We start from the raw sequence: 114,596 nt of genomic DNA, 5'->3' as shown, positions 1-114,596 counted from the left end.
TTTCATTTCATTAGTTCAATACTCATTAGCCAGCAGTTACAGTTACTAGTTACTTCTTTCAAAAGTTACTTTCAAAGGTAAGTAGGGCACGGCCGGTTACTGCATAAGAAGTCATTAGTTAGTTTACAAGCAGATATTTAAAAGTAACTCAAACATTAGCCCACATAATTGACTGTTGATCATTGTGATTGATTTATTGATAGAGAGATTGATTGATTGATTGATTGATTGATTGATTGATTGATTCTGAGTCATGTATTCAAACAGTGAATTTGAATATCTATCTAAAATGAATCAAGATATTTGTATACACCCTGAGATATTAAAATGAATTAGAGGTTTTAAATAATTTCTTTTGATGCATTAGTTAAGGATATTATCATTTAAAGTGACCTCATGGTTTGATGGAGTAGATCAGCTCCGCTCAGGACTTTCAGTCAATCTCACCCGTGCTGCCAGTTTCACAGAGTGGTTAAGTGCAACAGCAAAATTACCACATGGATTAAATGTTAATTGAAAAAACAATGAGAGTGTGAAACGCTGTCGGCTTATCAATGACATCGACTCTAATGAATCCAGGACGTTGTTCCTAATGATCAATGAAACGACTCATCCTCTGAACTGGGAACTGGGAACTGGGGACTGGTCAATGCGAGACGTCTCAATCGAGCCAAGCATCGACTGAAGCTCAGATGCAGCGACAGCAACAAAAACTCTAAAGCTTCTGAAATGACAAATCACATCAATAGAAGTTGTACTTGATGGATTCCTGTATTTCTATTCGATATATAACAGTATTATTTGTGTTGTTTGTGGTTCAGCAGAAAGAGAAATGATGAGGTTCCTCCCCCGGGTGTATCCGTCGGGGTGCGACACAATTTGTCAGCGCAGATTTGGGAAAAATGGATTTACAGAAATCATTTCCCCGATACGAGACGGAATGTACGATGGGAGGTGTCGGATGGAAGTGAGGTTTGATTGCCTCGCATTATCAGCGCCGCGGCGGCACAAACTGAACAAGGTCTTTTTTTATACCGCGGGGGAAGATGAAATAATAGTGTTGTTTCTTATTCGCATAGTTTGTTGACCTTCCCCGTGACTTTCAGAGCAATCCCATGTGCATGAGAACCACATATGGCCATTACAGTAAGCGCTCATGCATGTTTAAAGAGAGGAAAGCAGGGGACACTTTATTATAGTCATATGACAGATCACAGGTTTATGATGAGCGGTAGAAACTGCAATCTGAAGACTGCTATAAACTGTGGTTCCTCGAGATAATTTCTGTTTTGACGGCAATTACATAGAAAGGTGGAGCCGTAGGAGTTGGAAATGAGGGTCAGTCTTTTTCCTGCCCGTGTTTGATATTAATACTTTGGCTGCCAACGCTAACGACTACCTAGTGTTTCAGTCTCAGCCCAAGTGCTTCTTGTGATAAATGCCGTGCTGCTGTTCCAATAGCAGCGTTGGAAAGGCCTTTGATACCTAGGAAGATCACGGGTGAGGCATCGAAGAGTACTGTCGTAAATTCTGATGGACCTTTCTAATGCTTAGGCTACTTGATTCTGAAGTTCTCGGGCTTTGTAAGTGCTATGTCATATGTTTGGGTTATTTCTCCCCCTCCTTGGAATGATCTTTGATTTATGGGATAGTATCTGGCCTGCTAAGGGAGGGGCGAAGATCTAGCTGGTGACTTCAACTTAAGTTACAAAAAAACATGTCCACATTTAGGCATAGACCCTATGTGCTACGTCATTTTATCTATAGTTCTGTTGGCAACACCTCCTCTTTAAAAGGTCTTGCCTTGCAGAGCCAAAGCCGCTTTTCACTATTTGGCCTGTGTGATTTCTCCGGACATGCCATTGTGTCCGCCTGACCTGAAATACTCTTGTGTAATAAATATTATACTTGTAAGTACTGGGTCCTCTGAGAATTCATTCAACACCGACCTCAACAAGACTCTGCTGCCTGAAAGATACAACAACAGTACGCAAATCTATGTACTGATGTTTTGTTTTTAAAGTTTATTTGTTGCACTGACATTTTAAATGCACTGGTTTCCGATTGGTTCTCGATTTTGGCCGTTAATGGATCGGAATCTGCATCAGGAAGGGGAAAATGGTATTGGAGCAAACCCCAGCTTTCAGCGTGCCGGATACAAATTGTACATTTGGAACCAATCAGCAGTCTATTGTCAAATTTGGATACACCATCATGTTTTTGACTTGAGTTAATGCCACTGAACTCTCTACATCAAGGCTTACGAACCCTGGGGTTGTAAATCCTCCAGTTTAGATAAGTGTCAGCTCCACGGCTGAGATGTCATGTTCCTCCTCCACAGCCCCCCCCCCCCCCCCCCCCCGCCGAGCATCACAGGCTTTTTTGTGAATTACTCTCCCATTGTTACAGTTTGCTTTTCATCCACCGAGCTGTAAATGTATCCTCCACCTCTCGCTCAGCTTCCCTGATCGTCACACTCGCTCCGCACCAGCGTCTGACTGACTCGTGATTCATACGGTATTATGTTGCCAGTACATGATCAATTTTATTTTTTTTTTTTTCTGACAGATCTGTGCCTGCACGCCCACAGCCAGAAGCTTTGAAATGCAATCACTCAAAGTATGTCGGAAATCCTTTTTTACCTTAACACCTAAAGGTTCTTCAGATCCTGGCCCACTCACCGGTGACATCGCCTCTGCTCGTTTGTTCCTTCAGAAATCAATCGGCAGCCGCTTAGAAGAGAAGGAGATCTAATTAAACAAATGGGGGCACGTCGCTGCACAAGTTGGGGAAGTGTCTGAGGCGGAAAAGAGAAAACCAGTAAAAAGGGGATGGGGGCAGTGGGCGGTATAAGCTTTTGGTGTTTTGGGAAACCCCACCCTCGGCAAAACCGTGACTCAAGTCGCCCTCTGACCCTGAGTCCTTGTACTTTCTTGTATTTATATCTTAGTTAGGAAACTCATTGGCATAATGCATTCTCTAGCCCCTTAACCTAACCCTTAACTAGCACAACCCCAACCCTATCTTATAAAACGGCCACCCTTAAAACATGTCCTGTTAAGAGGACAAGCCAAAATCTCCTCACTCCATAGGGTCTTTACCTAAAATGATCCTCACACACACACACACACTCTTTGTCACAGTCCATCAGGTGTGTGCCTAAGCATGCCATTGACAGTTTGACTGAGGATGAGCCTCACTAGCTCACTAGTCCCCCCCCCCCCCCCACCCCCATCCTCCCTCCTACACACACACACACACACACACACACACAGAGTCATCCCTGTTCCCCATCTGTCACCCTGTACTCAGCAGACAGCAGTGTCGCCTGTCAAAAGTGCTGGTCATTGATTGCTACTGTACGGTGGGATGGGCCGAGGCGGGTATCGAGTTTCGAGTCACCGCGGTAAACTAGGAGGCTGGTGTAGGCAGCCGCAGCTGTTTGGGTACAGTGCTCCCTTTGTAGGGGGCCAGCTGACTCAAAGATCTCATCATGGACAGTTAACACTGAGCTGGTGGATCACTGGCTGATTCATCCCATCCAGTTCAAATTATGCGCAGAGCACTGGCGGAATTGAATACTGCCTTTAAAGGGGTACTCCAGATTAGTTAGTAATAGTGGGAAATCTGTATAGGAGTTTTTGCGTAATTTAAAGAATTTGAATAAAAATAGAAATAAGCGGCGAAAACATAACCTCCCTGGTGGAGGTAAAACAGCAGTTGTAATAAACAATAAATATATTTGACAGAAGTATCATTTCAGTTGCATTTTTTCTGTTAAACAAAGTTTGAAGTCTGAAGTCCAAGGATAACCCTGATTGTTTTCTTTGTAGATTTAAGTGTTTTGTTTTTTTCAACAATAATTACCAAGAGAATTTGATTAAAAATAACAGTCCAACTTTTATCTTGTGTATAAACAATTCAATAAAAAACATTTGTCAGAAAACATTGATATATAATGAAGACCCTGACTCGTTTTCATGAGTGTATCTCTGGCCTTCTTCTTTGCTGGAGCACTAATATGGATTTATTTGAGTGCACCCATGTTTGTTGTCAGTGCAGCGGTGTCCGCCTGAACATCATGTTCCGTGCTTCATGAGGAGGAGGAGGAGGAGGAGGAGGAGGAGGAGAAGGAAAAGGAGGTGAGGGCCAAAGCAAGGCTCCATGTCCCACCGCATCCTCAGGTTACCCACCAGCCTCATCCATTATTGCTGTCCCCTCATACATGATGGATGAGCAGGTACAATGCCACATGGCTCCGGAACCGACGGTCCCGCTGCTCTCCCTTTCAACCAGCAACGCCGTCCTGCCAGGTACCTCCACCACCCGGGGGGCTCCTTCATCAAGGCTCCGGGCTGTGACCTACATGAGCGAGGAGCCGGGATGAGCTCCGGAGGAGGAGGAGGAGGAGGAGGTGGGGAGCAATAATCATAAAGATGATGAAGATGATGATGGGAGACTCCCAAAACAAGACCTGGCATTTATTTTATCTTGCTTGGTGTTCCCATCAGTTGATCGTTTCCATTTCACATCGGCCCTCCACAGTTTGTATCTTAAACAAACACTCCCTCCCCAGTGGTTGCAGTTAGAGTCTTCTGAAACTGGCCCGGCGCCTGCTCGCAGCACATCCAACACATCCCAGGTCCAGATAACTCTGTTAATGATGGCTCTCTGTCCGTTCTTTTTCCCTTTTATAGCAAGGAGTTCCTCAGCGCATCTGCTCTGGGGAATGTTTTCAGTCATCGCTCCCCTGCGTTTGACAGTGGAGAGGCACTTGTTTGACATTGGGAAGTAAACTGGAAAGAACCCATATTTTCGTTCCAGCCTGGAGCACATCAGCAGCCTTGGCTTATGTTTGCCAACTGGACCTTGAAAATGTCTCTGGATGTGCTGTTATTGAAGAGGGGAGCTTCACATGCTTTGACATACTTTGCAGAATATGTGGCACATAAAACGGGGGGGGGGGGATCTGATATTTTTTGTCAAATTATACACCAAGGCCTTCTTAAGTATATTTCAAAGATTCTCTAGTTGTTTCATTTGGCTTGAGCTCCAAGCTTTGGGATGGTTTATGGCTTGTGGAGGAACACGAGGCCAGACTCATACCGAATGCTTATAAGTGACATCCGATAACATCCTGTTCACAGGTTTGTCGCGGCCGGTGCCATGTGACTTGTCAAGGCTTGCCTGGCCCTGGAAGTCGCTCAGGAAGAGGTTTGTCTGATAGATGCCTGAAAGTCTCTCATCCTGGTTCTTGGCTCCGAGTCACAGCTCTGTCCAATCTTCCCTCTTGATTTCAGGGCGAGGGAAGCTGCAGCATTAGATCCGAGTGGCCATTACTTATTCGGCCTGAGAGTGTGCCTCTGCTGCGTGTTCTTGTAACTGGGCTGCGGGAGCTGAAACTAGGGTAGCCCTTAACTAGGCTGCATGCTGATGACTACAACTAGGTCTCCTGATGTTTGGTCACTCATATGATGATAAATTCAGTTTTCTCCAAAAACTTATTCCAACTGCTGACTTGATGAAATGCAGATATTTCAGAGAATAATAGTTTAATCCATGTTATTAATATATTGCCTCCCAATCCGTCTCAAGGATGATTTCGCATCGTGTAAACCTTTCCTCCAAATCACATTTATTTATAATGTCTGGACTATTTTTAATTTTTTAATTAGTCAAAACCTTACAAAGATATTCACACACTACTAGAAGTGTGATGTACTGTAGGTGGTCACAGTCTATTTATAAAGTTGTATTTCCTCCTCCTTCGAATTGGGCTGGGGTCCATACATTTTTTTCCATGAACTTGTGTCTACTAGATTTTGTGTAGTCTTACCTGTCGCTCTCTTCCTCGTCCTGTCGACCTCTCAGACCGATTTTACAGTACGACCCACATTCACACATTCACACTCACACATTCATGCAGCGCTTCTATACTCAGCATTTTCACACCATTCAACATTGCCGGCCCAGCCGTCAGGGTCTATTTAGGGTTCAGTATTTTGCCCAAGGACACTTAAGCATCGTGACACCGACCTTCTGGTTAGCGGACGTCCCGCTCTCACCCCTGAGCCACAGCCACACAAAACATATCTTTCCCAAGAAATTAAAAAGTATAAAGAAATTATTGATGTAGAAAGTAGAAAGGTAGATAGTTGAGATAAGGTAGATACGAGTTATTCAATACAATAGATGTGAATGACACGGTACAATAGATATACTGTATATGAGTAGAACTCCACAGGTTCCCTCAAACATTGCATTACATTTGTATTTAATTAATAGAATACAAACTGTACTAAAACATAAACTATATAAAAATGAATAAATAAAAACCTTTAAGATAAAGACGTTTATCTTGATTATACATGAATTCCTTTTGTCTATAATATTGTCAGCATGATGCAACCAGTTCTATATACGCTGCTCTGTGTCCGTGGAGTTAAAGTCCAGTCCTCACATCAGACCAGTTGTGCGGCCGGCTATTTCTCAGCTGGTACCAGTAACTGAGTACATCTCGGCTGGTTGCCTGGCAACTGGTCCCGTCCAAGAAATAGTTTTCTGCACCGACCAAACAGACGATATGTAAAATGTTAATTAGCGAGGCTTCTAGGTGCTGGTGGGCAGATTTTGTGTTTCCAGTGTTTATGCTCAGATGAGATGAGATAATCTGCCGTCGTAGCTGCGTATTGATTGTACTGAAACAACAGGGATCGTCTCCGCTCATAACAAGAAAGCAAATGAGCATCATGTTCCAGAACCTCGCTCTGTTCCTGTTATGACAGACGTTTGCAACAGAAAGTACTTATCACAGATTTGCATGGATTCGAGAACGTTTAAAATCCGGCGTGTGAGTCGTCGCAAAGATTCTCTGCCTGAAGGAGGAGTTGATCAGAAAGACGAGTTGATGGACAGAAATCTTCCTCAGCCCATCATTTTGTCTCACCTTTTATTTTAAATATGTTTCCTTGCTTTGACACTGAATGTGTGTGAGTGGTCCAGTCGTCTGCCACCGCGGTGTTACTCAGTTCAGCTCACAGGACAATTTCCTGAGCACGAGAAAACAAAGGCCAGTCTGTTTCTATGGTTTCTCACATACTGGAGATCTGAGTGGAATTCTACACAGACGAGGCTGGATATGCTGCACTGGCCGACATTTAACAAATACCAAGCAGAGGTAGGATGATGGAGAGCGCAACCTCAGGCGTGAGCCATTCCGCGCTGACATTTTTAAGTTATTTGGTTTGTCATTGGGATACTCATTAGTGAGCCGAGGCTGCGGGCGTTATATCAATGGGCTGCATAGGTGGCGCTGCTGAGACGTCAGAGAGAACGTGCTCTGACTGTAAATAAACACAGCTCACCGAATGGGATGCCAGGTCGTCTTGATCGCCCCCTGATGACTAGCCGCAGTATGGATTGGGACATGGACCACATGAAAAGTCAAAATACAATAGTGTCAAATAATGTTTTATCAAAGATGTTTCCTTTAAATTTAGGTAGTTATTATTGAAATGTATATTTAAGTGTTAATTTTTCCGGTAAGTTTGGTTTTAATTACAACAGCCAAGGACGTTATGTTTTCCTGGTCTTTAGCAGCATTACGCAAAAACTACTCCACCAGTTTCCATGAACTTTTGTGGAGGGGTGGCTCATAACCCAACCGATTAAATTTAAAGCATTTAAATTTTCCACATTTTCTCTGATTTCTCCAAGAATAATTCATGGATCTTGCTCCACACCTTGATCACTACCGCACAAACTCCTCCTCCAAATGATGTCAAACGGGAGGAAGTGGAGACTTGTCGTCCATCTTAACATACAGTCGATAGAATATACACACATACATACACACACACAAAGCCTTCCCCTGCTGCAGGTCAAAACAGGAAGCCCACCAAAGGAGCTTCAACAAACATGCCCTCCTTTCTCCCCGGCTCCCGATGACATCCCACGAGTGATTGGGGTTTTCTGCAGACGGGGCGTTGGAAAACTGCGTCCTTGCCCTTCACGTGACACACTAACAGAGGAAAGTTTCCATTAACCGTTTGGAGAGCAGCTGAAGGTTCTGGCTCCAGCGGAGAGAGGGACGACTGGAGGACAAGAGGGAGCAGATTCCTTGCAAGATAACAGAGAAAGATTAAACACGCCGATTGTGTTGGCGAAGCGAATTATGCAATCTAAAAGTAGCCAAAGGTAAACAGGCCCGGCAGAGAGGACGGATGAAAGAGGCTTCACATCCACCAGATCACCACAAATAGGTCATCTGCGCCTAAATAAATCATAGAAAGCTTGTAATTAAGAAACGGCAAATGGAAAATGTTTAAGGCCCAAGTCGTTTTTCCTTCAAATGACAGTCCAGTGTGTTCTCTAATTTACTTGCAGGGCAGAGTGTTCCTTTTAAACTTAAGTGGAGTTCCTGAATCGCAGAGAACCAGGTCACCTCCTTCAGGACGGCTGACGGGTGTGAACGGACATTTTCTTTTGCTTCCTTTTTTTGGCGCGGGGGGGGGCCTGAAGAGGAGTCGTTCTTCCTCAAACTGTCAGCAGGGAAGTCTTAAAATGTCATTTGAATCAACGAAACAAAAACTGGTTTCTCTCCCACCGACAAAACTTCTCTCTCTCCCTCACCCAGGAATGGAGACTGACGTTATATCTGGCACCGTCCTGCCGTTCTGTCAGAGCAAAGTGACTGAGTTGTCCCCAGACAGACCCATGGTAATTGGAACAGTGAATAGAGGGGTAGGCACAGACACACACACACACAGACACGCATACCCACATAGGTCATTACATTTACCACTAAGCATCTCCATAAGCCCAAGCAGGCATATCTGACATATCCATCTGCTATGGTAGGATCATGCTGGATCTGCCTCCCTCCCTCTCCTGCTCCCGCTCTCTCTCTAAATCGGGGTAAGGGGCCGTGCCGGTGGTAATGATGATGGGGACATGACATGTAATCACGGGGTTGGTCACGGCTCGGTAACTAAGCGGGGCTATGATTTTACCCACATTAACATCCCCTCCGCGGCAACATGTCATATTGGCCCGGTTCTGTGCACCGAGATGAAAAAAGACAGTGGAAATTCTTAAAATCCTTTAATCCCAACAGGATGATTGGTTCTTTTATGGATTGTTTCTGTTGTTGATCACATGTGGCAGATCCTCCACTGTTTGCATGCAACTTGGCTATTTTCTTCTTTTAAGAATCAGTTCATCTAGCTTTAAAATACCTGCTTGATAGTGTTTGTGTTTTGCTTGGCGTCATTACCTCTGCCAGGGACGTCGTCAGCAGAATTACGCAAGAACCAGTCAATGGATTTCCATGAACCTTGGTGGAAGGATGGGACATGGGCCAAGATCTGGATAAAGGGGCCAGGATTTTATTTCCTAATCACCTGTGTGGACGTGTTTTTGTCTGTCCGTCTGTATGTCGAACACACATCTGAAGAATTGTTCCTCTTACTGGCTTCACCTTTACAGTTTTAGAGTTGTTTCAAACAGGCACTACAACTAGCTCTTTACCAATTTCCCAGGAAATATTTTCAATTTAATGAAAAACATCAACCCTATTTTGGGTGCTGATATCTATGAGTGTGTGTAATTCAGGGGGAAACTGCTCTCCTGAGTACCATCCTTATTGGATATCTTTCTCTCTACAAGCACCAGGACAATACCTGAGTTTCTGCAAGAGACAACAAATTTCCTATGAACAAATATTCATATCTTTTTCGACAAATCCTTTTTCATTCAAGGAGCCGATTTTCTCAATTGTTCATCACCGTTGTCAAACAAAAGCAGCTGCACAAGAATTTGCCAAAAGAAAATACTGGATACTTGTTTATATTTCTATTTTTTGCAGTTCAGCATCAGATGGGACCTGTTGGAGACACAGCTGAGATAATTCCACTCTGTCTCTCAAGTCACACACACTCGCTCTTTGAAAACGTGCACCTCCTCCTGCCCACTGACACACACACATGTCATAGTTCTTTCTATGGGAGGGAGGTCAAGGCCACTGTGCACTGCAGCGCAAGTTACATGTGCATCTTGATTGTGTGCACACACTCATGCTCTTTTCCACAGAGAAGCATAGGTCCTAGTCTGTAGCCCTGCCTCTCCTCCTCCTCCTCGTGCCTTCTTTCCCTCCCTGGGGAAAAGCCCCCATGCGAAAGGGACGAAATGGGGTGTAAAGGGCACTGAGTTCCCATTGGATCTACTCCTCTATGCCCCATCTGTGCCCAGTCCATGCCACTCCGCTTTGGACGTTGCAAGCGCTCTGCACCGCCTTGAGTAAACGCAGGAAATCTCAATGTGCCTCTTCTCTGGCTCTCTGCACAATCAAACACACAAAAAAAGATCTGATGTGGCTCTGTAATTAAATCGCCATTAATTGTTTTGCCTGGTCCCAGTTGGCAGTCACAGACTTTGGGGGCAAGAGAACAGCAGATTTATAGGGCTGATGGGCTCCACGCCTAACTGAACAACTAAACACAGTGAAAGCGATTCTTAATTACCGCCTGTCGCCACTAATTTACCCAAAGTCACCTCTGCCAGAAAGCTAACTAGCCCTCCCCGTCAAAGCCCCTCTGTTATAATGTGTTCCTTCTATCGGTGCATAGCCATTTCCTGTGCACTTAATTTTCTAGAATACGTTTGATTCTGCAGTATTTTTCCCCTTCGCCTGTTTTTATTTCCACCTTTCATTCTCGTTGGGCTTGTAATGGAAACATTTTCCATGATTCTAAATGTTGAATCTCAGGTGGTTTCTCTGCCTCGGAGGGTAAATGAATCAAGTCTATTTATATGCCCTACATTCTACGACACGTAAATGTTCACTGGCCTGAATGAAACACACTCTCCAGCCCCAGCGCTGGCCAGGGACAAATGTAAATACAGGAGATATCGATGGAAAACAGACGATGGAAAACATGAGAGCAGTGGTGTTTCCCCACACCAGCAGCCTTCCACGGCCCTTCTACGTCTTCACACACACAGGTTGTACACACGCACCCACATGTAGGGCTTGGTGGGTCACTGTCCTGACACAGTTTGGCCTCAATGGGCACTTGCGGTGAATTATTGTTTGCGAGTGGAAACTTGGCCAGATAATCTCAGTGCTGCTGGCTCAGGGCTGAGTAAGACCACTGTCTCCTTCCCTCTGCACATACACACACACACACACACACACACACACATGCTCCACACACACACACACACACACACACACACAGAAAATCTCTACTTCCACTTCACACTTATTTGCTGACTCTTTCCGTTTTTTTTACAATACCGCCGTGTCTCTTTTTGCTCTCTCTCTCTCTCTCTCTCTCTCTCTCTCTCTCTCCATCTTCCGCTTCTTTCTCCATCCACAACCCCAGTTCATCCTTCGCCAAAGGAGACAATGTTGTCATAACTCCACTGTGCATTGTCCCATCACCACCAAACTTCTGTCTCATGATCAGAGTCCAAGCTTTAGCCTGCTCGCTGATCGCTCTCTCCACCAACAGCAACAGGTCCCGAGCTACTGGTGCTCAGGCCTGTTCAGTGCTACAACGTAGCCCTAGTTTCTCTCTGATTCTCTTTTTTTCCCAACAACTCTGGCCTTTCTCCTGTGGGCCATTCACCTCTCAGCGGCTGCCCTCAGCAGTGCCTGCAGTAAATTCCAGAGGTAGCTGGAAACACAAACATGCACAAGCCTGGAGCAAGCGGCTCAGTCATGACAGACCCCTCCTTTACAACCGACGCACCTACCCGCCATCTCTCTCCCCACAAAAGGGCCTTTGTGTGTGTGTGTGTGTGTGTGCGTGTGTGTGTATGTGTGTGTGACTGCCTCACAAGGTCTCACTTCAGATCTTCTCTCAGACATTTACCTGCACCGTAGGTGTAATTCATGAATCTGTGTCTCCAGCTCAGTCAGCAGTGTGTGGATGTTAATCGTATAATTGGGGACTCCTCCACGAGACATAAACCAATGTTTGGACTCTTGTGGATTTCAGGGAAATGTGATTACAGTGATTGTGGCGGACTAATGACGCGTTGGACGAGGAGGGTTTGTCATTACGATGTGCAGGACCCATCCCTAATATAAACTTTGTCTGATTGATATGGCCACCGTCCTGTTTGGATGATCGGTCGAAACTGGCTGATGTGAACGAATGGAAGATATTCACCAAAGTGAGAAATAAGACTTATATTCACCAAAGTGAGAAATAAGACTTTAATTTGCGATTGGAAAATTCTCACACATCATCAAACCCGATCAGCAGATCTCTCTCTCTCTCTCACTCGCTCTCTCTCTGGAGTGTGCAACACAATTTTTCCTCTTCCGCTTCAAAAGGAGGAAGCCCTCCTCACCCCTCACTCACCCTCACCCCCTCCCACATGTCCAACCCTTTGCCAATGTGCTGAGCCAGTGGAAAATCCGACATCTGCTCAAGAAACAAAGTGGTGTAGAAAGATCGGTTGACCAGAGGAAGCAATATTCATACAGCGTGTCCTCGCTGATAGGGACCTGGTTGTGCAAGTCGTCCCTAATGAGACATCTTCGCCGAGCGCATTTTCCCGCTCGCCTCGGCTGAAGCGACGCATGATCTCGGATCGCACTCCAGGCATTTCCCACCGCAGTCACATGTTTATTTTGAAAAATGTTTAGGAAATTACAGCCAATCTCTCTCTGCGGCTCGTGATTTATTCTTTCCACCCCCCGTCGTCCTTTTTTCCATGTTGCATTGTTTCTTGTGCAAACGTCTTAATCACCTCACAGCATTGCGCTATCTGAAAACATGATAAGATGCAGAGTCTGCAACTTAGTTCCTCTCTTGTTGGAAAGGCAGACACACACACACAGGGAGCCAGTTGCTAGACACTCTTGGACTGAACCTGCAATTATTTGTCAAGCTATCTTGTCTCATGGTGTGTGCGTCTCTCTCCCCCAGTAATTTAAGTTCTATGTTGGGATGAACACACACAGCCACAGTGTTCTTTTTTATTCTCAAATGTGACAACACTTTTGGCCTAACTTTTGTTGTTTTGTTTTCCTCTCTGAGACCATGTGTGTTCTTCCTCCACCTAAATGAACAGAGTGCGTCAGTTTGGTATGTGTTTTTAATAAATGCAAATGTTGCCCAGAGAGCAACGTCCCCCTTTAGGGAGAGCTGTTGGTATATGCCTCGTCACTAATGCTCGACCAGACAGCATAAACAACATATTAGCATGCCCAAGGGCTAATGACACTTGACATTTACTGCGGTTCACAAGAGCATATGGCAGACACTGAGTCAACGGAAGAGTAAAATCATTGCCCCCCCTCCCCCTCCCAGTTTAAACAGTCTCAGCAAAACTCCTGACTCAGTGATTGTCTGCAAAGATGCCTTTTTTTTGTTTGTCTGCAGAGGCAAATTTCTGAGATAATTCTTTACTTTGCAAATTCATGCAGTCTTTTTTTATTTCTACCAGTAAATGTTCTGTCTCCATTAAAGAGTCCAATGACCAAATAGCTTCCAGATTGTCGTGTGTTCCTCTGAAAAAGCCCTCCGTGTGGGGTTTCACCGTCTTGCTCAGTTCTGCGGCCCCAAAGTGTTTAAATGGATTGAGGCCGAGGTTAAGTGGTTTCTACTGAATAAACAGTCAGCAGGGACACGAGGCGAAAATTCCACTTTATTGTCCATCATATTTAGATGGAGAAAAGACGCATGAGCCACAAAACTGGAAGGAAAATGTCATGGAACGTTGATGAGTTCAGCGTGCAGATTAAATCTTTTCATGGGCTTACGGTGGAGTAGTGAGTCACCTCTGAACGTTTCACTGCATTCCTATCATGTTATCAACATTCTTGTATTTAACCTCGAATTTTTATGTATATTAAGAGAATTGTTCAACATTTTGGGAAAATCTTTCTACAGAGATTATAAATATAGAGCTAGCGACTGGTTAGCTTAGCTCCGATTTCCTGCCATTCAACCCATATAATCTACTGTCTTCATATATCACATCAAGCTGTGTCCTTGTTCCATCATTGTCGGTTTCTAAGAGCCCAGCTGAGGTGACATTTGCATTCTCCTGTTAGATTCTTGAGTGCGTCCTGGTTTCCACAATATCTTAACAAGCAAGAGATAAAGAAGGGGGGAAGATACACAGACTGATGGGCAGACGAACATGGACAGAGTGAGGGAGACATGGTCAGCGTCATGTTAGGGACATCTGCTCGGGGTTCGGCCGAGCACAGAGCACTGCAGGTCGCCAATCAAGACACCACTAACACCACAGAGAACTGGCACAAAAATTCGGTCTCGCCCTCTACCCCGGCACCACACGGTTAGAAGGTCCACCTGTTTATCGGCGGTAGCTCAGCTGAGGCCTGTGTTACCGTTGGACGTTCCAGAAAAACATTGACATGGTTCCAGTTTGACGAGGACAGAAGACGGGTGCGGGGTCCGTGTGACCGTGTGACATCCAGACCCAGCTGACGGCCTCACCTCTCGAATGGATGCTTTATATGTACTTATACCCTTTAAATACCACATGTATTACAGTACTGTAGCATGATATTTGCTTATCAGGTGAGTCAAAGAAATGATAGTTTAAACCATAGACTTTATGAAAAGATGGACGCCACGACTGTTCCCTAAAGCCCAGCATCTTGATGGCCACCTGGTGACTGGTTACAGTATAGGTTATTAACCCTGCCTCCTCCGTGTTAGTGGATGGGACATGGACCATTCATAATCTGTCATTTTATGTGATGTTTGTCCCAGTGTTCATTTTTGAAGTAAGTTTGGGTTTGATTAACTATTTGAATGTATAAAGAAGATGTGAAACTTCATGATTGACAACTAAAACTGACTCACGATTGGTCGAGAGTATATATCAAGGTGACCTCGGGCTCCATCGCTACAGCCTATTCTCTGGCTTAAAATCTGCAAGATGGCAGCGTTCATATCCAGGATCTTCTGGCTTCATTTCTGGAGAAAGTTCAGATCGGTCGTCCATCTTTATAAATAGTCGATGGTTTGAAGAGACTGGTTGGATGTTGAGTGGAATAACAGATGTCAAAAACACTCACTGGAACAGCACATTTTGTGATGATCTATTGTATAAGACGTTTTGCGCCTCTTGACTGATTGTTCCTCTTTATGCTTTTGTCTGAAACCAACTCAGACAAATGATGATTGCACAAGTCAACTTGGATCGAAATCAATTTTTTCCCCTCCACGTCATCTCTTCCTTTTTCATTCTCCCCCTCTACGTTGATCTGACTCAGACGTTCTGACCCAACGTTTCTTTTTTGAAAATTGCACACAGGCGTAAGCATGTTGAACTTTTCCCTTGTTTACAAATCTGTAGAGGTGAAAATCTCCCAAGTGCACTTAGGGATGTTTGTTAATAATAAATCCCATTATATGAAGAAAGGATTTAACACCTGGGTTTGACCTCCGCTGGGTTTGTTTTTCAGTTTATCATCTACCACCACTTATCTTTTTTTTAACCTAGGGTCCATCATGGTCATAAACCAAAAGAAAGACCATTTTTAACAGGGGAGAGAAAATGTAGATGCCTCAGAGAGAATTGCATTCGAGGGATAGATGTTGTGTGTCGCATGAAGAAAGACGGTGTCTAACATAAATGGAGAGCTGTGTCAATGTTTAGTGTTTATACGAAAAAAATACAAAAAAGACAATTTATAATAAGGAGGTGTTGCCAATAATGTTTGTATATGCGAGAAGGCCTGTTTTATATGTGAGCAATCTAGGTGTAATCATAATCCACGATCAGCTGTACCCATGATCAAGATCAACCAGCACGGTCTACCATCAAATCACAATCCACCATCACGATTATAACTAATTATAAATGTGAAATTATAAAACTGAGATCACTTTTTATTCTCCTGTGCATGAACTTCTCTTGAAAGCAGCATGCCAGGTGATCACAGGGGATTTTCCTGCTGCACCCTAACTGTGCAGCACACTCTGGTCTGTTTTGCACGTTATGAATGCGCAGTTGATTCTCTATAAAAGCAGAAATCTGGAGGGGGGGGGGGGGATAAACTGACTCTTGGCTCCAGTGACATTTCTCACCAGCACTTCAGACTTGCACAGGCAGTGAATCCGAAGAAGAAGAAGAAGAAGAAGAAGAAGAAGTAGCACTACGTCATGGAAAGAATGACGTCAGGTATTATTAGGGAAGAGCCTCTGTGGAGTTCAGACAGCAAGAGACGCTGCGGCAGTGGAGGGTGGGGGGGGGGGGGGGGGGGCTTCTTGCTCTTCTCCTTGCAGGCTGCATCTCATGCTATGGTTTGGGGATATGGGAGAGAGGTTGGGGTGGGGGGGTGAGGGGGGCGCTTGTTGAACAATCCTGTTATTATAGCGCGTGCACGGGAGCGAGGAGGTACAGAAAAAAAAAAGAGGGAGTTCGGATCATGACGTAACCGTTTCCATAGGCGACTGATATGCCGGCTGATCCAATGGGAATCCACACCAGCGGCTCCGTGCCCATCCTCCTTTTGACGCGCATCACATGTCCCCGGCGCTGTGGTGACAGGAGGAAGGCGAGCGGCGCGAGATGATAAGCCCCCTTGTACTTCCGGGTTTGCCTGCCCCCCCCAAAACAATTATCCATATCCTACTTTGAATTATCTATTTGCATTTTAATTTATATGCATCTACCATCATGTGCTTTTAATGGCAGCGGTATGAGACACATATATTTAAAGTATTTGGAGAAAAAAAAGAGGTGTTGTCTGTCTGCAATTGCTCTTTGATGAAACCACCCATCCCTCTGAATGGCACCGTTAGCACCGTTAGCAATTAGCTGCGGCCAGGCCAAGTGTAAACAGTTGCACGAGCGCGTCTGTGTGTGTACGTGTGTGTGTGTGTGTGTGTGTGTGTGTTTTCCTCTCGCTGCTTTCCGGTCACGTGGTCGGAGGTTTCCTCGGGCAACAGAGAGGAGGAGGTGGGGGGGAACCATCTCGCGCGGCAGAGGTCGTGGTGCTGTGTGACAGCGCAGTGGGCGGGGCCTCACCTCCGAGCAGGGGAGAGAGTTCAGTCTGTGGTGAGACTGAGGGTGAGTGAACGAGAGGACGGGACCCGGGGAGCGCTCCGCAGATCGGAGTAAGTATTCTTCTAATTCCTCCGCTCTCTCTTCCGCGGCTTGTGTATCCCTCCGTCCCTCCACACCCCCCGTGCGATAACGCGATGAAACGCCGCAAGATGAAGCGCAGCCGCCGGGGCCCGTTGCATTTACCGCCACTCCCCCGCCCCCCTCCTCCGCCTCCTCCTCCTCCACGCCGCGGTGGAGTCCTCGTTTTCCTGTGCAGTGGCTCGGCGAGGGCCAGCGGTGGGTAGCAGCCTCGGGTATGGTTAGCTTTGAGCCGAGCTAGCGTCGCTAAGCTAACGTTACATCCCGGATCCCGGCGCTCACATCGGGGTGTCTCGCTCTCTCTCCCCACACACGAACCGACACTCACCCGGGGTATGATGCCGCCAGATCCCCCCCTGCTCCGCTCCGTGTTTGCTCGCCGAGACTCCAGCGGCACCCTGGGCTAAGTTGAGGTTTTTTTTTTTTTTTTTGGCGTTGAATTTTCCACTTGCCCCCAATCTGTTGGAAGTATCGTTTGTCTATTTCCAGTCTTTAATATCCGCGTAAGCTAACGCTCGGGGGGCTAAGTCGGCTAACGGTGTGCGTTAGCCTGGATGTATTTTAAAACGTTGCCCTCCTGACGCCACACCGTCTCCGGGGGAATTCGGACGGTGAGTCTCTGAATTAACGCCGAAATGTGGAGCTATGAGAAAGTTGCCCGTGTTTCGTTGTAACGTACAAACCCCAGTTTACACCGGGCGGCGTTTTCCCGACTTGTCATGTTCTATCCCGGGAGATAATGGCAGTTCGCCGGCGACGGTGTGGGGTAAAAAAAACATGCACCGGCCCCGGAGCGGTGCGTTCGGGTGCTGCAGCCGGCGCAGTGCGGCTCCTCACGCGGCCAGCTCCCGGCCGCTGGGAGGGGGGTGAACCGGTCTGTCTCCACACAGTCATTCAGGAGACATCCAGACTTTTAGCTGTGACATCCACCAAGCCTCACCTCAACCAGGGAGGGCACCTGTCTCCTAATCTCTGACCTCAAACCACTCCCAGAAGCTTAAATCTCATACCAACACTTTAATCTGTGCTATTTAAAACATACCACATTCACTTTCCTTACGGGCAACGCGTTGAAGTTCCCCCCCCAAAAAACCCTGCCACTTGGAATCTCCATTTACCTCGCACACATGTGATATAACCGTGTGCTCAGCTTTCTAGGTCATGCAAACTGCACATATTAACCGTGCACGCTGGTTTTCTGAAGGGAAATTGTGATGTGCACTCGCTCACATCACCTGCAGGTTCCCCAGGCTGCAGCCTCTGAGCACCTTTTGGTGTCTCTACTTGAAGGGATCACTCCTTATCCAATTAAACAGCACCGGGCTGGCTGCGGCTCCAGCACTGTCTCCCTCTCTCTTTGTGTATTACAACTTGTGATCCTTCAGCGCGCAGCCCTGTAGATTAACCAGAATAGATTTGCTTCAAGTGCGAACACTGATTCAGCTAGGCGAGGTGTGCGAGTCCTGTCTGCGTTACATAATGAAAATGACAGCTAAGCTAACAGCCACTGCATTATTGGTGCAGCTCAGTATAGTTTTCAGTGGATTTTCTTGCCTCTACTTCATTGGAAATTAACCCTCCTTGCTAAACCTAGAGAATATTTTATCAGAGCTTTCCAGCTCAGCATATAGGAGATTCAGAGTTTGTTTAATGATTCACTGAAACCTTCAAGTAACGCAATCTGTTGCTCTGTCTGAGCCCTTTGAACTCGGGACTGTCGCTGTCACTCAAGAATGACAAAAATATCTTCTTATTCCTCGCCGTACCGTGCTTTTTCACAACGGCCCGGGCTATTGACAGCACTGCTCTGCCCGACCAGAGGATATGAGTCAGGGGTTGTTATACTGGGTTTTGTTTATCACAGAGGCCAGATCACTTGACCTCCTCGGCCGTGCGGTTCTGCCGGATAGTGTTGGTCCCTTTACTTTCATTTGTAGACCAACAAGCAAGGATCTGCTCCTATAGGCGGGCCCGCTGGCGATTGGTGTGATTTCTATCGATGTAACATGATTGCGTGCTCTTTAAAGTGAGTGCTGTTTATGGCCGTGGAGCGATTGTCACTGTGAAGTAAAGCAGTACACCGAGCACACATTTCTTCCAGGCAGTTATCGCCTGTCATGTCTGTACCCAGCTCATCACGCACGAGTCCCCCTTACAGCTGCTTGATACGTCCACTCGTTTCATTGTCATGCTCTGCACTCAAGTCAATTACAGACACGGGCTTAAAAATATATTTCATAACAGCAGTTAATGCTCACCCTCAGTTCAGTCTCTGTTTTTCGGTTACATTTTTTAGCGTAAACCATTGTTTAAAGAGTAAGCCACTGTAGGTCATTAAGGTGACTTTGAGCTTCATGGAAACTGGCATGGAAAGCTAAATATACTCTAGTTTTACTCTGTAAAGTACAATGTATTTATGGTATTATTTACTCACGATGGAGTTTTGCTTATCTTTCTTTTTCTGTGTGGATTACAAGGCCAAGGTTATTCCAGAAGCTTTAGTCTCCATTAAGTTTCACATTCATTTGAATGTGACCAAAAAAAACGAATTATTCTGGTGTGACTGAAATGAATTTGCCATTTAAAAGAACATTGGGTTAATGTTATATTAGCAGGGAGACCCTGTGGATTATAATGTGGAGAAACGGGCAAAACGAATTTGATACACTGATCCTGAACACTAAAGCAACTCTGAAGCTCACGCTGCAAAATATCATGAATTAGTCATCAAGACAGTGCTCCAAGACGTCTGCCGGGCATTTATTTTGGTTTTGGCATTTCTTAAAAGAAAACTCAGCTTTCATAGAAGTTTGCGTGTATCTAAAAATATATAAGTTCTAATAAAATTGAGGAACAACATCATTGAGTATAGCCATACTGCTTGTTGTTGGTCCTGGTGAACAGTATCTCTTTTGGCACAAGTCCTACACTGGTGTCATCTTCTCCACACGTCTGTCATCGTAGATGGTTTCTGATAAATTTCGAAACCTTCCACTATCAGCCAATTGGAGACAGACCAGTGGCCACCATGCCATACAGGTTTATCCAAATAACTGAATAACCAGTTCTCCTTGTATATATTTCCTGTAAATCCATCATGTGAGTTACTTTGTAGATCTTGATGACATTAACTGGTGTGACATTTAATATAACACATTTCTTGTCATCTTCTGATCACATTTTTCATCATCTATAGATTAATTGATCTACAGATGGGGCTGAGCAACATGGTTATGTGTTATACCTCCTTACTGTGCTGGAACAATTCATAAGCAACTTATCAATTTATATATATTGAGCATAAATTGATAAGATATTAATAACCATTATATTGCAAAAAATATTATTTTATTGCCCAGCCCTACTTGCATGTTGCCATTGAAGCAGGCTCCGTCACACTGAAGCCAGATCCAATGAAAGTTAATACACTCCTGGATAAAGGCAGCCTACGTGAATGTAAATGTTAATTAGTTGTAAAATACTACCCTGATATTGACTATGACACGGCCATTAGAAGGAAACATGAAACGTTAGCCTTGCAAGTTTTGGCCGACTTATAAAGGATGGATGGATGTATGCTGTGTCGCATCCAGGCAGTAGCTCCCAGACTACATTTACTTCCACCCACTTGCCTGTCTTAGTCAATAATAGCATTCTGTGCATATACTTTTCTATCACTAATTACATTCCCCTTTACAGACTGGGTAAAATGAGTTTAGTGCACAACACTGGTGCGTCCCCAACCTGTAAGGACAACAAGGTCAGACTGTGTCAGTGAAAGGAATCAGACGTAACAAAGGCCGCAGAGAGCTTCTCATCTTCAAAGTGTCCTGATGAAAGATGCTTCGTTTTAGAATATTTTCCATCCAATGCACAGGAAGGAATCGGCTCAAGGCAAAATAACGATTTATAAAAAAAAACCTTCCTGTATAAAAAAAATCTCGGAATGGAAAATAGATTGTTTTCGCAGTCTCTACTTTGACATGCAGCTGTATTATTGATACAGATAAATTATGTAGAAGATTGAGGACTATGATGGTCGATGTGATTCTGATAGAACTAAATTAATTTCACAGTTTGAGGATGACTATACAGTCCTGAATACTAAGACTGGGACACATCTAAGTAATATTTGATCGTTAGAGTGACCAGAATACATTTGGTCTTCAAATTTGGTCTTTATTGATTAATGAAAGGAAAAGGTGTCATAGTTGATTATATCCTAAGACGAATATAACCTTTCAGGCCACAGCAAAGCTTGTTGAGCAAATTAGAAGTAAATGATTACAGCATATGAGCTCTTAACATTTGCACAGACATCTTCACCATGATTAGAAGTTGTAATGATGTGAAGAAACACTTGATCATTTTTCAGCTGTGTGGTACATTGCTGAGGTTTTGAAATGGCTGTGGCTGTGTTTTACTGATTGTAAGTAACATTTATTTTCTAAAGATCACATTTGTTAAAAACCTTTACCTGAGCATGTGGGGATTTTTTATGTACAGGCCCTTTCCCTCTGCGAACATAACTACAAGAACTCTGCAGCAACCTGCTGTTCATTCTTGAGCTATTTAAATGCCTCTGTACTGCAAAGGTTCGGGAATGTTTGTCGATCAAATGCTCGAATTTCTATCTGCTCTTTTTGCGAGGAGACAATTTCCTGCCCCACTTTCAGGCTAGTCTGCACTTCATTCTGTGAGTTCTGCAGCATTCCAGACAACTCGATTGTCGAGATTCTACGACCCGTCGAGTTCCTACACGTTAATTTGGGGCAAATCCATCATGGAGAGGCAGTTGTCACAAAAACATCAATGGCAGCACAGATCAAGGCATAGATTGTAAACTATCAATGTTAAGTAAATTTGCCTCCTTCTGTATATTTTAATCAGTTGTGGATGAGGTGTGATGTATTTAGCTGGAGAATAGAAATTTACATTTCTAATTTTTTGTTAATGTCTACAAATATTTGACCTGAATATAAAGGCAGCATAGCATTATATTTACTGTTTTTATTACGAATATCATATGAGATTGTACTTTTTTGTTCAAGGATATTGAACAGCTCAGTTCTTTAAACAAATGTAGTACATTACTGTTCTCATTAGCATAAAACTTGCTGTGTCACATGAAACAAGACAATTTATATTTAAATGGCCTTATTAAAATAGATATAAATAATAAAATATATATTAAAGAACTGTCCTGGAAGCATATATATATATTTTTTTAAACATATACATATTGACTACATGTCCATTGAACATCTCACTCCTAATAAAAAGAGAACCGATTATGGTTTATTTTCATGTTAGAGACCATCTCACGTCCCTAACGCATGAAGTAAGAAGAGATGAAGAGGAGAAGTGTGTTGACGCCGACACCTCTGACTGTGCGTTCTTTTGAGTTGGCAGCCTGACAGCAGTTGAGGTTCCAGTCTGCGTGGTGAAGAAACGCCCTCGGCTAGCGAGCCATGCAGCACAAGGAGGGCTGGGTGTCTCTGCCTTGTACCCTCCACATTTACATGGCCTGACCCAGTTCAGCAATGGCTAGCAGTGGGGGGAGGGGCAGTCTGGGGTAAGCTAAAAATACCACCCCTCGCATTAGGCAGCTCCATTGCAGAGGGATCCCTAGAATTGCTATCCTCGACTTGCATCGAGTTGTTGGCACGTAGAGGTGCGCAAACTGCCAGAGGGTTTCCTTAGCGTGGAAACAAAGACTTGAGTACATTTAGGAGATGACCACCACTGTTGTCCTGTCGACTTATGTCCACTCGCCTCAGCGCTTCTGGGGTAGAGGAGTTAGTGTGCATCTAATGTGTGATAGCAGCCTTAAATAGCTCGGGTAGAGAAGAGACTTATGATCTTTTGTCTCCGGTCCTTCGGCGAGAGCAGCACATATTCATGCTGAGCGATGGGTTTCGCTGCGGCTGCCTACAAAGGGTTAACCTCCGCCTCTGTCATTCAACCATACGATGCCAGCTGTTGGCTTGGAGATCCAATCACAATGATTTTCCACTGTTGTGACATGTGACCTGCTCCGCAACCCGAAACTGTCGCAGCACAGCAAATGTTGGCACCTCCTTCAGCTTGGCGTTGTGGCTGCTCGTGGGGTTAGGGAGTGTGAACGTGGGTGAGGGCTCGCGGAGGAAGACACAAAGACGGGAAATGGAGAAGTCAGAGAATTGCATTCATTATCGTAGGCTGCTGCACATGTGCGCTGCTCATGTGGCACCAGAGGCGAGAGTCAAGTCCCACGGGGTTCATTCACACTTTTAAAAAGTCATTTGCTTTGCAAGGTGCAACATGACATTCACTTGAAGGAGTCTGTGGATGAGCTGTGCTTCAAGAAACAGTCTCTGGGTGATACCAAGATAATGCATGAGTGGAGAAACGTGGTTTGGGATTCAACCACAGTTAATTGTCTCATTTCTCACATGTCAAATGATTGAGGCACTGTGCGAGGTGTGACTTGCCCAGAACTCCATGGTACTATCTCTGCTGCGAGATAGTGCTCTTATCAGGAATATTCCTTGTTATGTTTTCTCTGGAAGTCAAACCTGTGGTGTTAATATCCATAATAATAATTTATGGTATTAGGCCAAACTTAATTTGTAACGCACCTTTCATACAGGCACTTCAAATTGCTTCACAATTGACGGATGAGCTGAAAATCAAACTGCTAAAAATTAAATCCCATCAAATAGATTTTTTAAGATGAGTGAATGAAACCATAAATAAAAAATGATAAAAGAAAAATTTCAGGAAAAAGGTGAATAAAAAGGTAAAATTGGATTACACCATAGATGCTATAGTATAAATTAATAGAATAAGGTCTAGAAACCATATACTTAATCAGAAGTCAGAAATAAGTTTCAAACCCACGGAATATTGGATTTCTTATTGAAGTTTCACCATGCGGACCCTTGAAGACCCCAAATCTGTGGGTTTAGGGTTAGTGTGTGTACAAAGCTGCATTTCCTCCCTCAATAAAAGGGATTTCTACAAACTCTCCCACCTCAGCAATACACCCGGCCCTGCAATTATGCTGTGTAATAAATAATAAATTCTGTCCCGTTTTCCACAGCAGATGGCCCCAAATAGAATCTCAACATGTGACAGAATAGTTTCCAAGAATCTCAGTGGAATAAGCTGTGAGCGTTAGTTTGTGCAGTGAGCAGTGATAAAGGCTACATTTTCTCCCCTTCGGCATCTGCGTCCACGTTTAAAGTTGCAGGGTTTATTGGGGTTGGTTTAGATTTTGTCCGTGTTTTTGAAGTTTGGTGCAAAGATACATGAATTGGTGTTCTCTCAAACATGTTCTAATCTTCGTGTTATAGCTAGACAGAGGGATAACTGCATAATTTTTCCAGACATGGCTGGTCCAGGTTCACTTCAATGCAGATTATATGCTGACATAGCTCAAAGTACAGTAGAGTGTCTCACAAATTGTTTCAGACTAGTAATCAGGCCCATCTTGTTAAATCTTTCAAATAAATCCAATCTGACGTGAATGGATCAGCCTCATTGTGTTAGGCTGATTAAAGCTTGAATGGACAGCAACCTCTCATTAGAATGGACTCCCCCATGCAGAGCACTATGGAGCTCCCTGATGCCACAGATAGTCTTAATTAGATTAAACCGAAGGCTTTTCCTAAGGTAATCAGTCAGTTGGTGCCTGTTCACGATGTGGACCCCCCCCCCCCCAGTATTACTGCCTCTGATTAAAGTTCCCTCTCTTCTCAGACCCACTGTACGTATGTGTTTGACATGTATGTAACATTACGTAATGCAGTCATGGCTATAATGCTTTCCTCAACCTCTGGTCATACTAGAAAAGGAAACTAGAGGTTTTGGATTCCAGCCGGGCCGAGTATCTGTGATTATTGAATCTATACCAATTGGATACCACGTCTTTATCTACCTAGATAAAACTGCAACTGTAACTGTCAGCAATTTACCAATAATTCATGCAGCTTGTACACTAAGGTCGTGCAACCCCGAGATTTATTTATTTGTGTTCTTTTTCCAAAAATGACTGTCAAAATAGATGATGTTATAATGTTTTCAAAGGGTTCTACCTGAGCAAGGTCATACAACAATGATACCAATCATGCAATCATCACTTCCACCCAGGTTTAGCAACATACAGCTGTTAACATATGTTTTATTCCAGCACTGGTATCGGATTGGTACTCCCTGCAGCCAGAATTTAATCTTGTGCTCCACTGGGCTTGCCACTGTTTAAGGTCCATGAGTAGGTGACCAGCCACAGGCCAGCAAACACATTTTGTCAAGTGATTGAGCTTGTGTGTTATGCGCATCGAGTAGTTTTAACCCGCATCCTTCAGCCCGTCAGGCAGCAGCGAATGACACAACCAAACATTGTGAAATGCAGGAAACGGGGGATGAAACTGTCACTCAGCTTTAAGAAGAGTTGGTTTTAATGATAAACATTGTAGAGAAAGAAAATACAGATTTTTTTTAAATTCCCAAAAGCAGTAAAAGCCCTCGGAGCAGCTCGGAGCGCAGTGATTATTGAATACTAATGCTCCATTCTGCTCACACACTCCACCCAGGAAGCAGAGTGCACAGAACCAGACAAAACTCTTGTCTAGATGACATAATTATTATTATTTTAACACAACTCAAGTGCAGCTAATCATTATCTCTTCGCAATGGCCTTAGGCAGATTAGCCAATTATTTAGCCACTTGTCCCTGCAGACAGAAGTTTTCCTGCTCATTTCGCCCAGACATTATTCATCCGATGTCTGTGTGATTTTAGTAAATGTTCGAGAAACCCCAACCCTGCTGTATGTGAAATAAGTCTTTGTCACTAACCTTTTTGTACCTTTTCTTCTCTCTTTCAGATCTCGTGCATGGTGATCTCCGGCTCTGTGGGTGATCCTCAGTCACCATGAAAGAGTAGGAACTCGGCTCTCCAAGGGAAATGGCCTGTTTTGTAATATCCCTGCCCTGCTACCTGGCGTACGACTCCAGCTGCCTGTGAAGGGCATATCAGCTGTTTATGGGAACTACTACTTGGTTCACACTCTTGAGGATTTAAGCTTTTCCAGGACAACTCTTCTTTCTTTTTGCCCCCGGCTGTCGAGCCAAAGCAACAACACTTTGCAATAGAGTGGGGAGGCGCTGAGACAATGGCAAACAACTCGTACAGTGGGGTGAAGAACTCCATTGTGGAGGCAAACCACGATGGAGACTTTGGCTGCACACTCAAAGACCTGCGCTCCCTTATGGAACTGAGAGGCCCCGAGGCGATAAGCAAAGTCGGTGAAACTTATGGGGATACTCAAGGACTCTGCAGCCGATTAAAATCTTCACCTATAGATGGTACAGTACCCTTTCCACCACACTCGACACAATGGCTGTTGTTTAACTGCGTCAAATACAGGATGTGTACACAGAGGTGCTGGTAGCCAGAGCTTGTGGGAAATGTGAATGTGGTGCACGCATAGCTTAGGAGACATGTCATTGGCTGTGTCTTCCACATTGTGGATACCTTGACATCACTTCCTTGGATAACTCATAAGCCAGACAGGTGGCCAGGCAGGCTGGTTCTGACCTGGACCAGTCCTGCTCTATTTCAAGGCCTGTGGATATGTCCCCCGCACCCTGTCATCTCTCCCTTTCACCTCTGTGTGTCTCTGTGTGTCTCTGTGTGTCTCTGTGTGTGTCTGTGTGCCTTTGTGTGCAGGCTTCAGACAGACCAGCTGTCTGCCTGGACATAGTAGCAGGTTGTTGCTGTGGTGCTGCACAGGTCGATGTCCCACATGTGGCAAACAACCAAACCAGTCACCACGAATAAAGGGCCATGCTAATAGTTCTGGAGCCATTTCCAGTTCGGTTAAAGCTCCACTGGGGCAGTTGTGGTTGCCAGGAGCTCTCTGGCGTTTTGTTTTTTTACCACTCGTTTCTCTCTCAGTCTCAGTTTGTCTCTCTATAGACGGTCTGCCTAATCGCCAGTGTGACCTTGACCGAACTCTTATGGGAGGGGATTTTCAGTTTGATCCCAGATTAAAACGGCACCGCATATTCACTGCAGCAGCAACAGTCCCCTGCTTGCATTGTCTCAAAGCAAGCGAATATATTTCCCTAACAGAAAAGAATGCTAGAAATGCAATAAAACGGCACGGAACAACTCTCATTCAAGAATCGGTGGAGTGCCTTTTAATTCTTGACTTTTCATGTATCCACTCTATGGATTGTGTTCGCCACACAGTCTTTTTTTAGCTGTTTTCATTTGGAGTTTAGGCTCCAAAAGAGGCCTTTGTGTGACCTGTGAAGAAAGTGCTGAGTTGGAATTTGTCTTGTCAGAGCGGGTGTGTTGTCTAAACATGCGTGTGGCAGTTTCAAGTTGGTGACTGTCAAACTACTCCAGTATTACATCATCAGTCGTTTCAGATGATCACATGTGACTCTTAGACTGGGAGATGTGAGTGGGAATCGTTGGTTTCTTGACTTCCAGTAGAAAAACATATTCAGATAAATTGTCCTAATAGCCTGCAGAGCAGAGGCAGCTTTTAGAAAAAAATAGAAACATTGAAATGGTTTGACTACAGGCCCCAGTTTGTTCCCCTCTGCAGCAGGTGCTGTCCCAGTTGGTCGGCAGCCACCGAGTTTTGACACCGGCAATCAGCTCATTCGTCACTGGCCTGTGAAATTAAGCCGTCATTTAAGATTACAGGAGCTTGACAATTGGAAAGGGATTTCTGATTAGTTGCTTGGTCATTTCTGGAACCTCTTAGGACAATCCTTTGCTAATCCTCCACGTTTCCAAGCCTTTTTTTTCCCTCTTTTTTTTTTCCACCCCAAAAGTTTAACTGGACTGTCGTGTTGCAGTTGTGCATGAATGTCCCACTCTACCTTTTGCTAGTTTTCAAATTCGAAGACTTAGAGGCCTGGCCCATTTGGATTAAGTTAGATTTAATACAGCACCGCCACATAAGGCTGGATATCTCCCTAATGTTTCTTAATTCATTGGGCTGTGATTAAGATTGATTTTGGTAATTAACATACCAACGCTGAGCTTGAAAAGACTTAATCATGCTCATTGTACAATGTGCCTTCGAAACTGTGACCATGAGCTTATTCAGACGTTACATTTGTCTGTTTGACTTTGTAATGAAATAACACCTGACACTTGAAGGGCATTCGTCACTGATGGAACAGATCAAGACTAATACTTGAGATTTTTAACAAACTATGTAGAGTTTTTACTCGTGTCCCTCTTTAGTTTTGTTAGTCCACTGTAGTTGTCAAACAAACCCAGATTCCATAGTGGTGAAGGAATCCTGTGTGTGTTGGAATGAGAGCTCACCGATACCTGAGGCCCTGGCGGTCGCCCAGTTGGTCGTATTTGTATAATTTCATTTCCTCTAAATAAATTTAACCCATCATGAGAAACATTTCAGATTGTCAAAAGAGACGTGCAGTTTTCTTTGAGGCGCTTAAGGAAGTTTTCAGTCTTTCCTAGGCAGGGAGGGTCCATTGTCAAGTGCATTAGGGGAAGTGTAGGACTCTCGTTTTAGCGTTGCAGATCTAGCAGTCAAGTCAAGGGGAAGTGCTGCTGCTCTACTTATTTTTCGTGGTCTTGCTTGAAGAGTCGGGACATCTGTGCCTCTTCTGCATCAGCTGTGATCATTCTTGTTTTTGAATCTGTCTCCCTCGGGTCCTCCTGCGATGTGTAATAATAACGTTGAATCAGCGGAGTGCGGTTATATCCAAATTTTCATTCTTTTACGACATTTTCTTAGCATTGAATATCCAAGCTCCGGGTTGTTGTATTGTCGTCCAAAGTGTCCCCAGATGTTGCGTTTTAGTTGTCGAGTTGCTGTCCTATGGGCACCCAAATCATTTTTTATTTAAAAGCTGTATATGGTATGGAGAACTCGAGTAGGAGTAGAAGCCCTGGAGGATTGTGGGCCGGTGTCACTTCTGTCTGTAACATTGGAGAATATAAAAACCGCACTGTAGCATCAATACTTTCAGCTCGTCCTCGTCCTACTCACGCAACAGCATTTCTTTACTCCCCATGGGATCCTCCGCTGCCTCTGCATAATTAGACTTATCAAATGGGCACAGCCACTTTGCGTCAATACTATCGACAGTGTCTCCCCCCCCCCCCCCCCCATTATTCCCTCTCACAATTATTCCCTGTTGATTGCTATTTTAGTGGAGTCAAATATTTGGGATCCAATCTATTGAACCAATTGACTGCGGGTCTGAGAGGCTTCCACAATCAAACTGCAATTCAGAAGCTGACAGGCTCTCTGCATCTGTCACTGCGGACTCCACGCCCCCTCATTCAACAGGAGGGTTCAGGCTGTTAAATGATAGTTTACTCTTTGTGACTCAGAGGGGGCTGGCGCAGCTTGTCTTCGTGTCTGAATTCAAAGTGATGTGCTGAGATGGGCCTTAGATTGCAGAATGCATATGGCCAGATTCTGCTGTTCAGTGTTAGGGTGTGAAAACTATTCTTTCCTTATGTGTAGTGGCCATTTCAGGACCCTAATTTTAATAACTTGTGCTACTTCGAGTAACTGATGACCTAATTTATTAATCATCTAGCCTCATTCTCCAGTCTCAGGTAGAACATGGTCTCCCTTTCTCAGAATTCCTGAGATACAAAAAACTTAAATTCTTTATGCTGTGATGAAAGTGCCTGAAAACATCTATGTAATGTGCTCTTTTTGAGAAGTGGAATGATCAGCTATAATAATGAGGATGTGGAACTGCTTTTCCATTCGTTGAGCAAAGCCCTGCTCATTAGTGCGGAATCTGCTTATGTGCAACAACACCCAAAAAGCCCTGAGTGCTTGAAAATGGTGAAAAACAGAAGCCTTGTTCGTATTTGCAAAATTTGAAAACAATAGAAGTTGAAAAAAACAACTGCAGTTAAGCATTGTCCTATTCACCACGTCATTCTTTAGCATTTGAGTCATTTTATAAAAGCTTTTTTTGTTGTCATTGTTCCCCTACATAAAGGATCGGTTTTCTACTAATACTCTTGGTACCATTTGTTTCAAATCTAGTATTTGCATGATAAAAAAAATACTTTAACTTTACCAGAGATGACGGGATTCCCATCGTCCCTTCTGGGATAACTGGACCGTCAGCTTAGATCTCGTTAAATATAATATATTAAATATATTAACATATCCAGATTTGGTTTGAACATTTTATTCATGTGTCACCAAGGACACTGGGAGCATTCATCCAAAAACACTGACTTTACTCTTGCTTGAACAAATTGTCCAGTTAAACTTCTCAGGATCTGCTCAGTTATTTAGCAAATTAATCTATATTCCACACGGTCTTGTCATTCTTGCAGTAACTTCTGGGTCCAGTTCTTGGGTCCTAGGTCCAGATCCTCAGTGTCTCATGAAGTTTACAGACGGAATAAATAAAGATTGGCATTCTGTTAAATGTCTGAGATATTTCTCAAACAGGTCGTCCATCCAGGGATTTGTCTCATTGTCTAGGACAGCGCGTTACCGCTTCTCTTTATCTGCCCAGTTAACGTGAAGGCGGATTGTGTCAGGCTCAAAGCGAAGACTTACCTTGACCCCCCCTCGAGTGGCTCAAATGACAATACTGAGAGGGGTCAGCCGGGGACAGGCATCCAAATTAAATGGTTAATGATTAGCTGTTTGACTTGAGACACACTCTGGGCTCTGACATGATGCGAGGGGGCCAAGGCCGACCTATTTCCTGTTGCTTGCGCATCCGACGGAGGGACAACGTGTTGATCGCCCTGTGTCACTTGTATTTATTGCTCTAATGCAAAGGGAAAAGGTGGTGTAAAATTGGAAGGGGGGGGGGGGTGTATTAGCTGTCAGCATGTTTTCATTAGAGGGCGTAGAGAATCAAAGCAGACGGTGAGAGACAGCCAGGGAGCAGCAACAGGCAGCTATGCAGGATAAACCCCCGTACCCTTTTTAATGTGCCGTGCTGGTGAGTCATCCATGTTCTTCTCACCTCCCTTTTAGAAGAGTATGTGTTAGTGTTAGCTTGTAATGTCAATTAACCTTGTAACTAGTGACACCGGATTTTTTTCTTCTGCAGTGGTGTAGAATAAATGTCGTTTAAAGGGAGAAACGGGTAGAAATATTAAATAGAAAGCAAAGAGGTTGTGTTTTAATTAAGTTACATCCGCACACTGTTAGTTCACAACATGCTCCTGTCATCAAAAGTGTCCCCTTCTCAATTAAAGAATAAATTGTTATTACTTCAGGAGCAAAGTGCAGCCCGGTTGTCACAGCCTGGTTTGACTGCAGATGCATTGCTCTTTTTTTTTATTGAACTATCTCAAGTTATTTAGAGTTCATGGGATAATGAGGGGATTACAGTCGTCACTTATTTGTGAGAATTGACCTAAGGGGGTTTCCATCATATGAATAAATACAATAAGTAAATACTTGATATGCTAGGTATGTGATAACTTTTACAGTTTCATAACAACCTGAGTCGGACATTTTTTCTGTTTTTCAAAGTTAAATGTTATGTCAGAAAAGTACCTGAAGTAGTTCAGGGGGTTTGCAAACAGACGAAACAGAGTGGAATATAACATCTTTTAAAAAGTATTAGCTATTGGTTCTTAAAAGAATAGCAGCTGCTGTTATGCAATGTCTCGTTGTCTTTTTTGATATTCTGTATGATGGCTGACGCAGGCAATATTCACTGACTCGTTATGTTGGTGCTCTTTAGAGATTGCACAACATTGTAGTGAAAAGGAAGAAACATAATCAGGACACTGGGCTGTGGAAGTGTTGAACTACTCTCCTCATGGCTGTGGGAAAGACTATACTGCCTGTATTTTTCAGAGATAATGTTGCATTTCGAGAGTTATTCTCTACTCGGCTAATTCAATATAGGGGAAATGTAAGTAATTCCGGGAATCTGATAGTCCTTCATATCTGTCGTACTTGATATAGGCCTTTGATTTTATTCATCATCTTCCTTAAAAGGCTTCAATTTCACCACTTATAATTTAATTGTTTACAGGCAGTGTTTTTCAAAGCGGTGTCTTTTTCACTTTGCATTGAAACACAAACTAATCAAAATGTATTTATTTAGAATTTTGACAGCTTTTCAGCCCAGTCGAGATGGTGAATTGTCTCTTTCCCCCATGAACAATGTGCTTTACACCTCCCTGTGCTTTTGCCACTTTACAAATGTGGAGTCATAATTCGTATTAAAACCCCCAGGCTGCAAGTGTGTTTGTGTTTGTGGGTGTGTTGGTGTGTTCGTCCTTGTGTCTGTCCCTACGCTGGCCGTCCTGATCTCCTTCCCTATTAAATCGCCGCTATTCCCAGCGCTGCTTCCCTTCCGCCGTCACTGGCTTTATTCTTTAATAGCCTCAGTCCCTTGCACCCTCGCCGCCGACCCCCACCCTCCCACCCCCATCTGTCTGTCGGTAGCAGTTTCACACAGTCACTCTTCCCTGGCCCCTAATTCTGCTCCACCTCCTCTGAGCCGCGCACACGCGCACTCGCACAGCTCCATCCAGTCTGCACAGCCACCCACGCACTCAGTCAGTCAGCATGAATAGAGCTGAAAAACTGTCATGCATCATCAAATGTGCGAAGGCCCTTTTGAATATGTGACTGTGCCTTGACTGTGGAGGCATTTGAATGGGCGGCTGCAGAATGCGCTCTGTGCACATGGATGAATGGGTCTCTGGCCAACCAGACATGCGATGTGTAAAAGAGATGACTCTATAACAGGACGACGGTGGTATGCGAGCGTACAGCTGATTCAACCGCTCTAGTCTTTCGGTCATTGTGTTTTACAGAAAGAAGCAGTTGATGGGATTAGATTTTTACCTCTGTTCTCACATTCTCAGGCCGTGGCGTACCAGAAAGGACCTGCCCACAGAATGTGTGTCATGGCTGTGCGGCGCCGTCGCCTCCAAAGCTTCCTGTCTAAAACGCTGATTCCTTTCAGGGGAACATGTTTTCTTCTTTTCTTTTCCTGGAGGCCCGGTGACGAACTCACCGGCAAACGCTTTTGTTTGACTCTCTCCTCTTGGGAGCGAATTGTCCGCAGTGCTGCATCCATCTGTGTTCAAATCATCCAGCACACGATTAAGTCTTTCCTCCTCTGACGTGAACATTTGTAATCTAATATAAAATTCCATGATAGATTTAAGTTTAACATCTCATTACGTACATATATTTAATCTTTCTATGTCCTGACTATGTATTTTATTCATCCTTTTTTGGGCTTACAAGACACTTAGAAGACACTCACACAAATGAAGGAAAAAATCCAAAGAAATCCAAATTGAATTACTATTAAATATCTATAAAATGCTATTTGCTTCTTCTCCAAGGCTTTCTCGAAATAACTTATTAGTTTCTGTGCATCATCCTCGTTTACTAAACCGATATCTTTCATTCACACAATTTACATGAAAATGAAACAAATACTCAAATTGCTTTCTCCTCTGTTTCCCTCCCCAGGTCTAAGTGGCCAGCTTGCAGACATCGAGAAGCGGAAAACAGTGTTTGGGCAAAATTTTATACCACCCAAAAAGCCCAAAACTTTCTTACAGTTAGTGTGGGAGGCGCTACAGGATGTCACACTGATTATCCTAGAAGTGGCAGCCATAGTTTCACTAGGCCTTTCTTTTTATAAACCTCCAGATGCCAAAAGAGATAGTAAGTACTTCACATTTCTATTTCTATTTCCTGTACTTTATAGTAATTGTGTCTGCTAATGGATATGAGTCTTTTATACTGGTTATTTGTTTTAGGTTGTGCTTTTAAATGTGCATGAATTATGATATGATATAAATGTGATACTGGTTTGATATTAAGATTTGCCACTGTCCCCCTGCAGACTGTGGAAGGGCTGCTGGAGGCATCGAGGATGAGAATGAGGCGGAAGCGGGCTGGATCGAGGGAGTGGCGATCCTCCTTTCAGTTATCTGTGTTGTGCTGGTGACGGCGTTCAACGACTGGAGTAAAGAGAAGCAGTTCCGGGGCCTCCAGAGCCGCATCGAGCAGGAACAGAAATTTACAGTCGTCCGTGGAGGACAAGTTATCCAAATTCCCGTGGCTGAGATCGTGGTCGGCGACATTGCACAAATAAAATATGGTAAGAGGAGCAGTCTTTTTAATTAGCTCACGTAGTTAAATATAAATGTAACTTTCGATGGATAATAGATACGTTCTGTCAATCAGAAAAACTTAAGATGAATATCATGCAAGATTCATTCACAGATAAATGCTCTCATTTCAAATGTTCTAGTTTCCTTTGCTGCTGTCGGTCCTAATTAAATGTGATTTTTTCCGTGCGTGTGTTTCAGGCGATCTCTTGCCTGCCGACGGCGTCTTAATCCAAGGCAACGATCTGAAGATTGATGAGAGCTCGCTCACAGGGGAGTCGGACCACGTGAAGAAAACACAAGAAAAGGATCCAATGCTTTTATCAGGTAACAAGAATCCTCCATTTCATTAAATCTTTCAAAAGATGTCTCCTCGCTTGTTGTGACCGGAAGACACTGAAGGTTGCGCATTTTTGAAAGAAGTTATTGAAACCACAGCCTTAGCTAAATGATCTTCCGTGTAGCTCAGGGTGTGCGTGTGTGTGTGTGTGTGTTGCTCCACCACTGCTTTTGAATCCCCTCAGCACAGGCCCCTACCTTTCTGCCGTCACTCTCACTAATGAAAGCAGAGCATCCTGCTAATTAACAAAAGCATGAGCGAACTTTTAAATTTCAGCGTCTCACTGTTGTCACTCTCCTCTTACTCTTGACTTCAGCTTCTTTTCTTCTTCGTTTTTTTGAATAAATCAGCATAATTTTCTTGTGTTGTCAGCTCAATAGCGAGTCGTAGATATTAAACTCCGGAGATCCCATCTGAGACTTCTTTTTATTCAGCCCGACTGACAATTGGCTTTTGATTAAAGGCTGCTGATTAAAGGGTTGAAGTGAATTTGCATCAGTGTCTCTTTTCCTACATTTATTAGTCCCTCTCGCGTGGCTGAAAATGCCACTTGAAAGCTCGGCTAAACCACCTTGTCAGAAGGCAAAGGAGTCCAGCTCAGCATTTAGTCTGAACCAAATTGAAAAATCCAGAGCGTCAAATAAGTTGGGAAGGTGTATTTGCTCCAGTATAAACAGAAACAAGGGCATATGTCGCCCTGGAAACACAGAGGAAAACATCGCATGCATGATTTAGTCAGATTCTGTACATAGCCTCTCCCTCCCTTTTCCTTATTGACTCACATTTTATTTTCCCCCTCTCTCTCAAGGCACCCATGTAATGGAAGGCTCAGGGAAAATGGTGGTCACTGCTGTGGGTGTCAACTCTCAAACTGGAATTATCTTCACTTTACTCGGGGCGAACGAGGACGACGAGGAGGATGAGGAGGAGAAGAAAAAGGAAAAGGAGGAGAAGAAGAAACAGAGGAAAAGTTAGTGTCTCTTCCTGCTTATTTCTCATACTGCTTTCCATTTTGACTTTATATTTAAAAGATAAATATACTAAGACTGTTATAAAAAGTACAGTAGTTATATGCCTTTTTTAAATTGGAGAATTATCATATATATATATATATGACATAAATACATAATGATACTTTACAGAAGTGGTTGATAGTACAGTAATTGTATTGCCCAGCAGTTATTAACTTGGTAGTACTCACTCCATGGTGTATTTCTCTGCAGTCAAAAAGCAGGATGCAGCTGTGGAAAGTCGTAAGAAAGGTAAGTTGCTTAGACACACACACACACACACACACACACACACACACACACACACACACACACACACACACACACACACACACACACACACACAGATTAGCGCCTACCTTTACATCTTAGCCTTTAGCTTAATCAGCGGCTCCCTCTCCGTTGAACGGCGCCAGATGTAGGTTACAGCCCCAATCTGTTAATAATTGGCTGCAGTGGTTTTATGCAAGTAATGAGGAGCTGCATATTTCAGCATGACCCCGTGTCGGAGTGTATTCTTGGTACGGGATGTTCCTGCTCCATCCCATTGTACTGTCCGACCCGCCCTTCTGTCTCTCCCTCCTCTTCTCTCGTCCTTCCCTGGCACATTGCGCTTTGAGCAGCAGGTGCTACTGAATCCAGTTATAGCGATTAGTGATGAGGAGATTAAAGCCATGCAACAATTCTGGGGCCAGAACATCTGCTTTCCCACCCATGTCTCCCTCTCTCACCGACTCTCTTCCCCCCACCGGCCCCCACAGTTTGATTCCTATTGGTGTCCCAATCCGAACTGTTCACAGTCAAACCACGAGACTTGCCCCGGCTGCGATATCAGACTGACAACAATGATAATGAGGCTGTTTAGTGGTAACTCAACCAGCTACCCGGGGCCTGCAGTCCTCCTGGGACGCCATGATCACTAGTGCTCGGGTCTGTGACCACAACCCTGGCGCTAGTCCCTGGTTCACAGATTCCCTCTGCCTGCCAGGAATCAGCAGTAATCCTTTAGACTGAGATTACACAGGCCATGTAAGTGCAGAACAAGCCACAGTCCACAGCAGCTGCAGTAGTGCGGTGTTAATGCCCCTCCTCTCCCTGCCGCATACGTCCAGACACCGTGCCACGCTGCCGTCCATACCATAGTAAACACAGCTCTTAGCACAAATTAGACCTGAAAACCAACAAGGCAGAAGTTACACAGGGCTCCTGCATAATGATTTGGCAGTTTTTGCAGTTAGGAAAAGTTAACTGAGGGATGAGAGACACGTCAGTTTTTCCTGCAGCCTCTGTGCCCTGCAGAGCTGATAATTGTATCATGATGAGTGACAGGACAGGGACTGCCCCCCCCCGCTGGCTGCTTCTCCTCACTCCTTTCACCATTAGAGGCTTTGCGTCTCCAAGGTTACCTGGTTAGATGTGGGTTTGGGATTCCTGTCAGTCCTGCGGGAAGGGGGGGTGGGGGGGGGGGGGGGGGGGGTCAGTAGCGTTGCTGAGGAAGAAGATTTATTGGAATTTAACTGGCAACGACTGCCGCGGTCGAAGAAGGAGATGAATCCTCAGACAGATCCCGGTGCTACCAGCTAGTTAACCTGTTCTTTAAATCTCTTCAGGGCGAGGATGGTAATTACATTTATAAATCTTTGAGCTAATTACTGCGCAGTCGGATCTCTGCTAACAGGTCCATGGATAAAAGGGAAGTAAAAAAAAAATAAGCATCCCATAATTTTGAGTGATGTGACATCTCTCCTCTTTTCTCATAATCTATTATTTTTGCCATATACGAATAAAATCTGGGGATAAAATCAGAGTAAACAATGTACTTTTTCTTAAGCTAACCGTAACAGAAACTCTTAACAAGCATTTTAAATCTTTAATAAATAACTCTGTTTTTTATTGACCACATAGTTTGTAAAACCACCGTTGCGAGGCTAAAACGTTTTTTTTTTTTTTTTCTGGTCTCTAATCTAAGCAAAAAGGCAAAATCTACACATTCAATTTGACACCAGTCAAATGTAACAGCCAGTACATTAGTGTAATTTTAAGAGCGTTTCATTTAACAGCTTTTCCTTGTTCTTGTTGCTGCAGCTAAATCACAGGACGGTGCTGCGATGGAAATGCAGCCTCTGAACAGTGACGAGGGAGCCGAGGCTGACGAGAAGAAAAAATCCAACCAATCAAAGAAAGAGAAATCTGTTCTCCAGGGCAAACTGACCAAACTGGCTGTACAGATCGGCAAAGCAGGTGAGCCGTAGTTCTACTGGGACTTAATCATCTCCGACTTTCTACGATATTTTTCTCCTCAAAATAGCATCCATTATTAGTAGGATGTTGTTGATATCCTCTTAATTCACTAACTGTCTTCTTCTCACCTTCCTCCCAGGTCTGGTTATGTCAGCCATCACTGTTATCATCCTGGTTGTGCTATTTGTAGTCGACACCTTCTGGATCCAGAATCTGCCCTGGGACAAGGACTGCACCCCCATCTACGTTCAGTTCTTTGTGAAGTTCTTCATCATCGGCGTCACTGTCCTGGTGGTGGCTGTTCCCGAAGGCCTGCCGCTCGCCGTAACCATTTCCCTGGCATACTCCGTCAAGGTAAAGTCCTCCTGCCAAGCGACCTGTGCTTAGCGCGGACCAGCTTGCACTTTAGCCTATTAAAACTAGCCACCATGCTGTTAAGACTTGGCTAACTGATACCCTAAAGCAAATAATCCCATCTGCTGGACTTGTTTGCCAATAGAAGACCTCATCCCATCAAGGAGCTATTCATTTTTACTCGTGAAGCTTAATTTACAGTCACTGTCTATAATCATTTAATGATTTGTTTTATCTTCCGACAGAAAATGATGAAAGACAACAACCTTGTGCGTCACTTGGACGCCTGCGAGACGATGGGCAATGCCACCGCCATCTGCTCCGACAAGACCGGCACCCTCACCATGAACCGCATGACTGTGGTGCAGGCCTACATCGCTGAGAAGTTCTACAAGAAAGTCCCGGAACCAGAGAACATCCCCCCGTCCATTTTAGATATCCTTATTCTGGGTATTGCAGTCAACTGCGCCTACACCACCAAGATCATGGTAGGCTTGTGAACTGCTTTTGTATTGCCTTGTTTTATATTTGGCTTCAGGAAAACACTGACCGTCTTCTCAATTTATCTGCAGCCTCCGGAGAAAGAAGGAGGCTTGCCACGGCAGGTGGGTAACAAGACCGAATGTGCCTTGCTTGGCTTTTCTAATGACCTGAAGCGAGACTACCAGGCCATCCGCAATGAGATCCCCGAGGAGAAACTGCACAAAGTCTACACCTTCAACTCAACCCGCAAGTCTATGAGCACCGTGCTGAAGCTGGCCGACGGCAGCTTCCGTATGTTCAGCAAAGGAGCCTCCGAAATTCTCTTAAAAAAGTAAGAACCCATTGTTTGTTTGTTTTGTACACTGGATTGTATGGCAGGTGTATACTCTGTAATAAGTTAGTCTGTAGGTATTTACTTGCTCCAGCTGGCCACACTCTGCGGTGACTGATACGTGTTGTGGTTTAAGCAGCTAAGAAGTTCAAGTGCATCCCACCCGAGCCCCTTACTTTGCAACTTAAAAACAGGCTGAGAAAATGAGCCGGTAACAACTCTGTAAGCCTCTTAACCAATCAGGCTTCTTGTTAACCCACAGGGCTTAGTGTGACTTCTTACTACTGCAGCTCATCATTCACACCCTTTGTCTTCTCCTCTTCCTCTACTCCTTTGTCTCACCTTCATTATCTTTTAACAATCCAGCATCTATCTTCCTCATCTACATTTCTGCACTCCATCTCTCTTAATGCCTCACTCCCACTTCTCCCTTCTGTGGCTTCACCCCCTTCTAGATATACGGTTATATATTAATATATCCTCTTTTCCCTGCCCAGGTGCTATAAGGTCCAGTTGGCAAACGGTGAGACCAAGATATTCCGCCCTCGGGACAGAGATGACATGATAAAAAAAGTGATCGAGCCCATGGCCTCAGAGGGTCTGAGGACCATCTGCCTTGCGTTTAGAGATTTCCCTGTTTCTGAGGGGGAGCCTGACTGGGAGAATGAAAACGACATCCTCAGCGGACTGACCTGCCTCTGCGTGGTGGGCATCGAAGACCCCGTGAGACCCGAGGTAAGCAGCTACACGCAGACGACGAAAAAACACTGTAATTGTCTTCATCGGGAGAATTTTACTTCATTAAAAAACGCTAAAAACGGAAACTAGACTTGCTTGTTCCCAAACTCTTAAACAGCCCATCAAGCACTTCTGAACAAGCACACTGGCAGCTAAAGGGGTTAGCAGCTCCAGTGGACTGTAAGACACTGAGGCTGAGTAAAGCAGGGAATGACAGGAGATGCTGCTCAGGCTTTTTTCTTTAAGCGAGATGCGACACCACTTTTGCACGAAGCATTAAAAAAATTGAAATAATGCAGCAATTAAGTTTTCAGGCTTTTGAAGGGGCTGCCTCCTCAGTGAGACAAGTAAATCAAGAAATAACTGGGTCATTGGTTTCTTAGATGCTCAGCTTCCTTCTTCCATCGCATAGTTACTTTGTTCAGGTAGAACACACTCAGCTATTCTGCAGAAAACAAACCACATGTTGTTTTTAAAAGGGACAGATTTTAGCAGCGAGAATCCGCCACCCAATTTCTATAAATCCAAACCCGACCAAATCCTAAAAGCTGTTTCGTGTCTGCAACGATTGCCTCACAACACAACGAATCTTTTATTCCAGTGTTTAAAAACAAAAAGTAAAGCGTAGCCGAGCTTAAATCTTGAAATCCCCAGTGATGAAGGCAAATAAACAACACGCATTTCCTCCTTAATTGTGTTTCCGCTCTCCTCCAGGTCCCAGACGCCATCAGGAAATGCCAACGCGCTGGCATCACGGTGCGAATGGTGACCGGGGACAACATCAGCACAGCTCGAGCCATAGCCACCAAGTGTGGCATCCTACTGCCGGGAGACGACTTCATCTGCATCGAGGGGAAAGAGTTCAACCGCAGGATACGGAACGCGAAAGGAGAGGTGGGCCACGGCAAAAACACTGTACCTCAGAGAGACTGTTGCAGATGTGCTGTCGGGATTCTATTAGGTTTTTTTTCTCCTGTTTCTAGATTGAACAAGAACGCATTGACAAGATCTGGCCCAAGTTACGAGTACTGGCCCGCTCCTCACCCACAGATAAACACACCTTAGTGAAAGGTACTTCTGTTTTTCTTGTTTTGGAAATAGTGTTTTATTGTCCCTGTTTATCGGCGGCTTTTGAGGTTTCATTTAAAATTGTCTTGTTTTCTTATTCTAGGTATTATAGACAGCACAGTATTAGAAAAGAGACAAGTGGTGGCAGTGACGGGAGATGGTACAAACGATGGTCCTGCCTTGAAGAAAGCTGATGTCGGCTTTGCTATGGTGAGTTTTCTCTCTTATAGTTGATTCTGAAAAAATACAGTAGCATAACGATGTTAAATATGTTGTGAATAGATACAGACACGTCCCTGATCATCATCTTTTCGTCTCCAGGGTATTGCCGGCACAGACGTGGCCAAGGAGGCGTCGGACATCATCCTGACCGACGACAACTTCTCCAGCATCGTCAAAGCCGTCATGTGGGGACGCAACGTCTACGATAGCATCTCCAAGTTCCTCCAGTTTCAGCTGACCGTCAACGTGGTGGCGGTCATCGTGGCGTTTACCGGAGCCTGCATCACACAGGTAAGACTTGGATCAAATCTGAGACGCTACACCGGGTCTGATATAATAATTAAAAAAAAAAACGAACTGTCTCATTCGCTGTATTTTGTTTCTAATGAGGCATATTCCTTTTAATTTCCTCATGCATTAGCAATCATAGGCACCTGTTAAACTCCTTAATGATTTTTTAATATCTGTCTTTTGTAGTCGACAGATGTGCTCTGAAGCTTAATGGAGCGACTTGAGTGTCTCCAATAAAAGCGCTGCAGTTTTTCCAAGACATTAAATATTAAATATCTTTCTCAGCCTTCATTTTCCTTATTTCCAAAAGAATCCAGTCACGTAACCACAGATCCTCAGAACCAGTGCACAGAAACCAAATCTCTCTCTTATCAAAACATCTGGTTCACGACAACTCGAACGTCCCTTATAGATGCTCCACATTTCCCTGATATTTTGAGACGTTATATAAAAAGGTTGACCTGATTTGTTGTGCCTCTCCTCCGCCAGGACTCTCCTCTCAAAGCCGTACAGATGCTTTGGGTCAACCTGATCATGGACACCTTCGCCTCACTCGCTCTGGCCACGGAGCCCCCCACAGAGGCCCTGCTGCTGAGGAAGCCCTATGGCCGCAACAAGCCTCTCATCTCCCGCACCATGATGAAGAACATCCTCGGCCAGGGCGTGTTCCAGCTCGTCATCATTTTCTCTCTGCTCTTTGCTGGTAAGATGCTGCAACAGGCGGAGCTCTTTGTAACCTCTGTGCGTTTTCACGGGTAAATCGATCCAAACCCTGATTTGTTTTCTGCAGGTGAGAAAATCTTCGACATAGACAGCGGCAGGAACGCTCCCCTCCACGCCCCGCCCTCCGAGCACTACACCATCGTCTTCAACACCTTTGTAATGATGCAGCTTTTCAACGAGATCAACGCCCGCAAGATCCACGGGGAAAGGAATGTTTTCGATGGCATCTTCAACAACCTCATCTTCTGCAGTATCGTCTTCGGTACCTTTATTATCCAGGTAAAGTGCGACTGCAGACATTTGATATTTAGTAGGTTTGTTTTGGTCGATGTGCTTCTGACTCGTATATGAAAAGAGATTATCCTCCACCTGTAAATATTAAATGGAAGTTTACTCTCTAATGAATCCAACCTGTCTTCCTGCTCCTCTAGATTGTCATCGTGCAGTGGGGAGGGAAACCATTCAGCTGCGTGGCTCTGTCCATCGACCAGTGGCTGTGGTGCACATTCTTAGGCTTCGGCTCCTTACTATGGGGACAGGTACGACGACAAAGTGCAGCTCCCACCTTAAGTCTGCCAGTTAAGAAAGTGTTAGATAACACTGCCCCCTAGTGTTAGAATCGGGCTTAGTAAGGAAACTGTGACGGAAGGGAGACAATGGTTTTATAATCGTGTGTAGTACATAACGTAAACCTTTATGTATCAGCCTGATTTGTACTATGCTGTTTGTATTTTACTTTTTTAGTTATTTCTCAAAAAATGGAAAAATCCCCAGAGGCCAATTTGGCAGCATCATAGAGCTTGTTGCATCTGATCAGTTCTGCGATAATCCGTTCTTCAAATTTGGAGATTTGGCTTGAAAATGAAAAGATTAATGAGTTTTTACTTAACAAATTTATAAAAAGATAAATCTTCTCAGCTTTAACATGATGTATAATCATGATTTAAAACAAGGTAGGAGGAGGGAGCTTTTTATAGACACAAACTAAAACTGATTATGACTGATTCTGAAAAGGTCTTGTGTCTGTGTTTATCACCGGATCGTTGGTTGACGTGTCGGTAGCCGTTAAAAAGATTAAGTACTTCATCACAACACCATCATTATCTGCTGTTTATTATTCTGCTTCTGAGAACATTGACATCCAAGTGTGTATCTTCACTGGCGACTCGGAGTCAAACCCGATGACGTCAAACCATCCGCCTCTCACCAGCCCTTTGGCACGGCTGCTCATTTCCCGGGTCACTGGCTGCTTAATGTCGGCGATGTACCCAGAAGTGTTGATCGTTCTGCCATAATGAAATGTCAATTTCCCCCTCGCCGAGGAGCGTGACATCACCAGCTGGCCGGGCTTCTCATGTACACTGCGATGTCTTCCAGGTAATCTCCACAATACCCACCAGCCGCTTAAAATTCTTGAAGTCGGCGGGCCACGGCACCCAGAAGGAGGAGATCCCGGACGAGGAGCTGGAGGAGCTGGATGACATGGAGGAGATCGACCACGCTGAGCGGGAGCTCCGCCGGGGCCAGATCCTCTGGTTCCGAGGCCTCAATCGCATCCAGACCCAGGTAACCAACCAGACCTGCGCACCCACCAAACACTGCACCCCACACGAAGGGAGTCAAAAGCCATAAACCCTTTAACTCTATTGCTCTTGCTTAAAATCTATGTTTTTTTTTCTCTTCACTTGGCACTTGTTAAAGAATGGCTTGTGCCCTTAAATAAAACGGCCCTCCTAATTTCTTTCTGTTCTGCTTCTGAGCTAAAGCAGGGTTCCTGTGCCTATTTCTGACTCGGCCTGAATCTATCTGCTAAAAAAAACTAGTTTGAAGGTACTGATGCGCAGCAAGTGAATTTAGGATTGGATAGAGAGCAGGAGAGATGATGGTTCACAGACTGTCGGCTGTAGCTGTAAGTAGGATCCTGCAGAGGAAAGCGTGAAAGTGAGCTCATCCTCCGATCAGTGCCTTTAAACCCAAACCCAACCTTTTCCCTCTCTCTTTAACTTTAATACCTGAATCCAATTTTCCAAGTGACATTTTTTCCTCTATGGTTACTGGTGCCTTTTCTTTATTTATTTTCCTCCTCTGGCTGTGTTGTGTTCTATTTCCTCTGGGCTCTTCTTCTCCTGTCACGCTGTCTGATTCTTTGCAGATGGATGTAGTGAGTGCGTTCCAGAGTGGAACTTCCTTTCAGGGGGCTCTAAGGCGGCAGGCCTCCAACTCCAGCCAACAACAGCACGATGTAACCAATGTTTCTAGCCCTACACATGTAGCCTTTTCTACTACCACTACTGCCACTGCCGCCAACTCCGCTTCTGCCACTGTGGGGTGTGAGTGCGTGTTCTCCTCTAGTGCATGAGACTTGTATTTATTATTTGACTTCTTCTGTTCTTCTAACATCTCCTCCACTCTTCGTCTCACCTAACGTTGACACTTTTACTCTCTCATGCTTCTCCAATTGTTCTCCCCGTTTCTCCCCCCCCCTCCCCAAAAATGGCACCAAATACACAACATCTTCCATATTGCTTCGATAACACTGCTGTGTATATATATATATGTGTGTTCCCTGTAACCAGGTCGCTTCTGGCGTCAAGGTCTTTTTTTCTGTGTCATCATGTTTTCTGTTCTGCTTCCGCTTTGAAAGGTTTAACTGATATCTCAGGGGAGGGGGGGCGGGGGATGATTTGCATTCCTTATTTGACAAACAAATTCTAAATTGACAGTCGCCAGGTTTGTGCTGCAGCTGCCTCCGTCTGCTCTGTGCCCCCGCGTAGCGCCCGTGGGTCTGTGTCGCAGCTCTCTAGACCAGCTGGGTAAATGTTTTGAGTATATGCCCATGATCACGGCACTGAAAAACCAATAAGAGACGCAGTGCACCGGATTATCAGTGGCTGTCTGTGTCGGTGAAATAATGAAGACTTCTCCTCCAGCCGTGGCTCTTCTCTGGGAGTTTGCTGTGTGAAAAGTGATGGGGGGGCGGGGGGGGGGCGGCGTGGCAGAGAAGAGGCTCCAGAAACACCCTATAGATGAGAGCAGAATGTCCCCGCTCCGTTTGTGGGTGAAACCCTATCCTCTGATTTGACTGGCGGCAGATTTTAAATTTACATATTGCAACCCAGCGGCTTTTTAGGCAAAGTGCCGGTACAACTTACAACTGTTAGCCGCCGCTTTCACACAGGTTTGGTTTTCACCCAAAAAGGGGGGCGTGGCCGTTCTGGCATGTGCCTGCTCTCGTGAACAGCGGAGTAACCAGCAGCAGTTTGTCGGTGGATTTGGAAGCACGGCCGTGCCTACGTTTTTTCAGGGTCTAACCCCGGTGCCAGTTGAGTGTGGACGGTCGCTGTGTGCAGAGGAGTTCCAAAGCCCCCCCTCTCCCCCCCCCTCCTCGCTATCATGCCCGCAGCAGGAATGCGTGTGCGTGTCGACAATGACTCGTTCTCTCTTTCAGATCTTCCCAGGCGGAGCGACCCCAGCAGCAGCAGCAGCAGCAGTGGATTTTAAAATGTCTAACAGATGTCATTACAAGCTTAATGGAATAAATGACTGTGCTCTTGAATGTAAACATGTTGGACTCTCCCCAGACACATTAACAGCAAATTGTGTTTCCCTGAAACAAAGTGATGTCATGCGTTGGTCCCTGTCTCAGGTGCTGTGTTCCTTTGTGTGAGCAGACGAGCGCTTCCTGATTTAAACTCTGACCTTTTCTCCCTCCAGGTGCTGTTTAGAAAACAGACACTTTTACCTTGACGTCTTTTTCTTCTGTGTGAATCTGTAGTGTGATGTCCACCTGAGCCTAAAATAATTGACCCCCACTGACCCCCCACATATTCTTCTTTAGATTCTGTGAAATGTGTCATGGGCTATACTCAAAGGTTTACTACCATTGAACACCAAGGTAGTGCCGCGCTCTGCATGGGTTCAAAGTCTCTGCTCTCGTTTGTGAGTTTTCTCTCGTTGTGCTGTTTGGGACGTGAACACCGGCTTGTAGACATGCTTGGCTGCCGCAGCTTTCTTTGTTTTGACTCCACAAACATGAGCTGTAACTGACCACCCCTTTTTTCCTCTCTTTCTGTCTCTGTCCATCTGTCTCTCCCTCTCTCTCTCTCTCTCTCTCTCTATCCTAAGCATGTCCAACAACAGTAAACTCTTGTGTCCGGCCTCTGTCATCTCTCTCTCTCTCTCTCTCTCTCTCTCTCACACTCTGTCTCACTCTCTCTGTCTCTTTCTCTGTCTCTCTCGGTCTCTCTCTCACTCTGTCTATCTCTCTCTCCCTCTCCTCTCTACTCTCTGTCTCTCTCTCTCTGTCCTCTCTCTCTCTCTCTCTCTCTCTCTCTCTCTCTCTCTCTGGATGTGTTCTCGTCTGAAGAGCAGCATTCCTCTCGTCTCTTGGTTCCCTTCTTATGCATTTTGATTAATCGGACACAGGCCTCTACAAAGTGTTTTTGTGAAATACTACCACTCCTAAACAAAACAGCTGACCTTGCATTGAGTTTTACTCTGGTTTGTGGGACCCCCCCCCCCCCCCCCCACCCTCGTGGTTTTTACTACACAACATAAATCAATAGTTAGAGTTTTGTTCTAGCAGGTTTTTCTCTTTCTCTCAGAAACACTTTTTTTTATTTTTGACCAATGCTGGCTGGATACAGGTTCACAGTCCAGCATGTCAATCATTACTGAAGCTCATGTCTCGTGACTATAGCTGTGTGTTAGCATCAGGGTTCAGGCCTGTGGACGGACTCTAGATCAATGCCATCTTACTATCAATTAGTTTTTCTACTGGAGAAATTTAGCACAGAAATTAATCTGAACTGAATTTAAGTGAGGGAGTTTGGTTTCTGCTGTTTTCACTTTAAATCTAAGCTAGTTCGGACTTCGACTTTTGTTTCGAGGCTGGCGTAGTGTAGAAAAGTGGTGAAACAACTTACACTTAACTGGTTTTACGAGTTGTAATTTGCTAGAAATAACCGCACAAGACCTGCACGTGTCTCTGAGAGTTCCCCCCCCCTCACTGATGATTTTTTTGCCCCTAAAACTCACCTATCATTGACCCAATAAAAAACTTGTGTTGAGGTTTTCTTTTAAAATCTGTGCTTAAAATCCACGTGTGGAAATGACTAACTCATGTGTGTCATTGCTGGATGAGATTAAACGTCTGCCCCTGTCCCCTCTCCCTCCCAGATCCGGGTGGTGAATGCATTCCGCAGCTCCATCTCCCTCTATGAGGGGCTGGAGAAGCCAGAGTCGCGATCATCGATCCACAACTTCATGACCCACCCCGAGTTTCGGATAGAGGACTCTGAGCCCCACATCCCCCTCATAGACGACACAGACGCCGAGGACGACGCTCCCACCAAGCGCAACTCCTCCAGCCCCCGCAACGCCTCGCCCACGCCGCCCTCACCCACGCCCAGCAACACCGCCGCCCCCACCCCGCCGGTCTCGCCCTCCCCAAACCAGAACAATAACGCTGTGGAGAGCAGCAACCACCTCGTCCCGGAGGGCCCCAAATCAGGAACCCCCTCGGCCCCGGGGAGCCCCCTACACAGCCTGGAGACCTCCCTTTGATCGGACCCCGCCCTCCCTCCCTCCCTCGCTCTGCACGTCACCATCACTTTTCTACCCACCACCAAGGAGCTCGACTCGGACTGAACGAAGGAACACTCGCAGCGGAGAGACGAAGGGCTAGACGGAGAGGGGAGTCCGGGGTGAGCTCGGCGTGGGCTGGACTCAGAGAACAGCAGACATTCAGAGGAATGTACGGCTTGGTGTGGATGCTTTGGTCTTCTTTTCTTTTTGGTTCTTATTAACACCCCCGCACACGAGGACTCCAGCCCTCCCTCCTGACATCTTTTGTTTCTCTCGGTAAACAGGGGGTGATTATAAACTCAGATTGAAAGTGACCTGTTTTTCTTATTCTATTATTAATATTATTATTATTATTATTTTAATTGAGAAGGGGAGGCGCTCCCTCCCGGCTTGAAGATCGTCTGTAAGAAATCTGAAAGAACCTTAGCTTCTCTTTTATCTGAATGGTGTTGTATATTTATCTCTTTGGCCCTTGCTCATTCAAAACGTATTTCTGCTCCATTGGCTGTTAATATTTTGAGTTATTTATGTTTTTTTGGAAAAAAAGCAGGTCTGTTTACAAAGTTTGTAGATACTTTTTTTCTGTTTGTAGGCAAAAGAGCTTCCTGATGTATGATGCAGAAACGTGGGACAGAAAAAAAAAAACGATGAATGAGAGGATTATTTCAGATACTGCTGTATTTTCAGGAAAAAAGGGTGTTTCTATTGAAACTTAACTATTTTTGCCTGCAAGTTTTATTTGTTATATATTTGTAGATAAATATAGAAAACCTCTAGCCAAACCGATAAACACTAAGGCTTGTATAGAAAAGAGGTCCACCGGGCGAGGTGCTTCTCACGAGAGTTGGGACAGGGAAAGACGATTCGGGCCTCTGTACACTAACATCGCTATAAATATTTACTTCTTCCATTTCTTCGATAGTTTTTTCATGTGCACAAAACCTTCTGGAGTTCTGGATTCTCTTTTTCATTCATTCTGTTGTGTTTGAGAATTTCCACATGTTGAAAGGTTCACTCATTAAAAGGGATTTGTTTTTGTTTTTCCTTGGAGAATTAACCCCGGGCCCCGTATTTAACAAGCATCTCGGAGCCGCGGCTGAAAGTGGGAGCTGGAGGCAAAGTCTTACCTCAGAGTCGGACACCAGGTCCTTCAGAAGCCTCCTGCGCTCGCGTTCAGCACCAACTCCAGGTTTTCCTTTTTAGATTTCTGTGGTTTTACAACTTCACCTAGTGGTTTATTATTAGTTTTACAAATGCGGAGAATAAAAAAAATCACTGGACTAAACATTAAAGCTAAAGATTTGTTTTTTGCCAAAACTCACAAAAGCATTTAAATGACTTTTACACTTCATTAGCTTAAAAAAAAAAAGAAAGAATGGCTTTCAAAACCAACAGTTGAAAGTTGCGCTATATCACAAACTGTTCATCCAGTGCACCTGGAGTAAACGTGAATGTGCCTTGGCTTTAATGATAACAATAATTTAGATGATGCTTGGTTCTGTCATCAAAAAGGTCAAACCAAATAAACTTCGTTCTTTAAACTTTAGGATTTCCTGCCTCTGGATGCTTGATAAATATGGCTCCTATCATCAGTTTCTTTTTTTCCCAGCTAATTGTCAAGCCCCCTGCCAATGTATGACACTTACATTTGTTTACTCAGGCATAGAAAAGTATTTTAATTTAAAAGAAATCCATAAAGACAGAACGAAACCTTTTAACTTCAGATATTGTGTATTTAGATATTTAAAAAAAGCAAAAGAAAAGCAAGTGAATTATTTTCATATTTCATTCAATCTTTTCGAGCAACACTTTAGGAAACAAAACTTTATTTAAATTGTCTGACTTCTTCTTGTTTGACCTTTTGAAAAAATATCAAAAACCGAGGAAAAAAAGAATTTTGTTTTTTGTTTTGTTCTTTTTCTTCAGTCCTGTCCCAAAAGACTCCCTCATGAATACTTGTTGCTGCATTTGATCCGTTTGTGAGATATTTTTGACACCTGATGTACTGGAATTGCTCAAGAATTTGGTCATGTGCATTTTTCAAGAATAAAGACTATAGGCATACACTGGTATCGAACAGCACAGGGTACTTTTATTTCCTAGCGTTCCTCGGCGGGGGGTGGGGAGAGAGAGAGAGAGAGAGAGAAAAAAAAAGGGATTTTGATACAAATCACAATAAAAGATGTACCTTTGTATTTTTATGACGATACTGATGATACCTTGCGTCGCACTTACAGCGATTTTGGATGATTTGACACCAATCACATTCTACGGGGAGGGGGTTTGGCCACTAAAATGTGTGTTGTTCTGGAATATTCATCTCAGGGTGCAAATGGTGTGAAAGAGAACAGGCTTCTGCTTTTGTTTGTTGCTTAATTAACTGTTGGGGGGGACGGGGGGGGGGGGACGGTGCTTGTGGAACCACATGGGGTCGAGTCCCGGCGGCGGGCTGCAGATTGTTCCTGCAGCCTGCCAGACGCCTCCACCTGCAGGGCCGTGGACAGGGGGGGGTTGGGTGGGGTAGAACACGGAGGTCAAAAAATGTTTTCAAATCACAGCGTTCTCTGAGGAGATGAATTTTTTTGTTTTGTTTAGTTTTTTTCCCCTCTTGTTTTACAGATGACAAAAACAGCAGCTAGGATATTCATATGCAGAACGAGAAAAAGTCGAGCGGAATCTACACGAGGAGTTAGTTCTGTAGCTTCTTCCTGTAACGGGAACGAATGTTTTTCTTTTTTCCATCTGTTTTATGGATTATTATTTTTTTATCTTTTAACATTTGGAAATAAAAGTACTTCATGTCTGTTTATCTTGAGCATTTTAAATGGATATCGTGATTGGATTTACATTTGAAACTTGTCGAGTAATGTGTATGGTTTTTAAAAATAAAAAATGTATTTAGCCTAACCGCAGGGCCATGTTGTCTTTTGTCTCTGTGCTCAGTGAAAATCCTACACTTCTGTTTGCTGTGTTTGCAGAAAGTCTCGAGTGAAGGGGATTTTTCTCTCGGCTGCTTTTTTGCTTAACTGCACAATTTTTCAGGTTTTTTATAACCAGTGGATTTTAGCTCATGAACAGAAGCAGATAAATCAATGTTAAATAAACTGACAAAGTTTATGCAAACTTATATTTGCATTTATCCCAAATTGGTTTGTTAATGTCAATGAATTGATTCAAATGAGTTCAGATTTTTACAAATTGCAATTCTTCACTTGTGAGTATTTCACATTCAGTTATATGGAGTATTGGATTACTTTTTGTTATATCTTTGAACATAATTTAAAAAAAAGTAATGAACAAATTTTATATCTCAAGTGCTTAACTACTTAACATAAATACTTAAGTGAATAATTAGTTGAGGAGCACAAAGCCTGTTGCCAGGAAGAAGGACAGACTTCATCAGACTTTAAACAGGACTGAGGTTATAAACAGTTATTTTCATTATTGATTAATCTGCTTATTAACTTCTTGTTTATCAAAATAAAAGTAAATAGGAGACAAATAAGCTAATAATTTCGCCCTATCCTGTTGACATTTTTTGTATGCTGCTGTCTTGGCCAGGCTTCCCTTGGAAAAGAGGTCATTGTATCTCAACGGGAACGACCTGGTTAAATAAAGGCAAATAAAAAAATAATAAAATCTATCTATCTCTCTCGCTCTCTCTATCTATCTATCTATCTATCTATCAATATTCTATTCATCTATCTATTCTATCCTGAGGACATGTTATTACACATCCACACCAGCAGGGGGCAGTAAACTTCTCTGATCTTCTTCTCTGTGCACTTTAAACCTGTCAACCTATCAAAGATCGTGTAGGCGTGTGATGACTCCCTCCGTTTCCTGACCAGGCCCAGTAGCTAGCCCCCTTGCAGGCCGCTGGACTCTCCAGCCTGAAAAGCAACACACAATAGAGGAGTGAGAAAGTGGAGCGGAGTGAGAGCTCTGCGCGTGTCTCTCCTCTCTGTGTTTCCGCTCTGCAGTAATGGCTGGTGAACACAGGACGAAGGTTGAACACTGATCCGCACGTTTCTGTGAGTACTGAGCTTCCGGAGCCTCCACCGACCAGGACCCTGCTCCGTCAGGGCTGCGATTCGCTGATTGGCTCCTTGTCAAATCGCTCACGCACCGGTGCACACGTAGGGGTGCGTGCATGTGATCACACCTGTGTGCACGGTCTCTCACCTGCAGGGGGGAGGCTACAACCTGGAGGTGCACTGTAATAACCTGCTCCTTGTGTTGTTTTTGTTGTTGTTGTTGTTGTTGTGTGTCAGCTGCAGGGGGGAGGCTACAACCTGGAGCTGCCCTGTTATAACCTGCTCCTTGTGTTGTTGTTGTGTGTCACTTGCAGGGAGGAGACTAGAGCCTGTAGCTGTTCTGTAATAACCCTCTCCTTGTGTTGTTGTTGTTGTTGTTGTGTGTCACCTGCAGGGGGGAGACTACCACCTGGAGCTGAACTGTAATAAACTGCTGCTTGTGTTGTTGTGTGTCACCTGCAGGGTGGAGACCACAACCTGGAGCTGCAATGTAATAACCTGCTGCTTGTGTTGTTATTGTGTTGGTATTGAATTGCTGTTGTTGTGTGTCACCTGCAGGGAGGAGACTAGAGCCTGTAGCTGTTCTGTAATAACCCTCTCCTTGTGTTGTTGTTGTTGTGTGTCACCTGCAGGGGGGAGACTACAACCTGGAGCTGCACTGTAATAATCTGCTCCTTGTGTTGTTGTTGTGTTGGTGTTGAATTGTTGTTGTTGTGTGTCACCGGAGGAGACTAGAGCCTGTAGCTGTTCTGTAATAACCCTCTCCTTGTGTTGTTGTTGTGTGTCACCTGCAGGGGGGAGACTACAACCTGGAGCTGCACTGTAATAATCTGCTCCTTGTGTTGTTGTTGTTGTGTGTCATCTGCAGGGGGGAGACCACAACCTGGAGCTGCACTGTAATAATCTGCTCCTTGTGTTGTTGATGTGTTGTTGTTGTTGTGTGTCAGCTGCAGGGGGGGGGGGGGGGGGCTTCAACCTGGAGCTGCACTGTAATAATCTGCTCCTTGTGTTGTTGTTGTTGTGTGTCATCTGCAGGGGGGAGACCACAACCTGGAGCTGCACTGTAATAATCTGCTCCTTGTGTTGTTGATGTGTTGTTGTTGTTGTGTGTCAGCTGCAGGGGGGGGGGGCTTCAACCTGGAGCTGAACTGTAATAACCTGCTCCTTGTGTTGTTGTTGTTGTGTTGTTGTGTGTCAGCTGCAGGAATGACACTGCGCTCATCATGAGAGAGTGGTGGATCCATGTGGCTCTGATCTGTGTCCCCCTGGTGGCCGTTTACCTGCACATCCCCCCTCCGGAGCCCTCACCGGCCCTGCAGCAGTGGCACAGCTCCGGGCAGGAGTTCACCTTCCGAGGATGGACGGTCTTCTATAGAGGCGAGTATATACTTTATATACTTTATATACTTTCACACTGTATATACTGTTTATACTGTATATACTTTCACACTGTATATACTTTATTTTACACATCACTGTTGAAATGTTGAAATATATCAGAAACCGCATCTTTTGGTGGTAATGCATCATCTTCATCAGTAGGTGGCGCTCGCCCAGTTGTCATCGTTGTCATTTTTTTTTATTAAGTACAAAAAAATGCACTTCTTGTTCTTTCACGCAGAGAAAATCCGAAAATGACTTTTTCTTTCTCAATCAATCGAATGATTAAAACATTTGTCCAGTGACTAATTGATAATTGACTCATCATCTAAACCTGTTATTCACCCAATAACTCATGAATCACATCTTTCCTCAGCATTAGTCACCTTCACACGACTCCTTGCACCAAACAACATATTAACCCCATTTCTTATTATACTTTATGTGATTGTTATATTCTGATTGTTCTATATTCTGATCATATGTGGCACGATATGATCCCTACCCTGTCTAGTGCCCCTGAGCAAGGCACCTTACTCCCCCAACATCTGCTCCCCGAGCGCCTGTACGCGGCTGCTCACTGCTCTGTGTGTCCTGCACAAGATGGGTCAAAAGCAGAGATTAAATTTCCCTACCTGCATGAGTGTGCCTTTGCATGACTGTGCATGTGTTTGGGACGAATAAATGCATCTTAATCTTAATCTTATGTGTGTGTGTTCTCCTCTGATCAGACTCCTCCGGGGCTCTGGGAAGCTCTGATGTCATCATTCTGCTCCACGGCTTCCCCACCTCCAGCTACGACTGGAACAAGGTGTCCACTGCTCGGCTCCCTCAGAGCGTTCACGTTTCTTCACCTCAGCAGAGACGATATCAAACCAAACGTGTGTTTTCCTCTCTCGTCACAGATCTGGGAGCCGCTCACTCAGCGCTTCAATCGAGTCATCGCTCTGGACTTCCTGGGGTTCGGCTTCAGCGACAAACCGGTGAGTAAAGCTTCCGTTTAAATGTCCTGCAAGAAAACTATGAGAACTCACTAGAACCATTTTTTAAATCTATATATATTCCCTGCTCTGTGCTCTTTTGGCTGATTCCCTCCCGGACTTCCCAGCGACCACACAGCTACTCCATCTTCGAGCAGGCCAGCGTGGTGGAGGCTCTGGTGGCTCACCTGGGTCTGAGCCACCAGAGAGTCAACGTGCTGTCACATGACTACGGAGACACCGTGGCTCTGGAGCTGCTCTACAGGTGTGTGTGTGTTTGTGTGTGTGTCTGTGTGTGTGTGGTGTCAGGAACATTTTCATAGACACACTGAAAACTCTCCAAACTCATTCTCTCTGTTGTTTTTCCCACCAGGAGCGACCAGAACCGCACAGGTCACCTGACCTTCAGCAGCCTGTGTCTCTCTAACGGAGGTTGTTTCTTTTACTGTGCTTTTAATAATAATAATAATAATAATAATAATAATAATAATAATAATATGCTGTATTTATAAAGCAGAAAATACACAGAGCAATTACAACATTTAAGGTGCAGGGAGACGATGGATAACACATCTCATTGAGAGGTATTTTATAAGTGTGTGTTTTTGAAAGTGACACTTGTGACACTTGTCGTTTCCCTCAGGAATCTTCCCAGAGACGCACCACCCGCGGCTGCTGCAGACGGTGAGTCACCTCCGTCTCCTCCGACCTACTTTTGTCGAGCGAGAGTTTTGGAAGACGATGAGTGAACGGGGGATGAGCGGAGGATGTTTGTCTGAGACGTTTTTTTGTTTTTCTTCCCAAAAGCTTCTGAAGGACTCCGGCTTCCTGTCTCCTCTCCTGATGCGTCTCACCAACTACAGGATCTTCCAGAAGGGGTGAGCAGGAAGCAGAGGTCTTTTCCTCTTTTCCACGGGGACATGAAAAGCATCAGTGTTTACATTCAGTCGTCTCTTGGTTCCTCTTCTCAGAATCGGAGACGTGTTCGGTCCGTACACGCAGCCCACGGACGCCGAGTTCTGGGACATGTGGACGGGTTTGCGCCACAATGACGGCAACCTAGTCATGGACAGGTGTGTGTGTGTGTGTCGTGTTCACGCTGTGTGTGTGTGTGTGTGTATGCTCACCCGTGCTTCTCTCTTCTCTCTGTCAGTGTTCTCCAGTACATCAACCAGAGATTAAAACACAGGGAGCGATGGGTGGGCGCGCTCACCTCCACCTTCGTGCCACGTGAGTTTGTGCAGCTACATCACACAATGGCGTGTGTGTCTGTGTGTGTGTGATCAGAGGTTTGTGCAGCCCAAATATTTCCTTAAGGTGTGTTGAGGCAGCAGCCTCGGCCAAGAGAGCCGCTGATGCTAAGCTGCTTAACCCAGTGGGGAGCGGCCTTGTGGTCCATCTGTGATCCAGAGTTTAGGAGGGAGGGGGCAGAGTGTGTGTGTGTGTGTGTGTGTGTGTGTGTGTGTGTGTGTGTGTGTGTGTGTGTGTGTGTGTGTGTGCGTGTGCGTGTGTTTTTTTAAGAAAACAAGAACTCTGGGAAAAAGACAAATGTCTAAACGTATTTAATTATGCATCTGTTTCTCTTCTATTCCCCTGCCTCTCTATGCTGTGTAACTCTGGACCTTCTCCGTTTGAATCCTCCGTCTTCTCCTCCTTCTTCTCTTCCGTCTTCTCCTCTGTCTTCTCTCGCAGTGCACATGATCTACGGACCACTGGACCCAGTCAACCCTCATCCACAGTTCATCCGTCTTTACCAGTAGGTCTTCACCCCTCAATCGGATGTTCCCTGACTTTGACTTGAAATTCCAATGCTGCCATTTATTTCTCTGTGGTGAACCGGGGGTTAAAATGCTCAAGGACATCATCAGTAACCACTAAGCCACCAGGTCTTTGTCTGTCCTCTTGATTTGACATCTCAGATCTGTGTCTCGTCCTTGCAGGCAGCTGGTCCAGAGGTCCACCATCACCGTCCTGGACCAGCACATCAGTCACTACCCTCAGCTGGAAGATCCCACCGGCTTCCTCAACGCGTATTTCAACTTCATCCACTCTTTCTGAACGAAGCTCAAACTGGGACGAATCATCACACGTGGTGAAAAGACCTTTTTCCTGATGGTCGAGTCCCATTAACCAGCATTAACCCCCCAGATGTTAATTACTGCCATAGAAGACTTGAGCTAAATAAACAAGTAATGCAAACTGAGTGAGAAATGTGTTGAACCCTGTGAGGAAGCATGATGATGTCGATTAGATTTAATTTTGTGAGGTTTTAGATATTTTGGGGTTTAATGATAGGACAGTGTTTAAGCATGAAAAGAGGAGAGAACAAAGTGGGAATCGAACCTGATCAAACCTCCATATTTTGAGCACCCGCTCCACCTGCTGAGCTGACAGGTGCACTCTCATTTTGATTCCCTCCATATTGTGTTTGTCGGGTCATGTGATCAGCTGCATTCGGCCTGAATTTTGATATGATTTTCTACATTTCTCTTGTCAATGAGTCTTCAAATAAACCAAGTTTTGTAAAAAATAAACACATCCATGTTTGTGCAACAAATTCTTCCAGGGTTATTTCTTTAAGGTCCTGAACTGACATGGAAATATTATATTTCCTCTGTTTCCCCATGATAACGAGTTAGTGATGTATGTCTTCCATTATTTCGTAATCTCTAGATAACAAGTTAATAATCGTTATCTCCAGATTACAAGATTATTATGTCGATAACGAACCTTTGTTTTTCCTCTAGATAAACTTATCTTGTATCACGGGAAAACAGAGGAATTGAATGTATGATCCCATTAAAGGGTTTCTCTAGTAAAGTGTCACAAAGGTCATAAAACGAAAAAGGGTAATTAAAAAATGAAAGTATAGCAAGGCGTCAAAATCCTGTTCTGACCTTTATTGAAGATTTGACAGATCCAGGAGCAGCAGAAAGTATAAAGTCAAGAAGAGGAAACACCTAATTTCACGCACTGGATTTAATAAAACATTAAATGACATTTTTCCGGTTTCGATGGAGTCGGCGTAGTAATTACAACATTATATATATTTCATTTTAGAGCGGTGGAGAAGAGACAGTGACGTTTCAGACGGGTTGGCCGTGCAGACATGACATTACGGTAGAGGTTTGGCACGAAGCTCTCAGCCCACGGACGCCAGGATGACGTCCACCACCGTCTCCTCCCCGCTGCGGACCGTCACCTGCATGGTGACGCCGTCGGCCAGAGCGAGGCGGGCGCGCACCAGCACGTCGTGACCTCCACGGAACACACCTGGGGGGGGGAGGAGGGAGAGGGGCCGGTTAAATCACATCTGTCAGAGTGTTTTATAACCAGCATCTAAGAATAGCTTCAGTGTTTCACGAGAGACAGCATCTTACATATTGTTCTTTTGCATTTGAAGAGATTACATTTAGGAGGAAGCAATTTGCTGAATAGAGTGTGACACTAAAGAGTGACACTGGACACCCACCAGCCAGGAAGAGGACGTGTGAATTCTTGTTTTCTGGAACTTTGTCCGAGCGCTCACACGGCTGCATTCCCAGGAAGCTGATGATGTTCCCCACCGCCTCTGTACAAGGAAACCACACGTTAGTCACACATCACAGAGAGTCAGTCAGAATGTTATGGAAGCAGTTATTCGAGAAAATATCCAGAAAGTACAGATCATTTATTTCAGAAAATTCAATTCAAACAGAGATAAAAAGTAAGTGAAACATTTCGGGACTTCTCCGTACCGTCTAGAGTTCGTACAGACGCGAGGGCGAACGTCTCCTCCTTTTCAAACTCGTCTCCCACTTCCTCCCACGCCGCTGCGAAGTTTGATTTCAGCACCTTCTGGATGTGATCGGCGACGGTCACCTCCAGGTCCTCCAGCTGAGGAGGAAACACGAGAGAAGTCAGTAACACACTCAACAACACAATTGTTCAGACTGAGGAGGATCCACAGCTCGGTGAGATCACGCACCACGTATTCATCATCGTAGCCGTCGTCGTCGGGCTCTCCCGTGTTGGGGTCGCAGTCTTTCACGAGGTACTTCATGGTGCAGCTGAACGTGCAGGACACTGAGGACAGACAGGGACACGTCAAGCTTTTCTCAAATCAGCTACAAGTCACAGGTTTCTTTTGAGCGGTGTTCCTACCGGCGGTGGGGTCGTCGTCCGGCAGGCGCACCAGAGTGTAGGAGGAGCCGGGCTGACTGTAGGCCAGTGTGGCGGCTGGGATGTACTGGATCACCTCGTAGGATTCTGACGGCTCCATCTGCACCATGACCTGACCAAAGAAAACCACACAACTTTGACAATCCCGACACACAATCCCACAATTAGAATCTTGAGGCTACATTTGACCGAGTCCTCAGGAGGAACCACAGGAAGCCGTGTTGGTGCTGGTACCTTCTGCAGGAGCTGGTCGTTCAGTGTGTTCGTGCAGTCGAACTGGAACACCATGTGTCGGGCGAAGGTGTGTTTGATGCAGCGCACCACGTATTCTGTCTCGGCCTCCGTCAGCTGCACCTGGTCGGAGGACTTGAAGAGCGGCCCGAGGGACTGGAACTCCGTGATGGCCGCCAGTTGCTCTGTGGAGGGGGGACGAAGACGCAGAGACAAATTAATCTTAAGGTTACGGCCTCGTGCACAATTTGACTTCCATTAAAGACGGGTGGTGGTTTCCTCCGTACCCTGGTAGATGTCCTGGCGCGACGGGGTCAACTTGTCTTGGATTTTGCTGGTGGCCATGGGGGTGATGTCTGGGGAGGAACACACAACTGTTTAGAGCCACTTCTCGCAATAATATTAAAGTACAACAACCGAGAGAAACCCTTCGTTGTACCTGACTTCTGCTCGGAGATGGGAGTGGTGGCCAGGGGGACGGACTTCATGTCGAAGGGTTTCTCTGAGGGATCTAAGGTGTACTGGTGGAGGGACTTCTCCAGGCCGGGGATGGAGACAGACAAACCTGAGAGGAACAGGAACAAGAGGAAAAACGGTCAGGCTCCACGGGCAAGGGCAATTTGTACAACCAGATTCCATGACTGATAAACACAGAGAGAAGTAGTGTGTGTGTGTGTCTGTGTCTGTGTGTGTGTGTGTGTTACCGTTGAAGATGTAGGCAGCATTCAGAGCCTTCTGCTTCTGCTGGAGCACGTTCATGTAGAAAGTAGCTCTGTCACGCACCTCGTCATCACTGTCCATCATGCACCTGGAAGAAGAAGAGGCGTCACATGGTCACCACCACTGCATGATCCGTTGTTACCAGCTTATTAAGAATCCACTGATTTTGAGTGTTAAATTAATGTCTCAGGTCTCTTAAGGTCAATGTTTTATACAGAAAAGTGCAGGAAACCCAGTCACTGAATGGAAGAAGACAAGATGGATGAAGTACCTCTGCATGAGGACCAGGACACTCGGCAGCAGGTCGTCGTTCTGAGCTCCGAATTTAGCCAAAGCGCTGACGGCAGCTGAAGGTGGAGAAAGAAACCAAAAATCATTTACAGCCCAGTTTCAAAAAAGGTCTCGAGAAGTTGAGAACAGGTAGAGATGTGTCTCCGGGAGCCTCACCTGCCCGGACGGCCTCGCTCTCCAGCACCACCCGGTTGAAGATGAAGCGGATGTACTTGGAGGGCTGCGGCGTGCGCGGCCCCTCTTTGCCCAGCAGGTGCAGGATCTTGGTGGCCAGCACCGTGTGCTCGCAGTCCTCGATGAACTCGCACAGGTGGGCCAGGCCCGTCTCCTTGCTCTCGGGGTTCTCCTCGATGATGCTGATGATGCAATCCACGATGGCCCGCTTGTAGTCGAACCCGCCCTGCAGGGGGAGGAGAGGGAGGGGGGGGTCAGTGGATGGACATTCCTTCTTTTTTTTTTTGGAGTTTTCTGTACAGGCTCCTGAAGTCGGTACTCCGTCAAATATGCACTTACGTCATCTCGGAGCATGTTGGACAGGAAGTTCATCATGACGCTGTGCTTCCTGGGATACTTCTGACACAGTGCGCTGATGGCCTGCACCACCACCACCTGGAGCCAACGGGCAGCAGTGACAGATTGAGGATGACAAAACGTTAGATCAAAAATAACAGGATTTAAAAACGGATACAAAGCCGTGGAATTCGTATTAGAAGTTAATCTTTCATGGCCACAGACGCTGAAATCCTGGGATAACAATAGATCATCCTGACGAGTTGAGGACATTTCAGCAGGTATCATCTTTTTAGTCATTACAGAAATGGGATTTTTATAATTCACAGGATGAAACAAGACCATTTCTGACCTTGAACTCGTCGGAGATCTCGGACACGAATGAGGAGATCTGCTTCATGAGTCGGTCCACGCTGCTCTCGCTGCCCGTCTTCAGCAGCGTGGTGATGGCCAGCGTGGCGATGCTGCGGTTGGAGTCGGTGATCAGGTTCTCCAGGTCCAGGTTGCACGCGGTGACGGCAGAGGGATGCTTCATCGCCACCTTGTGGACACAAAGACAATTTCAATATATCTTCAGAATCAGAATAACACTATAATATTTTGCTTTTGAAGAATAAACTTGTCCTGTAAAGAGCTTGTATATGATTTTGTTTTAATACGTGTGTAATAAGTGAATTATGATGCATATTAAATCTTATACATGAAAATCCAGCCATGCGAGTGGAGTGACAGAGTGAAGCTGTACCTTGTTGAGGGTCCTGACTGCAGCATATCTCAAAGCAGCTTTAGGAGAACTGCAGAAGAGCTGCAGCACTGCAGGAGGACACACACATTGATATCCATTAGCATGTAACACAAAGAGTCACTTTACAATATCACTAAAACATGGCTGTATAAAGAGAGAGAGTGAGGGACGGACCTGAGACAGCGGGGGCCAGCTCTCTGGCGGTGCAGTTGGGCATGTGGACGATGGCCGACGCGGCCTCGTACACCACCATCTCATTCTTGTTCCTCAGGCAGCTCTCGATGAAGTCAAACAGGGGGCTGTCGTGACTGTAGAGATAGAATGAAAGGCCATGAATGAGTCATCACTGTGGAATCAGCTGCTCTATTCGAGGACCCACACGTCCCTGTGCATCACTGCTGATCGTGTCACATGACAGCACGTGCACTCACCCCCCCTCGGTCTCGTCCAGCAGCTTGCTGGCGATCCGGATGAGCATGCAGTAGGCGAAGGGAGACTTGAGACCCGACTTGGTGAACTTGTTGAGCATCTTGGTGACGGCGAGTCGGTCGTTCTTCCTGAGATGGTACAGCAGGCCCAGAGCATGGTACTGGAGGACAGGACAAACACAAACAAACAAACAAAATAAATATACGCTTGTTTAATCTCTACATTTATTATATATCTTTCAAAATCACATTAACTTCATTTATGTTTGTTTGTCTTCTCACCTGAACCATGATGTTGTCACTAGAAGCAGCTTCCTGGGCTTCGTTCACCCATCGCTTCACCACGTCATAGCTCATCTTCACCATGTGCTGCACACACACAAACAAAGAGACACACCCTGATTAAACAACGCTACATTAACCACATGGTAACACAACAACTTGAAGTCAAATCTGATGCTGTCTTACCAGTGACGACACCAGAGCAGAACTGGACACACTGGGCACCTTGTCCACGATAGCCTGCTTCATGTATCTCTCAATGGCCTGCAGCATGGTGGTCTGTGGGGAAGACAAAGGGAACATGAGGAAAAGGTGCTTTCCTTCTTATTTAAGTGCATTTTGAGGATTCACATGGTGGTGTTGTATGTTATGGACTAAAAGCAAAAGGAAGAGATGGAGAGAGAGAGGACAAGTGCTCACATCTGTGATCCTGCAGAGGGCTCTGATAGCAGGTCCTCTGTATACGTCCTCCTTCCCAGTCATGTCCTTGGTCAGGCTGGAAAAGACCAAACAAGACATAAATCAGATTTGTGTGAATCCAGATCTGTCACTTCAATTATCCTCGAGTTTTACTGGAAGCCAAGAAACGACAAGTCCTGTGTGAGACACCACTATGTCTGACACTTGATCATATCAGGGTACAAACCTGCTGGTGACAATGATGACATCCTCGGAGATGTTGGCCATCTCCTTGATGGTAAGGTAGCACATCCTCCTCAGGGTTTGCTACGAGGGAAAGAGAGCACAAACTTACAATAAAATCAACAAACGTATCTATAACAAAAAGAGATCTTTAAATGATATCTTACATCATTGGACTGAAAGAGCCTGGTCATGGCAAAGAAGGCCTCGGTGGCCTCTGTGGTCCCGAAATGCTCCCCCTGAGGAAACAGAGAGAAGCAAACAAAGTGAGACAGAGTTCAGGTGTCAGAGAAAAGCTCTGTAAGCGTTTTCCACACAGATGTTTCTACCTGGTTGAGGAGGTAGATGATCTTGGTGAGGATGTGGAGGCATTTCCTCGGGTTGATGGGAGTCTCGTTGAAAAGACGCGCCTGTGAACGACAAGGGGTCAAATGATCTGATGTCTGTGCAGCGATGGAGATATTTCAACGTCTACTTTCATTTGTGCAAATCGTGTTTTGCAGACGTTACCTCCTGCAGCACCGCGCTCTTCTCCAGGTGCTGGAACGGGTTGGAGCCGCTTCCTGCGAGGCAGAGCAACACGGGCAGTGACGTTAACACTATGACTTGTTATTTAACTGAACTGTCTTCAAACACAACACACACACACGAAGGACGCAGAGGTGACGTGGGCTAATGCTACACGTACACACACGTTAATGCAACACAACTAGACGGCAGGTGTCTCCATTCATTCAAAGCACCACGAGACTTTCATATAAAACACAGGTGAAGGTGATGTCACAGCGGACAAGTCAGACACAACGAGCAGCCATCACAACACCCAGCTGACACCGACCTGCTACAGCTGAGCTAATGCTAAACATCCAACGCAGCTAAAACCCCAACGGGAGGAGGTTATCTATCCCCGGGTGAACAGCAGCTGCACCTCCGCTAAACTAAACTGCTTTAAAAAATCTGCTGCATCAATGTGAGTTAATGATAAAAGTCCCTGTTCCGCTGAGCTTCATCTCTCCTGACAGCTACTGTAGCTCGTTAGCTAACCAGCTAGCACCGCGCTAGCTTCAGCAGCGACCACAGGTTTGTCATTCCTTCCGGCGCCGTCGCTTCTTTAAAGTGATGAAGTGATGGTTTTTAAAATCTCACCGGACTCCTCGTCCTTCTTGTCGAACTTCTTGATCATCGTGTCGCGGGGAACGTGTCGCTCTCAGCCTCGGTGAAGAGAGAAGCTACTTCCACGTAGCCGGAGAGAAAACTCACTTCCTGTTAGTCGGGACTCACTTCCGGTCAGAACGTCCACGTCGACGGAAGCTACGTCAAAACCGTTCTGTCCTGGAACCAGCAGAGGGCGCTGCTGTTACACAAGTCTATTATATTATATTATATTGTATTATTGTGATTAATTAAAATAATAAACATCCACTGGTAATTACTTAAATAATTATAAACATGTCTCAAACGTAGATTATACTTGTTTAAAATTAATTATTAAAATATTAGTTCGTCCGTTTATTTACGTTGAGAGTGTCATTTAGCTCAAGTTAAACTAATCTCAAAGTTTAGACAGTTTAGATATATCTATATTATAGTATAATACCATTCAATGCCATTCCAGACCCAAGGTTTAAAATGACTCACTTTACAGACATATGTCTTTCCTGTTGCATGTAAATAACAATTAGATACACACAAAATAGTCTTATTCTTATTCGTAGGGTTCTCACTTAATATATGAAATTATAATTTGATATTTGACAGGACATAAAAATGCAGTAACATTTGCAAAGCCACCTTTTTGTGAATTGAGGTTTACACAGTGTTTCAGTATCTCTGGAAAATAAGAAGCCAAACTGTGGTTGTGGACTTTGGACATATGATTGATGAATAATGAAAATGCACTTGCTGAACTTTCTACACCAGCAAAGCAGCAGAGCTGTGTGGGGCTGCACCGGTGGATCTGATATGTAGTTATCACAAATGACCACAAGATGGAGACATTGCTCTGACTTGTCTGAAGCAGGTGAACTCTTTAACCCCAAAACTGCCAAAACCAGATTTCATAAGATTAATACTGATACAAATTAAATGGTGGGTCACTTATTGTTTGTCTTCAACATAAATACACAGTGTGATCAACTTCTGGATCCATTAAATCTGGTTAGAAAGAAATGTGATCAAGTCAAGTGGAACAAAATGCGAATGACAGACCAATTTAATAATAAGTGAAAATATGAATGGATGGTTCATAAAGCTGCATAAAAAAGGGCACATTTGATTGTTTCTTTTTCATTGCTTTATTTGAGGAAAAATAATCCTTTATTTTGAGTTGTATAAAAATAACAGATATCTGATGAACACATACATTCCCATGCATTTGCATTTTGACTGTGTTTCATGATGCGTTGGTTGGTTTGTGTGTTTCACACTGAAATCTGGAGTCGTTACAGGTCCTCATTTGAATTTCTGAACAACAAATGATCAGAAACGAGGCAGAAAAGAGAAAAAACATGTAATCCTCCTAAATGTAATGTTATGATTATGCAACATTGGTAATTTGCACAAGGAAATAAAAGTAGATGATAACTTTGTTCTTGTGGTTTAGTCCAAGGTTTATCCCATACCGCTATAATAACAATAATAATATTAATAATAATAATATGAAATCCTCTCTGCAGACTTGAAAGCTGTCTGCTGCAGAGTGAGAGAATCTGCACGTCTCTAATCTTTACTCCGCAGAAATCATCAATCATCTTCATCCAGATTCGACCTCGTTGCTTTTGATCTTATTCTGTCTTGACTCAAGATACGGAAACTGGAAAGAAGTGGATTTTCTTATGACACAAATAAAACATAACAAAATATAAATTCAGTATAAATAGTTTTGGAAATTTGCAGCAAAGAATATCGACTAATCAATTTATCATAAAGTTTGTATATATGTTATAATTTGAATCCTGAATCATCATCAAACTTTTAGTCACACGGTCTAATCTGTATACATCTTTTAATCCCCTATCATTATTATTATTATTATTATTATTATTATTACTATTATTGTCCCTATTCTGGATTGGAGCAAAAAAAAAAAGATGAAGAATACCGCGACATAAGAAATACTTATTTTACCTGGAATGTGAGAAATATGTAATCTACCATTGCCCCGCAGAATCAGACCAATACAATTACTCTAAAAAGTGAATGAGAAGTAATCGATTACAGCAGAGTAACGAGGCGCACACTGGTCCTGTTAGAATCAAACTTGTGTCCTTCACGGTCACTTCCTCCGTCCTATCTGCGCCAGGAGACGCGCGTTCTCGGCCGCCTTTGCGCGCAAGTTCTTGGCCTTGGCCACGTCGAACAGGACGTTCATGATGTTGGTGGGGACGTCCAGGGACAAGGTCAGTCTGCTCCTGCGGTCCCCTTTGCTGCTGTTGCGGAGCATCTGCCCCCTGAGCTTGGTCCGGCTCATGAAGCGGTAGTTTGCGGGACTCGAGGTCCTCTTGCCGCGGCTGGACTCGCCCGAGGAGGACGAAGAGGAAGAGGATGAGGAGGAGGAGGAGGAGAGGTACTCCGCGGACTGCAGCAGGGACCCCCAGTCCTCCACGGGGGAGTAGACCGGCTCCTGCAGCTGGTTGGTGCACAGGAGGTCGGAGCGGCTGTGGTAGAGGCGCAGGCACAGGCTGGAGGTCGGTGCGCACAGGACCGAGAGCAGCAGCAGGGTCTTCAAGGAGGACAGCATGATGGCTCCCCTGGGACATGGAGGATGGAGGACAAACATTCACTGAATGCACGTGTAGGGTTTTTCTTTTTGTATTGTGTCTTAATCTAAAAAAGGAACATTTTCTTTTCATAAAAGTCTATTAAACATGTTCATTTACGCACAGAACAAGCAGAAAAAACACTTTCTTCCATTTATCTATAGGACTAACCTCTTGTTTCTAGATGATATGATACAATCAACTAACAAATATGAATAAGCAACTTAGCAACTTACCACTCGCGTCCTGTAATAAAGAAAAAAAAACTGTTGCAGATGTCAACCTCTGCGTTTCCCTGCAAAGAAATGAAAACCCAAACAGGCAAGAAATCCTCAGGAGTGACGATGACAAATCCTGTGTTGTGTGATAGTGTGCGTGCGTGTGTGTGGTTGTGTGTGTGCGTGTGTGCGCGGGGAGGTCAGCAGTGCGCACAGTCTGACCGCCGGTGCGTCCTGCTCCTCCATCCCCACCATGCATTCATTTAGTAGCAGCCGAGGAACCGCAGCTCTACGCCAGCAAACACGTCATCCCGCTGCTGGTTCACACGGAGGAGAGGCTGCTCCCATTGGCTGAGCTGCGGTGATGAAGAGGTGGAGGAAGACTAGCGAGGAAGGCAAGTTGGTAAATCTGACCTGTTGGTGAACACGAGGCATCATGACGCACACACACAACCACAGACACACAAATAAAAGTTTGGTTTTGTTTATCACAAACGTTTTAGTTTTAAAGGCAGGTGAATTGTTTTACTCTTTGTATGTTTTTACAGAAGTTTCCTTTAAGTTAACAATACACCAACAGTACACGCTAATACTACTCACTATCACTACACCCAGAGCTACACACTAAGAACTAACACTACACAGTACCACACCAGGTCAATGTTATATTAGAAGCAGAGTAATGATCCAGTGTGAGACTGAGCTCACATTCAGGACCATGGACAGCTCCATGTATCAATGGGATATATTTCCATGGGACAATGTTAGGAACTCTTTCCACAAACATTTTCACAATTACGTACAAACTCAAAATAAGATGCTTTGGTTAGTGGATCAATACGTCAATTATTTGGTATTTATATTAAAAATGAATCATATCTTTACAATCATTTTCTCTCGTGAAGATTTTAAGATTTCTTTCATTTTAATAGGATGCTTTTAACACGTGCCTATAAGAAGGATGAGTAGATATTTGCTTCACAAATACTGAAAAGAAAAACAAAGTATTTTACTCATGTTATTACAGTAGTTCCCCTCAAGTAATCAATACACACCAACAATAAACACTAAAACTAACACTACACACTAAGAAGTAACACTACACTGAAACTCATAGAAACAGTCACTAAGTGTTGTGTGAATGACACCATGTTACGTTAGTGTTTGACAATTGCTCCCCGTGTGTATGATTTTCATGTTGCATATGCAGTTACTTGATTTCATAAGAGTAAAGATATGCGAGATATCAAAAGAACATTGTGTTTTGAATCAAAGTTAATAATTGAGCGTGTACGTGCAACACACACCAGCACCACCCGCAGTGACGCTCCATGTCAGTCAGGAGAAAAGAGCAAGGAGGTGGAGCGTTGGGTCCGGGTCTAATGAGAGACTTGATTGTAGGATTGATAGGACTGAGTCCTCACAGCTGGAGTAGTGACACATTGTGTAATGAGATGTCCTCCCACTCTGAGGTGGAGTAATAATCTCCCCTCCTCAACCTCAATGGAAAGAAAATCACACGTTCATGCCTGTATAGCCAGGAAATAATGGGTTGTGTGAAGGTGTATTTTTATCTTTTATATATTATTGACTCTATTCTTCTCCCAATATTTATCTACCAGTCGACTGAGATACTTTCATTTCATACAAAGAAGTTTTAACATTTCCTTTAACGTTCACTGTCCCCGGTATCATGACCTCAAAACCTGAAACTTATTGCCAACGTAATTTGAAATGACAGATTTTAGAATTTGCGTTTTTGGCCTTTTCCTGTACGTTTATTTGTTGGTTTGTTTAAAAGCAAGGTAACATAACAACTGATGGATGGATCATCACAAAACTTGGAAGGAGACGTTATGTGTCAGGGAAGAACCCATCAAATGTTGGTGCTGATCCAGGATTTTTGACTTTCTGTAAAATGGCTCAGGGAATAAAGCCTTACATGAACTCAAACTTATCTCTGCCAGAGTAATTTCACATAAGACGGGGAACTAACTTCTGTTTAAAGAGAATTGGTGCAGATGCTAAATTACAACCCTGACTGTTGGCACGAGAATTCAGCCTGAACTGAGACACTGCTGCATTTTTCATCCACCAATGAAAAACGGTTCCTCTTAGTCGTGTTGTGTCGCTCTGCCAGGAGAAACAAAATAAACCCTCCAAGGCGTGCTGCCCCCACATCCACACCCACGCAGGAATCCCCTGCCACTGCTGCGGCGGTCTCGAAACCAGTCCCTGCGTGTTCTCCCTCGCTGGGCCCCCCCGTCGGCCTCTCGTCTGGCTCCCAGCCTGACCCATAACACCCCCCACCAAAGGAACATATGTAGCGGTGGAGGAGGCAGCAGGCAGTCAGCTCCACCGGCAATCGTATTTTTCACACCACACAGGATGGAGGGCAATCGACAGACACACGAGAAAGGTGACTGAGTGTTATATAAAGAGAAACCGCAGAACAACGTGGGCAGGGGAGAGACCAGCACGACAACACAGGAAGGATTTTATATACATTTATATAATTACAAAATTTCAGCATTCACATATTTGAATCCATACAACACATCGAGACACAGCTTTTAGAATATATAAATAAAAGCAACATAAAAACACATTTTACACAGTTATGTACATGATGAGGATATTGTCCTGGGTTGGTGGCTTCATCTCCAGGGTTCAGTGCCTGTGGAAGTGTAGAGAGGAACAGGATATTATCTTTCAGCCTCTAATGAATGTCTTATCAATTTGACCCACTGCTCCTCCTTGTGTGTGCTCTACCTGTCCTCTGCTTCCCACACCAGCTCTGACACTCCTGCCTGGTGGAGAACCGGTTTCGGTTGCCGCCGCAGCCGCCGTGCACAAATGGCCGGCACTCCCCCGAGCGCCGGTGGAAGTACCAGAGCAGCACGTACTCTGAGCACGTCCCCTCTGACATGGGCTCCAGACAGCGGTCAGCTGCCCAGGCTGCACGTCACATGACAGGAGAGAAAGTGAGGATTAAAGTCGTAGCTGTTTTTCAAATTAAGATCCTGGAGATTTGATCAATTTCCCCAAACTTCAGGTGCAGGATAAATTATATTAGCCCTCAACTGAGTTGGTGGGAGCTTTATTTATTGTCCTCTGCTCTGACGTAAACAAAAGGTTTAATCACCAAACTCTCGGCTGCACTTCAGATCTGTTTCCACTGGATATTTTTATTTAGAAAGCGCCTCGTGAAATCGAACACAGGCAGTCAAACATTCATGGATTAAAAAATTCTGCTCTTATCTTTCTCTCCCACCTTGTGCTCTCAATAACTCATTACTCACAGATGATACACGAAATACGAAGAGAGAGACAACAACCCAAAAAATTGGAGACTTGAGACACAGAGCAAGTAAACAAGGGGGAAAGAAGAGAGGAGGCAGAGAGATAAGGAGAAAATGAGTTGTCTTGGCCACTCACCAGCTGCGTTCTCTCCAAATACTTTTCTTTTCTTCCTCTGGCTCCGCTCCGCCGTCGCTCCATCAACCGAATCTGAAGCCAGAAGCAATGAGAGCGGTTTTAAACGCTGGTAGATTCAGATGTCAGGGAGCGAGAAGAAGCTGGTGACATTCTGACTTATCTCGAATCATAATGAGAGAGAGATGGAGGTGAGGGACAGGGGCAGAGCTGCAGAATCTATTCATTTGTTTTTAAATGTCTGAATGCAAACTTTTTGTAAATGTAAAATCTCGGTATGAGATAATAACGGGTAACCTTCAAATTGCTTTTCTATTGTTTTATTTGTAACCATTTCCTGTTGTTTGCCTTCAATTTTATATCTCTAACTTGCAAAGCACCTTGTAACTGCAGGTGCTTTATGAACACAGGTCATTATTATTATTATAACAATAACCTGCTGTTGCTAAAACCAGAAGTCAAAGAGAGAAATCCAAAATATCACATTGTCATCTGATACACTGTAATTATAAAAGGATACATTTCAGCAGCTTGATCAAATGCAGCTAGCAAATTGCTGGATTGGTCAATAAACACATCAAGTTAAAAAGGTTATGGATGGTTCCATTCACATCTTGTTAACACTGCCCCCAAGTGGCCCAAAAAGTCAGTTATTGTAGGTTTAAATTCCAGTAGGCAGGACTTTGCTAAAACTACACCAACTATTTTCATCATATTTCATGAAAATATACAGGGGGGGGGGGGGGGGGGGGGCGGTACAACATTTAACATGGTGAGATAGGACGTTAGCCTTGGCAGAAATATACAGTCTTGTATATAAAATATGAAATGGGGGTCAAGATGCTGGTACAAGTGGCCATTCTTATTCAGCTCTAAGTTTAACTTCTAACATCAATGTGCTGATATTGGAGCGTGGCCCACTGTGCTTGTGCAACATTCATTAATTTGATGAGTTCTCATCATTTCTCAATAATCACGCTGACTTTGACGATGGGCAATGACAGGCTCCCTCTTTGATTAGGTTTCTGGTCACTGAAGCTACAATAACTCAGGATGCAGACAGATATCATGTCCCCGAGGCTTCAGTCACTAATGAGCTCTTTAGAATATTGTGTCGGTACACGATGACCTTTTGTTTAACTTTCTGATTTTTGCTTTTGTCTTGACGCTGACGGCCCCAGTAACAGCAGCACTGGAGATACTGGCATAGGGAGAACAAACTGGGATATGATGTGTGGAAGGAAACTTGTGGTTTTCATGTAAAACCTTGACACACATTTATGGTCACACCTTACGAATCTGTGTGTTCAGCCTCGGGCTCTGACCCGGCTAACACGTAAGAAACCTGTAGAAACTCTATTTGTTTACCAGTGCGGTTTGGTATCATCCCTTCTTCTCCAAGGATCCCAGGGGCAGGACTGTCCACTTCCCCCGCCCTGTCTCCATGTTCTTCTCCTCCCTCTCCGTCACGAGAGAGAGAGAGCACCACATCTCCCGGCTCGTTTTTACTCTCAGTCGTTGCTGTTGTTCCATCTGGATCCACTGACCTTACCATGAACTTGTAATCCAGTCCTGTAAAGATATAAAACCAAGAGGAACATGGATGAACACAACGTACGAGAACTGATAAAACACCTCTGAGTGTCTTTGAGGCCCGTGGATTCTCTGGATTCTCGGTGACACGTCCCACTTAATTGCGGTCTCGTGTTTGTGAATGGCTCCGCTGCTGCTGCTGGCACCATGGCGCGTGTTCCTCCTCCGAGAGAACATAACAGATGGCACAACACACGCTGGTGCCATGCTGCTGCCACAGGAGCGCCACCACAAACAAACCCACACACACACACACACACTCACCACACTTATCTGCCACCTCCTGCGTGACTAGCTCCTTCACGTCTTCAGCCTTGACAGAGAAACACAAGGATTCAAAAGACATTTCATTCACTCAGTCATTTGAATAACAACGGCTGTATTTGTATAAACATGTGTTGTGTGGGTGCGATTGTGTGTGTTTGTGTTAAACACGTACTGAGAGTCCAGGATCTCCCTTCTCCCCCTTTCCTCCTGTACTTCCAACTATGCCCTATAAGGAAGAAACACACATTGACACGTATCTGTTGTGAACCCACACAGGGGAAGTTACCCACTAAGAACCCATTCGATTTTGATCAAAGAGATGGATCCAGCCATTTTTTAATCACTTTCATTAATATAGCAACGTAGCATTTTTTTGACATTTCCCCAGATTTTAATACACGACGACAGCGAGTGAAAATACGGCTTCCTGTATTATGTGTGTGCGGCTTGTTGAGTGTGTTGATGAATCTCACACTCGGTCCATTGTGTCCCGGTGTCCCTGACGCTCCCCTCTGACACGGCTTCACTTTTCCTCTTCGGCCCCTCTCCCCCTGTTTGACCAAAAAAAACAGAGCGCAGGCAGAATAATAAAAAATCATAGCTTTGAAATTCTTTCCGTACGACACTTCCACGTCAGCGAGAGAACAATCCCCAGCAGCTCATCTGATGACGTGCGACAGACCGACCAATTAGGAGCATCCTTCCATTAGAGGTTCCCGTCCCCTCTCTCTCATAACCGGGTCTGGTAATTGCAGCTGAAAGGAGCTAATTGAGTAAGATGTTACTTGAAAGCTGCAGACGGAAATAAACCTGTGTGTGTGTGTGTGTTTGTGTGTGTGTGTCGGTGTGTGTGTGTGTGTGTGTTAATCAAGGACACGTCTCTGCTGCAGTACACAGACCACATGCTGCCACTCCACACACAGACGTGGTGATGACTGTAATCAGCCTCAGCTCATACTTCTTGTTCTCCGTGTGCTGTCACACTCTCGTTCTTCTTTCCTTGTGAGTCAGACCTGTTCATTCATGTGACTGCGCGACACAAGCCTGAGTGAGAGATGCACTTCATTTATTATATATGTGTTTCTGTACTGATGCCTATTCGGCCTCATCTGTGGTGTAAGTATATGTAGAGTACATGTCTATAGTATCTCTGAATTACCCCCATTGCTTTAGTGTTGCTACAACTCAGTGTTAGTTAAAGAAGTGGATATATAGCGACTGCAGCATTTAGTTAAATTGCTGATTCATTCCTTCATCAGCTAATGAAAATGTCTGTGGTTGGCAATGACGTCGGTTGTGTGGTAATAACCTGCTGTATCTCCAGAAAACAAATTATGACTGAATCCTGTGTGTGTTTATTTCCTTCCTGCATGACTTACTGTTATGAATATATGTCTATTAATCTTTAAAGTATATATTAAAAAGTATTTTCTTACATCAATATATTTGGTTGTGCTTTTTTTCTCTTATTTAAAATACATTTTATGGTGGAACTGTTAATATTAAACCTCGATCACATGTATTTGTCATTAGGATATCAGTATAAGAAATATGTTACTTTGGGATATCGTTAACCAAACAGTGTCTTCCCAGCAATGCATGATCACTGCAGCATATAAACATCAGTTAATATCATCAGTCAATGCATTGAGGCAGTAAGTATACTGTACCTTAGGCCCACCGCCCCCCCGAGGACCTGGGGTCCCTGATGGCCCCTCATCTCCGGCCCTGCCTGGACTCCCTGCTGAACCCTTAAAACCGGGGAAACCCGCAAACCCTGATACACCCTGAATTCAACAAGAAGAAGAAGAAAAAACACAACATGGTTCACTTGCACAGTGGAAGATACAAACACGTGAACCAGTTGGTTGATGAAAAGTTAGTTTACCGACCCTTTCCCCTTTCACTCCTGGTTTACCATCAACTCCACTGGTTCCCCCTTGCCCTTTGTCACCCTGAAGTTGACCAGGATGGAAACAACAAAAATAAAGTAAAGAAATAACAACACTGAACGTGTTTGGGGAAGAGAGGAAGAGAAAGACTTCACCTTGCGACCCGTGAGTCCATTCAGTCCGGGCATACCAGGGGCGCTGGGTATCCCCATTTCTCCCTGTTTTGCCGAGACACCATGTTCACCGTGTCACAAACATCAAACACATCAATCCTATTAGGTGTGAACAGATTTAAATTAAGGTCTAACCTTCTCTCCATTGAGGCCTGGATTCCCGATGCGTCCGGGTAATCCTCTGAAACCCTGGACAAGCAGGCGACACGGCAGAATGTGACGACACAAATAAACAACGTCCATCTCAATGAACTGGGACAAATAACAACCGTCTCACCTTCTCTCCTTTCTCCCCATTGGCTCCTGGTAACCCTGCTTCCCCTGAGTCGCCCTGTAACAACAAACAAATCACAGACAGAAATTTAATAAGGAAGGTTTTAAAATGAAGACGATGGTGTTTGCTTGGATCATTTTTCTTCCGCGTACCTGATCACCCTTTTGACCTTGCAGTCCCACATCTCCCTTGTCCCCTTTGGCCCCGTCCACTCCGTGATCCCCGCTGCGACCCTATCACGCATAAATACCACTGCTTGTGATTCCTCGAATTTAATGCTGTAGAATGTTTGCATCCAAAATGTTGTAAATTGAAAAAGGCTGATCTACCATCACTCCGTTGAGTCCTGGCTCTCCTGGATCTCCCTGCAGAAGAGAAGGTCGCGTATTGTAAAGTTTAATAACATAAGTAAAATTGCTGGAGTGTCAATGTATTCCAATGGCACATCACTGACCTTCTGCCCCACAGGTCCTCGTGCTCCAAACCTTCCCAATGCCCCCTTGGTGCCGGCGTCACCCTTCAAGCCCTTGTAAAAACAAATCCTTCCATTATAATGATGTATTGCAGCTGAATATTATCTGACAGAGACGTCATCATGGCAGGTATTAGTGACACCGAGCGGCTATCTCATCAAGTCCGAGCTCCCAATGTCTCCTGAGGAGGATTCATCTTCTTCAGGTTTTATTACCTTGAATCCAGGAGGTCCGTCTTCGCCCTTTTCTCCTTTGTCGCCATCGAAACCCGGTGGACCTCGCTCACCCTGAAACAAAACAGCTACTCAGCTCTTAATCCAACTTGTAGGTGTTTACTGTGTTTCTTAGATTACTTTGTGTGTGTTGCAGCTCCAGTAAATTAATTAATGGGTCTTGATGAAAAAGGAATCTGTGTGTGTATTTTAGTGCAACTTGATCGAATTTAAGGCCCTGTTGGAGGTATGTGCTCAACTGAGTTATAATATTTATTTAAGCATTGGTTACTCATTCTGAATAAAGTTTTTAACCTATAGCATTTGATTGTTTTGGCTTCCCCCCCCCCCTGTATTTAAATATAAAAGTATAGTGCAGCTTCTCGTCATCTCACCGGAATTCCTTTGACTCCCTTAAATCCTCGAGGTCCTTGGATCTGAAGCACACTCCCCTGTCGGACGGAAATCAAGAGTGACTTCCTGGTGCAAACAAATGTAAACCGCAACAAATAATAAAGTAATTCATGCGGATTCACGTGGAAATATATAGATGTAGATTTACAAAGACCTAAAACTACGGAGCAACATGAAAATCATCATACCCGCTCTCCTGTGATTCCCGGTAGCCCACTATCTCCCTGAAAAGAAACAGGAACCTTCAAAAAATGACTTTCAACACAGATTAAATCATATCTTGTTTTGCCATGTTGATGCTCAAAGAAAATTGTTTTCCCCCCCTCGAGGCATTTTATTACATCCTTTCTATAACAATATAATCTAATTGAATGCGATCCGCCGTTGATAAAATGTAATGAAAGGTTGATTTGACAGGAAGGAGCGTGATAAATAAATCTCAGTCGTGACACTCGAGTCGAGAGGTAAACAAACGCACATGAAGCCGGACTGACTGACAACTGACATCACTGCTATCGTCACTGCCCCGGACCTGGCGGCACTTCAATATGAATGAGAAGCTGCTATCTCTGGGAAATGAAAGGCGTCTGCGAGAGCACCTAGACAGTCAAACGCCAGCGTTGGCCTCTCCCCCCCAACCTCAGGACGCGCTGTCGACGCAATCATAATTAATAGGGAGTGATTTGTACTTTGTTGACACGCAGGGAGATAGAGCCAGGATGTTCCAGGTTCTCGGAAATAGCAGCACTCTCATTCTACTTTGTGCACAGTGGTTTTTACAATAATTGGAGAAGAACACTCAGTATCTCTGTTGAACGTACTGGGTGATGAAAGGGGTCAGACGGGTTAAAAGTAGGAACGAGGCCATTTTCCACTGATGTGAGTCTTCCTGTCCTTCCTGCACTGCCCGGTGGTTGTAATATGTTAGGTTCCTCAGTTTAAAGGCTAAGTATCATGCGACTGAATTCTAAAATATTGACGAAACAGGACATTCACAAAAAAACACCTATGTAGCCGGTATTTCATCCATTATGTCAGTTTTAAAATGTTCAATATAACTTCACCCTTTCTCCTTTGCTGCCTCGTAATCCTTTCGAACCCTTGTCGGAGAAAAAGTTAAAGAAATTATTATTTGTTTTCAGATGTTGTGGGATTTTAAACTTATTTCGATGGGTTTGACTTCTTAGTTATTTACCATATTACCCGGAGATCCTTTAACACCCAGAGGACCCATTTCTCCCTGAAGGAAAATAAAAACATTTACGTTTTTTTACACAGTTCGCCACCATTACTGATTGTATTAAATGTATGTGACACACTTGATTATATTGTGTTAACCTGGGGACAAAAATATGACATAATCAATGATATGCATAAAACTGCCAAAGTGGATATTCCATGATCCTGAACTGAAACACCTAATTGTTTCTGCTCAATCTGAAATGAATGAGTCCTTGCTTCATTTAAAGTTATCTGACAGCTCACCCTTCTGCCTGGGAAACCGGTCAAACCCCTGGCACCCGGTTCTCCTGGACTACTGTCCCCCTGAAGAGAGACACAATCAAGAATAAATAAAGTCACGATAATCTTATTTCTCTCAGAACAGATTAAATGAAAGTAGAACACTGCTACAAACATAAAACTAAATTATTATATAGAATGCAATAAAAGGAGATGCCACTCAATTATCACACATGCAGTAATTGTACCTTTTCTCCTTTTACTCCAGATAAACCAAGCGGACCCTTCATGAGAGAAAGTGGTAGAAAAAAAACATCATTAAGTACAATTTCCAGCCGGTATTCAGAAATGAAAAATAATTCCAACATATTACAAATGGAGTAGTACACGTCTGGTACTGTTTGTTCTTTCTTACATGAGAGCCAGGTGGTCCTCGAAGTCCAGGAGCTCCAGGTGATCCGTTCTTCCCCCTTTTACCTCGCTCGCCCTGCATCAACACAAAAACAAAATGTCTTAGTCCTCTTTTACACCCAGTGACACAACGTTCTCTCATTCAAATAAAAAATTATACATGATGACGCACGTCTCTGCCCGGCTCCCCTGGATCCCCTGGCGGACCCCTGTGGCCCGGTGAGCCTTGGATGCCTGCGTTACCCAGGATTCCCTGGATGCCCTGAGCACCCGGAGGCCCAGGCTCACCTGGCTCCCCCTGAAGTCCAACGGAAAAATGGAGTGAGAGATACAAGGAGAGGGAAATAGAGACAAAACGTTTGAAAGACAAACACACAGTTAAAGGTCACTTGTTTTTGCAAGAAGAAGCAGAAGCTATTACTCTTGAATAATTGCTTAGTCTGTTTCCCTTTAACTTAGCAAACGCTCGAACAAAACTTTCAAAGAGCGACTGAGTCAGTGAGTCAATTAAGTTCAACAAATTAAAACTGGGGGGGGGGGGGGGGGACGTCAATCATACTGAATGAGACGGAAGATAGTGAACTTAATTGATTCAATGCAGACGTCATAAGCAAATCGCTGCTTGTATTTTGTCTGAATGTTTTGAAACTATAGGACGGACATGTCACCTTGTGTCCCGGAGGACCAGCCTGGCCCTCAGGTCCTCTGTGGCCGGTGCCTGGTTCTCCCTGAACAAACAAAAACAACAGCCGTCATTCAGCCGCCGCACGTGAAAACATCAGCCATCAAACATCAGCCATCAAACATTCTTCGTAGTGAGTCGACTTTCACCTTTTGTCCCAATTCACCAATTTCGCCCTGAAAAGTGAGAATAGAAATGCGTCAGAGAGCTGGAACACACCTCAACACATCTCTGCATAAACAAATAAACAGAGGAGTTTGAAATAAGGAAAAAACTAATTAAATAGGAATAAGCTGACGTGTGAGCATGTTCAACAAGGGGAATTATTAATGTCTGCTTTATTCTAAGAGCTCTGATGTCATTTACTGATGCAACGTGTGTAGGTGTGTGAGGGTGGGGGGGGGGGGGGGGTATTCTTATGGCACATTTTGCTCGGGGACTGTCAGTCCTGCTCTGCTGTACGTTGGGATGACGGTAATGATTTCCACTCAGTGGGATCAGGTCGGCAAACCCTCGCGGCGGAAGGATACGTTTCACAGGAAATTATAAAACGATTAACATGTAGACATGGTCAAAAGATAAGACCGACCTTTAACCTTTAACCTTAAACCTTAAAGCTACCGCCTGCATGAGAAAAAGCTACGCTCATCATGGTGTAATATTCAGAGTGATGGGAACAGAAACGTGGAGCATTCGACTTCACCACCTTTTCTCATGGTGAGTTTTATTTTTGTGTTCAGTCACCTTTGGTCCTGGTTTTCCGTTCTCCCCTGGTTGTCCCTACACAAGAGTCAAATTTTACTAAAATGAATTCACAAAAACAAAAATAAAGGGCTTTATTTATAAGTAAATAAAAACAGTTGGATGGTTTAAAGTCTGGGTCTTTAGTTAAATCCGAAATATGTCTTTTTATAATTAAACTGGACATTTATTCTGCTTTGATTGGATTTATTTTCATTGAATGTTAGAATCCTGAGTTGTACTTTCTGTCCTCACCTTCAGGTGGAAATACTCTGGAGGGTATGGGTAAGGCTGTCCAGTCTCATCATAACCTCCAGCTCTCCCCCTCTCCATCTCCTGCCTCCTCCTCTCCCACTCCTCCCTCTCCCTGTCCAGGTCTCTCTCCCCCTCCTCTGTCTCCGTCCCCTCCCTCTCCCTCTCGGCCTCCCTCTCTCTCTCCAGCATCTTCTCCCTCTCCACTTTCTCTTTCTCCCGCTCCATCTTAGCCTCCCTCTCTCGCTCCATTTTCTCCAGCTCGGCCTCCCTCTCCTTCTCCAGCTCCTCTCGCTCTCGCTCCATCTCCAACCGCTCCCTCTCTCTCTCCCTCTCCAGGTCCTCCTCTCTTTCCCTCTCTCGATCCACATCCTCCTCAGCATCCCAGTCGTAGTCTCCGCTCCTCTCCTCCTCCTCATAAACCGGATCAGGGAAGGTTTCGGTAAATCCATCCGGCTCCACTTCTTCCTCTTTTTCCAGCTTCCACTCTTCCCCATCTTCCTCTTTAGTCTCTTTACCTCCTCCACCTTGCATATCTGCATGAACCTCACTCCCTCTTCTCTCCTGCCTCTCCCTCCTGGTGGGTTTGTGAAGATCAGGGTTCTCCTGCTGCCTCTGAGGAACAAAAAAAAGATGGCACCATCTTAATATGGATTAACGCTCATGATCTTTATCTGGTTTGTTGATTAAAGTGCAGACCTACATTGAAGCCGCGGAAACCTGCAGCTCCAGAGGACGGATGCTGAAATTCAAAAGAAAGAGCGACCATGAAATTGGTGCAAATTGATCCACATTTAAAAGTGGGAACATGTTGGAAAACCTTACATGTTGTTCCTCCTTGAAGCGATTCCTTCCACCAGGGGCGCCTGGCATAAATGCCTGAAATATAAAAGCCATTACTCCTGCTGTCTTGTATCACTATTAGTCTGTTTTCTGCACACACACAAACAAGGCAGGTACTTACAGTGAAATCGGGCCAGGGGGCGCCTCTTCTCACCCTCAGCTGAGATTGAGGCACCTGTCGAGTTCCCCCCCAAAACGTTCACGAGATCATGTTTAGTGCAACAGTTGTGATGATTCGTGTAGTTTGATGTGTGTGACGGGAAAACAAAACGATAAGAAAGAAAAACACAGACTTGCTTAGACAGTTTGTTTAACGTGTTTTTACTGGAGGATACATGTTTATATTACAGAGAAAGATTTCACCAGTGAAAATAGTGTTTGTTCTGGCTATGAAATATAGTTCTGTTATAATATGCGTATATGAGTATTTTGTGGAAATAAAAAAATCAAGCATTTTTCTCCCATATTTCAATAAATAAAGTTTCAGCCGTGTTTTGTTACAGAGAAATGTTTGTCTTAATAAATACGGAGCTTTGAAGTCAAGGCTGAACTGGTGTTCACACTGACCAAGTGGGAGAATAACAACAATCTCAACACAGTTTCCAGATGTTTACGGTGGTGCCTGGTTTTCTAGAGCTCCTCTAGAAAAAGGCTCGGATACATAGAAGTGAGTTTGGTTTTGGCCGTGGCTTTTTGGGGGGGGCGAGTGACGTCGTCGCTGAGTGAAAACCTCGGGTCAGGTTCAGGAGCTCCCCGCCAGCGACACAGTTCAGTTTTATTCACACCCTCCATGCAGTGTGTGATCGACTATGAATGATTAACTCTCTATAGTCAGTGTATAGTCCTGTTTAAAAACAAAATGAGAGAGAAAAGTCGTTTTTAACTTTTGGTCATTCACTCATAATCTAGTTTTCAAAGCATGCTGCTCAAAAATGCTCTTTCTCATGCTTCAGATGTTTCCATGTTAAATAGAAAATCATTATAAACTGTGTTGGTTTGTGTCCATTAGCCTTATACAAACACGTGCAGCATTTGCACTGGTGAAATCCTCAGAAAAGAAGACGAGATCCTGAAATATGATGCCAAGTGCTTTTTTTCTACTTCATTTAAGCCCCCTTTTGTTTATTTATGGGATTTTCTTTATTGTGGCAGAGAGGGAATGGAGCCCATCCTTCACTTTGTTCAAGCACTTGTTCATCACCATCCAGGCCCTCTTTAATTAAGTGCAAATGAAAAGAGCATCGCATTCCCACGCATGCAAGATTCAAGGCCGTGCAAAGTTAAATCAGAACTCTACCTTGTCTGGTTCTTCTGTCGTGAAGGGAGGCGAAGGCAGAGACGCTTCATCCTGGTCATGAAAATAAAGAGCAGATAAGAATATTGAGTACTTTACAAATCTACATTTCCAATAAGCATCAATGAGGCGAGGACGATGCAGTACCTCCTCCACATCCTCCAGGGGTTGAGACGAGGGGTCTGTGGTTGTCGAGGCGGCCTTGAGGGGAAAACAATCAAAAGTGGAGGTTTGAAAATGTGCAGATCTGATTCCATCTAGTTACAGCTCTCCTTTCTTTTGCATCCCTATCCTCTCCTTTCTTCTCCTTTCCACCCGTCTCAGTCCATTCCCATTCTTTTCCTTTGTCTGACTGTATGTTGACAATTCTCACCAGTTGTATTGTGTCTTGGTGATGTTTCTACATGTGTGAGCAAATATCTGGAATTTTTTTGTGTCAGATTTCAGATTCTAGCATGTACAGCATATATATGAAAATATGTTTCATATTCATCAAGAACATTAAATCAGTGGGCAGCCGAGACGGTCTTGCAAAAGTGAATGAAACTGTTTTATTTCTCTTGGGGGTATTTATATGTTTTGACTTCAAGCTGCTTATATTAAAAAACATGGAGTGTGTGTGTGTGTGTGTGTGTGTGTTTAAATTAAATTATGAATCAGAACATTTAGACCCAGGCCGGCTGAAACAGATTTTACAGGAAATAGTACCTCTCTGTCTCGGCTCTCCTGTAGAGTGGTAGAGTCGTGTGGGGAAACTTCTTCCTGTTTCAAAAAGAAAAAAGTAAATTTCGTTACAACTTTGAAACGCTCCCAGCCCCGCGCATGGCGTGAGGGACCTCTCACGGCAAACCAATTCACTCCCAGTGATTAATTGAGGTGGTGGGCGTGTTATTAATCAACTCTCTCCTGTGTTTTTGTGTGGGCAGGGACATTTTTCAGTCCCCTGAGATGCTGTTGCTATCAAGGCTAAAAGAAAGGTGATAATGAGTTTGACAGGGCTGTTAACAGCAAGGCACCCACAACGCTCCGAATCTGTAACAAGCCCATGTCATCACACTTCTCTTAAATTTTCCCACAATGCGGGAATTAGTCATTTACAGCTGCCCACCTCATATTCATCATCGTATTCTTCAGCGTTATAAAACTCCTCGTCTTCTTCTTCAACTTGCTCGCCACTTGTCTGTGGACAAAACGGAAACAACAACAATTACACGTAGATACTAAATGGAAAACCAGCGATTATAAAGCAAATTCATTCAGGACTTTCAATATCGAGAGAATAAGACAAATGCATGCTTTTATGTATATCTGGTTAATTCCACTTGTCATGTATTAAAATGTTAATTTGTTATAATTATTTTTCGAAGTGAAAGTGAAGTCTTCCGGGGTTAGTGTGACCCCTTGAAGGACATTTACCAGGCGGTGTCTCTGCCTCTTATGTCGTCCTTTATTTCCTTTGCCCTGGTTAAGAAGTTCACAGTCAGAGAGAGAAAGTAAAAACACAAAGATCTCCCATGCGTCAGAGGTTGTTGATGATCAATATGAGTTGATACTGTGTGTTTAAGAAGATAATCAATGAGAAGGGAAGTTAATAAATGTCAAAAATTAAACCTTCAAATAAAGACGTTTAAAAATTATATTCAGGTAAAACATAAATAAAAGGTATATATGTATTTATAGGACCACACCGGCAGTTTCTAATTATTAAGCCCATTTATTAAAACTTTATATTATTTGGACAATTTGGGCAAATTTCATAGATCAGATTGTTTAAGATATAGTCTCTGGTTGCTGAATGCACAATAATATAAAGTTTAACTATGATCCTGCTAGAAAATAAAAAGTATCTATCAGTTTTTTGTGTTTTATGAAATTGGATTTTATATGTAAAAAACAACATTAGTCATAAAAGTGAGGCTAGGGACTTTTTGAAGGGGGTAATACAGAGGACAGAGGGAGTTGTCTCTGAATGATGTCAAACAAAAGTCTCTAAGTTCATTTTCATGCTGTAGTTAACAGTTGGAAGGGAGTTAGATAATACTGGTGTGGTCCTTTAATAATATACATGTAAGTTATTAAACATATCAAGAAACATAACTACACTTGTTAAAACGAGTGTTGTATGCTCTATGTTACATCTGAGATGTCTCATGCTCGTTTTGACTGGTGGGGGAGGGGGGGGGGGGCAAGTTAATGAAAAAACGAACATTACAGCTTTTACCTTCCCACGTTCCCTGTTCTTCTTCTTCTGTCCTGAACTCTTCTTCAGGGAGTCGTCCTGAGTGAGGAGAACTTTCTCCACCACAGTTTCGGGTAATCCTGAAACCGTCTGACATCCACAGATTAATAAAGTTATTTATATGTTCAGTTTAAAATATTACAGATGTTTATCCCACAAATCTCAATCTTTGTTTCCATGATAATTGAATAGTTACCTCTATTTACATGCTAGCGGTAAAGATCAAGAGAAATAATTTGAAACCATGTTTAAAAATGCTTTTTCCCTTTCAATTCATTATTATAAAACATAAAGGACCCACCTCCTGAGCCGTAGTAGAATTATAAGTAGAATTGACTTCAGTGCGATTGATTTTTAGTGAAGACACTTTGTCATTGTTTCCATCCACCGTCTTGGTCCATCTGGATCCGTTCAACTTGGTCTCAATCCTCTCCAGCTCCTGCTTTACGTTCAGGGTTCAGAGGATCAGTAACAGTGTCGATCTGAACAGTGGGAGGAAACCAGTGTGTGATGTGGTTACTCACGACTGACGTTGAATCTGGGAACCCTCCGTCCAAATCTGGGTCTTCAGTGACATCAAAGTCTGACCTCGTCTGGCCCGTGAGGTCAAAGTTCACTGGACTCTGTTGAGGCGACAGATGCACTTTTGAAATCTCAAGAGTTTACTTCTTCTTGTTTACTCTTTACTCATCTTTCAAAAGCTCATAAAAAAACTAAAGCTGCGACAGGACCTGAACTTTTCCTCTCGATATCAATGAACTGTCACACATGCACTTTTTCTTACGTACGCTGTTCTCGGTGATGACGTTGGACGTGTGAGTGTCTGTTTTTTCCTTTGTGCTCTTGACGGTGCCGAGCACATGAAGCAGCTCCTCTATTCCTTCCTGCAGCAGCCGGTCGATCAAAGCCTTCAGCAGAGGCAGCTGGGGAAAGAGAAGTTTTCATTCAGGAGGGAGAAACTCTGTCAACCTCAAAGTGTGTGTCCGGCGTCGCGCTCAGAACTCACCCGTATGCCGTAGGCTTCAAACATGATTTCAATGTCCTGCAGAAGGAGGCAAAGACTTAATAATGCAAAATAAGGAACGTGTGTCCTAGGAGATGAATCAGTAAAACCTGTATTCACCTTCATCTCTATTGATTTTCCAGGAGCTCCGGCGTCACCCTTTGAAAAAAATGAAAGCAAACTAACATCATTTACATGTCAATATATGTGTTTTTAAAGGGTTTCATGGATCAGCTCTACCTTCTCTCCGTTCAGGCCTTGTCCTCCCTGATCACCCTGGCAGAAGAAAAAAAGACAAATGAAGTAGAAGAGAAATATATCAGTTATTTTACTCTGCTTTTCTATAAACCCCATTGCCACCTTACCTTTGTTCCTGGTGAGCCCTAAACAAACAGAAGAACAGGAGTCAGACATTGGAAAGTGACATCGAGCTCATCACTGAATGATTGGAAATATGACTAATGCAAAGCAACAGGTGAAATGAGGCGAGTTCCTGATGTGTAGAATTTAACATGTTGGGTGTAATAAACTCACCGTAGGTCCTGGAGGACCCATCGGGATTGGAAAGGCTTGGCGGACGTCGTCGGTGGTGGCGCCCTGTGAATGGATCCATGTAAAAAGATCAGTTAAGTTAAACTCTCGGCTCAAGATGGACTTGTTTTCAATGGTTTTCCCGATTTGTAAAAAAAGAAAGAAAAATAAATGACTCATGGTAATAATTACCCTCCGGCATTGCTTAATATTCTGTTACTCTTACGATAGAGAAAGTAGAAACCTGCTTTCCAGTTGATTAAACAAAAAGGAAACGCTGGTGGGTATCTTTACCTCTGGAGTGACAAGCACCTGTCTACCAGGCAAACCTGGAGGTCCTGCCTCCCCCTTGCTGCCGTCTTTACCCTGTGAAAGAACAAAAACACTGAGAGGTGCAACCTCCATTTTTTCAAAGAGTTTTTTTTTTTCTTTTAATCAAAATCCGAAAACCACTTACATTTGCCCCTGTGTCTCCCTTATCGCCCTGGAATGGAGAGCAAAATTAACGTGTGCATTCGAAAAATATTTTAATGAATGTTTTAAAAAACATGTTTTGATTTTAAGGACCGTTTTGCCGTCATCTCCTTTGCTCCCTAGTTCTCCCTGTGGAAAGAAAATAGATATTCAATTTTAAACACTCGCCCTTAAAAATAGCTGAACTGTTAATGAATGTGCACATTAAGCACATTGACAGTAATCCAGCAGTTAAACAGCTCAAAGTGTCAGATGGAAATGTTGCTCACGTGGTTTCCTGGCAGGCCTCGCTTCCCATCGATGCCAGATCTCCCCTGTGGAGCAGAGGAGGTAAAAACAATCCTTTTTTTCAGATTCAAGTTGGGAAATGAATGACTCATGCTCATCAACAATGGGCTGTATTTTGTACTCACTGGAGTTCCAGGTAAACCAGGCATTCCTGCGATTCCCATTCGGCCCTGGTCTCCTTTGTCTCCTTTCTGTTTGCACACACACACACAAACACATCTGTAAAGTCTCTACTGGAATAAACAGTTTCAAGTGAAAACAAAAGAAAACAACCTAAACTGACAATATACAGCATCGAGATAAAACTTTTATCATTCAAGGAGAATTGTCATATTTTAAACAGATTCCCTTTATGAGTTGTTAACTAAGCAAAAGCAGTATAATTGAAACACTGGCTCTCTCACCGGACTCAGCTCGCCCTTCAGTCCCTGGTCCCCCTGCAGTTATAATGAAACAGCTTGTGAATACGATCATATATTCAAACACAGAGTCATTCACAAGAGATGATTTTAATGTGGCACGTAAATAGTTTGTTATAACCTTCGCTCCTGGTTTCCCTGGTAAACCATCAAGTCCAACTCTCCCAGAGCCACCCTGCAAAGAACAACAGTTTCAACAAAACCTTGAATTTACAAATGAATAAATGGAATTCACAAGTCAAATATGAATGTTCAACAATTGTAAGCCGCGCTGATACAAATTTAATTGGTTAGTCTGTGAATTTACATATTTCATCTGACCAATAGTTCAATATTTTACTTAAAAAGTACTTTTTAAGGATTTGACTATTACTGATGGTAGTCTTGGTTAGTGTACTTCTGAACTCGCTGTATATTCAGTAGGTTTCTGACACTCACCTGTGATCCAGGTAGACCTGCTTCTCCTCTCAGGCCAGACGGACCCGGCTCTCCTGGTTCACCCTGCAGGAGGAGAGGAGAAGATTTTTTTAATTCTATATTTAAGAATTTGAATCAAATGAATTCACATTATTTGTAAATTGTCAACACACCTTAATCACTCTTGTCAATATATTGTTGTCTGCAACAAGCTGCGGGGATAAAATACAAAAAAAATCAAACTTGCTAATTGACAGACAAATTAATCTGATTGAGAACAGACACTAATTATTAAATGTCTCATAGGAGGCCTCTGTGTGTTTCTCTTTCAAACATGGCTGAACTGGTGAGAAGCTGTCAGAAAGGATAATAAAGATTTGTTTACTTGTGCTCCCGGAGGTCCAGGTTTCCCCTTTGAGACGCCAAAGAAAGAAGAGCACAGAAATGAAGTTAAAGACGTCACACTGCTAAACACAATGCACATTCACAACACAAAAGAAAATGAGCTCGTGCACTGAGGGGATGACACGTGGTTTGTTTAAGTCACGGGAGGATAACAGGTCGTGACGCTGTGACACGGTGAGCAGCAGAGAAGAATGATCAGAAGCCGATCAACCATTACAAACAATGAACAAACTCATCAACGTGAGATACGGTGAATACAAACACACCTGCTCGCCTTTGTCGCCTCTCTTTCCATCTGTACCCTTCAGAGAAATAAAGAATCAAATATTCAACATATTATTCAAATCTATTTCAGGGTGGAGAACTATTCAAATGAGCAAATTCAATGAACTTACTGGCAGCCCATCTTTCCCACTATCTCCTTTATGTCCTGGGTCCCCTGGTCGTCCTGGTAGCCCCAGTGGACCCTGATCAACCACGAGAGGACAAATCTTTGCTTTAGTGAGCAAATGTGTGTGTAACTGCACCATGATTGTCCAGATTGTCTTTCCATTTTGTTTCTATATAATATTTTATCATCAATAAATCAATAAATTAAATAGAGTTTGAATCATTAAATCAAATTAAATGTAAAATTGTCAGGGTATTTTATAAAATACCTTGATCAGGCTTATATGATTGGTATCAAATGGAAAGTGACTATAAGTGGTAAATAAGTTTTTTATTACAGAAACATCAAAATCCCCCAAAAAACACTTCAGATATACCCTGATTCCTCTGTCACCAGGCCCTGCAGGTGGACCTAGTTCACCCTGTGAAGGACAAAATGAATGAATCATTTAAAGTAGAACTTAAAATTGGACATGGCTGCAATAATACACATAATTGTTTACGCTGCCTAATCTATAAGAAACGTGTTAAAAAAAATTCACTGATTGATAAATAAAACAAAAGCATTGAGGTAATATATTGACTGTGCCTTGATTCCTTGGTCTCCTTTGGTTCCGGGTTCGCCCTAAAGACAAAGCCGACAGTAAGAGTCATCAACATTATGTATATTTATCTATGGAAACATATACAGTACATATCTGAAACAGTGATGTTAATATTCACAGAAACTCTCATGTAAATGTATAAACCCTGTCACGTCATGCTGTAATTCATTCGTCGGCCTGTCCTCTGGTGTTGTCCATTTCAAACAAACCCTGATAAGTAAATCTGAATTATGCTGTGTCATACAAGTAATGTTTATTATTACAGTAGCAACCACTCAGGAGTTACTTACATCTTTACCTCTTAATCCTGGTTCTCCAGGATTGCCAGGGAACCCAATATTCCCTTTGTCCCCTTTAAAGCCGTCCAATCCCTGGACAAACAATTGGGGTTGTAACTTTAACAAACTCAGGAAAAGACAGCGGCTAAGTTTTATAATCTTTAACAATGACAAAACACCAATATATCCTCTATGTAATTGAAGCTTTAATTGAAGCAGATCTAACTTACCTTTGGTCCTGATCTTCCGGACAAACCAACATTTCCCTTTAAATGATAAAAACATACATATAACAGTCACAGACGGCCGTTCACTGCTTCATTATAAAAGCAACCGACATTTTCAATGAGCGATTTGACTTTGCAGGTGACTCACCCTCTCACCGTTCTCTCCCTTTGGTCCCTGCTGTCCTGGAATCCCAAAACCAGGACTCCCCTATACACATCAAAACAAACCGTAGCCATTCTGGATCTTTACGTTTCTTGTATATTTGATGGTTATTTACTGCAGTAAATGCAAGTGTCACTATTAACCTTATCTCCTTTGCCTCCTTGTTCCCCTTTGATTCCCTGGGGGCCCGTGAGGCCGACCGGGCCGATGTCTCCCTGACAGACAGAACATATTCACTCACACTCAGAGAAAAAACAATCAATGATTCTGGCCATCGGGCGAAATTAGCGCGACGGTTTCAAAACAAAACTCTCTTCACTTTAAATGGTGCCCTGTGAACTGGGATTAAAGAGGTCGCATCCGACGAAGCGCTCATTCCCACAAAGCTAATGAGAGAAAATCTTAATTGTGTTTGAAAAGCAGACCCAGAGGACCGAGTCTGAATGAGCAATAATACCCCGAACAATTAATTACCAATGTTGCCAGAGAATGAAACATCAGGAGAATCACTTCCCTCAGGTTGAGCGACTTCGTTTCACCCAGCGAAGATAAATACAGGCCCAAACAACTTGGTCAAAATTTAACAAGATGACACAGCAGCCTGGTTGTGTTCAATTAAACCTTTCTGGGAAAACCTCCAATCTGTAGTCGAGCAGCAACAGGAAGCTGCTCAACGGTTTTGCAAGTTTTAATCGTACAAATACTTAATGGAAGCACAGCATCAATTGGATACAACATTTAAAAAAAAATAGCCATAGCTGAGCGGAACATGTGTCACTATAGATACACAGAAAGATGTTTTTGACGCATTAAGGTTGAAGCAAGCCGGGATATGGAGGTTTGAAAGTCCCATATCACTGTGAACCAATTAAAGTGTGATGTGATGACAGTTGTGCGACTGTTTGCCACGTTGTCAGTCCCCCTGTCAAACTTAATAAGGACTGTGGTTTCCTCAGAATTTGAGTGTTGAAGTCCGAATGAATGATGACATTCTGTTTCAAAATATATGATCTACTATAGACATATAATTAAGATTTGAAACCAAGCTTTAAGAGAATTGGATCTTTGTGGATGTAATAAATCTTCAGAGAAATATCAACATGTGGCGAAGACTCCCACTGGTACACAAATTTAAGCTGAGAAATAAAACTACCTTGGGCTACTTACCCTGGCACCTTTCTTTCCAGTCGGCCCAAGTATCTGTTGTGATGGGGATAACAAATATTTAATTCAGAGTCTCATGCTCCTATTGACAGAGCTGAAATGGGAGAGATATTTTTCTTACCCCCTTGGCAGGGTCTCCCGGGGCTCCTCTCAGACCCTCGTCTCCTTTTAACCCCATGGGTCCAGTGAATCCCTGGAAAATATGAATAAAACAAGGTAAATGTAAAATATTACTATGATGGCGATGATCTGCTATGATTACCTCTAGAATAAACCTATAACATCACCCATCCCTCCATCAAGCTGTCTGCTATGCACCAGAACTTAATTTATTGTTATCTTCAAAGCCGAACTTAATTTTATTTTGAAATAATAAAAACTGTATAACAAAAGACAGGATTGCATTATTTTGTGATAATCTCTTCCAAGGGACCATTCTGTCTGAAATTAAAAATCAGGGGAGCGGAAGAAGATGGCCCATTTGCAAAAGACCCACTGAGGTCTGACATCTGGCTCACGGTCATATAATCTCAACCATCTCTGATAGAACCTGATCTGGAGAACTCGAATAGAATGGCTCCCTCGTTTGTTCATTTATTAATCTAACCGTCTGTTTGGAGACGTTAGGAAACAGTTATTAAATAGTGTCTCAAGATGGTCCCGGATAAATATGCCCCACCTGCGTCAGGCTCTAAGCAATCACAGGAGAAAGTGGATTTTAATATGCTCAGGGGAGTTAGTGGGAGGAATTATGATGATATTGGTTTAATAGGAGTTTCTGATGAATTCTAACAAGCTAATATGTATATAGACGCATCTATTTCCATTTTTGTAGGAAGTATTGTATCTTACTGTGGGTCCTTTTGGTCCGATTGGTCCAATCACTCCTTGATCTCCCTAGAAAGAAAATCAAACATGTGTGTGTTATTCAAATATCTATTGGACAATTCAAATAGAGTCTTTCACTGATAGTCGTATTAATTTTAATGATGTCAATATTCTCAGTCTGGAGGACGGGCGGACGTGTTGAATGAACTCACCTTGTCTCCCTGCTCCCCTTTGAATCCCTTCTTCCCCTGCAGGTACAAAATAAATCACTGGCTCTTAATCCTTTCATCACAATATTAACCCCTCAGTTAAATAGGTGCGATTTCACCTCATTAGCCGAAGCAGGAATGAATTGATATGCATTTCAGGGTGTAGCATGCGGAAACTCTGAGCTATAGCTATTGAGCTGGAGATAATGGTGAAGTGCACACCCGAGGTCCGATGATTCCCTGGATGCCCTGTTCTCCAAGGTCGCCCTAAAAAGATGAATTGCATAACATTACCATCCTGTTAAAATATATGTATATAATCCGTAGCATGAACTTTATGTTGGATACATTTGTTGCACCTTTGGGCCGACTGCTCCCGGGAAACCAATATTTCCCTGCAAAACAAAAAAAGTTCATATGCTGAAACAGAAATGGAAATTCGACATAAACATTGCAATTATTTTCCATTTTACAGATCTTTAATTTAATACAACAAGCTTTTAGTGCTGGTGAAGTTCAAGCTACAAGTATAAACAACCTTAGCCTCCCTTTGAAATTTAAACCAGCCATTTCCAAGAACTAACTCCCGTTGGCATCACAGTCTGGAGCTTTGGACTCTAGATAAAATAATAATGTAATTCTGTATTTAAGCTGCTGTACCTTCTCTCCCTGCTCTCCACGAGCACCTTGGATACCTTGTATACCAATTCCTTCGTCACCCTGCAAAAGATTATACATGTATTAGATCAGATATTCAGTCGGTTTGATGTTCTGTGTTTTATTTTCAATCTAAAAGGTCAAATGCAAAAGATACCTTCACTCCTTTCTGACCTGGTAATCCTGGAATCCCATCTAGACCGATGGGACCAGGCAAACCTGCAGCACCCTACAGTCGAGTGCATGTGTGAGTCATGATTTGTGTTAGGGAGACGAAGAAGAGAGGTATGAATGAATATTCTTTTATTTTGTTTTCATCGTTATGCTTTGTGCTTTGGCTTGAGCGACAGTTTGATCAACTCTGCACTTACATCTTTTCCTGGATCTCCTTTGTCTCCTGGCCCGCCTGGTTTCCCACGTAAAGCCTTTCAGAAATAATGAAAAGTATTATCAATGAAACAGTGGATGTTATATAATTAAACATCCGATTCTGAGGATTTTAAGAAAATAGGTCAATTTGCATGGGGGATTTATTTATTAAATTAAATTAAAGTCAGCTTAAGCCCTGATACTTACTTTTGCTCCTGGCTCTCCAGGATCTCCCTAAACAACAGAAACAGTATGAAACACATTATTGTTCTGTTCTTCTCATGCAAAGACACAAGCATTATGAAACAATACAATATGAAAAGAGTGAAAGTCACCTTGACAGAGATTCCAGGTGACCCTCTAGGTCCTGGCTGACCGGGCAGGCCTGTGGCCCCATTGACCCCTGATACACCAGGAGGCCCCTGAGGTCCCTGTAACGTGCAATGAATAATGTTTAATCTGTCCAAAGATAGACACTTGAAAATGTCCCAGTGTGGTGACCACTCACTGAAGATCCTGGCTCTCCTTTCCGTCCAGGGACGTAGTTTGCATCCATTCCAGCTATAACGTATCCGGGCTCTCCCTGTGTCCAACCATAGAGAAACGTCTTTACTCACAGGAGGGGAAAACTATCTATTCTTTGCAACTGGGCCATCAACAGGAAATCTTTCAACAGGAACATGAATTGCTTAAGTTATTGGACCTACTCTCTCTCCTCTTTGTCCCTTTAAACCAGCCGGTCCAGGATGACCCTGCCATGGAAAGAAAAGTCATCAAAAGAAACAAATGCAAATAAAAGACACTGAGAATAATTCAGGATTAGGCTCGATCGGGACGTTGTGAGATTCTTTTCAAGGTGACCTATTCCTTAAATTTAGGTGAATTCATATATCTTCTTTAGCATTTCCCTTTTGATGGTCGATAAAGGGTACTCAGGTTCATTCTAAAATACGATATCAAGGTAAGTCAAAGCAGATGTAATCCTCATCTCACCAGGTCACCTGGGACGCCAGGAGAGCCCTGAAAAAACAAACCAAAACAAATGTCATTCTCAGAATCAAATAAATGTTAAATAAAGTTTATTTCTTTCTGGATTCAGTTACCCGCTGGCCGGCAGAACCTGGGGGTCCAGTTCTCCCTGGTCGCCCAGGCAACCCAGGAACACCATCTGTTCCTGCTGGTCCCTGTCAAATCAAAACATGATGTTAATACTACAGACCAACAGTAAAGACACACTGACCCAGACAACATCTGCAGGGTTATTAGATTGGACTCAGTAATTGTTTGATAATAGTAATTGGATATACTTGACCAATGAATTAGAGGATGAATGAAGAAACAGGAGTATTGGTGGAGTGATACAGATGTTTTGTGTGTGTGTGTGTGTGTGTGTGCGTGAGTGTGTGTGTGTCTGTGTGTGTGTTCCTACCTTCTCTCCCATTTCTCCTTTGGAGGAAGTGAAAGGATCGTACTGTCCAGGGCTTTGCCTGAATTTCTGCCAATAGAAAACAGACCATTGGTTATTAAAAGTTAAATCATTAATAAGGTGATTTGGTTTCATTTAATGATGCCTGACAGAGAGAGGACAGCGCCTTAAGGTTCCTCTTTCAAATTATTACACTATATTACTACTTAATTATAGTCATTCTGCAGTAAAAGAAAAAGTTAAAAATACCTACCAGACCTCCGAGACCCAAACCGCCCCCCTGAGAGACGGAGCAAGGTGACACAAAATTACTCTCTGTGATTTAAGATCAATAAATAAATATAATTCATCTTTAACATGTTCAATTAACTCACCGATTCCCCTTTCTGGCCCTGGAAATAAACCCAAATGAATAATAGGATTAACGGCCAATTATCAATGAAGTTTAAACAAGGATGCAGATAAATAAAATTATAAGAATATATATGTCTGGGATTTATTCAAGTACCAACCTTCACACACTGGGAGGGGCAGGGACCCTGAGGTTTGACCATCTCCTCTGGGTCTTCAGTGGGGGTGTCCAGCTGAGCAGACTGACGATGGGAAACAAAGGGGAAGAGATTCAATTATGTATCAGCCATTAATTAAAGACCATAGTGGCGGAGAGCGGTGTTTAATGGAGCCGCCTCGATGTCAGCTGCAGTCACACCACGCGCTGCTCGCACGTCAAAGCTGCCCGAGTGTTTCCTCCCGCTGAGTCTTTGTGTGGGAATTAAAACACTGATTGCTTTTTACATGTATGTAATAACATGGTGAGTATGCATGGCTACACAGCTGCAGAGGGGGTGTGGCAGACCTCAAACTGCTTTTAATAACATGTACAAAGTCATGTTCAATTGGCTAAAGCGAATAAAAGTACAAGGTGTCGTTTGAAATGTCTTTTATTGAGGATTCAAACCATGAGTCAGCTCTTTTCCCTTGTTTCCCTTGTTACCTCCTCGTGCAGTTTGAACTCGGACAGGAGCTCCTCACTGCAGATGGTTTTGATGAACTCCCTCTCGATGGAAGGAAAGTCGTCAAACGTCGGCGAGAAGAAAATGTTCTTGTAGCTGGTGGGAGCTGCGATTTTGATCAGCTCGTCCATGTCCGCGTTGGAAACTCCCACCGCCAGGACGCTGACGCCTGCAGAGAGAGAGAGACAGATTCGAGACGATCCAGAGAGGACGTGGATGAGCATCTAAACTCTAGACACACGTTAGAGGCTGGAGGACGACGATGACTGACCGAGAGCGCGGGCAAATCTGGAGGGAGGCAGCACATCGTCCTGGGCTCTGCCGTCTGTGATCAGGACCAGAACATGAGCCGCATCCGGCCTCATCCCCAGAGGCTCCTGGAAGAGCTCCTGCAGGACGTAGCTGATGCCTTTCCCTGGGGACGAGCAAAGGGAGAGCTGAAATGATGACTTGATTAATCAATTAGTCTATCTAATATATTGAGGATTACATTTTTGTTTTAAATTTTTCAAAAATGCTAAAGTTAAAGTTTAGTATTGCTGCTTTTTCTCCTTTTTTGTATCTATCAACTAAACATATTTGGGGTTTCAAACAAATTCTCATACAAAACAAGAACTGGAATTATGGACAAAACAATTGATTTATTAAGTATTATATGTTATAATGAATGTTGGCAGACTACATTCACATGTTTTTACAGCAATTTAACTTTTTGTTAACTAGTCGAGTCTCGAACACTGTGGATCCCAAATTAAAAAATCCGCTTCTGAAGTTGATCATGTTCATTGATGTTATTCAGACATTTCTATGATTCTTACTGATAAGAGACTATTATTAAGATTAAGATTAAGATACATTTATTTGTCCCAAACACATGCACAGGCACACTCATGCAGGTAGGGAAATTTAACCTCTGCTTTTGACCCATCTGGTGAAGGACACACAGAGCAGTGAGCGACCATGTACGGCGTACGGGGAGCAGATGTTGGGGGAGTAAGGTGCCTTGCTCAGGGGCACTAGACAGGGTAGGGAGAATCCTGTTGGATTTTTGGACAGATCAATCCAGGTTCGTCTTTTTGTTGTTTCTCCGTGGAGTCAAACCAGAGACGAACCAGAGACCTTTCTGCCCATAGTCCAAGTTTCTGCCACTAGTCCACCGCCTCTCTTATATGTAACATGGTGCTTTTACTTTAACACGTCATTTTCTCCCAAAGATTATTATGTCTGAAACTTCACGTCAGGAGCCACAGTTAAGGTAAAAAATAACGATTTCGATCCACCAGTAAGACGATCAGTCGAGGCCGTGAACCGTCTACCCCCTGATGTGAGGTGCACACGTGTGAGTGTCACTCACCCGTCTTGGTGTTGCCTCCTCCGTAACGCAGTTCCCTGAGTGCCCGGAGCGCAGAGTTTCTATCTTTGAAGGCATTCAGACCGAATTCGATTCGAGGCTCGTCGCTGTAATGAACCACAGCGATCTGCGAGGGAATAGAGGGAGAAGAATCCACATCATCATCATCACAGCAGGGGGTTACAGGTGAGAGTTAGGACAGTTTAAACTGTGGGTTTATTTGAGACTTGGATTACAACCTTCTGCCCAGTTTTTTCACGATGAGATCAGACTTTTAAAGGTAATTATTCCATACCTGCCTATTTTTGGTCTGTGCTCAGGATCATCCCCTGAAATAGCATCCACTGTACCAGAAACCAACACCTTACAATCAGCCTCTTTGTTCTGATCCCGTCACCCTCCTACTCCTGTACTTACTACTCTATTAAACCCTTTAAAACTCCTATTTCTGTGTGTGTCTGCCTCCTGGTTCATGCTCTAGGGGTCCAGCTATTACCTGAAACCTAACATTAGCCAGAATCACAAGACGTGTGGAGTTGGGCCTTGTCTGTCCTTTCCGCCCGAGGTTTAAATGAGACGATGCCCGTTTGGTTTAGTTTGCAGGCGTCTATTACCGTGTGAAAATCACTGTAATCTGTTCCCGTTTGTAATTTGTCCTGACACTCTAAAAAAAAAAAAGACAAGGGCCAAAGATAGCAAAGTATAAACCCTAAAGTAAAAGAGAATACAAATAAAAAAGCTTTTCACTGAGACTGACCTGTGTTCCCTCAGGACCGACCACGGGGAAGTAGGTGGTCACACGGAATATGAAGTCCTTCATCTTGATGAAGTTGTTAGCCCCGATGCTGGAGGACTCGTCCACTAGGAAAACTATATCTGCTTTGCTCTTACCACATGCTGACAAAACACACAACACAAGGAGATTTAAGTATATAAACCTTAATCACACATATTTTACTTGATTCTAAATGAATATATCCACTGCTGGGATCACAGGCCTCAGGTCCTGTGTTTAACTACCTGATTGTGGTGGAGCTGATGTCTCCGTACTGACTGTGGTTAATTGAGCGGGTTTGGCCTCGGTGACTTTTGGCCGAGCTGGAGGTTTTGTGGCGGTTATTTTTTTTTTTGTGGGTGGCACAGCGATGGGTTGCCGGGTCGTCCTCCCGGGCTTCTGCCTGCCGGTGGCAGCCTGTGAGGCAGGCGTGATGCGGGGGGGATGGGGAGCTGCCGTGGCGGCCACTGGCTGGACTGTCACCACTGGAGGATCTGGTTCCACTAAGAAGTAAAATAAATAAAGTTATTCAGGGTCTCTGGAGGGAAAGAGTCAGTGCTGCAGCAGCAAATTATACAGCACAAGAAAATAAAGAACTCTTACAAGTAAATACATTCTGAGTTACACAGGGAATGTTGGGTTTAAAATGTTGGAGCTTGTTGCACTTCAGTGGATCATACAAGTTTGGAATTGCTAAATTTGTGTTTTAAGACTAAAACATGTTCAAATGAGGATGTACCAGGGATATCACAAATAAGTTAGGAGTATTCATATCCTGACCAATCAGTAGGAATTTTGTAGGGATTAGAAAAGTGCTGTCTTACATATCCTTTGATACACAGTGCTGATAGGCCCCTCCACTTCTCCGTACAGAGGTCTGATGGTGAAGATGTATGTCCGGCCGTAGAGCAGGTCGTTGATCTTGAGCGAGGAGAAACCGGGGCCCAGCCTCTCGGATTTGGTCTCCAACACTGGAAAGACACAGGAACATAACATAAAGATTATATAGAAAACTGTGTTGGATGGTCATTTTCTATCAAAGTGTTAAATCATGGGTCAATGGACAAATTATAATATGATTTATGACATATATCAAGAAATGAAATGGATTAGGAGCCTGTAAAAATTCTGGATACACAACAGGACGTGAATATTGTTTTTTTAGCATGTTTTTAGTCATCTCTCCCTTTTCCCCACAAGTGTGATTAGGCTCAGACTCAATTCACATTCCAATAACATGCGTCATGCAGCTTCCACTTCAGACCCTGAGGGCCCAGTCAACTCATTCTGTGCCTGGGATTCATCCAAATTCGTATTGGTTTTAAAAACGACGCCACTTTAAACCAAATAGTGATGATGACAGGGCTCAACACTCAACGCAATAACACTGACCTGAGATGTGCCTCCAGGAGAGAAGGTAGCCTGAGACACCGGCGACTCGAGTCCAGTTCAGAACGATGCTGCGGTCTGTCGTGTTCAGAGCAGCGAAGCCATTCACTTTGGGAAGATCCACTGAAACACACACAAAAAGCACATTCATAATCAAACCACCAACACAAGTGAACAGCCACATTCGACTCACTAACACCTTTCCTAAATTACTATCGCTAATTATTAGTTATAGGCCAATATTAAACATTAACGTTTTTCTCCCTTGAACATTTCTAATTTGTCAGCTCTGAATTTCAGGGTACAATTCTGAAAACATATTTTTTATTACAACCCCAAATAAAGACAAGAGACACTGAATTAATAATGATAGTTTTGTATCTCCCTCAAAACTCGAGAACACGTCTCATTCTGTCCCTCAGTGTTTGGAGCAGGCAGAACTCACGGGTCCTCGCAGTGACCAGAACCGAGCTCCCCTCCCTGTTGGCCACCATGGACGACACCTGGATCTTATAGGCCGAGCTCTCCCGCAGGTTCCTGATGGTGAAGCTGGTGGAGGCGGCAGATGCCAGGTGGAACTTCTCGTCGCCCCCTAGAGACGGAAATAAATTAAACATTTAATAAACATTTTAACGGTTACAAAAGTCCATTTCTCAGGTTTTACCATAATACTATGTAAGCACACGTGGTTTACTGTTTAAAAGTGGGTGGTCTCTTACCCAGGAAGGGGACCCAGGAGATTTTGTACCCAGAAGCCCCTGGTGTTTTGCTCCAGGACAGGGTGAAGAAGTTCACTCCAATGTCCCCGACCTTCAGCTTCCTCACTGCCGGGATCGGCTCTGAGTCCGAGACAGCAGCTGAAAAAACCCCCACCATATATATACTGTATTTATATAAATATAACATAACAGCTGATGTAATGTCCATCCGTGTCTACTTTCTTATCATATTAATATTGTCAGTTTAAATCAGGATGCAAAGAAAAAAAAAAAAAAAGACGTATCCAAAATGTCTGAGCTGGATGAGCTGGCGTGGCTTCCCCCCCCACACCCTACCATTTACAAGTGAAATAAACCTGGCCCACTCATTGAGTCTGACAGGGATAGAAAGATAGCAGCCCTGCAGCACAGTCTACAAGTGACATCGGCAAGAACTGTGGTTAAAATGGGAAAACCAAAAATACACGGAAGGAACCACATGGGCGCCGTGGCACGGGATGGAGAGCTTCCCTGTGCCTGCCCATTTAATTACAAACATTACAAACCCCTTTAAAACCCTCAGATGAATCATTGATAAATCCAGATAACGTGTGAGAGCTCACTTCTGTTCTGTACCTGTGAGCTGAGTCAAGAAGAGTTCTGGTCCCTCCGAGTTGCCGTACACTGCAGCGATGGTGATTGTGATGGGGGACTGCGGGCTCAGGTCCTCGATGCGGTGGAAGAGAACACTGCGGTCCAGGTAATGGGAATGCGGTTTCCTGTCGTCTGCAGGGGCACGGCCACATTCATAAACATGACTGTTTTTTCCATCATAAAGGGAAGTTTTGTTTTATAACTTAAAGGCTGTGAACAAGGCCGGAGTAGAAGAAACCACGGTGAAACCCATTACCTGTGTCCCAAGTGAGTTTGTACTCCGTGGCCCCCACGATGGGACTCCACTCCAGATCTATGGACGTGCTGGTGTAGGACGTCACCTTGAAGTCGGACACGTAGCCCAGAGGAGCTGAGCAGAGGACCAAACATCAGGAGCCCATTTTCGTTTTTTTGTAGACATACTGTTATTGACACTATTTGCTCTGTGCCATTGGAAAGTAAAAGCTACATGTGTGCAAATTAATTTCCTGGGATTATTAATACAGATTGTCTTTGAAGCTTTATGATTTGGAGAAAGTGTAATATTTTGTGTCAGAGAAGTGAGGTAAAAATAAGTACATTTAATATAACAGTGACGGGGGCTCAATGGCACGTGACTTGTCAATCAAACAGACAACTCAAAGACAAACGTCCTAGTTACCAGAGGAATGACATTACTTTGTGAAGACAGGGACAGGACAATTCAAGTCCATTCAAAGCTTGAACAACCCTGGTACTCACAGGTCCTGAAGGTGGCGCTGATACCGGGTCCCACCAGGGATCCAAACAGCACGTAGAGAGTCAGGACATACTCTGTATCATGGACCACGTTCTTCAGATGGTGGTCCGTGGTGCTGCCATTCAAAGCCAACTGCCTGGGGCGGTCCCGCCCGGTAAACTCTGTAAACACAGATTATAGAGCTCCTGTTGATTTGAATTGATTATAACTCCACTGTAGCTCTGGCTCAGCACCAGTGCCTCCTCCCCTGCAAACAACATCCTCCTACTGTGTTCCCAACATTTGTATTTCATCAAAGGGCGTCCCCGTCCCATCTGTCACATCCTGCTGGCAGACCGGTGGAGGTGGAGATGTGTCTGAGGTAAAAGCAGAGTCCTTTCAAAAGCACTTGGCAGACTGAGTCTGTCACTGGGAGGAAATGGGTCCTTTACTCTTCTTCTCTCTGACTGTTACATCCTCCCACTTGGCTAATTCATACAAAATATCAAAACTGTCACTATTGTCCAGACGACACTTAAATTTCCCCGGCAGGGTCGCCCCACGGGTTCTACTCGAAAAGTAAACTTTCTCTGGCATAATGCAGTAAAAATTAACGGTGTGTGGTGGAAAATAGGGACGGAATTAAGAAACTATTATCTCCCAGTGGCTTAATACATAATATAGAAAACATGTCACTGACTGTCTTTGAGGAACCCGCTCAACCACCAAGATAACTCGGTATGATTCTGCTGTTCTGTGACAAACAAGGATCAGCAGAGTTAAAGTATTGTGAATCAAATTTTCCTCTCTCTTTCTTTTCTTCGCGTTGTCTTGCAGCATTGTTGTATTTACATGTATTGTTAAAATCCAATATTCCTTTATACTTATATATATATACATTCTGAAGTCTATCTTAATGTTTGTACTTCTGCTGCATGGGGTAGGCTGTAATTGTATAATTGTATTGTTTTGTATTGAATACCCAAAAAAAACAATAAAAAACTGTTAAACATTAAGTATTGTGAATCATATAGTTTAAAAAATAAATCAAAAAACGTCTGTTCTGCTTCATATTCGACTGAATCTTTAAAACTCATCATGAGCCAACTTGCCCTCCTTTCATTTCTCCTCAGATTTCTATTGATTTGCATTTCAATGTATTCCTGTTGTTCTTTTCCTACTGTTCTGTTTCCTTTCTATTCTAATGTTAATATATTATTTCAATCACTTTGAATTGTGTGTGTGTGTGTGTGTGACTGATCAAGACCGAATGGCATTATGGGTCTGAATGCTGTATCTTAAAAATGCACAGAACAGCACTTTATCACCTTGTGAACATTGGACATGGATTTACCTGGAGTGGGTCCCCAGGTGAGTCTGTATCCTGTGGCCCCGGGGACGCTGTTCCAGGAGATGACGGCAGAACTGGTGGTGACAGCCGACACCTTCAGGGTCTGGACTGTGCTGCTCTCCACTGACACAGGGACAACATCACAAAGGTGAGTCCTCTCTCCTCTGATTCTCATACTGTAACCTCTCATACATGTTGATTGTAAACACTCTAGTTACATGTCTTGGCTTTGGTGGTGGTGACAGGGCCCTCGCTGTCTCCAAAGATGGGGTTGATGGTGATGGTGTAGTCCGAGCCTGAGTGGAGGCCCTGGATCATGTAGAAGTTAAAATTGTCCCCAAGGTTTACGTTTTCTATGTGATCATCTAAAAGACAAAACGAATGAATGTGTGAATGTCATGAATTAGCAGCAGCCTTTGGTCTGATTGTATCATGGAGCACTAGAAAGCTACTAACAAAGATTAAGCTCTTATATATAAAAACATGAGTGTAAACACGGAACCTTGAGAAGCCCACGTCAGACGATATCCTGTGGCGCCCTTGACTGAAGTCCACCGCGCCTGGACCGTGTCTGTGGTGGCATTTTGGACCAGGAACTGCTGAACTGGCAACAGCTTCACTGTGAAACACAACCCATCAAACACACAAACGTAAATGTAATGTTTCATTTGACCTAGTGGGCCACAACACCTTAATGGTGACAGAAAGTGCGGTTAATTGAAGTAATGTAATGAAATCTTTTATCTCTATAAATCTATATCAACACACAGGCTCCAGATACATCTGTCTAGTGCTGCATTAAATAAAAGTAAATGTAAATGTGGACATATGGAACAGACCTAATGCTTACTGGTATTTATACGTACAACAACATCACCCCTCTGTGGATTTATTATGGTACTGCACCTTGGCTTTCTTATATTTTATATCTTGAGAACTAATACATAACTTGTTCCTGTCGCGTATCAGTTCCACGTTCAGAGTAATTAATGTTTAAAAGTGTTACAATCACGTAATAAATAGACCTGGGTGTGTTCCTTGTTTATGTAAATGACCATTATAATGGCCTTTTGACTCAAGGCCATCAAACTTACACGTCTTGCCCACTATGGAAACTGGCTCGCCTGGTCCCTGCGGGAAAACAGCGTAGATATTGATGGTGTACTTCTTGTCCTCGTCCAGGTTGTCAATCACGTGAGAGGAGGTGTCGCCAGGAAGCAGCTGCTCGTAAATAAATCCCGGTCGGTTGGCTGCAAAACAACCGTAAATACAAACAAATCAATAAGCAGGAAGTAGACCTTTCAAACGGATTGTTCCTGTGGTGCCTCGTGTGAGATTAAGTGGGTGAGAGGCAGCAGAACTGACGATGGTTTCCATTCAGCAAATACATCCCAGTTAAATCACAGTTGAATAAAGTCAATGAAGGGGTGTCTATCTATACTCCAAAATACTTCATATTTACAGAAGTCTCGACAGTAGTTTGGGTCAGATGATAACAGTTGCATGGTGTAATGTTAGCATACCTCTTGGGATGAAGAGCTTGAATCCGTTGAGCTTCCCTTGAGGAGGCGTCCAGCCCAGACGCAGCGAGAACAAACCCTCCTCGATGACACGGAAGTTTGACACCTGGGGTAAAGGGGCTAAAAGAGGGCGACACTTTGAAAAATACATGTGCACACTCATGCATGTAGTATTTGTACTTTCCAACAGGTTCAGGAGATTGTGCTTTTGTGTGACACCTACTTGTCTGACCGGTGATGGTTACAGAGTCTCCAATGAGGTCAGGGTAGACGGCATAGACGGTAAAGGAATAGTCTGTTTTAGGGGTCAGATCTGAGACCAGTGCTGTGCTCACGTCTGCCTTCAGCTCGATCTGTCACACAACAGCAGGAAGACAAGGGCTCAGTTTGTGTGTGTGTGTGTGTGTGTTTGTGTGTGTGTGTGTGTGTCTGTGTGTGTGTCTGTGACTGATCAAGACAGATTGAATCGGAGTAGGAGAAACACCCAGACCCAATGCAATGACACAGGTAAACTCTTCTGAACAGCTTGAACAAAACTGCATCTTTATTTCTCATTTAAGTGTTTGTCACTAAACCACCAGTATCCTTATGCTTTCTTTACGCTTCTATCCAATTATCTCTTCTCCATTATATTTAAATTGAGTCATATTGTGCATTATGATGAAGAGAATATAATATTCCTCTTGTCAGTCTGGAACATGACTCTCTCTCTCGAACACACAACTGCAGCAGTAAAACACACATTATCCCAATAACAGCAGGGATGTTGTTGAAAAGAAATAGACACATTCTAGAAACTAGATAATAGATAATCCCCCACTTAAATATGATTTTGGAATTAACTCAACAAAAAATAATTAACGGCATTATCAACTTTAAGTATTTACTTCAGTTAACTTGATTAACTTTCTTGTGCACCACAGAAATAGTCGGGTCACTTGTTGGCGTTATCAGAAAATGTCTATGGAACAATTTGATTTGGCTTCTCGTCCATCAGATGTAATGATTCCTCTTATAATCAATAATGGAGCGTGACTGCGGCTCAGGGGCGTGAGTGGGTCGTCCACTAACCAGTTTTTTGGTGGTTTAATCCCTGGGTGAATGGGTGAATGTGACTTGAATGGTCAATAAGACTAATAAAGCACGATATTAAATGCAGCCTACAAACAAATTGGGTGGCAGTGGGAAGAGTATTTAATTTTATATAATTAAGCAAAATAGATTTACTCAGCAAATGGTAATTACTTGGCACAACTTTTAGGAGTTAACCTTCAAAATAAAACATTTTGTGCAGATAGTTGCGATGGCGTTGCACAGTAACTCTGCACCGAGCGATGACTCAGCGAATTCAGCTCAGTGCACGTGACCTGCAGTTCTGAGTTCGAGGCCGAGATGACAGAAGCTTTGTGTCGCTGGGATCGTGAGGACGTGAGCGCACCTGAGGATGAACATGACCTCCCAGAAGACATGACGGATGATGTGAATGTTTTTCAGCAGGAAATCAATCTTTATCAAATGGAGGGAAACGTTATATTACAGGAGGGATTCATGGACGTGTCAGGTGCTCCATCAAACCCTCAAATCCCATATCCGTCAATGCTATTCCCTCCTGCCCCTTCAGCACAATGTGTCAGTCGCCTTCGTGCTTCAGCATAAGGTCTGAACTTCAGGTTATAAGCTTAACTTTAATCTATACTCTGACCTAAAACAAAAGGTCACATCATTAATTATCAGTTGAGTAGTGCAGTGGTCTCTCACCTGTCTCTGCTGCAGCGGGAGGAGGTGCCCCCTGGAGGAGAGAGGGGTGACCAGGAGGCGATAGCCGGTGACGTCACCTGTGGCCTGGCTCCAGGTCAGTCTGAGGGAGCTGTGGGCCAACTCGCTGACATGCAGGTCCCTGGGGCCGACCACACGCTCCTCGACTGGAGGTGGGAGGTGTGGGAAGATGGATGAGGAAAATGTACAAATACATGAAAGTGTATGAGTGAGGGGAAATGCACATGGGAGAAGAGAATAATGCAAATGCTGGTCTTTGCATAAAGCTGGTGTGAAAGATAAAAATCCATCTTAATGAGAAAGCTTCAGTGCAGTGTGAAGTAAAACAAATCCATTTTTCATATTTTATATCATGTTACATGGTGTATAAGATGCAATTCATCTATATAAAAAAACAAATCATCTGTCAGTGCGAGGGCTCTGCCTGGAAACCAGACCGAGGGGCAAATACAAATTGACTTAAGACTACAATCTTGTTTTCTTTTAATGGAACTCACCAGGTTGGGAAGTTTTCACAGGACGCGGTGGCTCAGAGGCTGTGACGCACACTCTGCGGGACAGTTTGAGAAGAACCGGCTCCAGCAGGGAGTAGTCAGCAGCCAGCAGGAGGTGCTCCTCGTGGGGCTGGGCCACAATCCTCCTCAGCTCGGATTCATCCGCTCCCCAGACCCCTGGAAACAGGAGAAACCAGGAGTGTGACACAGCAGCAGTTTGCCTTCAAATGCTTAGTCCCAGGATATTTAAAAAAACATTTCAAAACAGTAATATTGTGAATAATGCGACAGGACATTTGAAAACCAGTCATTCCAATGTTTGACTTCCTCCCTGTTCATTTTCCATGGTATTTTCTCCACAGACCTTCCCATAGACATCACAAGGGGGAGCTGTTGCATTTTAAGTGGTTTATTTGAAACTATGAAAAGCTGCAGACTCACATCATGAAGATGCATGTTATAAACTCTCAGGCTTAATCCTATCTCAAGGTGTGTTATGTGTGTGTGTGTGTGTGTGTGTGTGTGTGTGTGTGTGTGTGTGTGTGTGTGAGACAAACTCCAGATAAAGACCTTTTCTGGGCTACAAAACATACTTAAAGGAAGAAAGGTCAAATTCAAATAGAAGGAGATGACTGTTGTAATTTGGCCTCAAACAGTTAATATTAATTTGCACGTGTTCTTCCTGTGTGTACAGAACACGCATGTCAGTCCCACACTGCCATATCCAGCCTTATTCGTGCTACACAGGCCCATTGGCTTCCCACCAGTAATCAAGAGGAATGTGGAGCCAGCTCTCTGCAGGAATGATGAACGAAAGGAGCACGCCTCGGTGTCAGAGGTGCAGATGGGGGGGGGACACTGAATCGCCTGATGAAAAATGGCTGCGATTAGCACAGCATCGGCTAATGAGCAGTAATTATTGCAGCGCTCCCAGCAGAAGGGGGAGCGAGTCGTGTGCTTGTGTGCTTTATGCGTGTGTGTAGAAGAGAGGGGGGGGGGGGGGGATGTGTGTAAGTAAACTCGGAGGTGAAACACATGGTGGAATAAATACTTATTCCTACATACACATTGAATAGGTGCTTTTATATTTGTTATTACGTTACTTACATGTATTTAGTAAAACCAGAACAATATACTGGTCAGCAGATTTTAGCAACCAGTATTTGGACCATTACAAGAACCCGATATGACTCCACATGCATATTGGTATCTGCATGTATGTTAGCCAGTATGCAAGAGTATGTAAACTTTACTTTACAGAATAAACGATATGTCAAAAAGATATGAATTCATGTTTGCATTATACAAAAAGAATATGTGCATTTCCTTGATTAAAGCTCTATAGTTTTCTTTTTATTTAAGGTAATTTAAGTTTATGTTTAAACTGTTAAATATCAAGACTCAATTGTATTTATTTTTCATTAGAGTTAGATAAAAACACATAGATATGATTTGTTATTTTGTGGTTAATGGACGATATCTACAGTATCAACAGCGGCCACTGAAAATCCATATTGGTCAGGCTCTACCTGTCAGAGATATTTCATGTTTATGTTGTTAATATGAGATAATACACAATAACCTTTGTCTCAGCCCTGTGATAGACGGGTTACCAGTCCAGAGTGTACCCAGGTATACTGAGGTATATTTATATATGTTTATATACCCAGGTATAGTTATATATGTATTGATATTATAATTTTGGTTATCTCTGAAATTGGTCTCACAATGCAGCCACGAACATCCAGTAAGGACTCAAACAAACAATAATCTCACACAAACTCATAAGTACCCAACCTGAATCCAATGAATTCCAATGTACAGGACATGAATTTCCAACTGCAAACACTGATGATAAGAGGCGTCAGAGCTCGGATAACAATCTGAAGGGGTCGCCACAGTGAAGCTATTCACACACTCACCTACTGCAAAGAGAGAAATGCCGTTGTCAGCCGCCACTGTGGCTGTGGCGTCCACCAGGTCCTCCGAAGGTCCGTTTGTGATCAAAACTGCAATCTGTGCTCCCGGTAGAGAGAGAATGACATGAGAGGAGTCATTATACATTATATAGACAGGAGAATAGTTGGAATATTTTAATGTAAGTGGACGTCATTAGTTAAATATCCTTTTTCTTCATTCACATTTGCAAAGTAAGAAGTGGTAGAGAACCAGTTTTCACCGTTGTTAACAGGGATTTTAACCTTCAGTCATCATAGACATAGCAGCCTTGCTCATAAAAAGCCTCTATGGACTTTTGACATAGCTTGGCTCATAATTAAATACATCAGTTAAAACAAATCTGAATTCAAGGATGTCTGCTCGAGAATGAGACTGATAATTCGCTCATTGCGCAAAAAAGTGAACTCGGTTCATTTAAAGTTCAGCGCTCGGTCGATGGCTCCAAAGCATCAATGTGAGAACGCAGCTGCTGATTTCTGGCTGTAGAATTTAATATATCTGATAAATCCCCAATTCTCTGCCTTCCCACGTCGAGTCGACTGGAATGCTAACCAGCTGTGAGACCCCACCACAGACTGTCTGAGGGAGGGAGCTAACTGAAAATGGAGACCTGATGGAAACAAAGGGAATTTGCAAATTTGAGCATCAACTATTAGACGATACATTTAGTTAAATCGCTGATTCTTGTGTCTGGTTTAAGTCTCATGACTGGGACCAGCAGCAGTTCAGATTCGGAGCAGGTCCTTGAGCCTCTGGGGCTGATCAGGTTAAAGTCACAGATTATCAACAGCCAACTGGATCGCCAAGTTAAACCCAAAGCAAAAGACAAATACAAGTCTGTTCCCGGTGCATCTTTCTATCTCAGTTTGTCACTACGTGGTTAAATCAGATTCACGGCTGTGTGGAAACAGGAGAACAGTTAGTTTGGTTTGTTTTCCCATCACGGCCTGTGGAGCACACATGCAGACTGCTGATCGTTATTTGCTTTCCCAGTGGAACTGAACCATAGGGAACATGCATGTTGTCGGGCGGGTGGAAGTAACAGTCTTAGTGGGTTGTGTTGTCAAATCAGTGGTTTGCCTGTTGCTTGTTTATCCACACTTTGAGAAACATGCACACAAGTAAGATTAAGATTCGGTTTTTAGGGAACTTTTGTGGTATCGGCCTTCACATGATCACATCCCTCTGGCTGAGGTCCTGTACCTTTGGAGCGTGATCCCGACTGATGGCAGGGCTGAAAACCGGGTCGACCAGATACTGGAGGGCAGAGCCCATCCTCCTGGATCCACCGTCATACGGGAGGTCCCTGATGGCTCTGAGCACCTCCTCCAGGGAACTGTAGTCTGTCAGAGCGATCCGCATCCTGCGAGGGGAGGATTACCGAGGGAAGGATTTTAGAGAAGACTGTGGACGTGATGGAGCAACTAATAGGAACATTGTTAGGTGAGTGGATTATTCTGCTTTCGTTTGTTTTCCCGGAATATCAGAGTTCAAGGGATTTTCACCAAACTGTGTGCAAAGTGTTAGTGCTTGTGCTTGAGTGTCACCTCGGGACATCCCCAAAGACAGTAACGCCGAATCGGACCCCCTCGGCTCCCACCACACTGTCCCTGAAGGAGGAGACCACGGTCGAGATGAAGCCTTTAACACTGGAGAAGCCGGTCTGACCCACACTCCACGAGGTGTCCACCAGAAAAACTATGTCCGCCTGCACCACGGTCCTGCACGCTGAGGGGAGAAGAACAGATGATCAGTGAGTGCAAGGGTACAAAAGGAGGAAGAAGCAAAGATCTGACAAAGACTTGAACGCAAAGTAAATCTTTTTTTAAGGTTCAAGGATTCAGCTGTTTCCCTGAAGATGTGTTTTGTTCCCCTGCTGACCACCAGATAGCAGTCGTGTTCCATCCCGGTGAGGATCCGCCCATCCTCTGCCTCTGCTCTGCTGCCAGAGCACCACTCGGATCCTCATGAATGTTAAATGAGACACAAGTGAGCCGAAGAGACTATCAATATTCTGAGCACTCCAGCAATAAAAACTTTAGTGGAGCGATGAGGAACGCTTAGAATAATAAGGTAAACGCACCCGAAAATCAGGGTCAGTCTCAACGCTCACGCAAACAATCCCATTTTGGATAAAGATGTAGCTGCGTGTGGGAGGATCCAGATGCTTTTTAATATGCTGTTGAGAAGCAACACACACACACACACACACACACACACACACACACACACGCCTAAGCTCTGGAATCTCCTGATGCAAAGGCCTGCACTCATTCCCACACACAGAACTCCCACTCCAGACAGAAATCTGCTGTGTCCGCAAGCACCCACCAAATCAATATAGTGGCATTACATATGCAATAAACCACAGTGACGACAGCATTGATTAGGCTGCCGAATAAAAGAGATGGGCGCCGCTGATTGTTTTGTAAGTGATAACCATACGCTTCTCCGCCGCGTCCCCTGTTTCATTACCCAAGCTATCTCTCTCCCCTCCATTATCTCGCCCCTCTTCCCCTTGGCGGGAACTCCCAGGATGCACTGGGGGGGACATGACCTTGTGTTCTCCCTCACCCACAGAGGGAAACTCAATATTGTTGGGAATTCAATTTTTGGGGAGGTTTCGGTCGTGCAGATGGTTTCAACATTGAAGCCGATTCCCAGCATTCAACTATGTCCATCTCTCCCAGTCCCAGTCCCAGTCCCAGTCCCATGTAGGCATCCGGCCGCCCCAGCACACACATCTGGGCTGTTCCATTCACCGGGATACATTGATCTACTCCAGAAGTTTCTGCAGGAGCATATGAAATATGGCGGAGGCTCTGAGCTACACAGCAGCTGCAGGTTTGTCTCTGTCAGACGGCGGCAGACTGGGTGAGTAAACCAGATCAATTATCCAGAAGTTTGTCTGTCTGGGGCCGGCAGGTGAGAACCACATGTCTAAAGATAAGGAGGCAACACATGCTGAGGGATTAGGGACCTTTTTTTCTTGAAGGTTATCTATGCTGATATCGCAAAAAGGCTGAATGCACCTCTGTGTAAAACCTCCATCAATTTAGGCATTAGACGTAGCTCAGTGGCTCCAGCGGGTGCTGCAGAAAAGATTCTGCCGGGAGAGGAACACACGCATCAGAAATAATGATGCACTGCTGCAATTAGCTCCCGAAGAGATCAAGAGAGGAGATGTAGACCAACCACAGAGTCCGAGAGAACTCAACAGGCCAATCAGGTTCAGATGTTATTCACACAGAAGAAGGGAGGAGGAGGAGGAGGAGGAGGAGGAGGAGGAGGAGGAGGAGGAGAAACTGCAGTAAATTGCTGAGGAGCCCAAAATCTCAAGGAAATATGAAAAGATAGAAAGAGCAAATATTGGCAAAGTTTCAAACGGTCGACATGACAAATGCGACTTCCTTCCGGATCTGTTTCCAGTGCCATACCCCTTGCATAATATGTGTTGTCGTGTAAAAATATTAAAGCAAAACCTAATTCTACCTTATCAGAGTATAATTAATGACAACAGCTATTTACTGCTTCTGGAAAATAGGTTAAAAGTGTTGCAGTCTGATTTCTGTGACACAAAGTAAAAACACTGACCTACAAGTCTCTGGAAGAGCTCCACGGTTCAGATGATTCCCTGGGGCTCCCTCCCAGTGCTCATTTGAGACACTATTGATTAAAAGAAATATATATATATACAGTAGATTAATGGAGCTTTAAGGTGTCAAGCTGTCCTCGTGATTAAATATTGACCACTGGCATTTGAACTAACGCGGTCAATTAAACAGCTGCAAAGGAGAAGCAGCTTCAAAAACATCCTCGGCCTATTTTTATCCTCCCCTTAATTCTGCCCGACAACTTTACCAATCACTCTCTGCCAACCGGCCTCCAGGTGGAGGAGATCTAACTTCCCATTGGCTCTTTGACCTTTTGGTGACATCCAATAGCACCTGAGGCTAGGGCTCTGTATCTGGGGGGGGGGGGGGGGGTGAGTTTGACAGGCCGGCAGACCGAGCACTGTACTGTACATGGGGCCAGCAGATGTTTGAATTCCCTGACTAGACCCAGTCTGGATGGTAACTGGAGCCGGGTGGGCGTCTGCCCCATGTGCACCAATCCAGGTGTGGAGATTTAATGATGGAGCACCCGCACAGGCGGTGTTCATGGAGAATCTGCCCTTTCCCTGGCCCGAGCATCTGAGTCGTCTAATTCATACGCTCCCCGTGCACATTCCTGACAATCAGACATATGGTTCAGACTCAGAATTAAGCAACGCACGGCGCCATAAGGTGGAGTTTGACACGGAGGAAGCGACTGCAACACACGGAACAAAGTGAAGAAAAAGGTGACTCACTGAATAAATGAATAAGCAAGCGAGGGAGTGAGTAAGAGGAAGTAAAGGGAAGAGAAGGAGTGTGATGCCGCAGTGTGGGGTGTTTACAGGGAAACTTGTGTTGTCGTTTACCTTCAGTTTGTGCGGTGACTCTTTGATGGGAGAGAGACAGGCACAGCAGGAAGATCCACACACAGGAGCAGCCCATACTCTTCCTCTCCTCCTCTTCCTCCTGCGATCAGCCGCTCCTCCTCCTCCTCGTCCTGGATCTTCTCTTCACAAATCCCCTTACTGAATTCCACCCGTCGATCATCAATTCAAACTCTTCTCTCCTTTTATCTGAAAGTATAAAAAAATTAAATAGAGGATGGAAAAAGTCATTAAAAGCACTTGAAGATAAAAAACTTAATCAGCTCCTTTTAATTTGGTTTCTGCAGAAACACATTGTTGCCTTCCGCCTCAGAGGTTGTGTTTTCATCTGCGTTTTGTTTGTTAGTTAGCATGACAATGCAAAAACTTCACAACCAATTTACGTGTGATTTTGTGGAGGGGTGAGGAATGACCCAATGAAGAATCCAGTCAGTTTTTGTGTTCTGTTGATTTCTCAGAGAATAGTTCTTAGATCTTGATGAAAAAAATCAGGCATGTTTATGATCATGTGCAATTCAGTGCATTCTAGTTAAATAAAGTATAGATATAAACTTCTTCATGCAACTGAGACTCACACAGCTGCATTGTTTAATATCCATTATCTATAACCCTAACCCCCGGGGCTAGAGCTGAACCCAGGACACCGGGCAAGAGAGTGGGGTCACCAGGGTACCACAGGGTCAACATACAGAGACACACAACCTTTCACCCTATGCACAACTCAGAGTCTCTGCTGCATGTCTGTGTGGACTGTGGGTGGAAGAGAACCCAGAGAAAACCCACCCAGACACAGGGAGAACATGCAAGCTCCACACAGAAAGACCCCCCTGTGCCAAACCGAACCAGGAACCCTAATCCTGCCGTGAGGCCACAGCGTTAACCACTGGACCACCGCGCTCGTGTTCCCTATCCACTGCACTTAAATATAAATTCCAAGTTCTTTACAACCCACTGTGTAGTTGTTTTGGTCTAATACGGGCCAATATATCCAGGTTAGCACTGTGTTGTTCTGGCTCGCGTCACTGTTGTGTGTAAACAGTTTTACAGCGGATTCCAATGACACAGAGGACATAAAAGCATCAAAGGGGCTTTTAAACTGTCCGGCATGAGCCCAGTTATTAAAAGCTGTTATTGGGAAAGTGTAAACAAATGCGGACATTAAAAGTAATTACCCCCAATAATCTATCGGAGCTGTCGGAGCCTCTTCCAGATTCAACCTGCAGGCGGAGCTGGACGCGTGCCACCGCTTTGTTGACATTGCTCATGCTTTTTTATTGATGGGGGGGGAATGGGGAATGTACCTTCAGGCTTGTTTTGCTACAGACACACGCACACATTTAAACATGAGGAAGGCTCATGTTGTGAGTATGGAAATTCGATAAGCTCAAAGAGGTGTGAATAAGTGAAAAAACTCCCATGACCTAATAAATGAGTTCACACTGGATATATAGAAGTCAGACTTTGTGCTGCTTCCAGACACAAGATGATAGAAACAACCGATCAACCTGATGAGTCTCGATCTCTAACAGTTACCCGTGCAAACTGTTGCTGCGAGGCTAACCGCTGCACCACCGTGCCACCCCCCCTCCCCCTTGAACATCACATGAAAAAAGAGAGAAATAGCATTGACCTGTTCAGTATATTCAACCAGACAAGGTTTCGAGGAAGCTCCTAAAGGATTCCACAGGTGCAAAAGACGTTGGGACCAGTCATTCAAAGCCTGTGAGCCATATGCACCTGTCCCACACTAAACTCACAGCCGCGATTATCTCCGGAGGTTATAGACCGAGACAGCCCGGATAATCGCTTCCAGTGCCTGTGTGCGTACTCGGCCCAAAAAGAAAATCTACCACCATGTCAAATCTGCAATAATGGACCCTGAGTGTGTATAGTGACAGTGTCCACCGGCCCTCTGCTATGTCCTGGTTCTGGTGTTTCATGCACTTTATCTGTATTGCAATGTGTAGGGGTTTGAATTCCTGCTCGACAGCAATCATATATATTTTGGAAGCATTTTGTTTCCACGCGCTTTAGTTTAGCTTTGTCTTCAACGATTCTTCAGGACAAACACTGTCAGCCATGGACGTGTAGGAGACAGGTGAAACCGGATGAGCTCTGGAAGAAACTACATCAGGACGGGGGAGGGAGGGAGGGGGGGGGGGGGGAACATTACAAGACGGATGGGCCTCAGTGGTCAAAGCACAGCGCTTCTTCACGGCAAATCTAGATGGAGGCGGAATATTAGCTGTCCACGAGAGCAAATGGAGGTACAGTAACGCTCGGGGATACGGAACAATTCCTCCTCTGTCTCTTCCTCGACAGTCAGAGGAAACTTTGGGTTAGCATGAAAGAGATTAGCCCCGGAGCTACGGCTTTGGAGATGGCATACCGCACCTGAGTGGAGGCAATTCAGTCCCCGCTGAGACGCGGCAGCCTATCATCTCTCACCGAGGGCTCGGAAGGGGACATTTAAAAGCGAGGACGGAGGTGAAGGTAACACAAACGCATGAACAAAGACACAAACTACCACAACACCCAGTTAAGTGAGTGTAATGAATGCCCGGGCGGAGTGAATCAAGCAATTATCCCGTTTGAAATGAAGGCAACATGTTCAACGCATTAACTGTGATCTGGGGAAATGGTTCGTGCTCTTATGTTTTACATTAGCTTTCTAACCCCCACGTCTACGAGTGCATGTGCGTGTGTGTGTGTGTGCGTGTGTGTGTGTGTGTGTGTGTGTGTGTGTGTAGGTGCGGGCATGTGCTGTCGTAAATTCATAAGCATCAAACTTCAAAGCGAGATCTGCCTTCACTCAACTGCTTTACATGAGATGAAAACATGGCAGCTTTCTTTTGGGCTTTAATGATTCACGTTGCTCTAATCAAGCTGTGCACCCATACCTCATCTCCAGTGTTTCCCTATGAGATCACATTTCAACTATTATATAAAATAACCCTATAAAAAAAATCGGTTTGAGTTCCAGATTATTCCTGGGTGGGATTTGTCGAACTGGTCTGCCGGAGCCTCTGCAGGGCTTGAACTCTGAACGCTACACAGCCAATAACTTCACTCTCTCTCCCCCCCCTCTCATACCAACGCAGATCTCAGATGTGTCTCTGCACGTATCGTCTTATGACTGTAGCTTGGAGAGAGAGAGAGGACCGACTCAACCGGGCCTCATCCAGACTGACAGCCGGCGTAGATGCACACAGTTGATATCTTGTATCCAAGAGACAGCGGGATTTTCAAATAGGTTTGCCCCGGGTGCTCGGCGAAGCAGCAGGTATGCAGAGCCCGAGGGTTTTTACAAGGGCTTCCAGGTGATGACAGGGTTTTTAGTGCTCGTGTCATCGCGGGCAAACGGGAGAGAAGCTTCCCTGAAGTTTTGAGTGCAGCTCAAATGTGTTTCTGCGGTTTGAAAAGATTTTAAAAAAGCAACACCCACCTGAAAAGGGACAAGCCAATAGAGTGGCTTTGTGAGATAATTCTTAGAAATCATAGTGTTTTGAGTTCACTGTGGAAATACTTACATGCATGATCAAAAGTTATTGATTAGCGCTACAGTCAAAGACCGACTGAGGATCATGGGAATCCTTGGGAAGCAAAACACGATGACAGCACTGGACGAAAGGTCAAGGGGGTCACCGGAGTTGACATAGTTTAACAATGAATTTAAGAGTTTTATGGCAAACAAGGAAATCTTCAGTGGTCCCACCAATGGACAGAAAGACTTTGCCATCCAATAATATCACAAGACATTTCTGCATACATCAAGTCCAAGTCAGGAACTATGACGTTATGCTTGTAAACATCCGATATCATCAGAACACACTTGTACAGGAAAGCAGCCATCACTCCCACCCTGCTG

General features: G+C 44.1%; 5 protein-coding genes across 9 annotated transcripts; 2 read left to right on the top strand and 3 right to left on the bottom strand.

Moving 5' to 3' along the window:
• Positions 1 to 16,981: 16,981 nt before the first annotated feature.
• atp2b1a (ATPase plasma membrane Ca2+ transporting 1a) lies at positions 16,982 to 47,637 on the top strand. 2 transcript variants are annotated; one of them, XM_053414713.1, is made up of 22 exons: positions 16,982 to 17,114; positions 26,011 to 26,491; positions 33,625 to 33,822; positions 34,004 to 34,261; positions 34,473 to 34,598; positions 35,420 to 35,581; positions 35,835 to 35,873; positions 37,707 to 37,862; positions 38,002 to 38,216; positions 38,462 to 38,704; positions 38,789 to 39,030; positions 39,528 to 39,765; positions 40,483 to 40,662; positions 40,752 to 40,839; positions 40,940 to 41,046; positions 41,158 to 41,349; positions 41,839 to 42,052; positions 42,140 to 42,351; positions 42,504 to 42,611; positions 43,450 to 43,638; positions 44,225 to 44,314; positions 47,251 to 47,637. In XM_053414713.1, the coding sequence occupies exons 2-22, from the start codon at positions 26,299 to 26,301 to the stop codon at positions 47,635 to 47,637; spliced, it is 3,837 nt and encodes a 1,278-aa protein (XP_053270688.1). In that variant the 5' UTR covers positions 16,982 to 17,114; positions 26,011 to 26,298. The 2 variants fall into 2 exon arrangements, with proteins under 2 accessions (XP_053270688.1, XP_053270689.1); XM_053414714.1 differs by lacking the exon at positions 44,225 to 44,314.
• A 3,812-nt stretch (positions 47,638 to 51,449) lies between these two features.
• On the top strand, positions 51,450 to 56,589 carry mest (mesoderm specific transcript). 4 transcript variants are annotated; one of them, XM_053414843.1, is made up of 12 exons: positions 51,450 to 51,692; positions 52,900 to 53,072; positions 53,807 to 53,886; positions 53,981 to 54,058; positions 54,184 to 54,320; positions 54,429 to 54,487; positions 54,699 to 54,739; positions 54,863 to 54,933; positions 55,027 to 55,128; positions 55,209 to 55,285; positions 55,748 to 55,811; positions 55,996 to 56,589. In XM_053414843.1, exons 2-12 carry the CDS (start codon positions 52,919 to 52,921, stop codon positions 56,111 to 56,113), a joined length of 981 nt encoding a protein of 326 aa, XP_053270818.1. In that variant the 5' UTR covers positions 51,450 to 51,692; positions 52,900 to 52,918; the 3' UTR covers positions 56,114 to 56,589. The 4 variants fall into 4 exon arrangements, with proteins under 4 accessions (XP_053270818.1, XP_053270817.1, XP_053270819.1 ...); XM_053414842.1 differs by having other exon boundaries at positions 52,894 to 53,072; XM_053414844.1 differs by having other exon boundaries at positions 51,450 to 51,803.
• Positions 56,590 to 56,922: 333 nt separating this feature from the next.
• copg2 (COPI coat complex subunit gamma 2) lies at positions 56,923 to 63,352 on the bottom strand. The gene is made up of 24 exons (XM_053414809.1): positions 63,212 to 63,352; positions 62,576 to 62,628; positions 62,395 to 62,475; positions 62,233 to 62,304; positions 62,070 to 62,149; positions 61,844 to 61,919; positions 61,610 to 61,702; positions 61,424 to 61,510; positions 61,145 to 61,302; positions 60,888 to 61,021; positions 60,714 to 60,781; positions 60,321 to 60,509; positions 59,972 to 60,067; positions 59,615 to 59,858; positions 59,439 to 59,514; positions 59,152 to 59,255; positions 58,887 to 59,012; positions 58,735 to 58,803; positions 58,451 to 58,632; positions 58,199 to 58,328; positions 58,023 to 58,120; positions 57,793 to 57,931; positions 57,528 to 57,626; positions 56,923 to 57,328 (listed from the first exon to the last, which is right to left on the bottom strand). Exons 1-24 carry the CDS (start codon positions 63,246 to 63,248, stop codon positions 57,198 to 57,200), a joined length of 2,622 nt encoding a protein of 873 aa, XP_053270784.1. The 5' UTR covers positions 63,249 to 63,352; the 3' UTR covers positions 56,923 to 57,197.
• Positions 63,353 to 65,339: 1,987 nt separating this feature from the next.
• Positions 65,340 to 65,804, bottom strand: ucn3l (urocortin 3, like). The gene has a single exon (XM_053415339.1). It carries the CDS (start codon positions 65,802 to 65,804, stop codon positions 65,340 to 65,342), a length of 465 nt encoding a protein of 154 aa, XP_053271314.1.
• Positions 65,805 to 68,698: 2,894 nt separating this feature from the next.
• Positions 68,699 to 110,849, bottom strand: col7a1l (collagen type VII alpha 1-like). Its single transcript, XM_053415472.1, is given in 107 exon segments — positions 68,699 to 68,718; positions 68,814 to 68,990; positions 69,480 to 69,551; positions 70,845 to 71,048; positions 71,334 to 71,382; positions 71,509 to 71,562; positions 71,810 to 71,887; positions 73,007 to 73,123; positions 73,229 to 73,291; positions 73,384 to 73,446; positions 73,537 to 73,590; positions 73,679 to 73,732; positions 73,828 to 73,908; positions 74,005 to 74,040; positions 74,130 to 74,201; positions 74,364 to 74,435; positions 74,756 to 74,812; positions 74,963 to 74,998; positions 75,839 to 75,874; positions 75,970 to 76,014; positions 76,260 to 76,319; positions 76,484 to 76,519; positions 76,651 to 76,722; positions 76,819 to 76,944; positions 77,315 to 77,374; positions 77,478 to 77,504; positions 78,073 to 78,108; positions 78,325 to 78,465; positions 78,556 to 78,936; positions 79,025 to 79,063; positions 79,147 to 79,200; positions 79,286 to 79,339; positions 80,462 to 80,512; positions 80,606 to 80,659; positions 81,167 to 81,220; positions 81,567 to 81,638; positions 81,875 to 81,919; positions 82,680 to 82,787; positions 82,999 to 83,220; positions 83,222 to 83,320; positions 83,486 to 83,620; positions 83,704 to 83,739; positions 83,821 to 83,859; positions 83,941 to 83,976; positions 84,066 to 84,083; positions 84,235 to 84,297; positions 84,526 to 84,597; positions 84,689 to 84,715; positions 84,799 to 84,834; positions 84,975 to 85,019; positions 85,119 to 85,184; positions 85,398 to 85,430; positions 85,534 to 85,587; positions 85,818 to 85,913; positions 86,003 to 86,041; positions 86,215 to 86,241; positions 86,501 to 86,536; positions 86,630 to 86,701; positions 87,002 to 87,046; positions 87,214 to 87,249; positions 87,520 to 87,600; positions 87,738 to 87,773; positions 87,883 to 87,942; positions 88,041 to 88,112; positions 89,065 to 89,097; positions 89,183 to 89,254; positions 89,914 to 89,958; positions 90,102 to 90,137; positions 90,321 to 90,365; positions 90,458 to 90,493; positions 90,759 to 90,818; positions 90,913 to 90,984; positions 91,127 to 91,180; positions 91,332 to 91,358; positions 91,460 to 91,555; positions 91,633 to 91,707; positions 91,832 to 91,876; positions 92,118 to 92,144; positions 92,228 to 92,308; positions 92,554 to 92,619; positions 92,804 to 92,830; positions 92,925 to 92,942; positions 93,063 to 93,143; positions 93,545 to 93,732; positions 93,835 to 93,978; positions 94,918 to 95,041; positions 95,672 to 95,811; positions 95,935 to 96,192; positions 96,514 to 96,660; positions 97,082 to 97,201; positions 97,524 to 97,670; positions 97,798 to 97,935; positions 98,413 to 98,562; positions 98,687 to 98,800; positions 99,172 to 99,330; positions 100,503 to 100,622; positions 100,718 to 100,864; positions 101,002 to 101,118; positions 101,594 to 101,749; positions 102,023 to 102,139; positions 102,243 to 102,372; positions 103,778 to 103,941; positions 104,293 to 104,466; positions 106,212 to 106,305; positions 107,452 to 107,611; positions 107,796 to 107,976; positions 110,711 to 110,849. Coding segments are annotated over 107 exon segments (8,952 nt in total). The 5' UTR covers positions 110,787 to 110,849.
• Positions 110,850 to 114,596: the final 3,747 nt, after the last annotated feature.

Source organism: Pleuronectes platessa, chromosome 22 (assembly GCF_947347685.1).
Source record: "Pleuronectes platessa chromosome 22, fPlePla1.1, whole genome shotgun sequence".
In the NCBI taxonomy this organism is placed as follows: domain Eukaryota; kingdom Metazoa; phylum Chordata; class Actinopteri; order Pleuronectiformes; family Pleuronectidae; genus Pleuronectes; species Pleuronectes platessa.
The sequence above is the reverse complement of the archived record's forward strand: the minus strand, read 5'-3'. Positions and strand labels throughout refer to the sequence as shown.

Coding starts and splice junctions, on each gene's coding strand:
- ucn3l (XM_053415339.1), bottom strand. CDS start 65,804: ATGCTGTCCTCCTTGAAGACCCTGCTGCTGCTCTCGGTCCTGTGCGCA.
- mest (XM_053414843.1), top strand. CDS start 52,919: ATGAGAGAGTGGTGGATCCATGTGGCTCTGATCTGTGTCCCCCTGGTG. Junction 55,129..55,208: donor GGCAACCTAGTCATGGACAG/GTGTGTGTGTGT, acceptor TCTCTCTGTCAG/TGTTCTCCAGTACATCAACC. Junction 55,812..55,995: donor CAGTTCATCCGTCTTTACCA/GTAGGTCTTCAC, acceptor TCGTCCTTGCAG/GCAGCTGGTCCAGAGGTCCA.
- atp2b1a (XM_053414713.1), top strand. CDS start 26,299: ATGGCAAACAACTCGTACAGTGGGGTGAAGAACTCCATTGTGGAGGCA. Junction 34,599..35,419: donor GGATCCAATGCTTTTATCAG/GTAACAAGAATC, acceptor CTCTCTCTCAAG/GCACCCATGTAATGGAAGGC. Junction 44,315..47,250: donor CCAGCCAACAACAGCACGAT/GTAACCAATGTT, acceptor TCTCCCTCCCAG/ATCCGGGTGGTGAATGCATT.
- copg2 (XM_053414809.1), bottom strand. CDS start 63,248: ATGATCAAGAAGTTCGACAAGAAGGACGAGGAGTCCG. Junction 62,629..63,211: donor CAAGAAGGACGAGGAGTCCG/GTGAGATTTTAA, acceptor TCTGCCTCGCAG/GAAGCGGCTCCAACCCGTTC. Junction 60,068..60,320: donor AGATCTCCGACGAGTTCAAG/GTCAGAAATGGT, acceptor CGTTGGCTCCAG/GTGGTGGTGGTGCAGGCCAT.